Raw genomic sequence first — 144,179 nt, forward strand, 5'->3', positions numbered from 1 at the left:
GGTCGGGGTGTATATACCGGGGTTGTAGGTGGGTGGCAGTGTTTGGCTGAGGTTGAGATGTGGAGGAGGCACTTGGTCCTTGGGGTTTTGAGGTGGAACTATTGTCCGGTTGTCAATGAGATTCTGGATCTCATGACGAAGGCGGTAGCAACCATCGGTGCCATGGCCGCGCTGTTGATGATATACACAGTATTTGCTGGGGTTATGTCTGGCAGGGAGTGGATTTGGCGAAGGTTGAGGATTAAGGGGTTTGAGGTGCCCTCTTTCCATCAGAACTTTGAATGCCCTGGTTAGGCTCATATGGAGGGGGGTGAAAAATCTACCCTGGGCTCGGGCTGAGCTGGCTATTTGTAGGCTGGCCTTGGCAAAAGGGTCGGCTATGGCGACTGTGTTGACTTCAGCAGGTTTGGAAATAGTGCTACCACCAGCATTGGTACTCTCGACTGGGAGCCTTACGGCAACCTCGGTGGACCAATCCTCAATGTCGTGAATGGAGTTGAGGCCCTGTGCCCTCTTGAATTGCTTCTCAAGGTTCACAATTTTCACTGCAGCCGGATTGAATTCATTAACATCAGAAAAAGGAAGCCTCTCAGTAGGCTGCACCGGGGTTGTGGAAACTCGAGCTTAAGTCAACCTTTCTCGGGGATCTGGACCCTGCAAATCTTCAGCTGGTAGAAGTGGGTCAAAGTTCAACTGGGGTCCCGAAGCTGGATACGAAATAGATACCCCAGATGGGCGTTGCGTTTCAGCACTGGTCTTGTCCTGCATTGCAGTTCCCTGATTTAACGCTGCTATCATGGCCACAAATTCTTCCGAAACCTGTGCCATCACGGGTCTGCTGATGATGTGACTGGTGACTGTCGGATCAGATGAACAAAATGAACCCTATCTGGCCCTCTGTCTTACCTCAGCGAAGGAACACTGATTTGCCTTTGAACTGAATTTCCGACCTGACAAAGTCTATCAACACGGATCCAATGTACCCGGGGGATATCGGAGCCTTCTGAAGCTATAGTTTCAGGATTACCCTAGAAAAAGAGAAAACGTGCATCTCAGCCTGATTTCACCTGAACAGATATGAGCATAGTTGAATGAGTGTGCTCTCTATTGAATTCTGCCCAAAATTCTGCCGGTGAATTGATACCCTCAGGCAAAACTGATTCCCAGATACTGATTGATGCCCGCAGGCTTGATGCCCAAACTCATACACTGATACATGCATTCCTGTAGAGACGCACTCTAAAGCACATAACAGATGAGTGAGAGCCAAAACACCCCTATGTTGGGGTAGGGTTTCCCTGTCCTATTTTGTCAGGAGCTAGGGTTTCATTACGTACGCAGCGGTTTCAAACAACCTATAAACGGGTAAGCAACCTGTCCTAGTTTGGAATGGTCACTATGGATCCGAATATGCACTAGGTCGAATGGTCACAAAGGGTACCTCGGTAAAACCGGGGTTTGTGTTCCCATACTGGCAGAGCCCACAACCGGTCAGCCTTATGGTCATGCCTTGACAAGACAAGCCTCCGGCAAACCGTTCAGGAATAGCAGATGGCAAACACGGTGTCCTAGGCGCACCAATGAAAATGCAATGCAAAGAATCACACAAGTGTAATCAAAAACAGATATCACGAGCTCGAGTCAAGTTCTCTAAATCCCCAACAGAGTCGCCAGAAACTGTAACAAGCCCGCGGGGGACCTCGCTACAGCTCGGACTCGACTTTGTAGTCACGGTTCTAAGTCTGAACCAAAGAGTCCAAATCCGGCAAATCGCTTTGAGAAAACAGATTTTTGAAAGAAGTGCCAAACATGGACTGCTTTGCCAGATACAGAGTCGCCACCTAAATATTTTATTTTGGGAAATTTAGGAAACCCTGACTCGGTGCCAAAAGGCCACGTGTCCGTCATCACCAAAGTTGCCTCGGCTCGGGAACTTGGGTACGATTGGGGAAGGTCACTTCGTGAGCACCCCCGCTCGCCCGATCAAAGATCGGCCTCTACTAACCGTGATATCAAGTTTTGAAAACATTGTGTGTCTTTATTCCGGTTATTAGCCTAGGTCACTATGTGATGCACACATCATATAAGTATAGACCAGGTTGCCTGAATTGGAACAAAACATTTCATGTTTGTTTATTTGAAAGTGGTTTGATGGTGCTACCCGCAAGTAGGTTAAGACGTGGATTTGCCACCCTCGGGTGGGCTTAGAAAACATGATTTTGCCACTATCTAGTGGGCTTAAAACACACATTTGATGAATTATTCCAATTCAAATAACCCAACCTTCACCCACAGGCATTCAGGCAGTTATATCATATAAGCACATAGCCTCATGGTAAGCATGCTATTCATGGCAGTCACTCACACGCATGCAAGGATGCTAAAGCATAAAACTTACCGGGTACTCCAAGCCAAAGAGAGACTACATTAGAAATCATGCATGATCCTAAGTATACAGAAATGCCTAATGCAACACATGCAAAAATGCAAATATAGCAGGCTCGGCTATTCTAAACATGGCATATGAAATGCTACAACTAATCATGTATTCAATTTGGAATTGAAAGTACAATGCAGTTAGTATGATGCGCCGAGCCCGGTGCATGCAATACAGATGAATGAATGCAAACATGCTATCATATTGTATGCTAATTGAAATATGCCCTAATCTAACCATCATAGGCAGGTAAATAAAAGGGAGAAAGACGTGGGGTTGGGAGACATACAACACACACACGCACACTTTATTACAGTTGTGCCCTCGCGCAGAGGGTCCGAATAAATATGCAGTCCCAAATGAAAGAATAGTACAGTCCAAATATTACAGTCCGAATATGTACAAATTCCTACTTAATTAACAAATTAACTAAGAAAATAAATAAAACTGGCATGCAAGCCAGGGACTGCCTTGCTTCTGATGAAAGATGTATGTCTGGGCTGCCTTGCGCGGAAATCCACTAGGATGCCCCGATTAGCCTCTGTTTGCACCTGTTCTTGAAATGCGCGCCAAGCCTCGGAAGACCGCTGATTCTTGATTTGCTGCAACAGAGAGCAGGAAAGGGGCATAGCAATGTATTTCACAAATATATGCATGCCTCGATCCTCGTGCCGCCAATCACGCATACCGAGGCATGATGGCCGAGGAGTCGAATTGCACAACTCAATATAGAATGAATGCACGTATAAACACAACAAGAACCTAACTCCATCATGGATGATCCGGAGTGTCGGTGACTAGGGAATTGAGACATGTTCCGTCACTCGGAGTACGAAACGCACCTCGTTTCCCGTGCCCGGGCTAACTCCTATCCCGAACACGATGCAATATGCATGATATGCATGAATGCAACTAAGATACAGCCTAGCATGCACAATGCTATGAAAATAAGATGCCTTGAAATGCGTGCACACAGGCACGCAAATCGAGAAAATGACATACGCAATGCAAATGACATGGAAATAAGATATGGGCTTACACTAACATGAGAGAGCCTCAGCCACACTTACATAAGAGGTCGATGGGGGCCAAATAAGGGATATAACTACAAGTGGCACATGGAGGCATCAAATGGTGAGGGGCCCTTCAACAATGTTGAAGAAGGGCCCAAAATAAGCACATTCACAGATTACATCATGCTCAAAAACTGATTAATCATGGGCCAAAAATAGCATGCAAGATTATGACATATAAGAGGATCAATGAAGCAAGTGCATCATGGAGGACTCAAACAGGGTTGAGTCCTTAATGAAAAGTGAAAATGAGCTCAAAAGAGGGCCACTTTCAGTTAGGGCCGGAGCTTGAAACAAAAAGCATATAGGGCTTATAAATGGATCAAGAAAAAGGGTCAAAAGAGGAGAAATGCCACTCACCCTTGAAGACTAAAGCTTTTGTTGCTTCTTGGACCAATTTGCAGCTCCTTTAGCCTTTGAGAAGCCCTCCTTGTTGCTGGAAATGAAGTGGTGATGGTAGAGCTTGGTGGTGATGAAGAAAACAAGGTGTAGGACTTAAGGTTTTTTAGGGAAATGAGAAGGATGGAGGGAGATATGGATCTTGAGGCTTGAAAAACAAATTTTCTAACCCTTGAATGTGATAAAGCTTGCTTGTTATAAGGGCCAAAAAGGGGGTGTAAAGGTGGGGGAAAAGGAGAGCAACTTTCCCCCACAAAATATCCCCCGGATAAAGATCTTTTCTGGGGGATAAAGCTCCACAGCTGTAAAGTGCACAGTGCAAGGAGCTCGGCCGGCCTGTTACTTTTGCTGCAGGTGGCCGGCCGGCCACACCCCCTAGCCGGCCGGCTAGGGGTCAAAAGGGTCAATCAAATTTAGTGGCCGGCCACCAACTGATGGTGTCCTCCTATGTGTGTACAACACAACCCTGTGGTTAAAAGTCCAAGAAAGTGGGTCCAAGGGGTTCAACATTAGCTCGGAAAGAGGGGTTCAAAAGGGTCAGGTGGAATTACTGGCCGGCCACCAACTTTTAGGGTCCTCCCATGTGTGTACATCACAAATATGTGGTTCAAAGTTCAAGAAAATGGGCCCAAGGGGTTCAACATTAGCCCGGAAGGAGGGGGTCAAAAGGGTCAAGTTGAATTAATGGCCGGCCATGAACTTTTAGGGTCCTCTCATGTGTGTACATCACAAGTATGTGGTTCAAAGTTCAAGAAAATGGGCCCAAGGGGTTCAACATTAGCCCGGAAGTGTGAAAAACGGGCGCCGGAGGGCGTCGGAGGATGTATAACTGGTTGCTGCAACAATTGCTGGCCTCCCACCCTTCAGTGACCTCTCTAGTGATAAAACAGAGGTACCTGCCAAAAATGAACGAAAACCGTTGCAAAACGAATGCTCAGGGACCAAAACGCGTAGTTCGAGGTCCCGAAAATGGGCTGTTAAGCACCGAAAGTGGCGTTCGGCCACGAAGTGGGTTTCTCAGACCCCAGTGTCCCTCAAAAGGGATTAAATAAGATGTATGCCAAAAATTAGAACAAACGGAGGTGGTTAGGCGGTCCCGAACCGAGGCACACGGCCAACGGTCCCGAAAAACCAGAAACCGGACTCCGAAATGGGCAAAATGGCCTACGGCCACAAAATGCAGCCCACGGCCACTGAGAGATGGTCTACCGGACCTCTCCTTCCCCTCAGGAAAAGAAACAGAGAAAACCGAGTCTGGTTCGCAAACCGAGACAAGGCACAGAAGAGGGTTCGGAAGTCCGGAGGCAGGGCTCACGGCCGCAACTCTGAAACTTCTGAACGAGCACATTATGTAACATCACCAAGCGCTCAATCAGTGACATCTAAGTCTTAAGGTCAGTCAAAAATGGGGTGTCTACAGTTGCCCCTCTTTGACAGAACTCGAAAGTCATAAGTGACGGGAGTGAATGTCAAAGCCCAGAGACGACCCATTTTTGACAAAGCCGAAGACTTAGACAAACAGGCAAGATAAACAAAGATGTGCCCGCAGGCAGGGGCAAAATACAAATGATATGCAAGCAGATTTTGAAGATTGGACTTATACGCTACGCGAGGCCGGTTTTGAAAGTTGGACTTATACGCTACGCGAAGCCGGTTTTGAAAGTTAGACTTATACGCTACGCGAAGCCGGTTTTGAAAGTTGGACTTATACGCTACGCGAAGCCGGTTTGAAGAGTGGACTTATACGCTACGCGAAGCCGGTTTTGAAAGTTGGACTTATACGCTACGCGAAGCCGGTTTGAAGAGTGGACTTATACGCTACGCGAAGCCGATTTGAAGAGTGGACTTATACGCTACGCGAAACCGGTTTTGAAAGTTGGACTTATACGCTACGCGAAGCCGGTTTGAAGAGTGGACTTATACGCTACGCGAAGCCGGCTGAAAGTTGGACTTATACGCTACGCAAAGCCGATTTTGAAAGTTGGACTTATACGCTACGCGAAGCCGGTTTGAAGAGTGGACTTATACGCTACGCGAAGCCGATTTTGAAAGTTGGACTTATACGCTACGCGAAGCCGGTTTTGAAAGTTGGACTTATACGCTACGCGAAGCCAAGTTGAAGAGTGGACTTATACGCTACGCGAAGCCGATTTGAAGAGTGGACTTATACGCTACGCGAAGCCGGTTTTGAAAGTTGGACTTATACGCTACGCGAAGCCGATTTTGACGAGTTGGACTTATACGCTACGCGAAGCCGGTTTGAAGAGTGGACTTATACGCTACGCGAAGCCAGGTTGAAAGTTGGACTTATACGCTACGCGAAGCCGATTTTGACGAGTGGACTTATACGCTACGCGAAGCCAAGTTGAAGAGTGGACTTATACGCTACGCGAAGCCGATTTAAAGAGTGGACTTATACGCTACGCGAAGCCGGTTTTGAAAGTTGGACTTATACGCTACGCGAAGCCGATTTTGACGAGTGGACTTATACGCTACGCGAAGCCAAGTTGAAGAGTGGACTTATACGCTACGCGAAGCCGAGCATCACTCATGATTATGCAAAGAGAGCCGTAATGAAGCAATTATGCGAAATAGATGCAACATTTTAAGCGAATGCTAGGCAAGCAAGTAAACTCGAGCCAAACTACACCTCGTGCAGAAAGGATGTAAGAAAATTATGGAATTCTCACCGCGAATACAGTGTGCATGTGTGATAGATACACAGAGCGAACATGTGATTGATACACAAAAAGGTGAGCACAAAGTGTGATAGATGCACTAAGTGAACAAAGTATGATAGATATACTAAATGAATGAAGTGTGATTGATACACTAAATAAATTATCTTAAAACGGAACTTCTTTGAATGAACCGTACATACAATATCGTGCATGAATGGGAAAAAAACTTGATAGGTACAATGCAATACAATGCATGATGCTTAAGGAAAGCAATAAATGGACAAAACAGCACTTTAGAAAGCGCCTCAAGAGGTGAGTGGCGGTGAACCGCTCTGCTCCGATAGGGATTTTCCCTTGTGCTCTTTGAACACTTACCTTCAACCTACAGTACAAAGGCTCTGAAATACTGACAAGGGTTTTTCATGTAGAACACTTTGGATGTTGCCTTTCTTCCTGATCACATTCACAACTTTCCCTATTCTCCAACGGGGTGACAGACTAGGTTGGTTCAGTATCCAGAATTGAGGTGCATACATGCTATCTCAACCTATGGGGCTTCCATACAGATTTCAAGCCGAGGACACGCCTCTGGGTATTTAAACCAGACTTTAGTCTCGGAAATCCCGAACCTTTACGTTCTAGGCATCAGCCATTCGAACTCTAGTTTCCACCGTCGCAGTTGGTCTCCTAGGAACTCATTGCGAACACAGCCAAGATGCCTCTGGCAGGGAATGGTACTCAGGGAGAGCACTTGATCGCCATTCCGGCTTGAAGCAGACTTGATCTTGAGCTTGAGGTAGAGGTACACTCGTGCTTCGAAGCATTGGCAAAACCTGAAGAGGTACACACGGAATGTAGTCTTGGAACTTACTGAAGCTGAAACAAACTCAGATGCTCGACATTTCCTCTTTTGCTTTTGCTTTTGCTTTGTAGTCTGGAACCCATATAGCTTCAGATAGGTCTTGATTTTATTGTTCTGACATGACCTGGGTTGAACCCTGCGGTTTTATGAAAGAACGAATCTTGTTTTGCACAGATGTGGAGAATGGTATGGCACTCGGAGCACAAAACGATTTTGTTTTGGAATTGGTAAATGAGCTTTTGACCGGGTATCGAGCCTACGACTGAACACAGCAAAACGACTCAACAAGGAAATAAAAGGCACACAACCTAGACACATCGAGTAACACTCGAAACGACTCAAAAACAAGAATCGAGACACAAAACAAAAGACACGACACACAGACATACACCGGGAGCCTGTTTCACCGGGTAGTGTTCCCCACCCTTTCTCATTTGTGGTTCTCTCATCACTCGGCCCTCAAGCTCTGTTTTTCTGAAAAAGCCCTCTTCTCACTTTTTCTCTCATCGCACGTCTCTCTATTCTTCAATCTCTCATTTTTTTTTATCCCTCCCCCGGGTGGTTGATGGATGAACAGGAAGTTGCGGGCCCACACCCAACATAATCAGCTCGCGGCTATTTCCTTCGGTGACATCTGTCGATGCGCCGGATGAGGGAATGGTGCATCTCGATCCATTCCAATTCGTGCTTCGCACTCAGCTTGATACCTCGCTGCTTGGAGGATGAGAGAGCTTTCTGCCCTTTGTTGTGCCCTTTTCTGCCGAATATGGTGCCTTTTCCGACAAGTAGAGTGCCCTTTCTGGCAAGTATGTTGACAATGGGAAAGACAGGAAGCCTGACTCAACTGTGCCCCTAGTTCATCATTTTGACCATTTTTTTTGTTTTAGTTTTCTCCTAACAAATTTTGACCAAAATGAGAGTTAGACTAACGTGCTTGTTCAATTTTCTGATTTAAAATCATGCAAGTTAGGCCATGAGCACTGAAAATTTTCCCTCTTTTGGGTCCAAGAAATGGTCCAGTTTAAAAATGGAATACTTTTCGAGAAGATTACTGAACTTCCGTAAAAATTCTCAAAAACTATTTTTGCAAACGACCACTGCTCAACGAGTACGGAACCTACTCTCGAGATGCACAACCTCGGATCCGTAGCAATGGAAAATTACCCCTTGTCTGAAGGGCACTGCATGGCAACGAAAAGTTGCCCCTTGTTTGAACGGCGTCGCGGCGCATTGAATGGCAACGGAAAGTTGCCCCTTGTTTGGACGGCACCGCAGCGCTTTGAATGGCAACGGAAAGTTGCTCCTTGTGTGAATGGCACCGCGGCGCATTGAATGGCAACGGAAAGTTTCCCCTTGTGTGAATGGCACCGCAGCGCATTGAATGGCAACGGAAAGTTGCCCCTTGTTTGGATGGCACCACAGCGCATTGAATGGCAACGGAAAGTTGCCCCTTGTTTGGATGGCACCGCAGCGCATTGAATGGCAACGGAAAGTTGCCCCTTGTGTGGATGGCACCGCAGCGCATTGTAGGCAGTCCTTAGAACGACGAATACAACCAAATTCTCAGATACAGAGAAATCGAAGATGATCAAAACCATTACATGGGCACAGTCAATTTGAAGTATTTTACGACTGGACTTCAAAATGAAGTTGCCTACGTATCCCAAAGATGGGAATCAAGCCTCACGTAGTTCGGGGTTAAGGTACACTCGGGTATTAACCTCTCCTTTTTAGGCTCTAACTTTTGCCAAGGCGCCCGTTGCGGGTTTTCGACCTTGCGAGCTTTGTTCTTCTTTTCTTTTCAATTCTTTTCATTTCTTTTCTTTGCATTTTCTTTTCTGTTCTTTTCTTTGCATATTTCTTTTTTGTTCTTCTTTTTTATCTTTTTGCATTTTTGTATTTTTCTCTTGCTCTAACTTTTGCCTGGGTCGCCCTTCCGGGTTTTCGGCCCAGCGAGCCTCTCAAGGGTAAAAGTGTAACGTTGTCCATGCCAAATGGTTTTGAGATCCTGAAATTATCTGAATCCAGGAGAATGGCTGCTGTTCTAGCTTCGTAAGCTTCTCCTGATGAGATCTGATCTTTTTGATCTGACTTTCATGGCCTCTTGTTCGAGGGCTGCTTCAAATCTGGCCACACAGGCCTCACATCATAATTGACCGTTGAACCTTCTGAATTCAAGTTTCAAGGTTTGGAAGTGAAGGGGTTGAGTCTCGAGGCTGAGAGCGATCTTAGGCTGCACAATCTCAGGAGTGATTCCACACAGGTCTTCACAAGGCCGCGCAAAACATTTTGTTTTTGAAAATTTTTAAGAAAGCGACAAATCGCTCGCGCTGAAGGTAGTGTAGAACCAATCTGGATCAAGCCAGGATTCTTCTCAGTACTCACGCTAACAAGCATGATTCCATTCGTTAAAGGCTTAGCACGCCTCTCTTTCTCTCAAATGATCAAATTTTTGCAAAACCCGAGGAATTACTTCATCTTCGTTTTCACCGCAGCGTTCAAAAAGTTTTATTTTTTAAAAAAAAAAAAAAAAAAAAAACTTAGGTCAATGCAATGATTTTGGGGTGCAGAAGAGTAGGCGAAAAGTACCGCTGTTTCATTCAAACTTTCTGGCATAATTGGCACACGGCCGAGGCAAACACAAGAGCGTGAAAAACCACTGCTGTTTCATTCAGAATCTGTTGGCACAACTGGCTCCCTGACAGAAACAGACTCAAAACAAAACAAAAAGACAAACACAAAACAAAATGGTGATGCCCGAGGCAACACCCCCTGGAATCACCTGACTCCTATACAACAGGACTGACTCGATACAACAAGACAGACCCAAAACAAAAAGAGACTGACTCAAAACAAAACAACAAGACTGACCCAATACTCAAGTCAGAAACTGGCATTCGCAAATGCTCAGAATAGCGCATGTCCCTCCCACATCTGGAGTAAATCGAGTGCCACCCGCAGCTGGTTCATCCCTCGATCATATCACATTATCCCCCCACAAATTCAATGATCAAGTGCCGATAGGCTTTGCAGGACTTGGTGCGGGGATGACCCCGTTGTCAAACAAATCTTGTACATCATGGCGCAGACGAAAGCAACTGTCGGTGTCATGACCAGCTCGCTGATGGAAGGCACAGTAGTCGGCTGAGTTGTGCGAGAGAGGGAGGTTCTTTGGTAATGGCTGCGGCTCAAGGGGCTTCAAATGCCCTTTCTTGATCAAAACCTCTAGAGCCTTTGGCAAAGGCATATAGAGGGCATGGAAGACCCTCCGACCTCGGGGTTAGTACTTCAAGGTTTGTGGATTTTTGCTGGACGCACCAGCAGGGGGATTAGCAGGTGCTGGCCTGGTTTGCTGATCTTTTCCGAGTGCAGGATTATAGCCGAAAGGAACGTTTCTGATACAACGACCCTTCTCCTGGCTTGCCCCTTGATTCAAACTGCCCCCAACTTGAGTGGCAAAAATGTCGTCCACAGTTTTTGCAACGACCGCGAACACTTGCTCTTTGTTCAGTCCCTCGGCTTTCAAAGCCTCAACAGCCAACAGAAGATATTCATGAGGATCCATGTCCACCTCTACCTCGTTCTTTCCACTCGCCTCCACTTTACCAAGGGATTGGCATTCCTCAAATATAGCTCGTTCCGAAATTGGGAAGCCTTTTGGCATGAACTCCCTGGCATGTGATGTGGTTGATGACGGAGCCGATGTCCCGGAGACCAAACCTATCACAGTTCTCTGAAGATCTTCGATCATTCTCTTCAGCTCAGAAGTCGTGGGCTCATGGGTTTGAGATGATTGGGGTCCAAATGCATCCATCGTGCTTAAGTCCGTGCTTTCCGGGATAAACATCTCGGGTTTGAGTATATGGGTCGGGGTGTATATACCGGGGTTGTAGGTGGATGGCAGTGTTTGGCTGAGGTTGAGATGTGGAGGAGGCACTTGGTCCTTGGGGTTTTGAGGTGGAACTATTGTCCGGTTGTCAATGAGATTCTGGATCTCATGACGAAGGCGGTAGCAACCATCGGTGCCATGGCCGCGCTGTTGATGATATACACAGTATTTGCTGGGGTTATGTCTGGCAGGGAGTGGATTTGGCGAAGGTTGAGGATTAAGGGGTTTGAGGTGCCCTCTTTCCATCAGAACTTTGAATGCCCTGGTTAGGCTCATATGGAGGGGGGTGAAAAATCTACCCTGGGCTCGGGCTGAGCTGGCTATTTGTAGGCTGGCCTTGGCAAAAGGGTCGGCTATGGCGACTGTGTTGACTTCAGCAGGTTTGGAAATAGTGCTACCACCAGCATTGGTACTCTCGACTGGGAGCCTTACGGCAACCTCGGTGGACCAATCCTCAATGTCGTGAATGGAGTTGAGGCCCTGTGCCCTCTTGAATTGCTTCTCAAGGTTCACAATTTTCACTGCAGTCGGATTGAATTCATTAACATCAGAAAAAGGAAGCCTCTCAGTAGGCTGCACCGGGGTTGTGGAAACTCGAGCTTAAGTCAACCTTTCTCGGGGATCTGGACCCTGCAAATCTTCAGCTGGTAGAAGTGGGTCAAAGTTCAACTGGGGTCCCGAAGCTGGATACGAAATAGATACCCCAGATGGGCGTTGCGTTTCAGCACTGGTCTTGTCCTGCATTGCAGTTCCCTGATTTAACGCTGCTATCATGGCCACAAATTCTTCCGAAACCTGTGCCATCACGGGTCTGCTGATGATGTGACTGGTGACTGTCGGATCAGATGAGCAAAATGAACCCTATCTGGCCCTCTGTCTTACCTCAGCGAAGGAACACTGATTTGCCTTTGAACTGAATTTCCGACCTGACAAAGTCTATCAACACGGATCCAATGTACCCGGGGGATATCGGAGCCTTCTGAAGCTATAGTTTCAGGATTACCCTAGAAAAAGAGAAAACGTGCAGCATCTCAGCCTGATTTCACCTGAACAGATATGAGCATAGTTGAATGAGTGTGCTCTCTATTGAATTCTGCCCAAAATTCTGCCGGTGAATTGATACCCTCAGGCAAAACTGATTCCCAGATACTGATTGATGCCCGCAGGCTTGATGCCCAAACTCATACACTGATACATGCATTCCTGTAGAGACGCACTCTAAAGCACATAACAGATGAGTGAGAGCCAAAACACCCCTATGTTGGGGTAGGGTTTCCCTGTCCTATTTTGTCAGGAGCTAGGGTTTCATTACGTACGCAGCGGTTTCAAACAACCTATAAACGGGTAAGCAACCTGTCCTAGTTTGGAATGGTCACTCTGGATCCGAATATGCACTAGGTCGAATGGTCACAAAGGGTACCTCGGTAAAACCGGGGTTTGTGTTCCCATACTGGCAGAGCCCACAACCGGTCAGCCTTATGGTCATGCCTTGACAAGACAAGCCTCCGGCAAACCGTTCAGGAATAGCAGATGGCAAACACGGTGTCCTAGGCGCACCAATGAAAATGCAATGCAAAGAATCACACAAGTGTAATCAAAAACAGATATCACGAGCTCGAGTCAAGTTCTCTAAATCCCCAACAGAGTCGCCAGAAACTGTAACAAGCCCGCGGGGGACCTCGCTACAGCTCGGACTCGACTTTGTAGTCACGGTTCTAAGTCTGAACCAAAGAGTCCAAATCCGGCAAATCGTTTTGAGAAAACAGATTTTTGAAAGAAGTGCCAAACATGGACTGCTTTGCCAGATACAGAGTCGCCACCTAAATATTTTATTTTGGGAAATTTAGGAAACCCTGACTCGGTGCCAAAAGGCCACGTGTCCGTCATCACCAAAGTTGCCTCGGCTCGGGAACTTGGGTACGATTGGGGAAGGTCACTTCGTGAGCACCCCCGCTCGCCCGATCAAAGATCGGCCTCTACTAACCGTGATATCAAGTTTTGAAAACATTGTGTGTCTTTATTCCGGTTATTAGCCTAGGTCACTATGTGATGCACACAGCATATAAGTATAGACCAGGTTGCCTGAATTGGAACAAAACATTTCATGTTTGTTTATTTGAAAGTGGTTTGATGGTGCTACCCGCAAGTAGGTTAAGACGTGGATTTGCCACCCTCGGGTGGGCTTAGAAAACATGATTTTGCCACTATCTAGTGGGCTTAAAACACACATTTGATGAATTATTCCAATTCAAATAACCCAACCTTCACCCACAGGCATTCAGGCAGTTATATCATATAAGCACATAGCCTCATGGTAAGCATGCTATTCATGGCAGTCACTCACACGCATGCAAGGATGCTAAAGCATAAAACTTACCGGGTACTCCAAGCCAAAGAGAGACTACATTAGAAATCATGCATGATCCTAAGTATACAGAAATGCCTAATGCAACACATGCAAAAATGCAAATATAGCAGGCTCGGCTATTCTAAACATGGCATATGAAATGCTACAACTAATCATGTATTCAATTTGGAATTGAAAGTACAATGCAGTTAGTATGATGCGCCGAGCCCGGTGCATGCAATACAGATGAATGAATGCAAACATGCTATCATATTGTATGCTAATTGAAATATGCCCTAATCTAACCATCATAGGCAGGTAAATAAAAGGGAGAAAGACGTGGGGTTGGGAGACATACAACACACACACGCACACTTTATTACAGTTGTGCCCTCGCGCAGAGGGTCCGAATAAATATGCAGTCCCAAATGAAAGAATAGTACAGTCCAAATATTACAGTCCGAATATGTACAAATTCCTACTTAATTAACAAATTAACTAAGAAAATAAATAAAACTGGCATGCAAGCCAGGGACTGCCTTGCTTCTGATGAAAGATGTATGTCTGGGCTGCCTTGCGCGGAAATCCACTAGGATGCCCCGATTAGCCTCTGTTTGCACCTGTTCTTGAAATGCGCGCCAAGCCTCGGAAGACCGCTGATTCTTGATTTGCTGCAACAGAGAGCAGGAAAGGGGCATAGCAATGTATTTCACAAATATATGCATGCCTCGATCCTCGTGCCGCCAATCACGCATACCGAGGCATGATGGCCGAGGAGTCGAATTGCACAACTCAATATAGAATGAATGCACGTATAAACACAACAAGAACCTAACTCCATCATGGATGATCCGGAGTGTCGGTGACTAGGGAATTGAGACATGTTCCGTCACTCGGAGTACGAAACGCACCTCGTTTCCCGTGCCCGGGCTAACTCCTATCCCGAACACGATGCAATATGCATGATATGCATGAATGCAACTAAGATACAGCCTAGCATGCACAATGCTATGAAAATAAGATGCCTTGAAATGCGTGCACACAGGCACGCAAATCGAGAAAATGACATACGCAATGCAAATGACATGGAAATAAGATATGGGCTTACACTAACATGAGAGAGCCTCAGCCACACTTACATAAGAGGTCGATGGATGAAAATGAAGTGCCTCGAAATGCGTGCACACGGGCACGCAAACCGAGGCAATGGTATATGCAATGCAATGGCATGGAAAATGGCATATAGAATGCAACATGGACTTATACTAACATGAGAGAGCCTCAGCCACACTCACATAAGAGGCCGATAGATGAAAATGAAGTGCCTCGAAATGCGTGCACACGGGCACGCAAACCGAGGTAATGGCATACGCAATGCAACGGCATGGAAATGACATATAGAATGCAACATGGACTTATAATAACATGAGAGAGCCTCAGCCACACTCACATAAGAGGCCGATAGATGAAAATTAAGTGCCTCGAAATGCGTGCACACGGGCACGCAAACCGAGGCGATGGCATACGCAATGCAATGGCGTGGAAATGACATATAGAATGCAACATGGACTTATACTAACATGAGAGAGCCTCAGTCACACTCACATAAGAGGCCGATGGATGAAAATGAAGTGCCTCGAAATGCGTGCACACGGGCACGCAAACCGAGGCAATGCAAAAATGCGAACTATGGCATGGAAAATGATATGCAAACATGCTAATGGGATTTCATCACTGAAAAGTGGGGGAAAACAGCCCCGAAATGAGGCGAAAACACACTCGATGTATGGAATAGTCCCGAAATATGAATTTTGGCACCCGAAATGGCCTATAGCTATGCAATGCATGCACAATATGGACATGAAGTGTAAAGACAGAAGCTAGGCAGTCCCAAAATTAGCATTTTACCAGTACAAATCATGGCCAAACAGCAAACCAAGATAGGGCAAAAATAGCATGCAAGAAATGGCCCTAAACATGAGATTAAGAAGAAGCTCATAGCTGCTGGCCCCAAACAGGTTAGGGTCCTTCAACAATGTTGAAGAGGGACCCAAAATAAGCACTTTCACAGAACTGTAAAAACCTCAAAAACAAACATAGATAAGGCTAAGCTTTTATGCAAGAAAACGGACCAAAAGGTGGCCAAAGAGGCAAGTGGTATATACACAGCCCAAATTGAAAAATTCCCTTCTACAACATTGAAGAGGGACAAAAAATAAGCATGTTTACAGAACTGTAAAAATCCAAAAACAGTATACAAACATGCTAGAAATGCAATGCAAAGTAAGGCTCAAAAGAGGCTATAACATGAGGTATGCAAAATATTCCACAAATGGCCAAAGACCCTTAATGAAACATGAAGAATGGGCCAAAATAAGACTATTTTCAGAACTGTAAAATGGCCAAAAACGAAAGCATGATAGGCTAACAAAACATGCAAGAATGGGGACCAAAAGAGAGATACAACATGAAGTGGCATATGGAGGTCCCAAACCATGAAAGGACCTAAATGAAACATGAAGAATGGACCAAAATAAGACTATTTTCAGAACTGTAAAATGGCCAAAAACGAAAGTATGGTAGGCTGCCAATTTATGCAAAAATGGGGGCCAAATAAGGGATATAACTACAAGTGGCACATGGAGGCATCAAATGGTGAGGGGCCCTTCAACAATGTTGAAGAAGGGCCCAAAATAAGCACATTCACAGATTACATCATGCTCAAAAACAGATTAATCATGGGCCAAAAATAGCATGCAAGATTATGACATATAAGAGGATCAATGAAGCAAGTGCATCATGGAGGACTCAAACAGGGTTGAGTCCTTAATGAAAAGTGAAAATGAGCTCAAAAGAGGGCCACTTTCAGTTAGGGCCGGAGCTTGAAACAAAAAGCATATAGGGCTTATAAATGGATCAAGAAAAAGGGTCAAAAGAGGAGAAATGCCACTCACCCTTGAAGACTAAAGCTTTTGTTGCTTCTTGGACCAATTTGCAGCTCCTTTAGCCTTTGAGAAGCCCTCCTTGTTGCTGGAAATGAAGTGGTGATGGTAGAGCTTGGTGGTGATGAAGAAAACAAGGTGTAGGACTTAAGGTTTTTTAGGGAAATGAGAAGGATGGAGGGAGATATGGATCTTGAGGCTTGAAGAACAAATTTTCTAACCCTTGAATGTGATAAAGCTTGCTTGTTATAAGGGCCAAAAAGGGGGTGTAAAGGTGGGGGAAAAGGAGAGCAACTTTCCCCCACAAAATATCCCCCGGATAAAGATCTTTTCTGGGGGATAAAGCTCCACAGCTATAAAGTGCACAGTGCAAGGAGCTCGGACGGCCTGTTACTTTTGCTGCAGGTGGCCGGCCGGCCACACCCCCTAGCCGGCCGGCTAGGGGTCAAAAGGGTCAATCAAATTTAGTGGCCGGCCACCAACTGATGGTGTCCTCCTATGTGTGTACAACACAACCCTGTGGTTAAAAGTCCAAGAAAGTGGGTCCAAGGGGTTCAACATTAGCTCGGAAAGAGGGGTTCAAAAGGGTCAGGTGGAATTACTGGCCGGCCACCAACTTTTAGGGTCCTCCCATGTGTGTACATCACAAATATGTGGTTCAAAGTTCAAGAAAATGGGCCCAAGGGGTTCAACATTAGCCCGGAAGGAGGGGGTCAAAAGGGTCAAGTTGAATTAATGGCCGGCCATGAACTTTTAGGGTCCTCTCATGTGTGTACATCACAAGTATGTGGTTCAAAGTTCAAGAAAATGGGCCCAAGGGGTTCAACATTAGCCCGGAAGTGTGAAAAACGGGCGCCGGAGGGCGTCGGAGGATGTATAACTGGTTGCTGCAACAATTGCTGGCCTCCCACCCTTCAGTGACCTCTCTAGTGATAAAACAGAGGTACCTGCCAAAAATGAACGAAAACCGTTGCAAAACGAATGCTCAGGGACCAAAACGCGCAGTTCGAGGTCCCGAAAATGGGCTGTTAAGCACCGAAAGTGGCGTTCGGCCACGAAGTGGGTTTCTCAGACCCCAGTGTCCCTCAAAAGGGATTAAATAAGATGTATGCCAAAAATTAGAACAAACGGAGGTGGTTAGGCGGTCCCGAACCGAGGCACACGGCCAACGGTCCCGAAAAACCGAAAACCGGACTCCGAAATGGGCAAAATGGCCTACGGCCACAAAATGCAACCCACGGCCACTGAGAGATGGTCTACCGGACCTCTCCTTCCCCTTAGGAAAAGAAACAGAGAAAACCGAGTCTGGTTCGCAAACCGAGACAAGGCACAGAAGAGGGTTCGGAAGTCCGGAGGCAGGGCTCACGGCCGCAACTCTAAAACTTCTGAACGAGCACATTATGCAACATCACCAAGCGCTTAATCAGTGACATCTGAGTCTTAAGGTCGGTCAAAAATGGGGTGTCTATACCGACCGGCAGTCAAATTGGCCGGCTGGCCATCACATTTGGTTATGGCAACATAACACAGCCGGTGGCCTCAAGCCATGGGCAGTGGAGTGTGGGGATGTCCCAAAAGCCATTCCCTGTCCTCCAAAGCAAAAACACAAGTGTTTGGTGCAAAACCAGACACAGAACGGTCGAGTCGAGAGATCCTGAGGCAAGGCACGTAGCCGAGGCCTCCGGGAACTCAAGACGAACACAAAACATGGATGATCACCGAGTGTTCAAGCGGTGACGTCCAAGTCTTGAGAACGGTCAAAAATAGGGTGTCTACAGTTGCCCCTCTTTGACAGAACTCAAAAGTCATAACAATGACGGGAGTGAATGTCAAAGCCCAGAGACGACCCGTTTTTGACAAGGCCGAAGACTTAGACAAACATGCAAGACAAACAAGATATGCGCCCGAAGGCAAGGGCAAAATGCAAGACAATGCACAAAGCCAATCATAACTTATGATCATGCAAAGAAAGCTGTAACGAAGCATAACATGCGACAGTTTTAAGGTAGCCTACACCAAACTACACTACAATGCAGAAAGGATGTAAGAGAATTATGTAATTCTCGATACGTCTCACTCGGAGAATACAATACCTGCGCGGTTCGTCTGGTTACGCCAGCTTCCAATGAACCGTACATACAATATCGTGCCTGGAAAGAAAGCAAACTTATTAGGTACAGATATTCTTAGCAATATGCAAAATGAATGCAAAATGATATGCGATATACAAAACTATGTATAGTAATGCAGATGAAAATGCAATGCAATTGAATCATAATCAAATCGTGAGTGGTTCAAAACCACACAAATGTCAAAAGATTGATGGAAGTAACAAGTCCGTCTACCATAGAAAAGGTGCCGCAACCCTCAAACCAACATACCAACGTGGAATAGGCGTGTACACATGCAGAACTATGAGTGATGTAGACGGACACAAGAACAAGTAATTGGGTGGAATGACATAGGCGGGGAAATGAACCGCTGAAGAAAGACCAATGATCCTAGTGCTGGATGCAAAAATTACACTACAATGTAATACATATAATGGATATGGCAAGCAGCCAAACCAAATCTTGCCGAGGAAAGGCATGGACACACACAAACCACGTCTAACATAGAACGGTCATTCAGAACTATGAGTGTATAGGCATAAAAAGTATGGGCACATACCAAGCCAAGCTCAACATGGAAAGACGCAAGCCCTAGATGGAAGTGATGCGGTGAATGCATGCAAGCTACAATGCAACATATACAAATATGCAATGGAATGGAATATTTATAATGGATAAGGCACGCGGGCGAAACTAGATCTTACCTAGGAAAGGTATGTACTCGAACAAACCGCATCTAACATAGAAACGGTGCTGCAACCCTCAAACCAACATACCAACGTGGAATAGGCGCGTACACATGCAGAACTGTGCTTTGATGTGAAAAGTGTGGGCACATACCAGACCAAGCTCAACATGGAAAGGCGCAAGCCATAGGTGGGGGTGATGCAGTGAATGCATGCAAGCTACAATGCACTATTTACAAATATGCAATGGATGGGCGTAAATACAATATTTACAGTAAGATGCATGACATATGCATTATTTACAGTGGCATGCGTAACATATGCATTATTTACAGTGGTATGCATGACATATGCACTATTTACAATGGTATGCATGACATATGCACTATTTACAATGATGCATGACATATGCATTTTTTACAATGATGCATGACATATGCACTTTTTTTGTTTGTTTTGTTTTGTTTTTTGTTTGTTTTTTTTGTTTGTAATGATGCATGATTTTGAAATGCGCGACAACGTGCGGCTTTTGAGATGCATGACAATGCAGATGATGTAAGTGCGTGACAACGCACGTCTTTTGATATGCATGACAATGCATGTGAACCTGAATGCGCAACCTCACGCGTCATTTGAAATGCATGTATAATGCAACTTATCAAAAGTCGTTCGGGCACGACAAACACCGAAGGACTTACACCTTCAGAGGATTTAAGGTCTCCTAGACCGAGGAGTGCACAAGACAGTGCAAATGATGCAAAAATACAATGTGCACAAGACAGTGCGATGCAGAGTGAATGCACAAAATAGTGCTAAGAAGATGCACAAAATAGTGCGATGCTAAAGGTGTACAAAATAGTACGAGCATGGTGATGCACAAAACAGTGTGATACAGATAAGGTGCGCAAGATAGCGCGATGCACTGCACTAACAAGTGCAGGTAAGGTGTGCAAGATAGCGTGAATGTAAACTGCACAAAACAGTGCAATACGCAAAATAGCGCAAATGATAAACTACACAAAATAGTGCGATGCGCAAAAATAGCGCGAATGTAAGCTGCACAAAACAGTGCGATGCGCAAAATAGCGTGAATGATAAACTGCACAGAACAGTGCGATTGAGGTGCGCAAAATAGCGCGAATGTAAACTGCACAAAACAGTGCGATGCGCAAAATAACGCGAATGTAAGCTGCACAAAATAGGGCGATGTGCAAAATAGCGCGAATGTAAGCTGCACAAAATAGTACGATGCGCAAAATAGCGCGAATGATAAACTGCACAAAACAGTGCGATACGCAAAATAGCGCGAATGATAAACTGCACAAAACAGTGCGATTGAGGTGCGCAAAATAGCGCGAATGTAAACTGCACAAAACAGTGTGATACGCAAAATAGCACGAATGATTTGAAATGCACAAGACAGTGTGATACGCTAAACAGCGCGATTGATATGCAATGCACAAAATAGTGCGAGTGAGATACAACCACAAGATGCACAAGACAGTGCTAGTGAGATACAAAGTGTAAGTGCACAAGACAGTGCGAGTGAATGCATGTTCTATGCAAATGAGGTGCATTTTCTATGAAAGTATGGAAGAGTGCATTTTCTATGCAAAAGATACGAGCATTTTCTATGCAAGAAACAGGAGCATATTCTATGCAATATTGAAAGCATATTCTATGCAGAATCGAAAGCAAGCATATTCTATGCATGAATCATAACGATGCGCGGCACGCATGTAACAGAAGTGTATGTGAAAGTGCACATTCTATGCAATGGAAGGGCATCAAACATGTACTCTGGTGCCTCAGATTTACCTTTCGGAGGACTTGGCGATACGCTCAGCTCAAAAGGGGACACCCTGTTTATATTGGCGAGAGATAACATCTGCATATCAAACCCTCGAGTGCTGCTTGGATTGCCATTCTGACTTGAAGCAGGCTTACATTTGGGGTCGAGATACACTCATACTCCAGAGAAATGGCGAGGCCTGAGAAGGTGCACCTGGAGTGCAGTCTCGAAATTTGCCGAAGTTGAAACAGACTAAGATGCTCCAAGTTTTCCCTATTTTCTTTTGCTTTGCAGTCCGGAACCTATATAGCTTCAGATAGGTCCTTGTTTTATTGTTCACACTTATCGGGAGTGGACCTTGCAGTTTATGAAAGAAACAATCCTGTTTTGCACAAATGTGGAGAATGACACGGCACTCGAAGTACAAAATGATTTTATTTTTGGAATTGAGAGATGAGTTCTTAACCGGGTGTTGAGCCTACAACTGAACACAGCATACTATGACTCAACAAAAGGTACACGACCTAAACACATCAAGTAACACTCGAAAAAGACTCAAAACAAAAGTTGAGGTAAACAAAACAAAAAGACACGACACACAGACGTGTTACAAAGACAAGAGACCTCTCAGTTCGCAAGGAGCCAGTTTCTCCGGGTAGTGTTTCCCACCCTTTTCTCATTTGTGATTCTCACATCACTCTGGAACTCAATCTCTGTTTTTCTGAAAAAAACCATTTTCTCACTTTTTCTCTCAGCACACATCTCTCTATTCTTCAATCTCTCATTTTTTATCCCTCCCCTGGGTGGTTGGTGGATAAACAGAAAGTTGTGGGGTCTTGCCCCTAGCATTCCACTAGATTCTTCTTCTTGTTCACAACAGTGAGTTTCTTCCACGGAGGGGCTGCGCTATAATTGGGTGTGTAGCAAATCTGCAGCTGACACCGGTTGATGATGCTCTGCTGGGGAGTTTGGACATGATCAGATCTGCCCAGATGAGGGAATGGGATATCTTGTCCCATTCTGGTTCGTGCTTCGCACTTGGCTTGATACCTCGTTGCTTAGAGGATGTGAGAGCTTTCTGCCCTTTTGCGATTAGCTTCAGTGGTGCCTTTTTCCGGCAGGTATGGTGCCTTTCTTGGCAAGAATGTTAACAATGGGGAAAAGACAGAACACCTGACGCAACTGTGCCCCTAGTTCATCATTTTGACCATTTTTTGTTTTGGTTTTCTACTTAAACAATTTTGACCAGAATGAGAGTCAGATTAACATACTTGTTCAATTTTCTGATTTGAAAATCATGCAAGTCAGGCTATGAGCACTAAAAATTTTCCTTTTTGGGGTCTAAGAAATGGTCCAGTTCTTTGGAAAAATGGAATAATTTTCGAGAGAATAGTCAACCTCAGTAAAAATTCTCAAAAACTATTTTTTTGCAAACGGTCAATGCTCAACGAGCACGGAACCTACTCTTGAGATGCGCAACTTCAGATCCGAAGGAAAATTGCCCCTTGCTTGAAAAGAGCTGCACGGTAACAGAAAGTTGCCCCTTGTTTGAATGGCACCACGGCACACTGTAGGGCAATGGAAAGTTGCCCCTTGTTTGGATAGCATCGCGGCGCAGCGCATTGTAATTAGTCCTCAGAGTGACAATGACAACCGAACTCTCGGATACAGAGAAGGCAAAGATGATCAAAACCATTACATGGACACAGTTGATTTTGAAGTGTTTTACGGCTGGACTTCGGAATGAAGTTGCCTACGTATCCCAAAGATGGGAATCAAGCCTTACGTAGTTCGGGGTTAAGGTACACTCGGGTATTAACCTCTCCTTTTGCGCACTAACTTTTGCCAAGGCCGCCCTTTTGGGTTTTCAACCTTGCGGGCTTTGTTCTTCTTTTCTTTTCAATTCTTTTCTTCTTCTTTTCTTTTCTTTTTTTTCTTCTTTTGTATATTTTATTTTTTTTCTTTTTTGTATTTTTCTCTCTTTTGTATATTTTTCTCTTCTTTTTTTTGTATATATTTTCTTTTGCTCTAACTTTTGCCTGGGTCGCCCTTCTGGGTTTTCGGCCCAGCAAGCCGCTCAAAGGGTAAAAGTGTAACAAGTCCATGCCAAATAGTTTTAGGGTTTTGAAGCCATCCGTATCCAGGAGAGTGGCTGTTGCATTGACTTACTGAAGGACCCATCTTCAGCTCTTCGGGCAAATCAGACATTTTTGCCCCTAGTTTGGAGGGGTGCTTCTGTTCTAGCTTTACAGGCTTCTTCTAATGAGATCTGATCTTCTTGATCTGGCTTTGGTGCCTCTTGTTCGAGGGCTGCTTCCAATCTGGCCACACAGGCCTCTCTTGATGGTCGATCGTTGAACACTCCGAATTGTGGTTTAAGGCTTTAAAACAAGGGCTCGAGTCTTGAGGCTGAGAGCGATCCTAAGCTGCACAATCTCAAGAGCGATTCCACACAAGTCTTTGCAGGACTGCACAAAACATTTTGTTTTTGAAAGTTTTTAAAGAAACGACGAATCGCTCGCGCTGAAGATAGTGTGGAACCAGTCTGGATCAAGCCAGGGTCCTTCTCAGTACTCACCCTGACAAGCATGATTTCAATCATTAAGGGCTTAGCACGCCTCTCTTCCTTTCAATTTGATCAAAGTTTGCAAAACCCGAGGAATTCCTTCCTCTTTGTTTTCACTGCAGTGTTCAAAAAGTTTTGAAAAACTTAGGTCAATGCAATGATTTTCAGGGCACAAGAGAACAGGTGGAATGTACTGTTGTTCTATTCAAGTCCCCTGGCACAACTAATTCAGAATAGTAGTAAGCATGGAAACATGATAGCCGCAGCTGTTTCATTCAGATCCCTTGGTTGCAACTGGCTCCACGATAGAGACAGACTCAAAAGAAAAGCAAAAGGATAATTACAAAACAAAACGGTGTTCGAGGCAACAGTTCCGGAATCACCCGACATTCTATACGAAGGGGACTGACTCGCTACAACAAGACAGACCCATAAGCAAAAGGACTGACTCAAGACAATGAGACAGACTTAAAACAAAACAAAAGACTGACTCGACACGCAAGCCAGGATTTACAAAACTAGCATTTGCAAATGCTCCAAAAATGCGTACCAGACGCCACATCCAAAATACTCCGAGTGCCGCCCGCAGGTGGTCCAACCCCTGATCACAAATTTGCAGTATCCTCGAAGTCCAATAGCTCAGTGGTAACAGACTTTGCTGAGGTAGGCGGGAGGATGACCTCATTGTCGATCAAATCTTACACTTCATGACGAAGGCGGAAACAACCATCGGTATTGTGACCGGACTGTTGGTGGTACGCGCAGTACAAGGTAGCATCATGCGAGAGAGGGAGATTCTTCGGAAAGGGCCGAGGCTTGAGGGGTTTAAGATGCCCCTTTTTAGCCAATATTTGAAATGCCCTAGACAGAGGCATGTAGAGGGCATGAAAGGCTCTGCACCCTCGAGGCAGGTACTTTAAAGTCTGAGGGTTCTTGCTAGACGCACTAGCGAAAGGGTCGGCAGGCACTGCCTTGGCTTTCTGATCTTTTCCTGGTACAAGGTTAGGGATGACAGGACTGTCTTGGCATGACGGGGCCCATCTCGATTTTTCGCTCGGCTCGAACCGCCTTCGGTTGGAGTGGGGAAAGCATGATCCACAGCTTTAGTCATGACTGCGAATACTTGTTGCTTATTCATCCCCCCAGCTTTCAAAGCCTCGGCTGCCCACAGCAGTTGTTCAATGGGATCGGCATCTGCTTTCATTTTGTTCTTGTCTCTGGCCTCAGCCTGATCGGGGGTTTGGGTTACTACATCAGAGCGAAGCCCGGTTATTGCTGACACATCGTTGCTGTAGCTGGAGGCAACCTCTGGTTGGCTGAGCTCGATCACAATCCGCCCCAGTAGCGGGGGCTCCTGTGGTATGAAATTCCCGGCATATGGTGCCGCTAGTGGCGAAGCCGACATTCCATAGGCCAGATCGGCCACGGATCTTTGGAGGTCACCTATCATTCCCATCAATTCAAACGTGGTGGGCTCACGAGCCTGATACAACTAGGGGGTCCAAATCGGGTGCGCGACAGGCGACCTGGGTGGATGCGGTACATCGACATTGGTCTCACTTTGCAGAGTGATTCCTTGGTCTGATGCGGCCGTCATAACCACAATCTCCTCTGAATTCTGCGTCATGATAAGTTCGCTGTACTGAACGGTGACTGACGAATCAGATATCTGTCTTGTCTCAGCAAGGAGGAACACTAGCTATTCTGTATCAACTCTCCTGAACCTTGAAAGAGAAAACATGCAGCATTTCGGACCAACCAGAACAGACGCTAGTATAGCTGAATAACTGTACTCTACTATTGACCACTTTTACCCGAAATCACTACCCCCAAAATACTGAATCGGATACTCACAGATATAACTGATTCTCATAAACTGACACTAATGCCCTCAGGTCTGATACTCAAACTTGTGAACTGATATGTGTGTTCCCCTACATAGATACACTCTAAAAACACATAGCAAGTAAAGAGAGCCAAAACACCCCTATGGAGGGGTAGGGTTTCTCTGTCCTATTTTGTCAGGAGCTAGGGTTTCACTATGCACGCAGCAGTTTTCAAACAACCTAACATCGAGTAAGCAACCTGTCCTAGTTTGGAATGGTCACTATGGATTTCGATATGCACTAGGTCGAATGGTCGAAAAGGGTGCCTCGGTAAAACCGGGGTTTGTGTTCCCATACTATTAGAGCCCACAACCGGTCAGCCTTATGGCATGCTTTGACAAAGTCAAACCTCCGGCAAACCGTTCAGGAATGGCAGATGGCAAATACGGTGTCCTAGGCGCACCAATGCACATGCAATGCAAAGAGACACATAAATGAAATCAAAATAGGATATCACGAGTTCGAGTCAAGCTCTCTAAATCCCCAACAGAGTCGCCAGAAATTGTAGACGCGCCCGTGGGCCTCATGCTACAATTCAGACTCAATTTGTGTCACGGTCCTTAATCTGAACCAAAGAGTCCAAATCCGGCAAATCGTTTTGAGAAACAGATTTTTGAAAAGAAGTGCCAAACATGGACTGCTTTGCCAAATACAGAGTCGCCACCTAAATATTTTTTATATGGGGAATTTAGGAAACCCTGACTCGGTGCCAAAGGCCACGTGTCCGTCATCACCAAAGTTGCCTCGGCTCGGGAGCTTGGGTACGATTGGGGAAGGTCAGCTATGAGCACCCCCTCTCGCCCGATCCGAAGATCGGCCTCTACTAACCGTGATATCTGTTTTTGAAAACGTTATGTGTTCTTATTCCATTTATTAGCCTAGAATTACTATGTTATGCGCGCAGCAAACAAGTATAGACCAAATCGCCTAAATTGGAACAAAACATTGCATGTTCATTTTGAAGATGGTTTGCTACTCGCAAGTAGGCTAAAATGCAGGTTTTGCCTCCCTCAAGTGGGCTTTAGAAAATATGGTTTTGCCACTATCTAGTGGGCTTAAAACTCACAGTTTTAATGCATTATTCCAATTTAGGTAATTCAACCTCCATCCACAGGCATTCAAGCAGTTATATCACATAAGCAGCTAGCCTCATGGTAATCATGCTGTTATGGCAACACTCACACGCATGCGGCATGCTAAAGCATAAATGCTTACCGAGTACTCCAAGCCCAAATAGAAACTAGTTAGTAATCATATGCATGATCCTAGTTTAAGATGGCTAATGCAACACATGTGAAATGCAACTAGAAATGGGCTCGGCTATTCTAAACGTGGCATGTGAAATGCTGCAACTAACACGTATTCAATTTGGAATTTGAAACACAATGCAGTTAGCATGATATGCCGAGCCCAATGCATGCAAGACAAATGTATGAATGCACGCATGCATAGCATAAGGTATGCTAATTTAAATATGCCCTAGTCTACCATCATAAGCGGGTAAATAAAAGGGAAGAAAGACGTGGGGTTGGAAGACATACACACACTCACGCACACTTATTACACAATTGCCCTCGCTCGGAGGATCCGAAAGAATAATACAATTTAATTAACCTACAAGCTAATTAAATATTACAGACCGATTAATTAATTAACAAATTAACTAATCTAATGAAAGCAGTAAACGGCCTCGGGAAGAGGGCCCAATGCAATGCGCACTCGGCTCTTCTCGGAAAGTCACTGCCATGCACAAGTTGCCTCTGCTTTGACTGTTCTGCTTCTCTGAAAATTGCACAACTCCCAAGGTTGCTTCTCTGAGTGTTGTAGAACACCACCGGCTGAGTGGGATCATCACCGGCCATTTTGAAGTGATCATCGACCACAATTGAACTATCGGCCAAACATTCTTTGCCGGTCGGCACTAAACACTGCCGGCCGGCCAAATCTTCCTGCTGAATCTGTTTTGACAGCAGCAGAGGACAAAACATGGCATGGCAATGCATTTCAAGCAATGTATGCACCAATCACACCTCTTATCATATTTATGACTCAAAGGGATATGGTCTTCGATTCTCGGACCACCAATCGCGCACTTCCATGCATGATGGCCCAAAAAATCAAGTGTGCGTCTTGATATGGAATGTAATGCATATAATCAAACAAATTAAACTCAACCTCTATCATACTCACTTCAAGAGGTCAAGCATGCATACTCATGCAATGCAATCCTAAGTATGTGAACTAGCATACAACATGGCAATGCAATGCGAATATGCAAGTATGCAAGCAAACATACAGAGTGAGCACACAATCAAGCAAAGGGGATGGACTTAAACTAATTTAGGATGGCTCGCAAGCATGCCAAAATCAGTGGCCAAAGTGCTCAAACATGAGGACCAACACACACACACACATGTACATGTTAATGGGCCGACACTTAAACATCAAAAGGCAACTCTCAAGCACGCTTGGAAGAGACTAAACATGGACTAAGGGCATGCAATGTAAGCGCTGAAAACCATGCTAATGATGGTGCTAAACCAACTTAACCAAGACAAACGTAGCGTGCAATTGGTCCGAGTACTTGAAGCTAGTCAAAGAGACTTGAACCATGGCCAAGCCAACCAAGCCTCACAAGGCCAAGAGGGCTTAAAATAGGTTCAAGGTAGGCCTAGACCATGCAAAGGGAACACCTAGATGGTATCCAAGTGGCTTAAACATGGAAGCATGCAAAAGAGGCTAAACATGGAGCATACAACACAAGCGTTTAAGGCATTAAAGAGGCATCGAAGGCAAGCATACAAGCATGTTATAAGTACTGAAATAACATGGTAAGTGGTTCCAAACCACTAAAACAATGCAAATAATGCATGCTAGAGAAGCCAAAACTTAAAGCATTCAAGAGGGATTGCATGGTGGCTATACAAAGCAAGACATGAATGACTCAAATGACCTAAAACAGTCCCTTAGCACATCAAAATATGCATGTAAGCTTCACAAAGCTAAGCCTAAATCATGCTAGAACAAGGGTCTACACTTAAAGCATGTTAAGGCAAAATGTGGCATTACAAGACATGTATGCAAGGCATGCAAGGTGTGTCCAAACCAACATACAACAATGCTATATTGTGACATAATAAGCATGAAAATCAGTCAAGGCATGGTCAATACACACTCAAACTATATGCTCCCTCAAGAGGCTAAAAATGGCCCTTTTCAAGGACAACAAGGAGAGGGGGTGGCCCTCTCCTTCCTAGGACCTCAAGGCACCATCCTCATCACTGAAATCCCTCAAGATTTCAGTGGTGAGGAGTCCCAAACACAATGGTCCCGAAGCTCAACCGAAATGGCACAAAATAAGGGCCAAACAAGCCTTAAGAGGGGTCAAACAACCCCAAAGCTTAAAATACCCTTAACAAACTATTTAGAGCACTCAAAAACAAGACTTTTCTATGTTATATGTTAAGCTCAAAAACAGTTGCAAATATGGAAAAACAAGCTATAAACAAGGCTTAAAAGAGGTAAAAGCTCACCCTTGAAGCACAGCAGCAAATCAGCAATTTTTGGACCAAGAAAAGGCTTTAAATCACCCCAAAAATCACCTTCAAAGACCTCAGCTCAATAAAGGGAGTAGAGAACTAGGTGTTTGTATGCAAAAGTGCAAAGAAAATGCACTTTTGAGCACAAACAAGTCTTAAACCTTAGAGAGAGGCAGAAAATGTAGAGAGAGAGAGAGAGAGATTTTTTTGCTCCTAGTTCTATATCTCCTCCTCTTCCTCTTGTATCTCTTTTTTTTCTCTCTTAAGAGAGCTTGATTGATATAGATATATCAATCTGCAGCCCCCTCAGAAGTCCCACGTCCAGGCATGGGCTAGGGTATGGCTTGGAATGACAGCTACCAGCTGTCTGCAGAAATATCTGTTGAAAACCACATTTGGCTGGCCGGCCATCAAAGTGGCCGGCCGGCCATCACATTTGGCCGATGGCAACATAACACAGCCGGTGGCCTCAAGCCATGGCCGGTGGAGTGTAGGGATGTCCCAAAAGCCATTCCATGCCCTTCAAAGTAAAAACACAAGTGTTTGGTGCAAAACCAGACACAGAACGGTCGAGTCGAGAGATCCTGAGGCAAGGCGCGTAGCCGAGGCCTCCGGGAACTCTAGACGAACACAAAACATGGATGATCACCGAGTGTTCAAGCGGTGACGTCCAAGTTTTGAGGACGGTCAAAAATGGGGTGTCTACACTTGTTAAAATCACGTTTTCTGTTGACCCACAAAATTTAACACGATTCCGAGCCTTGCTCGTTTTTGGCTTTTGCATTCCCTGTCAATTTGAACTGAGAATCGTATGGCCAGGCAATCTACATCATCATGGATCCTTCTTAAAGTCATATTTTATATTTCAAAATGTCACGCGATTCTGAGCTCAACCCGTTTTTAGTTTTCCATTGCCTGTCTTTTTTATTCGAGAATTGTATGGCCATGCATGCTACATCATCATGAATCCTTCCTAAAATCGCGTTTTCTATTGACCCACAAAATTTCAAGTGATTTCGAGCCTAACCTGTTTTTGGTTTTTGCATTGCCTGTCCATTTGATCTGAGAATTGAATGGCCACACATGCCGCATCATCATGGATCCGTAAAAAAATCACCGTTTCTATTGACCCCCAAATTTCATGCGATTTCGAGCCCGACCCGTTTTTGACTTTTGCATTGCATATCCATTTGATCAAAAAATTGTATGGCCATGCATGCTACGTAATCATGGATCCTTCTTAAAATCACATTTTCTATTGGCCCACAAAATTTCGCTCGATTTTGAGCCCGACCGATTTTTGGGTTTTTGCATTGCCTATCTATTTCATCCAAGAATTGTATGGCCACGCATGCTACGTCATCATGGATCCTTCTTAAAATAACATTTTTTATTGACCCACCAAATTTCATGCAGTTCCGAGCCCGACCCGTTTTTAGCTTCTGCAATGCCTATTCATTTGATCCAATTGTATGCCCATGCATCCTACATCATCATGGATACTTCTTAAAATCATGTGTTTCTATTGACCCACCAAATTTCACGCAATTTCGCACCCGGCCTGTTTTCGGCTTTTCCATTGCCTATCCATTTAATCCAAGAATTGTATGGCCATGCATGCTACATCATCATGGATCCTTCTTAAAATCACATTTTCCATTGACCCACCAAATTTCACGTGATTCCAAGCCCAACCTGGTGTTGGCTTCTGCATTGCCAATCCATTTGATCCGAAAATTGTATGGCCATGTATGCTACATCATCTTGGATCCTTCTTAAAATCACGTTTTCTATTGACCCACCGAATTTCACGAGATTCTGAGCACAGCTCGTTTTTGGCTTTGTGTTGCCTATCCATTTGATCCAAGAATTATATGTCCATGCATCCTACATTATCCTAGATCTTTCTTAAAATCACGTTTTCTAATGACCCACCAAAATTCACACAATTCCAAGCCCGGCCGTTTTTGGCTTTTGCATTGCCTATCTATTTGATACAAGAATTGTATGGCCATGCATGCTACATTTTCATGGATCCTTCTTAAAATCACATTTTCTATTAACCCACAAAATTTCACGAGATTCCGAGGCCCCGGTCCATTTTTGGCTTTTGCATTGCCTATCCATTTGATCCAAGAATTGTATGGCCATGGGAGCTACATCATCATGGATCCTTCTTAAAATAACGTTTTCTATTAACCCACCAAATCTCACGCGATTTCGAGCCTGGCTCGTTTTTAGCTTTTGTATTGTCTATCCATTTGATCCAAGAATTATATAGACATGTATGCTATATCATCATGGATCCTTCTTAAAATCACATTTTCTATTGACCCACCAAATTTCACACGATTACAAGCCCGAACCGTTTTTCGCTTTTGCATTGCCTATCTATTTGATCTTAGAATTGTATAGCCATACATGCTACACGATCATGGGTCCTTCTTAAAATCAAGTTGTCTATTGACCCACCAAATTTAACACAATTCCGAGCCTGGCCCCATTTTTAGCTTTTGCATTGCCTATCCATTTGATACAAGAATTCTATACCCATGCAAGCTACATCATCATGGATACTTCTTAAAATCACGTTTTCTATTAACACACCAAATTGCACGCGATTTTGTGCCCGGATCATTTTTGCCTTTTGCATTGCCAATCCATGTGATCCAAAAATTGTATGGCCATGCATGCTACATGATAATGGATCCTTCTTAAAATCACATTTTTTATTGACCCACCAAATTTCACGTGATTCCGAGCCCGACCAGATGTTCGCTTTTGCAATGCCTATCCATTTGATCCAGGGATTTTTTGGCCACGCATGCTACATCATCACGGATCCCTCTTAAAATCACGTTTTCTATTGACCCACCACATTTAACGCGATTTCGAACCATGCCCGATTTTGGCTTTTGCATTGCCTATCCATTTGATCTAAGAATTGTGTGGCCTTGCATGCTACATCATCCTGGATCCTTCTTAAAATCACAGTTCCTATTGACCCCCAAAATTTCACGCGATTCTGAGCAGGGCCTGTTTTTGTCTTTTGCATTGCTTATCCATTTGATCCAAGAATTGTACGGCTATGCATGCAACGTCATCTTGGATCCTTATTAAAATTACGTTTTCTATATGCCCACCAAATTTCTCGGGATTCCGAGCTCGACCCATTTTTGGCTTTTGCATTTCCTATCCATTTGATCTAATTGTATGGCCATGCATCCTACATCATCATGGATACTTCTTAAAATCTCGTTTTCTATTGACCCACCAAATTTCATGCAATTTCGTACCCGACCTATTTTGGGCTTTTCCATTGCCTATCCATTTGATCCAAAAATTGTATGGCCATGCATGCTACAACATCATGGATCCTTCTTAGAATCACGTTTTTTATTGACCCACCAAATGTCACGCGATTCCGAGCCCAGCCCCAATGTTGGCTTTTGCATTGCCTATCCATTTGATCCGAAAATTGTATGGCCATGCATGCAACATCATCATGGATCCTTTTTAAAATCACGTTTTCTATTGACCTGTCAAATTTCACAAGATTCCGAGCCCGACCCGTTTTTTGCTTTTGCATAGAAAATCCATTTGATCCAAGAATTGGACGGCCATGCATGCTACATCATCATGGACCCTTCTTAAAATCACGTTATCTATTGACCCACCAAATTTCACGCAATTCTGAGCCCGACTCGTTTTTTATTTTTGTATTGCCTATCCATTTGATCCAAGGAGGGTAAATTACAAATACACCTCCTGAGGTTTACTTAAAATGCAGATTAACTCCTGTAGTTTGAAAAATTACAAATACCTCCTTATTAGAATTTTTTATTTAACAGAATTAACTGAAAAAATAAAATTCATAATTCTTCTCCTATACAATAATAAAATTACCTAAATTATTAAGTAAATCATATTTTTAACATCATTAAAAACTGTTAATTGACTTAATGATTTTTTAATAAAAGGACAATTTGTTATGAAATTAGAAACTTCAGGGGTGGAATGTAATTTTCAAAGCCACAGGGGCGATCCATATTTTAATAAAACCTCAACGGGTTTATTTGTAACTTACCAGTCCATGAATTGTTTGGCCATGCATGCTACATCATCATAGATCCTTCTTAAAATAAAATTTTCTATTGACTCACCAAATTTCACGCATTTCTAAACCCGACTTGTTTTTAGCTTTTGCATTGCCAATCCATTCGATTCGAGAATGGTACAGCTATGCATGCTACATCATCATGGATTCGTCTTAAAATCCCATTTTCAATTGACCCACCAAATTTCACGTGATTTCGAGCCTGGCCCGCTTTTCCATTGCCTATTCATTCGATCCAAAAATCCAAAAATTATATGGCTATGCATGCTACATCATCATGGATCTTTCTTAAAATCACGTTTTCGATTGACCCATGAAATTCCACGCAACTCCAAGCCCAACCCGTTTTGGCGTTTGCATTGCCTATCCTTTTTTATCCAAGAATTGTACAGCCATGCATGCGACATCATCATAGATCCTTCTTAAAATCACGTTTTCTATTGACCCAACAAATTTCAAGCAATTCCGAGCTCAGCTCGTTTTTCGATTTTGCATTGCCTATCCATTTGATCCAAGAATTGTACAACCATGCATTCTACATCATCATGGATCCTTCTTAAAATCTCGTTTTCTATTGACCCTCGAAAGTTCATGCGATTCCGAGCTCGGCCTGTTTTTCCTTTCGCATTGCCTATTTGTTTCATCCAAGAATTGTCGGCCATGCATGCTACATCATCACGGATCGTTCTTAAAATAACGTTTTCAATTGTCCCACCAAATTTCACACGATTCCGAGCCTGGCCCATTTTTGGCTTTTGCATTGCCTATCCATTTGATCCAAGAATTGTACGGCCAAGCATGCTACATCATCATGGATCCTTCTTAAAATAACATTTTCGATTGACCCACCAAATTACACGCGATTTCGACACCGGCCCATTTTTGGCTTGCATTGCCTATCCATTTGATCAAAGAATTATTTGGCCATACATGATATATTATCATCGATCCTTCTCAAAATCAAGTTTTCTATTGACCCACCAAATTTCAGACAATTCTTAGCCTGGCCCATTTTTTTATTTTTGCACAACCTATCCATTTGATCCAAGAATTTTACGGCCATGTATTTTACATAATCATTGATCCTTCTTAATATCACGTTATCTATTGACCCACCAAATTTCACGCCATTCCGAGCCCGGACCGTTTTTGGCTTTTGCATTGCCTCTCCAGTTGATCCAAGAATTGCATGGCCAAGCACGCTACATCAACATGGATCCTTCTTAAAATCAAGTTTCTATTGACCCCCAAAATTTCACACGATTCTGAGGCCAGCCTGTTTTTGGTTTTTGTATTGCCTATCCATTTAATCCCAGAATTGTACGGCCATGCATGCTACATCATCATGGATCCTTCAAAAAATCACGTTTTATATTGGCCCACCAAATTTCATATGACTCCAAGCCCAGCCCATTTTTGGCTTCTGCATTGCCTATCCATTTGGCCCAACAATTGTATGGCTATGCATGCTACATTGTCATGGATCCTTCTTCAAATAACGTTTTCAATTGACTCACCAAATCTAACGCGATTCCAAGCCTCGCCCGTTTTTTGCTTTTGCATTGCCTATCCATTTGATCCAAAAATTGTACGGCCATACATGCTACATCATCATGGATCCTTCTTAAAATAACATTTTCAATTGACACACCAAATTTCAAGCAATTTCGAACCCGGCCCGTTTTTGGATTTTGCATTGCCTATCCATTTGATGCAAGAATAGTACGGCTAAACATGCTACATCATCATGGATCCTTCTTAAAATCATGTTTTCTATTGTCCCACCAAATTTCACACGATTTTAAGCCCGGCCCGTTTTTGGCTTTTGTATTGCCTATCCATTTGATCCAAGAATTGTATGTCCATGCATGCTACAGCTTCATGGATCCTTCTTAGAATTACATTTTCTATTGACCCACCAAATTTCATGCGATTCCGAGCCCAGCTCATTTTTGGCTTTTGCATTGCCTATCCATTTGATTCAAGAATTGTACAGCCATGCATTCTATGTCATCATGGATCCTTCTTCAAATCACGTTTTTTATTGGCCCACCAAATTTCACGCGATTCCAAGCACGGCCCATTTTTGGCTTTTGCATTGCCTATCCATTTGATCCAAGAATTGTATGACCTTGCATGCTACATCATCATGAATCCTTCCTAAAATAATGTTTTCAATAGACCCACCAAAATTCACACGATTCCGAATTTGGCCCCCTTCTGGGTTTTGCATAGCTTATCTATTTGATCCAAGAAATGTTTGGCATTGCATGCTGTATCATCATGGATCCTTCTTTAAATCACATTATCTAATGACGCACTAAATTTCTCGCAATTCCGAGCATAGCCCGTTTTTGGCTTTTGTGTTGCCTATCTATTTGATCCCATAATTGTACGACCATGTATGCTGCGTCATCATGGGTGCTTCTTAAAATCACGTTTTCTATAGACCTACCAAATTTGACGCGTTTCTGAGCCCATCCGTTTTTTCCTGGTGCATTGCCTATCCATTTGATCCAAGAATTGTACGACCATGCATGCCATATAATCATGGATCCTTCTTAAATTCATGTTTTTTATTGACCCACCAAATTTCACGAGATTTCGAGCCTGCCCCGTTTTTGCCATTTGCATTGCCTATCCATTAGATCCAAGAATTGTAACGCCATACGTGCAAAATTATCATGGATCCTTCTTAAAATCACGTATTCTATTGACCCACCAAATTTCAGCAGATTCTGAGACCGGCCCGTTTTGGCCTTTTGCAATGCCTATCCATTTGATCCAAGAATTGTATGGCCCATACATGCTACATCATCATGGATCCTTCTTAAAATAATGTTTTCTATTGACCCACCAAATTTCACGCGATTCCGAGCCAGACCCGTTTTTGGTTTTTACATTGGCTATCCAATTCATCCAAGAATTTTACGGCCATGTATGCCAAATCATCGTGGATACTTCTCAAAATCACGTTTTCTATTGACCCACCAAATTAAATGCGATTCCGAGCGCGGCCCATTTTTGGCTTTAGCATTGCCTATCCATTTGATCCAAGAATTATATAGATATGCTTGCTACATCATCATGGATCCTTCTTAAAATCACGTTTTCTATTGACCCACCAAATTTCATGCGATTCTTAGCCCGGCCCGTTTTTGGCTTTTGCACAACCTATCCATTTGATCCAAGAATTGTACGGCCATACATGCTAAATCATCATCGATCTATCTCAAAATGACATTTTTTGTTGACCCACCAAATTTCATGCGATTTCGAGCCCGACCTGTTTTCTATGTTGCATAGTCAATCCATGTGATCCAAGAATTGCACAGCCATGAATGCTACATCATCATGGATCCTTCTTAAAATCACGTTTTCTATTGACCCACCAAATTTCACACGATTCTGAGCCCGACCCGTTTTTGGCTTTTACATTGCCCGTTGATTTGATCGAAGAATTTTATGGCCATGCATGCTATATCATCATGGATCCTTCATAACCCAGCAAATTTTACGCAGTTCTGAGTGTGGCCCATTTTTTGCTTTTGCATTGCGTATCCATTTGATCCAAGAATTTTACAGCCATGTATCCTACATCATCATGGATCCTTCTTAAAATCACATTTTCTGTTGACCTACGAAAGTCCACACGATTCCGAGCCTGGCCCGTTTTGCCTTTTGCATTGCCTATCCATTTCATCCAAGAATTGTACGGCCATGCATGCTACATCATCATGAATCCTTCTTAAAATCACGTTTTCTATTAACCCAGCAAATTTCAAGCGATTCCGATCGCGGCCCATTTTTGGCTTTTGCATTGCCTATCCATTTGATCTAAGACTTATACGGCCATGCATGTTACATCATCAAGGATCCTTCTTAAAATTACGTTTTCTATTGACCCGCGAAAGTTCACGCGATTCAGAGCCCAGCCCATTTGGGCTTTTGCATTGCCTATCCATTTGATTCAAGCATTATACGGCCATGCATGCAACATCATTATGGATCGTTCTTAAAATAAAATTTTCAATTGTCCCACTAAATTTCACACGATTCCGAGACCGGCCTGTTTTTGGCTTTTGCATCGCCTATCCATTTGATTCAGGAATTGTACGGACATGCATGCTAAATCATCATGGATCCTTCTTTAAATAACGTTTTCATTTCACCCACCAAACTACATGCGATTCCGACCCTGGGCTATTTTTCACTTTTGCATTGCCTATCCATTTGATCCAAGAATTGTTTGGCCATGCATGCTATATCATCATGGATCCTTCTTAAAATCACATTATCTATTGACCAACCAAATTTCACGTAATTTTAAGCCCGGCCCATTTTTGGCTCTTGCACTGCCTATCCATTTGATCCAAGAATTCTACGGCCATGCATGCTACATCATCATAGATCCTTCTTAAAATCATGTTTTCTATTGACCCAACAAATTTCACACGATTTTGAGCCTGGCCTGTTTTTGGACTTTGCACTGCCCGTCCATTTGATCCAAGAATTGTACAGCCATGCATGCTACATCAACATGGATCCTTCTTAAAATAACGTTTTCTATTGACCCAACAAATTTCACACAACTCCGAGCCCAGCCCGTTTTTGGCTTTTGCATTGTCTATCCATTTGATCTAGGAATTATATAGCCATGCATGCTGCATCATCTTGGATCCTTCTTAAAATCACAATTTCTGTTGACCCACCAAATTTCATGCGATTCTAAGCCCGACCGGTTTTGGCTTTTGCGTAGCCTATCCATTTGATCCAAGAATTGTATGGGCATACATGCTACATTATCATGGTTCCTTCTTAAATTCACATTTTTTATTGACCGGCCAAATTTCACGCGATTCCGAGCCCGGTCCGTTTTTGCTTTTACGTTGCCTATGCATTTGATCGAAGATTCTATGGCCATGCATGCTACGCTATCGTGGATCCTTCTAAAAATAATGTTTTCTATTAACCCACCAAATTTCATGCGATTCCGAGACCAACCCGATTTTGGCTTATGCATTTCCTATCTATTTGATCCCAAAATTGTATGGCCATGCATGATACATCATCATGGATCCTTCGTAAAATCACGTTTTCTATTGACCAACCAAATTTCACGCGATTTCGAGCCCAACCCGTTTTTGCTTTTGCGTTGCCTATCCATTTGATCCAAAAATTGTATGGCCATGCATGCTACATTATCTTGGATTCTTCTTGAAACCACATTTTTTATTGACCCACCAAATTTCACGTGATTTCGAGCCCGAACCGTTTTTGACTTCTGCATTGCCATTCCAAGTGATCCCAAAATTGTATGGCCATGCATGCTACATGATCATGAATCCTTCTTAAAATCACGTTTTCTATAGACCCAACAAATTTCACGCGATTCCGAGCCCAGCCCGATGTTCGCTTTTTCATTGCCTATCCATTTGCTCCAAGAATTGTATGGCCACTCATGTTACACCATCATGGATCCTTCTTAAAATCACGTTTTCTATTGGCCCACCAAATTTCACACGATTTTGAGCGCGCCCTGATTTTGACTTTTGCATTGCCTATCCATTTGCTCTAACAATTGTATGGCCATGCATGCTACATCATCATGGATCCTTTTTAAAATCATGTTTTCTATTGTCCCACCAAATTTCACGCGATTCTGAACCGGGACATCTTTTTTCTTTAGCATTGCCTATATATTTGATCAAATGGCCATGCATACTACATGATCATGGATCCTTCTTAAAATCACATTTTCTATTGACCCATCAAATTTCACCCGATTCCGAGCCCGGCCCATTTTTGGCTTTTACATTGCTTATCCATTTGATCCAAGAATTTTATGGCCATGCATGCTACATCACATGGATCCTTCTTAAAATCACATTTTTTTATTGACCCACCAAATTTCATACGATTCTGAGACTGACACGTTTTTGGCTTTTGCATTGCTTATCCATTTGATGCAAAAATTGTATACATGCTACATCATCATGGATCCTTCTTAAAATCAAGTTTCCTATTGACCCACCAAATTTCACGCGATTCCGAGCCCAGCCTGTTTTTGGCTTTTGCATTGCCTATACATTTGATCCAAAAATTGTACAGCCATGCTTGCTACATCATCATGAATCCTTTTTAAAATCACGTTTTCTATATACCTACCAAATTTCAAGCCATTGCGTGCCCAGCCTATTTTTGGCTTTTCCATTGCCTATCCATTTGATCCAAAAATTGTATGGCCATGCATGCTGTTACATTATCATTGATCCTTCTTAAAATCACGTTTTCTATTGACCCATCAAATTTCACGCGATTCCGAGCCCAGCCCGTTGTTGGCTTTTACATTGCCTATACATTTGATTCGAAAATTGTATGGCCATGCATGCTACATCATCATGGATCCTTTTTAAAGTTACATTTTTTGTTGACCCACCAAATTTCACGACATTTCGAGCCCGACCCGTTTTTGGGTTTTGCGTTGCCTATCCATTTGATCCAAGAATTGTATGGCTAGGCATGCTACATTATCATGGATCATTCTTACAATCACGTTTTCTATTGACTTACCAAATTTCACGCGATTCTGACTCCGGAATGTTTTTGGCTTTGGCTTTGGCATTGCCTATCCATGTAATCCAAATATTGTACGGCCATGCAAGCTACATGATCATGGATCCTTCTTAAAATCATGTTTTCTATTGACCCACCAAATTTCACGCGATTTCGATCCTCGCCCGATGTTTGCTTTTGCAATGCCTATCCATTTGATCCAGGAACTGTATGGCCATGCATGCTACATCATCATAGATCCTTCTTAAGATCACGTTTTCAATATGCGATTCCGAGCCCGGCCCAATTTTGGTTTTCGCATTACCTATCCATTTGATCTAAGAATTGTATGGCCATGCATGCTGCATCATCATGGATCCTTCTTAAAATCGCGTTTTCTCTTGTCCCACCAAATTTCTCACAATTCAAAGCCCGAACTGTTTTCGGCTTTTGCATTGCCTATCCATTTGATCCAAGAATTTTATGGCCATGCATGTCACATGATCATGGATTCTTCTTAAAATCACGTTTCTATTGACCTACCAAATTTCACGCGATTCTGAGCCCGGCCTATTTTTGGCTTTGGCATTGCCTATTCATTTCATCCAAGAATTCTATGGCGATGCATGCTACATCATCATGGATCCTTCTTAAAATCATGTTTTCTATTGACCCACCAAATTTCACGCGATTCCGAGCCTGGCCCGTTTTTGGCTTTTGCATTGCCTATCCATTACATCCAAGAATTCTATGGCGATGAATGCTACATCATCATGGATCCTTTTTAAAATCACGTTTTTATGCGATTGCGAGACTGACCCGTTTTTGGATTTTACATTGCTTGTCCATTTGATCCAGGAATTGTATGGCCATGCATGCCACATCATCATGGATCCTTCTTAAAATCACGTATTCTATTGACCCATCAAATTTCACGCGATTCCGAACCCGGCCTATTTTTTGCTTCCGCATTGCCTATCCATTTGATCGAAGAATTGTATGGCCATGCATGCTACATCATCATGGATCCTTCTTAAAATCACGTTTTATGTTGACCCACCAATTTTCACGTGATTCCGAGCCAGGGCGGTTTTTGGCCTTTTTGGTAAGAATGAAGGATTGGTTATGATAGTATTTGCCTAACAAAACTTTGGACAATAACAAATTTGAATTTGACACCACCCTCCAAGCTTGCTTTGCCAATATGGCTTGATTAAAGCATATAAGATCGCTAAACCCAAAACCACCCCACTCCTTTGGAAGACATACATATTTCCACTTCTTCCAACATAGATCACTTCCTCTGCTTGAAGTCCAAAGAAATTTCCGGATAATGGTTGTAAGTTTTTTCAAAAAAGAAGGCGGCATTTGGAACATAGACAATAAATAAACCGGAGTAGAATGTAACACATACTTGACTAGCAAAATTCAAAAGCTCTGATTAATGCCTGGCTTAACCACCACTTGGACACCCAAAATAAACCCAAGCCATTCCTTAGCATTAACTGCAAATTCAGACTAGTGTATAGCTCTGATTTTTGAAAATTAATGTGCAAACCAGATTGAGAGTAGAAAGCACTCAAAAAACACTAAAGACGCCAAATCTCCTCCATTTCAAAATTTTGAAAAATGAAACAGTCATCTGCAGAAAGCAAATGGAAAATAGGAGGAGAGTTTCTACTAATTGCAATGCCCTGACAAATTCCTTGATTTAAAAGATGATCAAACCCGTCAGACAAAGCTTGCATTACCAACAAAAAAAGATAGGTTGATAAAAGGATCTCATTGCCTTAGCCCTGCTCGCAGTTCAAAAGATTCTGATTGATCCCTATTGAGCAAAACCAAAAACGTTACCGCCGACACACATTGTGTAATCAACTGAACCCACCTCTCAGGAAAACCCATTTTATGCGTAATTGCCACCAAAAAATCCCAACTAACCCAGTCCTAAGCTTTATTCAAATCCAATTTTAGCCCAAAAACAGATTTATGCCCTAGTCTCTTTTTTTTTTTTGTTTAACATGTTCAACGAGTTCATGCGCTAAGAGAATATTATCTGAAATTAATCTCTCCTTTAAGAACGCACTTGATAATAAGAAATCAAATTTGTTATAATCACTCTAAGCTAACACTTTGGCTCCTATTTTGTAAAGAGCATTGCAAAGACTAATGGGTTGATAATCATTCACCGTTATGGGGCCTTTCTTCTTGGGAATTAAGCAAATAAAAGTTTTATTAATATTCTTAAGTAGGTACCCCAAATTAAGGAAACCAAGCACAGAATCAATAACTGACTGTCCCACCTCTACCCAATATTTTTGATAAAACCCTGCTATGAACCTATCTGGACCTGGTGCCTTAAATTTGCCCATTTGGAACACAGTCTTATGAATTTTCTCCGAAGAAAAAGACTATTCTAGCATGTCAACATGTAATGAATTGATATTGCAATTAACAACACTTAAAATATTAAAATGGTTAGGAAAAAAACCGGCATCCGAAGAACCCCTAGCTGACACCTCTACATTTGAAAAAATTTGCTTAAAGTGGTCCACAAAAACTCGCTGAATGGCCTTTAGTTCAGTAATTAAATTACCAGCCGCATCTTGTATGAAAGAAATATGATTTCTGAGCCGCCTCCAAGAAGCCATTCGATGAAAAAACTTACTGTTGCGATCTCCTAACTTCATCCATTGTTGCTTTGATCGTTGCGCCCAGTACATTCCTATTTGTGAAGCAATCCATCCAATTATTGTCTTAGTTCCCACTCTTTGGACATCTTCCCATTCCATTGCAACGAAGACTGAACTTGCTAAAGCTGACTTCGAATATCATTAATTTGATCTTGTATGCTTCGAAAGGTCAAGGCATTCTAATTCTTCAAATGTTTCAGTAGAACTGATTGTCATTGTATCATTAAAAATTGTGATGACCCCTGTATTGGCACCTACCAAACTTTCTTGATGATGTCCTGCGTTGTGTCATCTACCAACCAGACCGCCTCAAACCGGTTCCATTTCGGCCCAATGGGATTGAACCAATTTGTGTCAAGCAAGAGAGGACTATGATCAGAGCGTTGAATAGGAAGTGTGATTAGTGAAAACTTACTAAAAACTTCTACCCAACTTGATGAGGCTAGCACCCGATCCAGCCTTCCATAAATTACTTCTGAATCCCGCCAATTATTGCACCAAGCATACCAAACTCCCTTACTTGCTAAGTCAACTAAATGATTCCTAAAGATCAAGTAACTCAGAAGCTCCAGGAATAGATCTTCTCGACTTACTCAACTTTTCCGACCAATTCCACATAGAATTGCTCTATGTCCGCCCAATTCGGTTTCCTCAACTGGTGTTGCTTTCTACTTTCAGGTGAGCTAACCTCTGTATGATAACCTGACTCTGAGCCTTGAGTCTCCACTGTAATCTACGTCCCATCTGCTGTAGATCGTCGCTTCTGCACTCGAGAACTACCCTCCCCTTGGCCATATCTATTACGGAATCCAGCTTCTTGAGTAACCCGCTCATTGACAACCCGACGTCTAACCATCTGTTTCTGTAAATTTTGCCTGCGCTGGAAGGACAACTCTTCCATTTCTCTTCTCGCTTGCACGACAGTGTCAAAAAGAATTTTGGGTGTATGTTTATACTATTAAACATGAGTTTGGGTGAATGTTTACATTGTTAAAATTGTATATTCATAGTGACCACATGTAATCAAGTTAAAAATTATATTGGATGAATGTTTACAATGTTTACACTACGAATATACATATTTAAAATGGTATGAATGTTCTGAATATATCTAACATTTTTGAAGAAAAAAAATTATGGATGAACTACGATATGTAATTGACAATTTGAGAAACAAAAGGTCCGATGTGAATGTTATCGTTGGTGAATTTAGAAACATTACACTCATTTGTGGATTTTGAGAAATTTGTTAATGTTTTCAATATCAAATTTGTGAATTCTATTATTGATTATTGTGAATGTTCTGATCATTACAATGTTATTGTTATAATATTTAACAATGTGAATTATGTGAATTGTATTCAAAATATGAACATTCACCTTGAGTTTTTCAAAGATCCAAGTAAACACACCGACTAAACATTCAATCATTGGAAATCTATATAACGTTGACAACAGCTTCTTAAGCCAAACATCAAAAGAAAATGTCTGAAAAAAAAAAAACTTGCGCAAAACACACAAATTTATAATGATCATTACAAGAATAGGAGATTCATGAATGTCTTATTCTTGTAAATCATATTCAAATATGAACATTTACAATGCAATCTGTACAATGAGCTCTATGAAATTTACATTGAATGCTCATCTGTCATCATCCTTGAGCATTGTCGTCATTCACAGCGATTTCATGTTGTTGGCATCTTTGCGATATTTTGCAATGAATGATTGTGTGACATAATGTTTGCAAACTATATTAACTTTACCCTATTAGACTAATATGATCATTCACAGTGCAACAAATACAAATACAGAACACTGTGAATGTATTTCATATTGGTACGAACATTCATATAATCGCATATTCACATCAAAACACTGTGAGTGCAAAATCCAAAACGAGAATGAAAAACAACAATTACAAATATCCAATGTGAATGTGAATGTGTAAATTGATTCGACATACAAAACACAACAAAATCTGTAAGTTCTCTCTTTGTATAGCTTACAGATTTAAGAAAACAAAATCTATATAAGACGTGATACGATAGAATGAATAAAAAATGAGTAGATGAGGCATCGATCTTCGGCAATGGCAGAGGAGGAGAGATGAAGTGAAGCCATTTAGAATTGGCTCTGGAAAAACTCTTTAAGATGAGAAGATGAAGCAAAGCTCCTTGTGTTTTCACCGATGACAACACTTTTCTTGGCTAATGCATAAGATATCAGATTACTCTATCTCTCTTCTGCCTCTGTAACTGTATCTTCAAAAATATCTATAAAGGTTTTCATTTTTATCTTCAACGTAAAAATAGAGAGCAAAAGTATGAGGACAAGACAGTTGGCCCAATGGTCTATGTAGATGTCCTTGGGACAGTAAGAAAGTAAGATGTTCAAGGTTCAAGTCGATGGAACGACTACGATCCTTTTGTTGTAATCTAACTTACTATCCCCTAACATCATATCGTGTGGCAAGAGAGAGAGAGTTTCCATCTTTATCTTCAACGGAGAAATGTCCACCAACTATAGAGTTTCTAATATTGAGGTGTGCCCTAGTGGTTAGGGGTTTGAGTTGATGGAACAGGGGTGAACTCTTCAGTTGTAATCCAATTATACTAACATACTAACGCTATCTTTGACCCCCTCCCCCACCCAAAAAAAAAACTAGGGTTTCCATTTTTGGAGGACTAATTGGGATATTTATTAAATTAAATATTTTTTTATTTTTCAAACACAATGTAACATAACTTTCTTTAATAATATACAATCAATATGAAAAGGAAAAAAAAACAAAAACAAAAAACTTTAAATATATATTTATGTAAATGTATATCCCAAAATTATAAATTTACATTCTCTGCATTTCACTTCACTTAAACATAAACACAAGCTGGTTGTTGTAGATGGACTTGTGGCTACATATCTATATTGGGTGACAGATTTACTTTATATATTTATTTTTCTTTTTTTTCTTGCCAAACCTCTTTCCTTGTTTTACCCAAGGACATGTTAGTCTCTCAGGTTGTGGAAATTTTTGTAGGACAATCTTCATTGTATTTAAAAGATTTAATTCTATTGTGTACACAACAACAATTAGAATTTAAAGAAATAAAGAAAAGGAGAGAAATTGTTTGATTACAAAAATCAAACTCGAAATAAAAATAAATAAATAAAAACAGATTTTATTTTGTTACAAAAACAAAATTAAAATCTGATTTAAATAAATAAAACAACACTGAAAATAAATTAAATAACTTACTTGATTTAATTTCTTCGAATTATTTTCTGATCAAGTCCAGTGTTTAACACTGTGTCCTTAAGACAGATTCGTCCTCTCCACGGTGCTTTCAGAATTCGGACGTCTATCTCCCAGGATGAAATGATCTACCACAAACAATAGCGGCACTACTAATTGTTTGCCTTACGAACACACTAAGTGTTTACACTCTTTCTTTCGGAAATAAAATGCAGCAAGATGAAGAATAGAATTAACATAGGTGAAATACGAAATTTCTGAATGGAAAACATCAAATGAGGGTGGTCCTATTTATAGATGTGAAGGTGGCTCTTGGATTTGAATTGAACAGGTATATGGCTCTTGGTTTTGAATTGAACAGGTATGATACCTGTTGGGTTTTGAATTTCAAACAGATTCAACAATTCAAACAGATAGCAATTACGGGAAGGGCCCTGTTTGGGTGTGCACTAATTCCAAAACAGTTTATTTCTGTTTGAAAACGGAAAGGGCCCTGTTTGGATGAACAAAAAATCCAAACCAATTTAATTTGAATTCTGGATTTTATTTTAATAAAAAATAAAATTAAATTCAAATGTTTTTGGCCCAAAAAGATTAGAAGCCCAACCCAACCACACACCACGCACCCGCGCCCAAGCCCAGGCCCAGCCTAGCCCGCCCGGACGGACGGCGGCGCGCGCGCGTGTGTGGTGATTTTTGGGTCCAATGGGTCTAGCCCATTTTGCCCATAACCTCTCCCTCTAAAACACTTGGGTACCCCTTGGGGCACACCCAAGTATCTCACCCTAAGCCTTATAAACCCTTTCAAAACTTCCCACCAAATCAATGTGGGACAAGCCAATTTACAACCTTAAGAAATTTCCACCAAAACTCCATTTCCATGGAGCACACTTTGGCTTCAATTTCCCATTCACTCGGTAATGGTTTTGATCAACCAAATATACCACGTGAATCACAACGCGACATAGAACGCGTTACCACTTTGACCCGAGTAAATCGACACTCGGGGCCCACTTAAAAAATAGACCGAACTTAGGAAAAAATTCTAGTTTTATCCAGAATTTTATAACCATTTCCAACAATCCCCCACATGAATGGAATTTGATGACAACGGAAATGCAACAATATGCAGACTTTAACGAAAGAGTATAAGTCGAAAATATCTTGCATCAGGATAGGTAGTTTTCGGCTTTGAACCTTCCCTAGTGATAACCTATCGGACTTACTGGCTAACCAATGGACGCGATGCCTTGAATTGTTCAGCCGTTTGTGTAAGCCAAGACAATAGATTTCACACAAAATATCTTCTAACACATCGTGGTTCTCACTGTTGTGTTCATTTTGGCCTTGAACGCGCCTGGTTTTCATAAGTGTTTCTAGAGAATTTAGCCTTTTCATTCTCATAGAACCGGCCCCAGTTCAACACTCATATAGGTGATTCTTATTGTGAGTATCTCCTTATACTCATCTTGATTTTATTCCTTAATCAAGATATAAGTAATCATTAAAAGCAAAGCTAATCCTTATACCCCTGCAGACAACATATGTTGCAGATATCACTCTCACCATAGGAATGGGTAGGAATTTTAATCCCTTGGTGATTTCTGGTGAGCCATACATAACTTAGTTGTCCCTTTGAACTTAGTTCTTGGGATCTCCAGTCATATAAGTAGGGTTACCATTATGACGACTCTTATGTAATAGGCTTTAATCCCATCCCCTTCGATGAACTATACACTAGCTCTTTTGTGAAACCTTTTGTTAACGGATCCGCAATATTCTCTTTAGATTTTATATAATCTATTGAGATTATTCCGTTTGACAACAATTGCCTTACGGTATTATGTCGACGACGTATATGTCGTGACTTACCGTTATACATGTGATTCTGTGCCCTGCCTATTGCAGATTGACTATCACAATGAATGCAAATAGCTGGCACAGGTTTTGGCCACATTGGAATGTCTTCTAAGAAGTGACGAAGCCATTCTGCTTCTTCACCTGCTTTGTCTAAAGCAATGAACTCGGATTCCATTGTGGACCGTGCGATGCAAGTTTGTTTCGTGGACTTCCAAGAAACAGCAGCCCGCCTAGAGTAAAGACATATCCACTAGTGGATTTTGAATCTTTAGTATCCGATATCCAATTGGCATCACAATAACCTTCGAGTACTGCTGGATATCGAGTAAAGTTCAAACCATGATCACGAGTAAATCTTAGATATCTAAGAACTCGAATGATCGCTTTCCAATGGTCTTCTCCAGGGTTACTAGTGTACCTACTCAATTTACTGATAGCATAAGCTATATCAGGACGAGTACAATTCATTAGGTACATTAGGCTTCCAATGATTTGGGAGTATTTTAACTGAGACACTGCATCACCTTTATTTTTTGATAAATAAAGACTGATGTCTACAGGTGTTCTAGCTAAATTAAAATCATCCTTGATAAATTTATCAAGAATTTTCTCAATATAATGAGATTGAGATAATGCATATCCGTTAGATGTTTTAGTAATTTTCATTCCTAATATAACATCTGCGACCCCCATATCTTTCATATCAAATCTTTTGTTAAGCATCTGCTTAGTTGATTTGATCATGTTTTGACTGCTTCCGATGATAAGCATGTCATCCACATAAAGACAAACTATGACATATCCTTGGTCAGTGTTTTTAACATAGACGCATTTGTCACATTCGTTTATCTTAAACCCATTAGTAAGCATTGCATGATCAAATTTTTCATGCCATTGCTTAGGTGCTTGTTTTAATCCATAAAGGGATTTTATAAGTCGACAAACTTTCTTTTCTTGCCCTGATACTACAAACCCTTCGGGTTGTTCCATATAGATCTCTTCATTTAGATCACCGTTTAAGAAAGCTGTCTTAACATCCATTTGATGTATTTCTAAATTAAACAACGCTGCTATAGAAATAAGCATGCGAATGGATGTTATTCTTGTCACAGGGGAATATGTGTCAAAATAGTCCAGACCTTCCTTTTGTCTGTAACCTTTAACAACAAGTCTTGCTTTATACTTGTCAATTGAACCATCTGCTTTCATTTTTCTCTTGAATATCCATTTATATCCAAGAGGTTTAGAACCTGGTGGAAGATCCACCAATTCCCAAGTATGATTTTGCATAATGGATTCAATTTCATTATTAACAGCCTCTTTCCACAAAGGTGCTTCAGGACCTGTCATTGCTGCCTTAAAGCTTTGAGGTTCATTTTCTAACAAGTATGTCAGAAAATCTGGACCAAAGGATTTTGATGTTTTTGCTCTCTTACTTCGTCTTGGTTCATCATTAGTTAAATCCTGTTGGTCGAGACTATTACTAGTCTCTTGTGTTTGATTGTCATTAGTCTCTTGACTTTGTGTACAATCATAAGTTCTTTTCTGTGAACTTAATTCCTGTCCTTTCTTGTAAGGAAAGACATGTTCAAAAAACACAGCATTCCTTGACTCTATAATAGTGTTCACATTTATATCAGGTATTTCAGATTTATAAGTCAGAAACCGATATGCACTACTATTCTGAGCTTAACCAATAAACACACAATCTACTGTTTTTGGTCCAATCTTAGTCTTTTTAGGAACAGGTACTTCTACTTTTGCCAAACACCCCCACACTTTTAAGTATTTGTAGGAAGGTGGTCGACCTTTCCACAATTCATAAGGAATGCTTTTGGTTTTCTTGTGAGGTATTCTATTAAGAACATAATTAGCAGACAATATTGCTTCCCCCCACAAGTTCTGTGGTAAACCTGAACTTAGTAACATGGCATTCATCATTTCTTTTAGGGTTCTATTCTTCCTTTCAGCAATTCCATTTTGCTGTGGAGAATAAGGGGCTGTAGTTTGGTGAATAATGCCATGTTGTGCACAAAATTCATTTAATGGTGCATCATATTCACCACCCCTATCACTTCTAACCATTTTAATGGTTTTACCAAGTTGATTTTCAACTTCTGTTTTGTAGAGTTTAAACATTTCTAAGGCTTCATCTTTACTTCTAAGTAAATAAACATAACAATATCTTGTGCAATCATCGATAAAATTTATGAAATACTTTTTGCCACCTCTAGTTTGAATAAATTTTAAATCACATACATCAGTATGAATTAATTCTAGAGGTTCGGTTTTTCTTTCAACCGATTTAAATGGAGCCTTAGTTAGTTTCGCTTCTACACAAATTTCACAATTATGATTAGGATTAATTTCAAACTTTGGTATATAATTTAAACCAATTAATCTACGCAAAGCATCAAAATTCACATGTCCTAATCTACCATGCCATAAATTTGACTCAAGAATATAAACAAAAGATGTGTTATTCTTATTCATAGCAACTTTCGGTACAACTGTCATTACATTCAACTTAAAGAGACCATCACTCATGTATCCCTTACCAACATACATACCACTCTTTGTTAATACAAATTTATCAGACTCAAATACAAGCCTAAAACCATTTTTACTTAACAAAGACCCAGAAACTAAATTCTTCCGGATGTCAGGTACATGCAGTACGTTGTTGAGGGTCAGTTCTTTCCCTGATGTCATCTTCAAGATCACTTTCCCTTGTCCAGCCACAGTAGAAGTAGAAGAATTTCCCATGAAAAGTTGTTCACCATTTGCTGCCTCATTGTAGGTAGTGAACATCTTCTTGTCCGCACATATGTGACGAGTTGCTCCAGTGTCAACCCACCACTCTTTGGGATTTCCAACCAAGTTAGCCTCAGACACCACAGCAGAGAGGTTGATGTCATTCACTCCGTCAGAGATGTAATCCAATTCTGTTACATTGGCCTGATTGGTGGTCTTCTTACTTGTACTTCCATGATTCTTCTTAGGGCGGCGGCAGTCAGAAGCTCGATGTCCAGTTTTGCCACAGTTATAGCATTTTCCTTTGAACTTCTTGCTACTATCGCCTTGTTTAGGACCATCTCCAGTAAACTTTCTCTTTTTGTTATGTGGTTTATGAACTTGTTCAACCACATTTGCCTTGGACTCAATGGGATTTTTCCCATTCCTCTTTTCAGCCTTTCGGTTATCTTCTTCAATTCTTAATCTTACAATCAATTCATCCATAGTCATCTCTTTGCGTTTATGTTTTAAATAATTTTTGAAATCTTTCCAAGCCGGTGGTAACTTTTCCACTAAAGCAGCGACTTGGAATGACTCGCTAAGAGACATACCTTCTGAATGAATATCATGCAAAATTATTTGAAAACTTTGAACTTGAGATATTACCGTTTGGGAGTCTACCATAACAAAGTCCAGAAATTTACCGACGACAAATTTCTTCGTGCCGGCATCTTCTGTCTTGTATTTCTTCTCCAAAGAATCCCACAATTCTTTTGCTGTTTTCAGAGGACTGTATACATTATACAGCATATTGTCAAGGCCATTTAGGATGTAGTTTCTGCACAGGAAATCTGAATGTTTCCAAGCATCTACAGTGGCAACAACTTGCCGATCACTTTCACCCTCTTTAAGTGCTGGAGCCTCTTCATGGAGAAACCGGGCCAAATTAAGAGTTGTAAGATAGAACAGCATCTTCTGCTGCCATCTCTTAAACTCGGTACCGTTAAATTTTTCCGGTTTTTCTCCATGATTGATTGGTACATGAACATGGTTCTGGATAGGGACCGATGTAGGTGTAACAATAGGAGTACCACTGCCAGATGCAGTTTCAGTTGTAGTAGCCATAATCTCTGATTACAAAAATCAGAAAATATTAAAACACAAATTAATTTTCTAGTTACTAAAACCAGAAAATAAATTATAACAACAAAATAATTTTATTTTCCTTGTTACTAAAACTAGAAAAATAAAATATCACAAGAATTTTCTGTAATACCAAATAATATTCTGAATTGTTAATGACACCAGTATCGTACTACTAGTTGTTGTCAAAGAAAAGAGACAGTATATTACTACTATCTGTCAAATAGCATAAATCACTATTTGTTTTTCCAACCAGAATATTAATTTGAAAACACAGAAAATTAAATACAATGAAGATACCCAAAAAGGATTCTGTCTTAAGATTGTAGGACAATCTTCACTGTATTTAAAAGATTTAATTCTATTGTGTACACAACAACAATTAGAATTTAAAGAAATAAAGAAAAGGAGAGAAATTGTTTGATTACAAAAATCAAACTCGAAATAAAAATAAATAAATAAAAACAGATTTTATTTTGTTACAAAAACAAAATTAAAATCTGATTTAAATAAATAAAACAACACTGAAAATAAATTAAATAACTTACTTGATTTAATTTCTTCGAATTATTTTCTGATCAAGTCCAGTGTTTAACACTGTGTCCTTAAGACATATTCGTCCTCTCCACGGTGCTTTCAGAATTCGGACGTCTATCTCCCAAGATGAAATGATCTACCACAAACAATAGCAGCACTACTAATAAAATGCAGCAAGATGAAGAATAGAATTAACAGAGGTGAAATACGAAATTTCTGAATGGAAAACATCAAATGAGGGTGGTCCTATTTATAGATGTGAAGGTGGCTCTTGGATTTGAATTGAACAGGTATATGGCTCTTGGTTTTGAATTGAACAGGTATGATACCTGTTGGGTTTTGAATTTCAAACAGATTCAACAATTACGGGAAGGGCCCTGTTTGGGTTTGTACTAATTCCAAAACAGTTTATTTCTGTTTGAAAACGGGAAGGGCCCTGTTTGGATGAACAAAAAATCCAAACCAATTTAATTTGAATTCTGGATTTTATTTTAATAAAAAATAAAATTAAATTCAAATGTTTTTGGCCCAAAAAGATTAGAAGCCCAACCACACACCACACACCCGCCCGGACGGCGGGGCGCGCGTGTGGTGATTTTTGGGTCCAATGGGTCTAGCCCATTTTGCCCATAACTTCTCCCTCTAAAACACTTGGGTACCCCTTGGGGCACACCCAAGTATCTCACCCTAAGCCTTATAAACCCTTTCAAAACTTCCCACCAAATCAATGTGGGACAAGCCAATTTACAACCTTAAGAAATTTCCACCAAAACTCCATTTCCATGGAGCACACTTTGGCTTCAATTTCCCATTCACTCGGTAATGGTTTTGATCAACCAAATATACCACGTGAATCACAACGCGGCATAGAACGCGTTACCACTTTGACCCGAGTAAATCGACACTCGGGGCCCACCTAAAAAATAGACCGAACTTAGGAAAAAATTCTAGTTTTATCCAAAATTTTATAACCATTTCCAACAATTTTATCTTATTAGGCTAGGCATTCTATTTTGTCCTAGCCTTTGACTTTGGTGTCGTTACCCTGAGAGTCATGAATTGAGCATCATTATAAGAGCAACTTCAACCATACTCTTTATTTTAACTATTCATTTAAATTAATTTAACCAATTTTTAAAACAATAAATGTTATATATTACTACATTTTTCATGGAATGCCACATTCGCACTGAGTGTTAACATAGTTGTCAATGCGCATTTGGGATAATATTTTTTTAACAAGTATGAAAAAAACATTTAATATTTTTTAAAATATTTAAAAATATATACTATTAAATATTGTGTATAAAAATTAATATGTACACGAGTTTGTGTGCTTTGAATATGTTTTTAAAAGATTGAGCCTGGAAATTATAAAATGAACTCTCAAATAAAAAAAATAAAAAAAAAAAACTAGTTTAATTTGAGAAACTAGTCTAATAATTCTAATATATGACCACACATCTTCAATAAATAAATAAATTTTGGATAAAATCTTTGTTTAATTATGGAATTTTAACTACAAATTAACTTTGTTCTGCACCAAACTTTCTAAATTTCCATATTGCTTATGATTGAAGCCAAAGCAAAATAAAACAAAATCAATCATAATAATATCAACAAAGCAACAGAGCAGAGTAGCACTACAACCAATACTACACTCCTTTGCCAAAAGACACCTAGTAAAATGCATCAAGGCAATCCATATAGCATCAACAATTCATTTCCCAATTTTAGCAATCTACAAAACAAAAACAGCAACAGCAAGCAACAGACCAACAAACCACATCCCACAAGTCTTCAAATGAGACACCACTTCATTTCCTGACAATCATTCATGCAACAAGCTATGCTCTAGCATCCCCGCAAAGATTGCATCCTGAAGATAATATCATCAACTGAGACATCAACACTACCAGGATTATACTTGAGCCACAAAGCAACTCCAAGTTTAACGAGTTTGCACAAATTGACCCAATCAAATTGAGTCCCATTAAATTTACAATCATTTCTTGCTTTCCACACAAACCATAAATATTTAACTAGCGAATCTGTCCATCATACATGAAGCATTCAAGAAGAATTTACATTCATGGAGCATCTTTGCAAGCATTGAACAAGAATTCAACCTAGTAATTAAGGAGTTGTTTGGAACGATCTAAATAAGTGTACTTTTTGACTTTTTATGAAATATGGGTTGGGTTTGGGTTAGGTTTGAAGTGATGTGTTAGAGAGGTGATGTGACTTAAATAAGATGATGTGACTTAAATAGAGTAGTGACTTTTTATCTTTTTTCAAGTATGCCAAACTTGGCCTAAATTACTACTAGTTCAAGCATTCAAAAATTAGTTCCAACACAGTTTTAACATAAAGAAACTAGTTCTAACATAAAATAAATCCAACAACCCAACAATAAAATAAGTCAAAAACATAGTTCGAACAACAACTAAATCTTCTTTTGGAGAATTTCCATTTGGCGGTGATGAATATATTTTGCTTGCAATGGATTCATCACACTCTTATCCAATGACATTATTCGCTCTTCCTCCTTCAATTGTTCCATTCCCGTCTTCTCTTTCTCATTATCAATTTTTTCTTGTTCTTGAAGATAGGACCTTTCATACATTTCTATTTTCTTGTCATTCATTTTCCTTTTTTCTTCCTTTACCTCTTCTAATAATATCACAATAGGCAACCCTCCTCCGTCATTTCCATGATCCTTACTCTTTCTTTTATTCAAATGATCCTTTTCAACCTTCCTACCCGGTGGTCTTTCCAAGTCTTCATAGTCATTACACAATGCATCTTTGTTCCCTAAATTGATTGAATCTGGCGTACAGGGAGAACAAATGCCGGGTGTCGCCACTGTTTTTTTTTTTTGTTTCTTCATGCTATATTCCTCTCGCCATTTTGTTGATTTCTTAACTCATGCCAACAATGTTCAAATGGAAATGACAATTTGTACAATTCTTTGTGCAATTTCTTCGCATCACAAATCTGAAAAATAGATAAAAGAACACTAATTATTCTATAATCAAACAAGTACAATGATAATGTATAAAAATCTTGAAAGGCGTTAACACCTTATCTTTCTCAGTCAAACCACGTTGATTCAACCTCTAGATTTGAGCAAAGCACCCACAAAACTTATTTGTGGCAAGTTGAATTGCTGACCAATGATTCATCAAAGAAGTTTGACTACGACTGGATGAAAATGTTTCGAACTGGTGGAATTATTCCCACTCTTAACCAATATGACAACAATAGCAACATTGGAGAAATCAAAATCAATAAGGAAACCAAACTTGAGTTGCAGTAATGAAGCAGTTGTAAGGAAACCAAAATTATCATTTTTTTGGTCTCATTCAATTGTCACCGTGCATGTGAACTCCATTTCCACTACGGAGACTCATCTTGCGAAATATTGGAATTGATTCATTTTTGAGTTATTTCACCAATTATTCATCTAAATTCCAAAGTTTTTACCCATGTTTGATGAACAAAGTTCACAGGGTCCTTACTCACAAGGGTTGATCATTTCTTTGTCTAGTACACCAATATTTGATTCAGTCTAATTAGTTGGGAGATTCCTCTTCAATTCCCTTTCACCTGATTCAGAAGACTATTGAGTTTGAGGAACATAGATAAATTAGGATATAATATTAGGCATCCAAGAGACAACCCAAGACTATTGAGTTTGAGGAACATAGATAAATTAGGATATAATATTAGGCATCCAAGAGACAACCCAATTAACAAACCATAATAGAAAGGTATAGTTCAGAACTATTTTGGCACATTTTTAAATAACAACTTCTTTCTCCCTTTTTTTTTTTTTTTTGTTGATCAGCAAAGAAAATGATTTTATTAATGAAAGAGAAGGGTAGAAGAGAACTTTGGGAAAAAATGCATCATCATCTAACTAATGGATCCCAACTAGGTTGGCACCCAAGAGGAAGGTTAATCATGTGTAGCCCAAAGCAACAACCAGCAAAATAGCAGCAAAGAAATAAAACCAAAGAAAACCAGCAACAAAACAAACAAATCCCAAGGGCTGAAGAGATTTCAGCACCAAAAAAGAACACACCTGGGAACCTTTTTGTTTTATTGTTTCAAGTTTTAGTTCATTTTTTGGGGAACACTCCAGTTTGATTCCTATACTACCACACACAATAGTCCAAAACTAAAAACTTTTTGTATTGGAACCAAAGAAAGAAAATAAATTGTGTAATAAATAATTCTTTATAGAAAACTCTTTCCTTGTGCAGCACAGAACAACTATTACACAAGGCACCTTGCAAAGATATTGATTCACCTTGCATGGTGTTTGCAAGAGTGTACTTCTACATCTGGTGTGCTGCCATCTGTTTTTATGAAGACTTTTAATGCAACATATCTCATATGTATTCCTTAAGCATTTAATTGAAAATGCCAAAAGCAACACTTTTTGGGAAAATCTTATGGGGTGGGATATGGTGACTCCTTTTCTCAATCATTAGTTGATAATTTAATACAGTACAAAGCACATAATTGAGTAAAAATTTATAGAGAACGGAACAATTAAAATTTTATGGAGAACAAAGCAAAAAGTGCTCATAAATGATGAAATAATAATAGATGGAGTAATGAATGTGCGACTCCAAATGATTTGGAGGTTCGAAGCCAAAATAATGAATGTGTGAAGCATATATAACCAGTGAAAGAAAAGCAACTAACTTATCTAGAATATTTTCTAGAATTGATATAGATATTTCACTGAGAAATTAAACAAAGACACAACCCAAGAAACAGATCTTATTCTATTTATTTTTTACCCAAATTACAATTCTATTCATTCCCCATTAATTCCAGCAACCCAATGAATCAAATCAACCATGAAATTCAAACTGAAACTTAAACAAACAAGACAAAAATCATACATCTACTAAGTTGAATAGATTTTGGGTCTTTAAAAACATAGTGAATCATTGTCATACAATTTTTACCAAAAGTTGTTACTGTAAAAATTAATCACATACAACCAATGTTTCATAATAGAACCCTACACACACACATATTCTTGATTTCATTAATTAATCTAGCTGAAAGGGGATCATATGAAGGGAAAGAGGGGTTTTGCAGAGAGGTTTGGCACATATAAGAGATATCAAAAGATAAGGTTTGGTAGTACGGAGTAAGGGAGTTGAGGGTTTCACATATAAGAGATATCAGAAGATAGGGTTTGGTGGTACAGAGTAAGGGAGTTGCAGAGACGGGAAAAGGAAGGTTCAACATAGGATTTCGTAGGTAGGTGGGCTGAAGAGGGAGTGATGGAAAAGAGGGGTTTTGCTGATCATGAAGGGGGAGAAGAGATAGATTGAGAAGGATACATACCTTGGTGAAGAAGAGAGCCGAAAAGATGTGAACGACAGAATTGCAGAGATGTGAACGGCAGAGTTGCCAAATGACTTCGCGGGAAACAATTTCGCGGGAAAAATGGTTTCGATATGATTTGGAAAGTGATTCAATGCTCTTCAAAGGTAGCCAGCGGGTAACATTAATGGTAAAGTAGCTAACGTTTTATAGCTAGCCCATTGGAGGGCCTAAAATGAGTTGTGGTTGGCTAAAATGCCTAACAGGCTCTTTTAGCCAGCCCTTTGGAGTTGCTCTAATATCTCATTTTTCTAAATATAAAACTAATCACTTGCCTATCAAAAAACAGAAGAAAGAGAAATATAAAATAATATATTTATCGTATTTCACTTTATTTTCTTCTTTTCTCTTTTATAACTAGACTGATCTCCAATTCCAAATCCAAGGTACCCAAATGAAGCATTATTTTCTTCTTGACAAAGTAGTGTTGTATTCACTAAATTTCCTCACAATAGCCACCTCTTTTACACCATAATATTTGTAGTAGTCAACTCCAAGAGCTGCTCCCTTCAATACTAACATTTTTTACATTCGCTTATAGTAAACCCTACATGTGAGACTCACCCTTTGCCTTACATCTGTGTGTTATCATGTGAAAATCTATTTTGTTCACAACAAATGGGATAGGAAAAACACCCATCTCGAGAGACTAGGCATAAGAGGAACAACACTGTAGAAGCATTGTCTATACACCCATTGCTCTTGTCAAAGAAATTTAGGGGTTTCATTGAAGACTCTTTGATCAAATGTTTCCAAAATCATCACATCATTAGCAAATAACATTTGGATTATTAGTTCTCATGTAAATATATACACACAAATTATTTTACCAGGTCGAACCATGATTACAAATACAAGAACAGAAACAAAGTCTATCCAGTAACCGTCTAGCCGTGATACAGATCCAAGGGTGCAAAAAAACATGTACAGACACAAATCTGTCCACTCCAACAAAAGGAAATAACATTGATATGATACTACATTATATGAGTTATATAAGTTCCTCAAATTTCATATCCTATTTCCATGATTGGCCTCTGAGAAAGCGCCATGGCCCAGTTCCAGTCCCCATCCTGAGCATGCGAAAAACAGAATGAATGGTCAACAAAATGTGGTTTTTTTTTTTCCATATAATCAAATATTAAAGCATAATTGTGCTTATACCAACCAAATTTCTACGACTACTTTTCATAATCATTCTTTTGTAATACTACCAAATTTTATTATGTTTTTGTTCATTTGCAATGCGTAAAACTACTTTTATTCCACACCCCTATGAGCTAAGAAGAAAGGGAAACACAACTTGTTGACAAAAAGAATAACATAAAGAATGACTTCTCCATTTTATGAAAATTTCATTTCAATATCAAGTTTAAACTATGTATATTACCCTTATGCTTTTCCCTTTCACACGCTAGTATTATATGTAAAAATGTTGTACGCAAGTTCCTTGCTTATTTAATTGTTAAATCCTGATTAGTATCGTTATACATATATATATATTATCCTTACTTTCTATTAAGTATGGATACAGATGTAGGACACATTTAAGATATATCACTTAGATAAATTTTGAAAAAGTAAGGTACTATTTTAATCGCACTATATATATTTTTCTTTCAAGAAGTTACTGAAAACATTTCTTGTGTTTATTCTAACAATCATTTAATGCTATGCAAGAATTATTATAATCTTAATTTCATAATAGTTTGGATACATGAACTAGAGAGAGTATATGATAAACCAAACCAAGCCCTAAGTCCCATCAAATGGAGTCAGCTACATGAATCCTTTTTCTCCACGCGGCTTTATCAAAGGCCATTTCATTAGTCAAATTAAGTAGGTCTATATCTCTATTTACAACGCTAGCCAACATTAATCTAGGCCTACCCAGTCCCCTAATACTTCCATCTACCCTCACTGCATCGTGTCTCTTCACTACTGCCTCTGTTGGTCTCCGTTAAATATGACCAAACCATCTCAATCGATTCTCTCTCAACTTATTTTCTATTGGTGTTACTCCTACCCATTCCCAAATACACTCGTTCCTAATTTTGTCTTATCTAGTCTTGCCACACATCCACCTTAGCATCCTCATCTCAACCACATTCATCTTATCTACATGTTGTTTCTTAGTTGCCTAACACTCCGTCCCATACAACGTCGCTGGTCTAATAGCCATTCTATAGAACTTACCTTTTAGTCTAGTGGGTATTCATTTATCGCACAATTTCCCAAACTCACTTCTCCACTTACTCCATCCCGCCTTAATCCTATGGGCCACATCCGCATCAATCTCTCCCGCCGTTGTGATGATTGACCCTAAATAACGAAAATGTTCACTTTTAAGCAGTTCTTAATTCTCAATCTTACTTCTCTTCTGCTTTCATTATTACTGTTACTAAATTTACACTCCATGTACTCTGTCTTAGTTTTGTTTATCCGGAATCCTTTAGATTCAAGTGCTTTTCTTCGAATCTCCAACTTTGTGTTAACTCCTTCTCTAGTTTCATCCACTAGCACGATATCGTCTGCAAAAAACATATACCATAGCACGTCATCTTAAATATTTCTCGTCAACTCATTCATAACTAAAACAAAAAGATAAGGACTTAAGGTAGATCCTTGGTGTAACCTTACAGTGAAAGGAAATTCATTTGCTATGAAGCACGGGTACTCCAAAAATGGTGCCGTACTCGTACCGGGTACTTACCGGGTGCTGGTACGCATACCGGTACGGCTGCATGCGTACCGGATACGGCAAACAGTGTCTCGGTACGTTTGGGAGAACTGGTACGGCTTGGGTACGCCGTGGGTACGCCGGGGTACGGTAGAACTCAGCTGTTCCGAACACGGAAGAGAAGAAACAGAGAAGAGAGGAGAGAAGAGAGGAGTACCTGGTTTGAAGCTCCGACGGCTCCGACGACCTTCGATCAACCTCGACGACCTTCGATCGACCTTTGACGACCTTCGCCTTCTCTTTCTCTCTCTCTTTCTCACTTCGCCTATTTCTCTCCTCTCTCTTCGACTCTGTTTCTCTCTTAGCTATAACCTAGATATAGATATTATATATAGATATATATATATAGTATAAATTATAATTTATATTATATTATTATAACTTTTTATTTTTTTATTATATATTTTTATTTATGTTTTTATAAATTATACTTATATATGTGTATGATATGTTTTTATTTATATATTATATATATAGCCTTTATAAATTATTTAAAAAAATAGATCAAAAAAATTAATAAATTAGAACACAAAAATTAATAATCAATCATACTTATATAATGTTAATAATCAAAAAAATTAATTAGAACAAAATTATAAAAATTAATTAGAACAAAATTAATAATCAATCATACTTTTTAGTTTTGATATTTAATTTCAATTTGTAGGTTGGATCTTTTAACCATAATTATAAAAAATAAAAAAAATATCGACGTACCGCAGCCGTACCCGTATCCTACTTTTTTGAGGTTTTGCCGTATCGGCGTACCCGCACTCGTACCCCTACCGTACTCGTACCCGCACCCGTGCTTCTTAGTTCATTTGTCTCTCCAGCAGGTGATCTAATAGTGGTCCCCACCCCTTCATACATGTCCCTAATCACATCAATGTAACCTTTTGTCACCCCTTTCTTCTCTAATATCCACCATATTATATCCCGAGACACTCTATCATATACTTTCTTAAGGTCGATAAACACTATATGAATGTTTCTTTTTTTTCTCTCTACACTTTTCTATTACTCTCCTCAAAAGATAGACCACTTCCATTGTTAACCTTCTAGGCATAAATCCAAATTGATTCTCTAACACCTCTGTTATATCTCACAATCGGCGTTCCATCACCCTCTCCCACACTTTCATTATATGACATATTAGCTTAATTTCTCTATAGTTGTTGCAATTCTGGACATCTCCTTTATTTTTATAAATTGACACTAAAATACTCTTCCGCCACTCATCTAGCATGTTCCTAGCCAACAAAATTTTGCTAAACAACCTAGTCAACAAAATTTTGCTAAATAGCCTAGTCAACAAAATTTTGCTAAGCAACTCCCTTTTTACCCAAACAACTTCCAAGCTTCAATAGGGATATCATCGGGTCCTAAAATCTTATTTGATTTTATCTTCTTAAGTACAATCTCCACTTCAAAGTTCCTAATCCTGCAATAGAACCTATAGTCTTGATTTATCGTATTACTGGCTATTTCTTCCCTTATTGACGTACCTCCATGTTCCTCATTTAATAGTTTCTCAAAATAATTCTTCCATCTCTCCTTAATCTCTTCATCCTTCACCAATACCTTCGAATCCTCACTCTTAATGCACTTAACTTTGATTAAAATCTCTTGTTTTCCTCTCCCGTATCTCAGCAAGTTTGTATACTCTCTTCTATCTCTCTTTACTATCTAGTCTAGTGTATAGGTCATCCTAAGCTTTCAACTTAGCCTCTCTCACTACTTTCTTGACCTCCTTATTAGCCAATCTATAGCTCTCAAGATTTTCCTCAGTTCTATCCTTCTTCCACTTTTTAAAACACTCTTTTTTTGTCTTAACTACCGTTTGAACGTCTTCCCTCCACCACCAAGTTTCCCTAGAGCTGGGTCCCGTTCCTTTTGACTGTCCGAACACTTCCCTAGAGATTCTCCTCATACAATTGGCCATCGAGTTCCACATAGTGTTAGCATCATCTTCCAAGTCCCAAATACCTTCTTTATCCATTCTATTCTTAAATATTTCTAGTTTATCCCTTTTTAGATCCCACCATCTTGTCCTACGACGCCCACCATCCTTCCTAAATTGGTATTGCCCTTTAAAACATAAATCTAGTACCAAAAACCTATATTGAGAGGTCAAGCTCTTTTCAGGAATCACCTTACAATCATTGTATTGTAGGCGGTCCACTTTTCTTACTAAAAAGTAATCTATTTGGCTCTTAACTGACCCACTCTTAAAGGTTATCCAATGCTCCTCCCTCTTCTTATACATAGTATTGGCCACCACTAGGTCAAAAGCGAACGCAAAATTTAAGATACGCTCTCCAGCCTCATTTCTATCACCAAAACCGTATCCACCATGCACCCTTTCATAGCCTAGTTTATCTATGCCTACATGGCCATTAAAATCTCCACCTATAACTAGGTTCTCTCCTACGGGTATCTCCTGTAAGATCTCATCCATTCGCTCCCGAAAATCCTTTTTAGTCTAATCATCTAATCTTACTTAAGGGGCTAGAGAGAGTATACTATAAGTCTCAAAAAATAAATAAATAAATAAATAAAAAATCAAATTATGGATACTTTTAGAATGTATCGGATTCTGCAAGTATACGAGGAATATAGGTATCTGAGACATATGATATGATCTGACTTTTTTTGAATAAGTATATGTGATTCATATTTCTGGCATGTTGCTTCAACTAGCAGACAATAGAGGTTCTACAAGGGCAGGTTTGAGTATAAATGTGTCAAATAAGAAAAGTGGTCCAATTTATAGTTTCCTTCTAAAATTTCATCAGTTTTGAACTGGAAATGTGCTTGAAATGGACTAATTATTCACGGAATTAACAAAGGAAATTACCTCCAAATCCCAGCAAATGCACGCAGGCCCATATAAATGGTTAAAGCAAACCATATGCCAACAAAGCCGTGGCTTTTCCAAAGAAGGAATAAAGATGCAATGCTCACTACAGATACCAGAACCTGATGATACAATAATAATTTTTAGTTAAAAAGGAGTATATATAGACAAAATTTAAAAAAATATGTTTTTGTTCCTTGCCTGGAGGAAACACTTGTATACTTACCATGGAGTATGCAGAATAAATAAAATCTGATGCTCCAAAGTTCACGCCATCAAAAACAAAGGCCAATGAATTGATTGGTTGTGTAGCTGCTACAAACTGATGGGAGTAGATCATAAATTTCAGTTTAGACTCACGAAATAAGTAACAATACTGACATATGAAAACAAATATTTCTTTGCTTGTAAATTTGTTTTAGCAATAGAGGAAAAAAAAAAAAAGAAGTAGCCATTTTGCCAGTAGATGGAATTACCGGAATGCCTATACTAATGAGGTGAACAACATTTTTGTCCTTCGTAAATATTCCAGATCCAAATTGCAACCCAAGTCCAACAACTACAGTGAGCCCCAGACCCAGTACAAATCCCATCTGCAAAATAGAACCTCTCAAACATATTTAGGCTTTGTATAATCAAAATTGAAGAGGGTAACAAAGCAATTGGGTTTGTTGAGAGAACGATTTGTACACTAATAATTGGAAAATGGTTTACCTGCAACACTCTAGCTGCAACAGCTTTTGCTTTCACATAATCCTTCTCAGCAAACGCACAAGCAAGGATAGCCTGGAAGAATGAGAGAGAGAAAAACATTAATTGATTGATCAATTTATGTCACAATTGGAAAAAAACAAAAATACAGAGTTTCGTTGTTATTTGGTTAGGCTCTCTTTGGTTGTCAGAAATTGGAGGGAGACACACAAAAAAGAGTTTCTCACATTGTCTTCCCTGAATAAATAGAAGAATTTCTCCCAAATATTAGAAAGTGGAAAAATTAAAAAGACCAGCAGGTGGCCATACCTGTCCAGCAACAGCCAAACCATCAGAAAGAAGCGATGAGGTCATCCAGACCTGTAAACAAATCTGAAATGCAGCCATAGGTGTTGTACCAAGTCTCGCAGCCAATGATGCTGCTAAGGTTACACAGAATGTCACAGCTATTACCCTTGCCAACAATAGAAAACCTGTGTCCAAGCAGAAAAAAAGTTGTTAAAAGACAACTAAACTTGAAGTTAATAGGAATTATTATTCATAAAGTAAACAATAAGAAGGAGAGTCAATAGGGAGGTTTGATCCTTAAAAAGTGACTTGTTCATTTCAGAAAAACAAATTTGGATAAGATCAAGTACGAGAAAAGCAAGCCATTCGTAAGTTTTATGACCTTTTCTCACTTAAAGTATTCAATAGCTAAGATGATATTATTGTTCATAAGAACTATACTACTGCTTAATCCTTTTAATTAGTGATCACATGCAAAAGGCGACATTTTTGGGGACAATTTAAAAAGTAAGAAAATTGAATTTGTAAACTGAAGGCCATAGACAAAATAGAAGGCTATGGACTTCTGAATATTTCATCAATGAAACTTTTGAGACTTGGTCCTTAATATGACAGTGTATTTATTCCATCTAGGCTGCAATAAACAAAAAAGAACTTCTGACAGTGGGTGCATTAAACTCCTTACCATTTTTAAGAAACCGACTGAACTGCAAATCTTTGACACTTGGAGGTAAGAGAACAACTTTTTGCATCAATTTACACAAGAGGATCACTGAAATTAAATATCTGAAAAAACGTTACAAGTATAAATAGTCAGAGAAGAGTCTTTGGAAGATCAAGACATTAAACTTGGAAAACTACATTTAAATATGCACTATATGGTGGAAAGTCTTTGACTATAACTTACTGAGAAAGAACGTGTGCAATGGCTGCACCATTGACTCCCAAATGGCACACAAATATAAGAATTGGGTCCAGTATTATATTCAGTGAGTCTCCTGCAACTACATGAGACAGAAACCAGATTAAAGGGAGTTTGCTGAAATGTCTTCTAGGAGTTTGGGTGTATTTTGATGTCTAAAATACTTACTTTCTGCACTAAAAAGAGACTTCATAACAATTTTGATGTAGTCCATGACATTCACGATTTATAAAATTACTCCCTATCCCAAAATATTAGTCCCTTTTGGGGAATCCAACTTTTTTCGGTGGTACAATTATTACACTTCAAAAATATTGACTTTTCATAACTACCCTTTGACTTTTTTTGGGAACATCGATTGTCATAAATATACATTTTGTATATTAATGTTAATGAATTTAAATGAAGGACAAAATAAGAAATTCATGTTATTTTAGTCCTTGATTTTTGAAAAGGGATTAATATTTTGGGATAATGAAAAATGGAACAAGGGACTAATATTTTAGGACGGAGGGAATATTTACTATGTTTTGTTCCAGAGAAAAGATATGGTTTACTAGTTGCTGAGATTGTTCTTGCAAAGGAAAAGAGTGAACTGAGAAAAAAGAAAATAATATATAAATCTAGAAATTTATGTTTACCTGTGGCATATAAGGGAGTTCTGGTGTCCTTAAATCCCCGAAAGACCCCTTGCATGGCCAAAGAGAGGAGAACAGCAGGAGCACCAAGTGCCCTTAAAGTCAAATATCTTTGTGCTGGATTTAGCATAGGGGAGCCCTGCACAATGCAAGAAAGGCTTCATTATTCATAGCTGTTTACAATGTCATAAGATTAATAATGCATGTAACATTTTGGTATGTGGAACAAAAATGAGAATGTGGTACACATAGTATGACAAGAGCATAGCCATATAAACCGCTGGGTTTGAATTCATTATTCCTAGATGCAAATCTTTAAATATGTTATAATGGGATCAATTATGTAGAAGCATACGTAGACATCCCATTTTGACCCGCCTTAAGACTTGGGCGCCCTTTCCTAAGCACCCAAGGATGAAAATCCGGAACGCGTGTTACCTTCGATTTCTCCAGCATAGAGCTCAAGTTTGAAAGCGGATCCTAACATTTTTCTTCCGTTTTGGCCAAATGTTTTAGACCTTTAAAAACCTTTTTTAAAATGATCTTTTGTCATGCACAAATCCGATCATTGCCATGATGTTCAAGCTCATCTTTTCAATCAAAATGTTGTGATTTTTGTTAAACCAAGCAAAGACAAAGTGGGAAAGAATGGAAAGAAGAAGAATTCTCTCGAAAAACCTTGGTTTTCCTTTTAATTTGTCTCGGCCGTACAAAATTTAGTCTAGCCGTACAACTTTTATGCCTTGCTGGCCATATTTTGGCTGGCCGGCCATAAAAGAGAAGGTTAGGCATCTTTTGGATGGCCATACAAAATTATCAAGAACCAGAGCAGTTTCGGGGAGATGGCCCCCCATGCATGTGAGGTTGTCACCTTCGCAATTTTTGAGCGAATTACAGATCAAGCAACCTTCAGCCTATAAATTCACCTCTCTTTCACTAATTGGGAAGGGGAGAGGGTTTACCAAGGCATAGAGACACTCATCTTTGATCTCAAAGCCTTTTGAGACTTTCAAATTTTCTCTCTATACTTACACTTATAGATTCACCATTGGAGCTTGAAGCTACTTTCTGCTAGGAATTCAAGTCTAATCCTAGAAGCTTGAGGGTGCTTGAAAGAGGGTTTTCTAATCAAGAAGCATTTCTTCATCACTAAAAGTAAGTTCTTCAACTTTCTTTGCACTTTCACTTCCATTTTCTCTCTTGCCAAACACTCTGAAATTTTGAATTTAATTGTTTAATATGTGATTGGGCCTTGTGGATAATGGAGGGGATTAGCCACCCCTCCGTAAGATTGATTGGATTACTTGAATTCTAGTTTTTGTAACACTTTCTCTCTCATTTTCTCACCTCCCAAACGCTCGATATTCTGATTTTCTTGGATAATTTAGATTAGTTTTGGACTTGTATAGAGGGTTCTAGTCCTACCCTATAGCTTGTTTTGATAATTGTTGTGTTTGCTTTCATTTTCTCTCAATTTTCATCACTTTCTCACCAATTTTCTCATCATCCAAACTATTTTAATTTTCATAATTCAATCCTTGCTTATATTCTAATGAGCTTTTAGGATTGTCTTGTGGGATTAATTGGGTGATCCATGCGCTTAAATTGTTGACTAAAGTGTTTTTCAATCTCATTTTCTTTCATCTTCTCTCTACTTTCTTGTTCCACCTAGAAGTGACTTGTAATCTACTCTCTCCATCCACTTTTAACATGGTTTTGGGTATCTATTTACTGTTTTCCATGAGAGATGATGTAAATTCATATTCACTTCTTTGATTTGCTTCTTGTTTGGCTTCCATTTTATGTATGTCTCCTATAATCATCATTGATATTCCATATCTTTGATGATCAGAGAAGTCTATCATCTATGGCAGTTCTCATCCTTGTTTTGCTTCCATGATCATCATGTGATTTTCTATATCCATTAGTGATTGAGGAAGACCAGCATCCCATCTCCTCTATGATGAGAATGATGGATTTGATCTATGATGCACGGACACGAACACACGACACGGACACGCGGACATGCAATTTTTCAAAAAATGGGAGACATGACATGTTGGGGACATGTTTAATATATATAATTTTATTTATTTATTACATGTCTAAAATAAAAAGAAAATCATTAATTCTTATACAATTACAAAAATAATAAAATTAATAAACACATTTCTTAAATTTGTTTTAATAAAAAATGAGTTTTTTTAAATAAAAATAATGTATTCTATGAATTTTAGGTTTAACAAAAATAAGGATTAAAAAAAAAAGAAAAAAGGAAAAAAAAAGGAGGGGAGAAATCAAGAAAATAAAGGAGAAAGAAACATGAGAGAGAGAGAGAGAGAGAGAGAGAGAGAGAAACGGGTGAATCAAGAAAAAGATAGAACCCAAAAAAAAATTAAAAAATAAAAAGAGAAACAAAAGAGGAGAGAGTGAAATCAGAAAAGGCAGAGAGAATGAGAGAAGATGAAGACGAAAAGGGAGTGTGAGAGAGAGAGAGAAACGGGTGAATCAAGAAAAAGATAGAACCCAAAAAAAAATTAAAAAATAAAAAGAGAAACAAAAGAGGAGAGAGTGAAATCAGAAAAGGCAGAGAGAATGAGAGAAGATGAAGACGAAAAGGGAGAGTGAAACAAAAAAGGGAGGAGAAGAAGAAGAACAAAGAAGATGAAGGAGACAGAGAAGACAAAGAGAAGAAGAAGAGAGAAGACGAAGAAGAATACCTCAGGCTTCTTCGATTGATCTAAACAAGTTTGGGTTTCTTCCTCTCCCTCGATCTCTTTCTCTATTTCTCTGTCTCCTCTCCTCCCTCGATCTCTTTCTCTGTCTCTTCTCCAACAATTAGGGCATCTTCGATCCACCTCGCGCGCGTCCGGAAAGTGTCACGGCGTGTCCATGGCATGTCCGACTGGAAAAATTTTTAAAAAAATTTAAAAAAAATAGGGGGCACATTAGAGAGTGTTGGACATGGACACGCGTCGTCGGGCACATGTCCACAGCATGTTCGACGCGTGTTCGTGTCCGACACTCGTACGCAAGCCCTGGGGAAGTGTCGATGCTTCATAGGATTTGATTCATTTTCATTCTTCATTTGTTTGTTTCTATGATCATCATGTAGTATTTTGTGATGCTTGGTGGCTTTTCATGTGTTTTATCTTATAGCTTGGTCAATATAGTTCGCTTCCATTATCCTTGTCATTTTGCTCTCTATTAGTATAGATGTATGTATATCCATCTCATCTCTTTCTATCCCTCTCATTTAGAGCTTTCCATATTCTTGGCATCATATCTTTCTTTATTCATAATTTATTCATATTTTGCATCCATTTTTCATACATAAGGCTTGGTTTATCTCTCTTCTATTTACCTTTTATGTAATTATTTGCGTTATCCCATGTCTTGAGATGGTTCATATATCACATGTTAGTAGCCAAGTCTTTAGTTATATTTGTGTATCGCGTTAGTTTCTTTGCATCTAAGATCATGCATGTTTTTCTAATCCTTTTTGCTTGGCTTGGTGCTGAGGAGTACTAGGTGAGCTTCTTTCATCTTGACATCCCAATTGTGTGTGTTTTCTTTACTATGTCTAGCATTCTTACCATGCGGCTACTTGCTTACTTGATATATCTCTTTGGATGCCAGCGGATGGAGGTTATTTCACTAAAGTTCGGAAGATATTGATTTCCATGCATGTAGACTCATCTTTTCTTTGAGTTACACTTTTAAAACTCTTTTCTAAACTCATGAAATCAAAACATTCAAAAGTAAGTGATTTAGTTTATACTTGTTTGTTTCACATAGTAATTTTAGCATTAATAATCGGAACGTAGGCATATATTGGTAATGAATCTCATCTAGAATTAAGAGGCCGATCTTTGATTAGATGAGTGGGGATGCTTAATTCATGATCTTCCCCCTTCATACCTAAGTTCCCAAACCGAGACACTTTGATTACGACAGACACTGGCCTTTGGCAAGAGTTATAGATTTCCTAATTTTCCCAAAAGATTAAGTGGTGACTCTGAGTCCGGTGGTGTAGTCTATTTTTGGCATTTCATGTGATTAGTGAATTTTCGATAGATTTGTCAAATTTAGACTCTCATTCTATTTCACATTGCACTCGTGGAACTAGACCTAGAGGGTTCTAACTATCGGACGTCCACAGACCCTCCGCCCAAGAGATCCTACAATATAGCATTAGGCTTATACTAAGTATAGTTTTTAATGCCCTATGACTCTTTCGCCAATCTACTCCCAACACTCTCATTCGTTGTTAGCTTGCCATTAATCTTAAATCCATTATTTTATTTTTTTAGTTTTTTGTCGTTAGGAGGAACAAATTTAATAGAAGCAATTGCAAAACAATTTTTGAATTGCGGAATGGAACAAGAGTATAAAATGTTTACATTCAGAAATATAAATTGCTAGTGGATCAATTTTCCTAGAAACTCTGTTCTACTTCTACTCTTTCACCAAAAATTTGGCAAATTGAAGTTATCATTTATTTAGTACATTAACCATCACAAAAAAATAAATAAATAAATAAAAATTTAAAACAAAATGTTAATCTAAGTTTGGTAACAAGCATACACAAAAGAAACAGCAACGTAAACAATTATAATGTAGAGGGACAACATCCACAATAAATACACAAGTTAGCTTAATTAAAAAAGGAGATACTCACAGATTTCACACCCATGAAGCTCAAGATCGGTTTTGCTAGGAATATAAGGAATATGGTCTGAAGGATGCCAAGGATACATCCCAGAAGAATTGCAGTAGATGCTGAAGGAATGTGACGCTTCTCTTTTTTTAATTTGGCCTTATTCTTTGGACTGCTAGTAGTGACAGTTGGAGATTTGTATGCAGTTGTTTTGAAATCTGAGTAAGAAAGCACAGAAGCAATAACTTGATGTTAAAATGATAGGTTTAGTCAGCATTTGCTAATTTCCTAGAACCTATAAAGCTATTGAACCTCATAAGGTTCTAAACATAAACATAAATTTTTTTTGACAAGGGTTAAAAAAGCCAATTTACATGACCTAGTATGCACCAACATAATGGCAATATGTAGATCAAATTATCTGGTCGATACCTTCTTCTGGCATCAACTCTTTCATTTCACAGATTGTGCCTAAACCCTCTTCCAGGTTCTCAAGCACAACACCTTCCAGTGTCAACTGTTTCATTTCATTCTTTTTGGCTGAAATCTTTTCTGTATTCTCATCTTCGAGAGCCTCTCTGTTTATTCTACCAACAGTATCTTCCTCAGCAACAAAAGAAGTGGTAATGCTGACAAGTGGAAAAATGGTAACCTTTGACGCTTGATTGAAAATAGCAATTGAGACTCCTACTGCAGCAAGTGGCACTGGACCTATAAGATAACAAAAATTATCTGAAGGACCAAAATTTACTCAACAAACTGCATCCGAATAAATTATTATAGGAATGAAACTCTGCAAAGGGATCTCGATGAGCTAGATTGCACAACTGCATCCCTCGTGAGTCATGGCTAATTACATGTCTAGACCACACACCGAACAGTGACATTTGATCCATCTAAAAATGCCAGTAGTAACTGATTTTGTAGTACACGAACAAAAATGTGGTTGAAGACCCGGGCTGTAGCCCAAGTGGTTTTGAGAGGGCACTTAAGTGCTAGTGTGAGGTCTTAGGTTCGAGTCTATGGAGAGGCATTGACCTACATGGTAATTTAACTACTAACTTGCTAACATGTAGATTGTTGAGCTTGTTGTAATGAACAAAATTTATTTGATAATCTTCATAGTGGTACCACCACAAAAATACAAAGATTTGTTGTATTGTTGATACATGAAGGCAATAATACAGAACATCTCCAGTAGATTGTGCTGTTTCACTCGTGCCAATGCCATAATTTAGCACACTACAATATCAAAATGCAATATTTTGAGAAACCCACTCCAGCAATGCAAATGCTATTTTTTAGCATGATTTAATTTCTACCACATGTACCAAATTATATGTATTCGAGTATTGTTAAACTAAACTTATAATTCAGTAATTAATATATCTAAAACTTCAATTCATTTAGCTTTATTCATACTTGAATTAAATAAAATTCAATGATTAGTATTTGCCGAAGGAATTCTTTCAAATTCTATTTTGAATAACAAATATTTAATATAAAGGTTATCTTAAAATAAAAAAATTATTTGTAAATTAAGTTATTGAATTTATATTAAAAATACAATGATGTGGATAGCATCATGCTAAATTTGGCACAATGATAGCACACTGCTAGAGTCCCCCACTCTTCCCCCCCCCCCCCCCCCCCCCCCCTTTTGATAAATTTTAGCAATAGCACAATAATATAGCAACTGGTAGAGTTGCCCTCAAAGTGAGATATGATCTCACAATTTGAACTAAAAGCATACCTGATTCACAAGGAGCAATTATCTCAAGAAATTATCCAAGTAAAAAGTAATCAAGGTCATTCAAGAGAAAACAAAAAAGAACATAAAGACAGACCTAAGCGGCCAATGAATGCTGTGTCAATTAAAGAAGCAATGGGGTCAGCAGCTAATGCCAGCGCTGCAGGGAATGCAATCTGCAGTATCTCCACCCCAAGTGCATCCAACTTGAAAACATGCCTAAAAAACAATTTACCGAACAAAAATCAGCCAGTAGAATCATATATATCTGTTACATTCCTTTTCAGAGAAAGTATCTGACAGACTGAATGATAAAGTTCCCTGGAATTATAAATAAATGATGCACCGCTTAGAAAACAAAACAATCCGAGCTAAACTGCAAGTATCAAATCTCAGTCTGCTCTATCTGAAGAGATGAACTCATCTTGCTAAGCATGTCACAATCAAGAAATAGATACTTTTTAAAGGTTGAAGCTTTCCTCGTAATCATCAGTATCATGTTTCTTATTAACAACACAAATTCTTTGCCACCTACGTAGCACTAGCAGAACTTGAGATAATTTGCAAATACAACATAGTTGAACTGTACCTGGCATCTTTGAAGAAAATAAAAAGTGGCAACTTCCACTTTCTCTCCTGCACAGGCATATCACCATTCTTAGCCATGACTAGTAAACTCCAGAAACCTTATGGTGTATTATTTAAGCACTTTCAATGCAACTGACTCAACCAACTTTTCCTATCCAAAACCTGCAGGGAACAGGATAATTAAGTTGCATGCGCTGCATAGGAATAAGAAAACATATTCATGATTGTTTTTTGACAACCAAATAGGGCTATAGCAAAGGAAGTGTACACATGTTATCAAAGTCCACATAAAACTAAAAGCAAGAAAAACACATAAATAAATCCCAGTAAACAAAGCACGCTTAAGAGCAATGTTGACATCGATTTAAAGCCAACCTCTTAACTCGGAGTGATGAATAGGAATATCAGAGCAGTAGATACAGTAAAAGAAAAGGCACGAGTATGCTCAAATAGAAAAGTTGAAGTGAATTTATAGACTACTTATCAACTCAGTGAAAGTATAAACCTACCTCAGTTCTTGGAGACAACATACCGTCAACGGATGTCTCAGTAATTTAATAACATGCAATAAAAGGTTGCGGACTTTACAAGAAAACAGAGTAACTGATTTTGCAGCGGGTACCCAAATGAATTTATTAAAATAACTAAAAATATCAGGTCTTTCACTTGGAAGATGCTTGTGGATTTTTCTTTCCCACAATTGAACATAAAGGCCTGTTTGGTAACGTTTATATTTATAGTTTATATTTTTTTATTTAGAAAATTTTTGAAAACTGTAAACAAAAACTTGTTTAGTTTCTGTTTTCAATTTCAAAAAGTTGTAAACAGTTTCCAAAATTTATTAAATTTTGAGACCACAAAAGAGTTGGTTTTATTCTTTTGTTTATTATTTATTTGTTTTTCATTTCTTCTTATTTCTCCCACCTTTGTCAATCACCACCCATTACTCATCATTATCGGCAACCATCGCCAACGACCTACTCCACCAACCACCTCCCTTAACCACCAACCACCGACAGTAACCTCATTCGGCCACCACTTTTTGTTGAAAACCACCTTCAACTACCACCTTAGACAGTCAGTCGACCACCATCTCTGACCACCAGCAATCACTTTTGGCCACCACTTCCTGTGGCCATCAATCAACTCCGGCCACTGCCAACCACCTCTCACCAATGGCAAATATCTTTGACCACTACTTCCTGCGGCTGACCACCACTTCTAGTTACCATCTCCAATTGTCGACAACCACCCTTTTCACTTGTTTTCAAAACAAAATTTTAAAATATTTGTGTATCAAACACATGTTTTGTTTTCATTTTTACCCAAAATAAACATAAACATGTTTAATGTTTTTTTGAAAATTAAAAATAGTAAATTGTAAACGTTGCCATACGGCACCAAAGCAATTACTGTTTTTTTAATTTTTTTTAAAGCATAAACATTACCTTGTAAACAAAATTATGCCAGAAGCAAGCAAAAATGTTTCCATGAACAAATTAAAGATTTACAAATTGGAAAGTGATTTGCAAACAAAATTTCTGTACAAAAAAGCCTACCTCAATGTTGTGTCAATGACAATTTTGAAATAACAAGTCACTTTCATGGGTCTTTTACCTTAGTTTAAAATGGATGAATAACAATTTGACACATCATTCCGTACGAATTTCATGTATAACTTATCTGTTTATATATCATTACTTTTGCAAAATTTACAGTTGATCAAGATTCAAACAAAGATTCAGGTTGGCTCTGACTAATTCACATAATGGCAATCTCAATGCAAAATAATTAAACATATTGAATACTAAATTTAAGAGCAATAAGTAACCGCAAATTTGTCTGGACTATTAAGGAAATGTGAAAAAGGAATTGCATATAACACCTCCCTTGGATCTACACTCCCCTGATAATAACATATCAAGAACCTTTAATTCAAGTGAAAACAAAACAGCAATATCACTATCATTGAAAAATGTCACACAGAGAGACAAAATAGTGACAGACCGGCTGTCTGTGCATCACCATTGCGAAGATCCGTGCCATTTCTTCCCCAAATGCCACCCAAATAGAATATTGCAAGCATTAAGTTATTGTATCCATCCAATCCTATCAAAACCTAAAAAGTTCAATAAACAAATGCATCAAATTGCAAATCACAAAAACATTACACACGAATAAACAAATGAAACCCAACAAGCAATTTCATAATCTAATGGTTACAAAAATTGGTAAATTGTCGATTCACTAGTCTAAAAGGCATATTATTGAAACTGACCCAACTGCGTAAACAATCATAAAAGTTGAAAAAAAAAAAAACACATTGCTACCTTCATTTTGTGGAGTCCTATGAAATTTTGTTCCCACATTAGTCCTACACAGACTAAACTAAAGTTTCAAAGATGAACCGGGTCTCGAGGACATTGAACCTCGAGAGAGAGACGAAATCGAAGAAGAATGAAGCTCTCGCCGCATGTACTCCTTGCAGTGATCAACCACATGAACGAGTGTTGGATTTCGATTCATTAGGGAAATGAGTGAACCAAAATTCATAGAGATCGGGAAAACATTTTATAGGATCTTGATCTAGAGTTGCATTTCCTTCAATTGGCAAGTCTCAAGCGCGAATCCAGGGTTTGCATTTCGTTCGATTGGGTTAATGGAAATTGGAACACTGTGTGTTGGTACATCTGATCACGTTCATGAATGATCACTCAATTGAAGTATGTTCAATTCAATAGCTCATCACAAGTATGTTCAATTCAATAGCTTATCACAACACAAGATAGAAGGGCATCACACATTCAAATTTTGGTTAAAAATTACTCAGGCATGTTCAACCGTGACTCAAGTCTCTATATTGGGAAATCAATGGGATATAAATTTGCAACACTGTAGGTAAGGTAACACTTACGTTTTCAGTTTTCTATTTATATTTATAAAAATTTTAAAAATTCAAATAAAAACTTGTTTGGTAAATTTTCGGTTTATAAATTAGTGGTCTCAGTTTATAAATTTGGCCAAAAAATGTAAACTCAAAAAATATGTTTCCATTTTGAGTTTTCAGTTTTTTTTTTTTACCACCCAACACTAGCCACCACCCGCCACCCATATTCCACCACCATTTTCCGCTACCACCACCCACCCGCCACCACCACCTGCCACCACCACCCGCCAGCCGTCACCACCACCCACCTACCAGCCATCAGCCACCACCGGCCACCCACTTGCCACCACCACCCACCCCTCGCCATCGCCACCGCCACCGCCACCGCCGCCACCATCACCCATCTGCCATCCACCCGCCACTGCCATTCACCACCCGCCACCATCCACCTGCCACCACTATCCACCACCCACCACCACCAGCCACCTGCCACTCACCCGCCACCGCCACCGCCACCACCCACCACCCACCACCCACCACCCGCCACCGTCACCCACCCACCCATCACTACCACCACCACCCGCCATCCACCACCCACCTACCACCACCACCCACCACCCGCCACCACTACCACCACCACCACCCACTCACTACCACCCATCACCGTCACCCACCCACCCACCACCACCACCCGCCACCTACCCGCCACCACCACCCACCCACCATCACCACCTGCCATCCGCCACCCACCTGCCACCACCACCCACCACTCGCCACCATCACCCATCCACCCACCCATCACCATCACCCACCCACCCACCACCACCACCCACCACCACCACCCGCCATCCACCACCTACCTGCCACCACCACCCGCCATTCACCACCACCACCACCACCACCCACTCGCTACTACCCACCACCCGTCACCGCCACCCATCCACTCACCACTACCACCCACCCGCTACCACCCACCATCCACCGTCACCACTTTCCACCACCGTCTTCCGCCGCCACTTGCCATTTCTCACTCTTTTTTATATTTTTTAAAATTTTTAAACATTTTGTCAATTACCAAACGCGTTTGTAGTTTATGTTTTTGTAAATATAAACTGAAAACATAAACGTTACCAAACAGACCCTAAGTTTTTAGTGTATTTCTAGCTACATGTAAATGTTTAGGGAAACTACAATTTAGTGTAATTTGTTAAAAACAATTTTAAATAAGTGGTAAAGTTTATGAATATTAATAATTATAATTATAATTTTTTTTTATTAATTTGTAATTATTTTGTTAAGAGATCACTGATTTGTAATTTTTCTAAATATTTTCCACTGTCAAATATTTATTCAAAAATTTCAACATTAATATTTTATAACAATCGTGATTGGTAGCTCGAAACCCAACCTCCCGAATCGCCCGAATTTGAAAAACGATGTCGTTTTTGCAATTTTTTTTTTTTTTTTTGGTTTAATCAAAAACGAAGAAGAAGAAGAAGGAAAAAGAAGAATTTGAGGGGCCATCAACCAGGGGAGAAGGAAGAAGAAGAAGAAGAAGAAGAAGAAGAAGAGAAGGGAAGGGCCATCAACCAGGGGCGGAGGCGCGGTGGAGGCCGAGCTGCTGCGACGATCGGCCTGCGACGAAGAGCTGCGATCGGCCGACGATCGGCCGAGCTGCGACGGAGAGCTGCGATCGGCCGATCTTCTCTCTTTTCTCCCTCTCTCTCTCTCTGTTTCCCTCTCTCCTCTCCTCTCTCTCTCTCTCCCTCGCTCTTTCTTGCCTTCCCCCTCTTCATTTTTCGGGGGATTCCGGGGGGGGATTTTTGGGGAAAAAATCATTTTCGATTTTATAATTGTCAAATTTATTTTTGTCATTAATGAAATTTTTACTCAAATTTATGCTTATATATATATGAGATCATATTGCTCAAATATGGTCATTGGATGATTCATATAAAATGAAAGCATGCACTTAATTATTTTAGTGTGTATTGAGAGAAAATGGGTACTAAAAATTTAAAGCGTGAAAATAGGATCACTCAAGAAGAACTAGCAAACTTTTAGAATTTTTTTTTTTTTTAAAAGAAGGCATTTTATCATACTAGTTGTGTTCATGTCATGTCGTATCGAGTTTGTATTAGAATTTTCTGAATATTAGTTGAAACAATTTATTTTATTTTTTGTGTTATTGCGTCTTTGTGAACATGTTATGTCAAAAAAAATTTCAACATTAATAAAATATTCTAAAGTACTATTTGATAACTTTCACATTTTTTTTAATAAAAAAATCAAACATGTTTATATTATTTTTTGGTAAAAACAAAAACAAAAATCATATTTTGGTACTTAAGTATTTTTAACAACTTGTTTTGAAAATAAGTTGGTGAAGTAGTTGACAAGAGGTAATGGCCAAGGATGAAGGGTAGCTATTGTACCATTTGCACAACAGTTATTCAGTCGATGGGGCCTATTTCAAGTTTCATCTTAATTATTCGAACCGTATAATATTTAGGATTTTTTGAGTAACATTTATGTAAAAAATCAAATTGATTGAAAATCGATAGCACTATGATTAAATAAATTTTGTATCAATAAAAATAAATGATGAGTGTGATTTTGAGTAAAAAACTAAATACAAAATTTATTTTGTCATAGTGCTACTAAAATTCGATCAATTAGATTTTTTATAAGAACGTTCTACTTGAAAAATCTTAAATATTGAATGATTTGAATCATCAAGGTAAGACTCAAAGTGGGCCCTATTGCCCGAATAGCAGTGATGGCACAACAATCACCCTTCATCCAATGGCCGAATGAAGTTTTGTCAATGGTCAAATATGGTGGTTCATTGCTGGAGGTGCTTCTTGATGGTCAAAAAAGATTGTGCTAAAGGTGGTTGCCAGTTGCTCAAAATGTTAGTTAGAGGTGATTTTCATCAAGAAGTGGTGAATAAAGGTGATTTTTAGCAAGAGGTGGTAATTGAAGATGATTTCTGATAAGAAGTGATTGGTTGGTATCTGCCAAAGGTGGTTAGCAGCCTCCAAATGATGTATTTTTTAAGGTGGATTCTGGTAAGACTAAAGCTAAAGGATGTATTTATTTTAGTATGCTCAAACAATTTTGTTTAGTTTTAGATACCGTGGACAAGTTTTAGGATGCATTTATAAACAATTGGAATGAGAATATATCCCTTTAACATTTATTATTAGGAGTAATATATGTCTAAAGGCACTCCCCACTATAATCAAGCCCAATCTAAGCCAACCATCAAAATTTCAAAATACTAAATTTGAAAAATGAATTTTAAATTTCGAAACAGAAAAGCACTAAATCTTAGTACTATATGATCTCACAGACAATGGTTGAATCTTCTCCTTAGAATTGATTTGGGCCATCCAAATGTCCACATAGGACAAATGTCTCTAACACATTTTCAAAATCAGTCTTGTTTCGTTATATAGATATAGGCTCATTTTGTTACACTAGCGACTAAGGTGTTATTTGCTTAAAGTAGAAAATTATGTAGTAAAATGTGAATATTGAGAAGTTGTTTGGCTAGCACCAAAAAAGTGCACTTTTTTAGCTTTTTACATTTTTTTGGTCATATCAAATCTCTATTTTTTTACACATCTTTTTGTAAAAAAAAAAAAAACAACCCTTGAATTTTTAAATTTGAAAATTGTTAAATATGTATTAAATTTATGTGTTGAATTTAATCAATTTAATGGTGGCGATGATGGTGATTTGTATGGTGGCAATAGTGGTGATGGTAGTAGAGTGAGAATGGTAGTGGCGTTAGTGAAATAATGACGATACACTTTAATGGTGAGGTAATTATAAAAGATAGAAAATTTAGCAGACATACAATATTAAATAAGAAGTCCGTAACTTAAAATTTTGTAATATTTTTTTAGAGGTATTTAATTTTTTTTTTAAAGTTATATAAATTATGGTTATTAAACATAATTTATTTTTACTTAATATTGAATTTTACTAAATTGAGTTATGAAATACAATTATAACTTTTCCCTCTAAAATCTGATCTTTCCCTCCTCTTTTCCCAAGGCTAAACAATAGAAGAAAATCTATCCACTTTATCTCTTGAATTACATGTATGGGTGCAACAATGTTAGGAATAACTCCTAAATTACACATTGAGTCCTTGTTTGGGAATAGATTTTTTTAGTAATTTTTTAATTTTTTAATTAAAATATAATGTAAAAAAAATTGGTATATTTGGGATGACTTTTTAACTTTTTATGAAAAGATGTGTAAAAAGTAGAAAGAAAATGGAATATTTGACTTTTTGGCATGAGTGGTTGATTTTTTAGTTTTTTTTGGTAACTTTTTGGCATCTTTTCGTAAAAAATTAAAAAATCATCCCAAACATACTAATTTTTTTTATGTCATATTTTAACTAAAAATTGAAAAAATTAGTAAAAAAATCTGTTCCAAACAAGGCCTAAGGCCTGGTTTGGCATACACTATAAAAGCCAAAAAGTCAAAAAGTTACTCAAAAAGTCAAAAAGTTAACACTATCCACTAAAAAAAATATTAAAAAAATAATATCCACATAATAATACAAATAAAAAAAAAATACAATTAACAAGGTATGACGTGATGGGCCCGTCAGTGACTGGAAAAAAAAATAGGGAGTAAAATATTCATTAAATTAGATGGTAGAGCTGGGCCCGTGGGGGCCACCATGGGTCCCGTTTTGATAATCTGAACCATGCAATATATAGAACTCGTCTAGTACTACATACTTATTAAAAATCATGTGTATCAGATATCGCTAAATATATGATCAAATCAGTTTTGTATAAAAATGGATGGTGTTATAGTTAACAATTAACAAAAAAAACTATCATGATCAGATAGCTATCGATATCCAATCAACGTGATTTTTTGCAAATATATAGTACTCGACGAGTTCTACATATTGAACGGTTCCGATTAGTAAAACAGGACCCATGGTAGGCCCCCATGGGCCAAATAGAACCGACAAATTTTTGCCCGAAAAGTAGAGAATCAATCTCCTACGCACCCTCTACCGCGCTGCTTCCAACCATACGTCCTACACTATTACTTTATTCCCCTATACATTTATTTATATAATTTTTTAATACACATTTTTTTATAAAAAGTCAAAAAATTAACCCAAACATTCATATTTTTTTCCTCAACTTTTTAGTCCAAAAAGATAAAAATGCACTTATTTAGGATACCCCAAACAAAGTGTCAATTTATATATATTATGAGTGGTATTATAGGAAGTTTTTATCCCTAATTTCTTTAGACTAAAGTCTGGTTTGGTAGAACTTTTTAGGGCAAATTACATATACTCCCTTGAGGTTTAGCACAATTACAGATACCCCTTGAGGTTTGAAAAATTACATATACCCCCTCTGAAAGTATTATTTGCATAACAAATTATGGGGCAAATTATTATGAAAATATAAACCTCAGGGGTCAATTTGTTATGAAAATATAAACCACAGGAGTATCTGTAATTTTTAAAACCTCAGGAGTATCTGTAATTTAGCCAAATCTTGAGGGAGGTGTATGTAATTTGTCCAACTTTTTAATAGGACAAAAGGTAATACTTTATTAATAAAAATAAAACATTAAAAAAATGGAAACAAATTTTAAAAAATGAATAGGTATCCCCCTCCTATGGTAGATATTTTTGGTAGATTTTGTTGTTAACAGCTGGTTTGGCAAATAGTCGATTTTTTGTTTTTTTTTTCTACGACTTAAATATCCTTTTTTTTTTTCTTTTTTTTTTTTCTTTTTTTTTTTAAGCAAAAAGCAAGCAGTGACTTCCGTCAAATTTTCAGGAGTTGGTTTTATTACTAGTGTAGGCTTTATTTTCTCTTATTAGGTTCTAATTATCTGGAAAAATTCTTTTAATAGTGTTAAAGAACATTTTATGTCATCACATTTTCTAGAGAACTATGTTGGGTGCTTAATCATGACTACTTGCTATGTAATTTTTTTAAGTTATTAATAATATTAAAGATAATTACATTTGTTTATCATATTTAATCTACCAGGGCAAATTTCACTTTATTTCATTATGGTTTGACTTATGTACAGATTACTCTCATTTCATTTAGAAATAATCACATAATCTCTTTGTGCTTGTAAACTGAAATGCATTGTTAGGCCAATCAATATTTTAACAAAAAAGATTAAAATATCCTCATATATAAGTAACCCAAGTGTGTAAAATATGAATATTTTCATCATTTGTTTAGGAGAAAAAAATGCACTTTAACCCTTGTACTTTATTTTATGTGCGATTTATCTGCTTAAAATTTGAAAATGAACATATAATTCTCTTATATTTGGCATATGTTTCACATTTGTTATTAAGTTGAATGAAATATTTACCGGTGCACCTTAATTCATAAATTACAAGAGAATTATGTAGTTATTTCCAAATAAGGGGATGGTAATTTGCACATGGACAAAAGCAATAGACTTCATTAATGCAAAAATAGCACATAAGATAATAAATTAAATATGACTAATGAAATATTAATTACAAAATTATATTTAAGTAGGCAAGTGAATGGGGCACAATTACTCAAGCACATCCATACAAAGGCAAAGAAAAGGCTCAATACAACATGGACCGAGATGGAGGTTCGTCCCTAGCATCCTTCTATACCTTGAGTGGGCAAGATTATGGGCGAAGCCCATTCCCACTCTGAAGTGGGCCAAGTAGCGGGTTTAGTCCTAGCCCTTTCCCTACTCTGAAGTGGACAAGGCCATGGGCCTAGCCCAAGCACCCATCTATACTTCGAAATAGGGTTGAAAAGATGGGCCTAGCCCTAACATGTGAGTTAAGCTGAGTTAGGCTTGAATAGATCACCCAATACCATGTGTTGAAAGAATGCGTGGTGCTTGCAAATAGCAGAATTGCCTACCAAAGTCTTCACTCTCCTCCAATAAGGAAAGACTAGCATAACGACTATACCATGTGGTGGAGAGAGGAACTTGGTAAGCAAGTCAGGTCCTCTCTATAAAAGGTAACCTCGCTCCCCTTTGCAAGGGATCGATTTCATTTCTCTTTATACACATTGGTCTTCTCTACTTTCCCTTTACCAGACGTTGGTATTGACTCGACCGTCGGAGGGGTTTTCGACCAAACCCCTATCGGGCAGCTTAACTATCTATTTCTTGTGCATGCCTTCACCTATCAGTGCACCAAGGTTCGTCCACGAAGTTCCTTTTCTCTTTATTGCGGAAATCAGTCCACACAACAAGTGATTGCCAAAAAAAAAGGACATAAAATGGCTACTTTGGAATTTGTTCAGGGACTTTTATGAGTTTTTCTTTTAAAATTTTGTTTTGTTGAAACATATTTTAGAGATCAAAGTTAGTTTTAATACAACAAAGAAGATGATAGTCAAAAGAGTTATGGAATTGGGATTGTAGTTCTTGACTTGGTCGGAAAATATACAAACACTAGAGTTGGGATGGAATTTGGTGAGTCGGTTAGGTTAAGAAGTTATTCAAACTTAATTCCATTGCACTGAGATTTGTTCAAATCCATTCAAACTTAACTTGAATTGTACTGATATTTGTTCAAATCCATTCAAGCTAGACTTGCAATCCAAATTTGTTTGTCCAAGTTTAACCCGAATATAATAAATTCAACTTGGGCTAGGCCTGAATTACCCATAAATCTGATTTTCTTTTTTCTTTTTTCCAATTAGGCTTATTAATTTGTGAAAGTTAGGCCATATTCATTTTTTTTTTTTTGGGGGGGGGGAAGGGGGGAATCATGAATAATATCAAAAATAGTAATTTATTAATGAATGAGAAAGAGATAATGAGAGAGAGAGAGAGAGAGAGAGAGAGAGAGAGAGAGATGAGAATCAAGGAAACGATGTGTTGCATATATTGTCTTTGCCATTTCTCGATGAAAAAAAGAAAGGTAAATTATACTGACACTCCCTGAGGATTCTAGTCAATAGAGATTCCTCTCTTACGTTTGAAAAATTATGTCTCCTCCCCTGTGATTTGCAATCTCATTACAAATTAATAGCTGATGTCATGTTCTAAAATTTTCTAAATGATCATTTTGTCCCTTTTCCTACGATTTCTTATTTCTATCATCATGATTATATTCTACACCTTTCCATCATTAAATTCTACATGAACAGAGTGATGATATACAAACATAAATTTTATATAAATTTTCAAACACAATGATATAACTTAATGGTGACATTTTATTTTAAAGCAAAATACCCATAAACATGATTTATATTTATAACAATATTACTATCACAATATTTTTATGATATTTTTTGTATAAATTTCTATATATGAATAGAATTTTTCTTTTTTTTTTTTCTCGTCCATTCACCCACATTTATAACAGTATTACCAAACATCTTCATTCACATTTATTACAGTATTACTGAATTTTTATATTTTTGTATTTTTTTTATATTTGGTGAATTAAAAAAAATCACAAAATATTATATTTCTTAAGTATATCTAGATTAGGTGAATCTAAAAAATAAAATAAAAAAAACTACTTAAAAAATTTTAAAAAAAGTAAAAATAATAATAAAAAAACACGAAAAATAAAGAAATTTAAGTTCTTGTGTGTATTAAACTAAGGCCTCGTTTGGGAACTCTCCATTTCAGTCAAAAAGTCAAAAAGTTACTAAATTAGCCAAAAAACCAACAACTCATACAAAAAAGTCAAAGATTCTCTTTTCTCTCTACTTTTTGCACATCTTTTCGTAAAAAGCCAAATAGTCATCCCAAACATACTAGTTTTTTTTAGCTCATATTTTAGCCAAATAGTCAAAAAGTTACTAAATTTGCCTGTTCCCAAACGAGGCCTAAATAAGATCATTATTCTTTCTCTTGAAATGACATGAACAAAATATCAATATTATTTTATATGTATAAAGGCTAAAGGGCAAATATGTCATTTTAATCTGACAGTGAGTAAGTGTAATTTTTCAAACGTGAGGGAGCGATCTGTATTAAATAGAAATCTCAAGGAATGTCAGTGTAATTTACCCAAAAAAGAAATGAAAGGGTTTTATGTTGTATACTTGTTCTAAATGATAAATATGATCTCATAATTGATATAATTTTATCATCATCCATAGCTAATAATTTATATATATGATTCGGTTCAAGTTGCTCGAGTTTCCTATTGTCCATACTTGAGCCTGACCCAAATTTAATTTTAAGTTTTGAATTCTATCCAATCCACACCAAACAAGTTCTTTAGACTCTTCGTACATACAGCCCATCTTCCTCCCCTAGTGGCTATCGTCTTCCTCTTACACCGCGCCCTACTTCGTCTCACAATAAGTCATAGCTTTCATCGTTATCCCAACTCAACGTAATACTTTCTTACCCCGCAACCCCTCTTCAAACATTTTCTATTCCTCATTATCTGAAAGTGAATTTGTATGATTATTAATAGATCCCATAGTTTAAAAATATTTATTTAATTCTTAATTAGTTTTTGTAATTATTTGAAAGTTATTTGAAAGTGGTTTGGTATAATCTTTAGTACATCCGTGTGATTTGAAAACAAAGCCATTGAAACTTTGTTTAGATTTTCAGTCCCAAATAAACTTAAAATATTCAGACTTGTTACGCTAAACATACTTAAAATGTTTGGTGAATAAAACTAATTTATTCTACTTTTGGGTGTTTAAGTTTGAACATTTTAAGTTTGTTTTGAGACATAAGTCTATACAAATTAAGTTTGTTCAGATGCAACTCAAATCCAGAAATTTTTGGATGGAAGATCGATGAGGCGCCGACGAATGATAAAAGAGAGGAGGAATGGTGATAGAGTAGGGAAAGGAGGGACTGGGGATGGTTATGTTGGTGACTGAAGGTGTAAGAGATGACGGTGATGACGGTCAAAGATTTTGTGATGGAGGTGATAGCAGTAGGCGTTAGAACAAATAATATCTTTTAAAAAATATTATGCATCCCAAATAATTTATCAAATTTTTTAATTTTAGTTTGTAGTAAAATTGCAGTTAGAAAATTATTGAAAATGGGGGTGACAGAAATATAAAAATGAGGTGTAATCCTTTTAAATTTGATGTCAACCCTCAATCACTTTGGGAAGTTGACTATTTTGCCTATTGATTTCAATTTAATTTTTAAAGAGTAGTTATAATTAGACTAAATTGACACAACATGAAAAATTCAAATACAAAATTGATAAAATAAAATTATAAAGATAAAATTGACACAAAAAGTAAATTATAGTGATTACAAATACAATTCACACTTAGTACTGTTTGAATTATGGGTAGAGTGACACTAGCCTGAAGCAGAAGATCAAAACTGGGCTTTCTCTCAACAGAAAAATATATTTTGACTCAATAAAGCTTAAATTGTGACCTCTTCATGGCATTTGGACTGAGGACATGAAAATATTGACCAATCATTTGATCTAATCTAGTTTTAGAATGGCAATGTATGAAAAGAAAGTGAAAGGAGAAGAATCATATGAAGGAATAAATAACCTAAAGTTAGAAATATAGATTATAGAATGCAAAGCAAAGCTGACCTTATATTCAGAGTCCTCACTAAAGAGAACGGCAAAGTTCTTCAAGTTCTCTATAACAAACCCAAATCCAACATACACTTCACCCCTTGAGGTACCCCCTCTTCACTTTCTTACATCATTTTTATAATGTTTGTTTATTTATTTTTATTTATTTATTTAATGCATCCCAAGGAGGACACCGTGTGTGTCTTAATGGTACATCATGCCCCCCATCAACTTATTAAAGACCCATAAAAAAAATATTTATTTATATTGTTAATATTTTATTTAATGTAATTCAATTTCATTAAAAAAATTAAACGACCCATCAAATAGAGATTCACACTCACTAGAAGAAATTTTTTTACGTGCAATGCTAATACCATTCTACGTAGTGTCATCAATCAATAAAAAATTACAAATGAAATTAAGTAAGTAACCCGTCTCTCACTAACCCAACAATATTTGGTCTTTATTGCAACAAAAATATTAGAGATTCTAAAAGTTCTACCAAAATTTTTACCAAATATCTCACGTAAGAGTGGAACCCACATAGGAGCCACAATGATATGGGTCTCACACCCATGTAAGACATTTGGTAAAACGTTCACTAATGACATTCATTATATCATCATATGATATCACAGATACATGCAATATTTACTAATTACGATAGGGAACATATCTTAGACATTTATAAATAATTTTCTATTTGTTTATTTCTCTGGCCACTAGAGATCTTCGAGAAGTTTAAATCGTTCTATTTGGTTAACAATTTTAAAAAATAATTTTTGAGTTTTTTTTTTGTGTATTTTTTATTTTTAGTGATTTTTTTTTAAAAAAAATTAATTCACTTAATCTGGATACACTTAAAAGAAAATATTTATAAAAAATTTAAAAAATCACTAAATACAAAATAAACTTTTGTTTAGTTTAAAGTTATATATATATATATATATAAATAAAGATAATTTTAAAAAAATGAAAAATAAAGAAAGAAAGAGATATAAACCAAAATAATATTGCGATGACTAATTTTTTCTACTAAATTTGCTTACAATCATTAATGTGTCATTATTACTATATTGATGCAATGGAATATACACCGAAACATGATTTTGATGATAAATTTTTTTTACGAAATTTGCTTATAGTTTGGTCATTAATGTGTCATATGCAATAAAACTCACTTTCTATGTATTGATACAATGCATAAATAATATCTGACATAAACAAATTTAATACAAAAATTTGGTTATTCTATAAAAGGATAAATTATACATTGTTCTCTTTATGTTTGACCATTTTTTTTACTGTAGTCAGTAAATTTTTTTTCCCCCTCCTGCTTTAACCCTTCATATTTCAAGTGTTTTCCAATTTAGTTACTCTTAAGACTATTTTTTATTCAAAATTAGACATAAAATGTTATGTTAACTTTCACATATCATAAAAATATATTATTATATTAAAATTTTGGTTTGTATTAAAGAGGTAACTTATATACAATAAAATATTTTTATATAACGTGACCGTCAATGTATTATTTTTTAATCAAATTTTAAATATAAATTAACTTTTAAAATAAATTAAAAAAATTTAAAATATATAATACAAAAGTAAAAAAAAAATGATAATAATAAGAACCAAGTAAGAAAATAGGCAGGCAAATGTTTGGAAAAGCTTTTGAAATATAATTCCACCCTTTTCCCTGAACCCTCTAGTTTGGATAGAGTGTTCAAAAATTAATTTCACGCCACTTTTAAAAACTCGTTTCAGGCGCAATTTGAATTTTGAAATTTTGTCTACCTAGTCGTTCTCCTAAACGTTCGGTCGGTTGATCGGAACAATATGATTTTTTTTTGGGTAATTGATACCTATAATTTTTTATATATTAAATAAAAAATATTTTTTGATTTTTTTTTAAAAAAAAATTATGAATTTTGAATAGAATTTTGGATTGTATGTTTGATTATGAATTATAAGTTTTTGAATCACATCTCATATACATCAATTATTTCAAACACAATTCAAAAGTCTTTTCAAAATTCATAACTAAACAAATTTTTCACACTCAAATTATAATTTCAAAACTCACAAACTAAAAATATAACTCTATTCTCAAATTAAAATTTTAAAACTTCACTAAATGCAACCGTAAATTTTAAATTTTTATTTTTGGTTAAGAGGAGGCCTTGAGTGCGAAACACAAGAAGAAAAGCTAAGACATTGCCCACTAGAAGGGGCCCAATCTGCCAAGTCCCAAACCAGCAAAGGTCACTATACAAAGCGTAATTCACTCACCAAAGCATCATCCTTCTCAAGAAAAGAGAGGTATAACGATAAAAAGTTACGCCTAGGTGATTAAATAAAAGTAATAGGAATTTTAAAAATTTTATTAAATGTTATATATGGTGTGGGATTTACATCATGTAAATTTTATGTGAGACTCACACACATGTGAAATATTTGATAGAATTTTTAATAAAATTTTAAGATTTATAGCATTTTTGAAAGGGTAATGGCAGGGACACTAAATTTTTTACCAAATAAATGACCAAATGTCTCACATGGGTATAGGTACGCAATTTTGTGGGCCCCACACCCATATGACACATTTAGTCATTTATTTAGTAGAAAATTTGAGACATCTACCATTTTTCTTTTTGAAAACAAAATGAGGCACTACTACCATAGTGACACGTGGTGCGGTGTTTTATTGATTGCATTAAATTCAAGGACTAAGATGCCACTAAAATGGAAAGCTCTAAGTTCTTCCACCACCCAGCTAAAACATTAATTTATATGGTACATGACTTTGTTTCTTTTCTTTTTCTTTTTTTTAATTGGAAAAATTACATGTCATGTCAATAGTTGCTTAAAAAAATATTTATAAATTAATAATAAATTTTATAAAAATTAAATTAAAAAATAATAAATTTTTCCATCAATTAATAATTGTTTGAAATGTTCTAAATAAATGTATTTTTTGACTTTTTATGAAATATGAGTTGTATTTGAGGTGATGTGATAGAGAAATAGTGTGATTTAAATAAGATGATATGATTTAAATAGAATAATAATTTTTTAACTTTTTAAATTTTTTAGAGGATGTGAAACTTTACATAATTTTTGATTGGGACTTTGTTCTAAGTTATACTACTAATTAAAGTGCCACAAATGCTTTGTACTTTTGAATGATTTTGGTCCACGTATCATTTCCACCTACCGCAATGATTTAGAATTATTAATAATATTAATGTATTAGAAATGGTTAAAAAAAAGAAAAGAAAAGAATAACGCATAGAAAGTAGACGAGACCCACTGTTACATCATTAGTACTTCTTCTAGTGTTCCATTTCTAATGCTCTCAAGCATTTTTCTTTCCACCGACGCGACATGCCTGGTGGTCTATAGGTCGCCTGCTGTTAACAATTATGGTTTATATTCAAAAAATTATTTAAAATTTTATTTAGATTTAAAATATGTAATTATAATTTATTTTATATATAACTCACGACACATTAAATCTTTAAATTTAAACTTTATAATTTATTTCAATGACAAAATTTTGATTAAATTTTTGTCATATCTAGAAAATGTGCATGTGATTAATGTTTTAAAACCGGATCATTAAGTGAATCGAAAAAAAATCGGATGGATGGGTCATCGGTTCAATCGTTGGGTTAAATTGGAATCGAACTGTGACGTAATAAATATATTAAAATTATATTTAAATAAAAATATAAGTAATAAAATTATAAATTAAAAATGTTAAATTATCTTAAATATTTCTCCTAGTATTTTTTTACTAAAAAATATAATAATATATTTTAAAATATTATTAATTTTAATTTTGGAATTAGAAATCAAATATTCAATAATCCCTCCATATGATTTTAATTCAATTAATTTGATTGAAAGAAAATCAAAACTTTTGGAGGGATATCAAAATTTCAAGTCTCCCTCTAATAAATTTGATTGAATTTTACATGGATTTCTTGAGTTTTTTTTGGTGATGACCTTGATGATAGGAGGAAATAGAGAAGATCGTGTAGGTCGGTGACGAATTTTTGTAGATCGACAATGGATCTTGATGGATCAGTCATGGATCTTGATCGACCAGTCACGGAACTTAATGGATCGGTGATGAAACTTGATGAATTGGTAAAGATAGTGATGCAAATTTTGGGTAGAGAAGTGATGGAGCTCGGTAAATTAGTGAGGGATTTGGGTAGATGATAGATGATGTTGTGGATGATGGGCTGGTTGTAGATGATGGTGATGATGAAGATGGAGTCGGCTAAAGATGAGAGGAATAAAGAGAGAGCGACAGAGCAAGAGAAAGAGAAAACAGAGAGTGAGGGAAAGAGAGAGTGTGAAAGAAACGAAGTGGGTAAGAGAGAGAGAGAGAGAGAGAATATATATGTATACAATTTATTTTTATTTTTATTTTTATAATTATTATTAGAAATATTTTATTTTAAAAAAAATTATTTTTAATATAAATATTATATTAGAGTATTCATCATACCAAGTTCTGTTCTAATAAAACAAAATTGTTCTTAATTTAAAGGCTTAGTAAATATGTCAGCTAATTGACGATTTATAGGCACAAATTCGAGTTCAATGTCACCTTTGAGTACATGATCTCTTAGAAAATGATGTCTTATTTCAATGTGTTTAGTGTATGAGTGCTGAATATGATTTTTTGAAAGGTTAATAGCACTTGTGTTATTACATTTTATAGGAATATGATTATAGTGAAATCCAAAATCTTGAAGTTGTTGTTTCATCTAAAGCAATTGTGCACAACACCCAGCGGTGACAATGTATTCTGCTGCAACAGTTGACAAAGCCACTGAGTTTTATTTTTTACAAAACCAAGAAGTGAGAGAGTGTCCAAGAAAATGACAAGTGCCACTAGTGCTTTTTCGGTCAAGTTTACATCCCGCAAAGTCGGCATCTGAGTAACCAAAAAGTTCAAAGGTGGTTCTCTTATGATACCATAATCCCAAATTTGGACTGCCAACAAGATATCTGAAAATACGTTTGATTGCTATAATGTGTGACTCTTTCGGTGAGGATTGAAAACATGCACACATACAAACACTAAACATTATGTCGGGCCTACTTTTAGGAAGATAGAGTAAAGAACCAATCATACCTCGATATTTCTTTTCATCTACAAGTTTATCTTGCTTATCTTTGTCGATTTTTATTGTTGTGCTCATTGGAGTTGCTGCAAGCTTTGGTGATTCCATTTCAAACCTTTTGAGTAAATCTTTGATATATTTTGTTTGATTTAACTGGATTCCATCATTAGTTTGTTTAATTTGTAGACCAAGAAAGTAATTTAATTCCCCCATCATACTCATTTCTAACTCACCCTGCATGTCTTTAGCAAACTCTTTGCACAAATTTTCATTAGTAGCACCAAAAATGATATCATCAACATAAATTTGAACAATTAGCATATCTTCCTTTTTGATTTTTATAAAAAGTGTTGTATCAATTTTTCCTCTAGAAAAACCTTGTCAAGTAACAAATTACTCAATCTTTCATACCATGCCCTAGGAACTTGTTTCAAGCCATATAAAGCTTTTGAGAGTTTGAAAACATGATCCGGGTATTTATGACTTTCAAAACCGAGGGGGTTGTTCAACATAAACTTCCTCTAAAATGTACCCATTTAAGAAAGCACTTTTAACATCCATTTGATACAATTTGAAATCTTTAAAACATGCAAAAGCAAGTAACATTCTAATAGCTTCAAGTCTAGCAACCGGTGCAAAAGTTTCATCAAAATCAATGCCTTCTTCTTTATTATAACCTTGGGCTGCCAACCTAGCTTTATTTCTAGTAACAACTTCGGATTCATCCATTTTGCTTCGAAAAACCCATTTTGTACCAATAACAAGATGATCCTTAGGTCGAGAGATCAAAAATCAAACTTCATTCCTTTCAAATTGATTTAATTTTTCTTACATTGCTAAAATCCAGTTTTCATCATTTTCAGCTTCTAAAAACGATTTTGGTTCAATTTCCAAAACAAACACTAAGTTATCACAAACATTTATATAGCGATCTCGGTTTTCCTTTCCTTTGTGTATTGTGTTTCGGACTCGGTTCCGTGAATGTGTTGTTGTCGTATCATCATTTCCATCCTTTACTCTTTGTAATTGAGCAATGGGTTGTCTTGGACGTGTCTCGAACAGGTTGGTTAAGCTTTTGTCCCAACTCTTGTTGCCCAGATTTCTAGTGATCCGCTTGAGCAGTTCTTTTTGCGCTCGAGCGGAGTTTGCATATCTTCAATAGTTTGTCCGTCTGCAAAAATACTGCAGATGTGTTTTTCACGCTTAAACGGATTTCACACGCTCAAGCGGGTCGCGCTAGAGCGGGTATCCTTGCGCTCGAGCGGGTCTTCGATGTCTGTAAAAAATACTGGAAGAGTGTAATCTACGCTCGAGCGGGTGTTCCTTTGCGCTCGAGCGGGTGGAGTTTTGCAGTTGTGTCTTGGCGCTCGAGCGGGTATCCTTGCGCTCGAGCGGGTCCAGTTTTTGTGTTTGACGCTTGAGCGTCCTATTCTCCGCTCGAGCAGGTCATACGTATATCAATTGGCCGCTGGGTCATTTTAGATCACTTTTTCAACTCTTACTCTCTCTCTTACTTTTCAAAACCTATTTTGAGAACTTCTCTCACTACATTTCACCTTCTCTCTAAGGTTTGATCTAGTTTGAATGATCTTCTACCTTAGTTCCTTTGCAAAAAGTGCAGAGCTTGGCTTGGGCTACCTATCAATCCAAAAATCTTGGGATTTGGAGCATCTTCAAAATTCTTTACCTTCTCCATTTGGTCTCATCTTTTGAGGTAGGGATATCATCTTTTGAGGTAGGGATATCCTACTCCATCTTATGGGTTTTGACATAAATGTTATTCATTTTGATTAGTTGGTGTTCTTGGGAAATTTTGGGACAGTTAGGGTTTGTTTAGAGGTTATAAAAAGGGGGTCTTCAAATGTTAAGCTCTATGTGTATGAGAGACTTTGGAAAATGGAACTATTGTTGTCAAATTGATGAAATTGAACCTTAGGGTTGATATTGAGAAAGGGGGAGGGGAGCATGTCCTAATTATGTTGAATAATTAATTTGAATAGTTGATTTGGGGAAATGTGAAATTGAGCTGAGAATAATGAAATTGGAAATTGTGGGAATAAATGATGTAGTTGGATAATTTAATCACTCACCTCTGAAAATGTCGATACTTTATCTGTTGATAAATTTATTATCTATTTAAAGATAATTGCTTTGGGCTATCGGTGGAGGATAGTCTTGATTGTTATAGACCCTGTATGTTGATTAGGGAAAACTGAAACTAATCGAATGTGTTGTGTCGTTGAATATGACGGTTGAAATAATACAGCAAATATGTGTATTGATTGATCATTGTATGTGATGAAGTGCTTAACTCATTATTTATGTATCTTTGTTTAGGAGGAGATATGGGATGTACTTCAGTGTGTACGAGGAGATAGGGGATGTACTCTACACACATATGTGTTCATATACTTTAACACATTATTTATGTATCTTTGTTTGGGAAGAGATAGGGGATGTACTCCATATGTGTTCATATACTTTAACACATTATTTACGTATCTTTGTTTGGGAGAAGTTAGGGAATGTACTCCATAGACAATTAAGTTGGTCGGAATGTCCGGGGTAAAAGTCCCGCAATCTTATAATTGAAAAGTAGGAATGAAGTTGTTAGTTGAAGTAGTAATTACGTGAGACGTAGTCTCATTTTGGATTGAGGGAAACGAAGGTGTTACTAAGTCGAGTTGTAGTCTCACTTAAATTGTTTGGGTTAGATAATGAACCATATCTAGGAATTGAATTGGATAAATAAGAGAGGTGAAAGGAAACATGGTTGTAATTGTTGTTGGGCTATGAGTAGGGGGTGAATTGGTTTACACGTGTTAATCATTTGTCGAAGGTTAATGCTTTAGTTGGCTCACCCTACTCGGGACATCATTTTCAGGTACCGAAGGCGTACCAAGTTCAAGATTTTTGCTTAGGAGGTTTTCGGAATTGAGGACTCATTTTTTGTTATTTTTTTTATTGATTATGTAAAATGCAAGCCGAGGGCTTTACTTGTAAAAGGGTTAGAACTCTTCTTTTGTGTAACCAAGCAACAACTTGGAAAGATGTAAGCTCGTAGGGCATTCTATTGTTTTTGTTAACATTGTAACTTATATGAAATACTCGTTTGTAATATTAACTCTAATGTATGTATGAAAATGTGATCTATCTATCATGTACATAGAACTGTTGGGTGTTGGAACTATGTATTATTTTAAGGACGTGACAATTTCTAACAGAGGAACGAGTTTTTATACCTTCCGCCGCATCACCTATGATGAGGTCTTTGGGGTGGCCATAAGCATACTTCCATTCTTTTGATAGATTTGAGTCGCTTTCTAGAAGAGCATATATTTCTTGAAGTTTCTCCATTGTCATTTCTTCTTCATGTTCATGTAACGGATTTTCTTCATTTTCTTTTATGTAAATCCTCTCCATGCTTGGTTGATTTTTTACAATATCATTACTTACTAGATTCTTGGAATTGATGTTGTTAGATTCATCAAAAACAATATGCACAGATTCTTCAACAAGTAGAATTCTTTTATTGAATACTTTATAAGCTTTACTGGAGATTAAATAACCAAGAAATATAGCTTCATTCGATTTAGCAACAAATTTTCCTAAATTATCTTTATTATTATTCAATGCAAAGCATTTATAGCCAAATGCACGCAAATAACTAATGTTAGGTTTCCTACCTTTCCAAATTTCATAAGGGGTTTTCTTAAGAATAGGTCTAATCATGGCACAATTTACAACATAGCATGCAGTGTTAACAGCTTCCACCCAAAAATATTTAGACAAATTATTTTCACAAAGCATAGTACGGGCCATTTCTTCAAGAGTTCTATTTTTTCTTTCAACTACTCTATTTTGTTAAGGAGTTCTAGGGGCAGAAAAATTATGATCAATTCCAAACTCATCACAAAACATAATAAAATCATCATTTTCAAATTCTCTACCATGATCACTTCTAATACTACAAATATTAAGATTTTTTTCATTTTGAATTCTTTTACAAAGTCTTGAGAAATTTTAAAAAGCTTCATTTTTATGTGCTAAAAATAATACCCATGTATATCTAGTATAATCATCAACACAAACAAGAGCATACAATTTTCCTCCTAAACTTAATGTTCTAGATGGTCCAAATAAATCAATATGCAACTGTTGAAGTGGTTTAGTAGTTGAAACGATATTTTTGGATTTAAAAGAAATTCTACTTTGTTTTCCAAATTGACATGCATCACAAAATTTGTCTTTTTCAAAAATATTTTTTGGTAAACCAATGACTAACTCATTTTTTAGAAGCATGGAAATTAAATCAAAATGAGCATGTCCTAATCTTCTATGCCAAAGCCAACCATTATCATTTATAGCAGATAAACATTTAATATTAAAATGAGAAGACAAATCATGCAAATCAAATACATATACATTCTCATGTCTATAACCTACAAATAAAGTTTTGTTTTCTAGGGTGTTTTCAATAGTGCAATGAGTTTTCTCAAAAATAAATCTATAACCTTTATCACATAATTGACTAATACTAAGCAAGTTATGTTTTAAACCTTCAACAAATAAAGCATTTTCAATAATAGGAGAGAGATTTTTACAAATACTTCCTACACCAATAATTTTACCCTTGCTATTGTTGCCACAAGTCACATATTCGTCATCCTTTGGTTGGAGTGTGGCGAACATAGCTTTATTTTCAGTCATGTGCCTCGACATGCACTGTCCAGATACCATTTATCGTTACTGGATTTCGTCTTGAAACATACCTACAAAAATTTAATTTTTCTATTGGTACCCATTTTTTCTTAGGTCCATAAAAGTTAGAATTTGACGCTCTTGAAATGTCCTTAGGGACCTACATCTTTTTTACTTTAGCAAAAGGATTTATTTTAGTAAAAAGATTTCTTTTAACGGGACATGAAGGTGAAATATGACCTTTTGTACCACAAAAATGACATGTGAGATGAGAGTGATTGGAAGATGTATACACAAAGTCATTTTTGACAGTTTTTACTTTTGAAAAATGTTTATATCCAATTCCGGCTCTACCAAAAGAACGATTTTGATTTTTAAGAATTTTATCTAAAGTCTTTCTACCTTAAGTGAATTTTGAAAGAGTATTTTTTAAGTTTTCAATATTTTCTTTCAAAATAATTTGCTCTTTTTTTAAAGACTCATTTTCTTTTTACAATACAATTAACTGTTTTTCAGAAATTGAAGACTCTTTTCGAGTTAAAATCTCATTTTCCTTTTTCATTTTTATAGCTTCATTTTCTAAAACATTTATCTTGGAAGTTAATGATTCATTTTCTTTTGATAAACTTGAAATCATTTTCTTTTGACAATTACTTTTCAAACTAAGTTTCTTAAATTCAACATATAATTCATCAAAAGCTAAGTGCAATTCATCAAATGTAAAGGATTCGTCATTTGCCTCATTTTTGTTTCCAAGTGCCATTAAGCATAGGTTAGCAGCCTCATTTTTGTAAACTTCGGTTTCTGTGTCGCTTTCATCGCTATCTTCTCTCCATGCTACAATCATAGCTTTCTTCTTGTCCTTCTTGAATTTTTTCTTAAGTTCCAGAAATTCTAATTTGTAGTGTCTAGGTTTGTTGCATTCGTAGCAGGTAACTTCAGATTTTTTATGATTTTCTCGTCTTTGAAAATCCTTGTTGTTGAAGTTTTTTCTGAAAAATTTTCATACGCCTTGTTTCTTTCTCACAAACCTTTGGAACTTTTCTAGTGATGAATGTCATTTCCTCATCCTCATCTGAATCATCTTCCTCATCCTCATCTGAATTATCTTCCTCATCCTCTTAATGTTTCGAGGTGGATTTGAAGGTTATTCCTTTCTTCTTGTTGTTGTCTTCTTCCTCCTTTCCTTCTTGCATTATGAGATCATGAGTTAAGAGAGATCCCATTAACTCATCTAGATTTAGCTTTGATAAATCCTTGGCTTTGGTAATGGCAATGACTTTTGTCTCTCAACTTTTTGGTAATGACCTAAGCACTTTTCTTATAATTTTCAGTATTAGTATATATTTTTCTAAGATAAGTAAAACCATTAATAATATCAGTAAAGTGAGTAAATATTTGAGAAATAGTCTCATCAGGCTTCATTTTAAAGAGTTCATAATTATGGACTAACAAACTGACTCTAGATTCTTTAACTTGTTTGGTTTCCTCATGAGTCACTATAAGCTTGTCCCAAATTTCATTTGCGGTTTTACATGTGGAAATTCTGTTAAACTCGTTGGCATCTAAGGCGTAGTACAACATGCTTGTGGCTTTGACATTAATTTGGGCCATTCTAGTATCTGATTCATTCCACTCATCTTCAGGTTTTGGTATCCTAAGTCCATCTACGATTTTAGTACGAATTTTTGGACCATTGCAAATAATTTTCCACCATTCATAATCATTAGATTGAACATATATGGTCATCCTAGTTTTCTAATAGTTAAAATTTGTGCCGCTAAATAGTGGTGACCTATTGGATGCTTGTCCCTCGGGTAAGGAATAACTAGGGGTTGCCATTAGGGCTGTAATCGAGCCAAGCCGAGCCGAGTTTCACTATGTTCGAGCTCGGCACGATTTATTACGGAGGTGTTCGAGCTTGGCTCGAGCTCGAAACGAGCCTAAATACGTGAGCTCGAGCTCGGCTCGCCTAAAATTTATGTAACTCGGGATCGGCTCGTTATGGCTCGTTAGCCAAGTGAAACCACAAAGGCTAGCAGCTACTACACTTAAATAGAGATTTGTTTGTCTTTGAAATACATGTGTAAACGATGTGGGACTCCCAATTGTTTGAAACATTACTTATCAAACAGCGTCGTTTTGTCAAGTGCACCAAAAGTCCCACATCGCTCAAAGGAAGAAGCATGCTAAGGTTCACTGCTCATAAATGGAGCTGTTGGCAACGGTAGTGGCAGCCAAATTCTGAGGACAATATAATATATAAATATATCGAACATAAAATATATTAAACATACAATATAATATATATATATATATATATATATATAAACATATAAAACATAAAATATTATAAAAATAAAAAGTTCAAAGTTTTTGATATGTATAATATATATAATACATATATATTTAAAATATAAAATATAAAATATAAATTAATATTTATATTTTTGAGCTCGCGAGCCTATTCGAGTCGAGCAACAGTAAGCTCGAGCTCGGCTCGTTTATTAATCGAGTCGAGTTCGAACGAGCCTTAACGAGCCGAACTCGAGCTTGTTCATGAACAGCTCGGTTCGTTTGCAGCCCTAGTTGCCATGATCTACTCTAAGACGGTTAAGTCATACAAACTAAAGTTTAGGCTCTGATACTAATTGTTATCCCAGGTAGGCAACCCAAGAGGGGGGTGAATTGGGTTATTAAAAATTTTACAATATTAAAATTAACACAATATTCATAATTTTAAAAAATAAAAAAAAAACATAATAATAATTATCAATATAAAAGTAAGAGAGATAGAGAGAGAAAATCAAACACTACGATTTATAGTGGTTCGGCACACCAGGCCTACATCCACTCCCCAAGGAACCTCCTTGAGAATTTCTTTACTATCAATTGAATAAATATACCACCAAGCTTGTGGATTTGGCACAGGACTTACTCTTATCTATTGAGCTTCACTTAACAATAAATGTCTTGTCCTTACAAAATCTGTCACAAAAATAATAAATAAAAATAAGTGATACTTAAACCCTCTTTTACAATAATTTTCTCATAAAGAGTAAATATAAAAGTGTAAGAACAAAGGCTACACTTAGATTTGAAAGTGAAAGAGCAGAATACAATATACTCAAAATTTTGGAGCAAACAGAAATTTTTCTCTTCAAGTTCTTGATTTTTCTCCACACACAACACTTCTATTTATACACAAAAGTATACCCGTTGGAGGTAAGACGCTCCTTGCTGACGTCATGGATGGCACGGGTACCTTTTCTTTTGTCAAACTATAAATTTTCTTTGTTCACTTTTTCTTTTTCTTTTTGTAAGCAAATTCAAAGCATTTTGCAACTTTTTCTTTTTTCATTCTGCAAGCAAAACATGTTCAAAGATTTACAATGAAAAATTACATAAGTCTTCTCCGGTAATCATTACATTATATTATATTACTTTCAAGACTTTGACTATATATATAACATTTACAATTTTGAATTTAAACAAGCAAGATATGAAATTATTTGCTCCATCTTTTTCTTCTTTTTTATTATAATAATATATATATATATATATATATGACATGATATAATCAATTGTGTAAAAAATCTAATTGTTCACGTGATGTATTCTATTTATATTATATGTGAGAGGGTAATTTTTGGGAAAAATTGGGCCGAGCTGCGAGTTGGGCTTTGAGGCCCAAAACGTGAAGGACTGAGTAAAAAAGGCCGTAAAGGATACTCCGGCCCAGTAGAGCAAGGTTACTCCGGCAAAGTTACTCCGGCCAAGGAGGTGTGATTACTCCGGCTCAAGCAGAGGTAGTTACGTCGGCCCAAGGAAGAGTAAAACTACTCCGGTCCGGAGGCAACTCGGAGTTAGGCCGGTCTCAGAGTTAGTCCGGTCGCTGTATGTTCTGTGAAGGCCGGTTTTGGAATTAGTCCGGTCGTGACTTACAATGGTTAGGTCGGTCAGAACTTATTACTTGGAAGTTTGATCTAAGCACATCAAGGTTGAACAGGGCAGCCGAAGTAAGGAGTTAGAGGAGAAGACCGAGCTAAGGATAGTTCGGCCCTCTGTGGCTCGGTATAGCCAATTTTACTTCGGTCAAATGGAAGTCCGGCCATAAAGAAAACCATCCCACTTGGTTTAAGCAGTGGGGGAGGGTGTAAAAGGATAAGCATTATCCTTAGAAGAATGAATCCTAGGAGGACTCTGCATGGAGAAATACAAGTCCTACTAGGATTGTGCCACGGGAAACTTATAAAAGCTCACAAGCATCACCTTGGAGGAGGTAATTGAACATAATTCTTTCTGAGAACATAAAACTTTGTCTATTTGTCAAGCTTACTGACTTAGGCATCGGAGAGGTTTCCGGCACACACCCGCCGGCTAGCTCACGTTTGTGTTTTCAGGTGATAAAGCGACGTAGTACGGAGGAGCGTGGACTTGGTCAACAGGATTATACGAGGAGAATTATTTCCCCCCCCCCCGTACAATTGGCGCCGTCTGTGGGAAGAACAGACAAGAACAAAAACCTCTTGACTAAGCTTCTCCTTTTCTCATTCAATGGCACACATTGAAGACTTGCCGCAGTCCGCCGTCGACGGACTTACTCCAGAAGGGGGCGCAAGGCGTGAAGGATTACCTGTTGTCCCTCCCATGGCGGACTTGGAGCCCCAACAACATAATTCCAGGAGGAGTGGCAGGGGAAGGCGGAATGGCAGCCCTCGTCACTCTCAAAGTCCCGACAGGCAAAGGAGGAGGATTGATCCTCAAGCCCTGGAAGATCACGTAAAGGAACAGGATGAACTAATTCGAAGGATGGCGGCGGACATGGAGGCTTTGAAACGCCAGATGAAGACTAAAGATGTGGCGACAGGAGAGGGGCGCAAGCACAAGACGCCCCCTCGCCACTCAGAGAATCGTAGTAGGAATACTACACCCTCCCAAGGAGAGAGCAGAAGCCTCAGGACAGGCGACACTCACTCCTTATCTTCAAGGACTCGTCACTCCAGGTCTGAGAGGACGAGATCCGAAAGATCATACACTGAAGGAAGCACGTATTGGCCTTCACATTCACACCAAACCAGATCCAGACAAACAGAGCTGCCCAGGTCATCCGACTTACGAACCGTGCTAGAAGAAAAAGCACGATGCAAGGAGGATGCCAGGGCAAGAGATCCACACCGAGTTTCGGCCTTACAACGGTTGGCTCCTCGGACGCATGGAAGCGTCGAGGTTGGAATGCCAATACCGCGACCGGCCTACGAACCAACGGACAAGGCATTGGCAAGACTACAGACTTCACCGTTTGTCCCAGCGATCGAAAACGCACCCCTACCATCAGGCTTCCTTCAGCCGAAATTCAATACATATGAAGGGAAGACGGACCCGTATTCACACTTGAGCCACTTTCGCCAAGTCATGGCTGTGTACAGGCGAAACGAGGCCTTAATGTGCATACTCTTCCCGTCAAGTCTTGGCGACCTAGGCTTGACTTGGTTCGAGAAACTCCCAGAAGGCAGCATAGCCTCCTGGGCTCAACTGGCGGAAGCGTTCGTAACGAGGTTTCGGACAAATACTAAAACACCGATGGAGATAGACCAGTTACTCTCCATCGACATGGGTGAAAAAGAGACCCTCAGATCTTACAACAGTCGCTACTGGGAGACATTCAACCAGATTGGAGACTGCCCCACCAATCTAGCCATTGCGCAATATAAAAGAGGCCTACCAGTAGGGAACCGACTAAGGGATTCAATTACCATGACGCCACCCCTCACCATGGAGGCCCTGATGGAGAGAGTGCATCAGCACATCAGGGTAGAAGAGGATGGCGCACGTGCAAAAGCGAAAACTAGTGCAACCACGGTACCAGAAAAGAAGGCCTCAGCAAAGGTTAATACAGTAGATAGGCAAAACAAAAACGGGCGTGGCAGACGAGATAACGGAGAAGACCCAGACAAAAGATGGTTGAGAATCCGCACTGCCATAACAACGGTATTCAAAAAACCAATATATCGGATTCTGAGCGAAATAAAAGACGAGCCATTTGTCAAGTGGCCAGCCAAGCTAGGGGAAGCTCAGAAGAATTACGACGACAGATCACGGTGCACCTTCCACAAAGAAAAGGGGCACCGAACTGAGAATTGCACGCCACTGAGACAGCACTTGGAAGAATTAGTGGCAGCAGGCCACTTGGACAAATACATTGAAGGAGGAGCGCAACCGGCCCCCCAAGATCATAATGACCATCCCAATAGAATGCCAATCGATGCACCACCTCAAGGCATTATCAATGTAATTCATGGAGTTTTTGAACCTGAGCGCGTATGCGAGCTCAGAGGTTCAATCAAGAAGGCTGAACACTTTAGGGAAGTATTAAGTGCCCAACCTGCCATCAAGAAGGGGAGGACAGAGGCAACAAACGTCATGTCCTTTTCAGATAAGGACTTAGAACGAATTTACTGCCCCCATAATGATGCCCTGGTTGTCACTCTCCGAGTCAAGGATTTTGACGTCAAGCGGATTCTGATTGACCAGGGTAGTTCATGTGAGATCATGTATTACGACACATTCAAACAACTAAAGCTGCAAGACAAAGACTTGGCACCTGCAGTTTCTCCCCTGATTGGATTCAACTCCATGCCAGAGTGGCCTGTCGGCAAAATAATCCTTCCAGTCAGAGCAGGAAGTGTAACAAAACAAGTGGAGTTCTGGGTATTGAAGGTCCCCTCCACCTACAACATCATCCTGGGCAGAACATGGCTGCATGCCATGCGTTCGGTAGCGTCATCATACCATCAGGTAATGCGGTTCCCCAATGACGCCGGTATAATAGAAGAAGTCTATGGCGATCAGATCATGTCAAAACAGTGCTTCGCCACAGCGAATGGAAGCCGAGCTGCCAAAGGATACGTTCATTCGGTGGAAGAGCCAGAAAGTAATGAACTATTCGCGGACGTCGGCAAAGAGGCTGATCAGAAAGCGGTGGAAGACTTGGTGGAGGTAAAAATAGATGAGAAGAACCCGGATAAGTTCTTCTTGCTTGGCTCATCGTTGTCCAGCGCTGAGAGATTAGAGGTCTTGGAATTCTTGACCTCTAATATCGAAGTGTTTGCCTGGACACCTTACGACATGCCAGGCATTGATCCAAACTTCATCAGTCACCAACTCAATGTCCACCCATCCGCCAGACCAGTCATTCAACGCACACGCAGATCGGCACTCCACCACGCCGAAATAGTGGCAGAAGAGGTAGGCAACCTGCTGGAGGCAGGAGCAATAAGGGAAGTGCACTACCCAAGGTGGATCTCCAACACAGTCGTAGTGCCAAAAAAGAATGGTAAATGGCGTGTCTGCGTCGACTACAAAACAGTCAACAAGGCGTGCCCAAAAGATAGCTTTCCTCTACCAAGGATAGATCAACTGGTGGACCTAACGGCAGGGCATAACCGTCTTAGCTTCCTGGATGCATACAGAGGCTACCACCAGATCGCCATGCATGAACCAGACCAAGAGGTCACCTCCTTCACAACACCAAGGGGGTTATATTGCTACAAGGTCATGCCCTTTGGCCTAAAGAACGCTGGGGCGACATTCCAAAGGATGGTCACCAAGATGTTCGAACCATTGTTAGGCAAAACAATGGAGGCTTACATCGACGACATGGTGGTCAAAAGCAAGGATGAGAATGACCATCTTAAAGACCTAGGCGAGATGTTCCAGATCCTGAAGAAACACAAGCTACGCCTCAATGCGTCCAAATGCGCATTCGGAGTTGGATCTGGCAAATTCTTGGGCTTCCTGGTGACCAACCGAGGTATAGAAGCCGACCCCTCTCAGATCAAAGCAATCCAAGAGTTGGAGAGACCAAACTCAGTCAAAGAAGTGCAGCATCTCACTGGTATGGCGGCTGCACTCAACCGGTTCATAAGCAGATCGTCGGACAGACACAACCGTTCTTCCAAGCTTTAAAGGCCAAATTTGAGTGGGACGAAGAATGCGACCAAGCTCTGGAAAGCTTGAAGGAATACATGTCTTCCCCACCACTACTTGTTACTCCAGTACCTGGTGAAGAACTCTTTTTGTACCTGGCAGTCTCTCAGCACGCAGTCAGCGCAGTGTTGGTTCGTGCAGAAGGAATACAACACTTGCCCATCTTTTATGTCAGCAAGACATTATTGGGAACCGAAACAAGGTACTTGCCATTGGAGAAACTAGCATTAGCATTAATGATGGCATCCAGAAAATTAGCGCACTACTTTCACGCCCACGCCATAGTCGTCCTCACAGCCTTTCCATTAAAAGCTCTGTTTGAAAGGGCGAACTTTAGTGGGCGAATTTTGAAGTGGGCAGTAGAGTTGGGACAATTCGACATCAAATTCCAACCTAAAACCGCAATAAAAGCCCAATCCTTGGCAGACTTCGTCGCAGAATTTACTCCTGGAAGTCATCATATCTGCCCAGTCGACCTGACTGACACAACCGAACTAGGGACAGAAGTTGACGCCGGAATAGCGCAACCCCTAGTGGAAGGTAGTCCATCAAGCACAAAGGCAGACCATACTAAGGACAACAAGGAAGAGCCAAACAAAGGCTCACCGGCAGTTCAAACAGAGGACGAAGGGCAGACAGCCAACATGGACTTTGAAGAAAACACCATTCTTGACCTCACAACATCGTCTGATCCTTCCACTTGCTGGAAACTATTCGTTGGAGAGATGTGGAAGCTCTTTGTGGATGGAGCATCCAACCGACATGGTGCAGGGCTTGGCATAATCCTCATCTCTCCAGACGGCCTGGTTATAGAGCAAGCAATCAACCTTGGCTTCCCAGCATCCAACAATGAAGTAGAGTATGAGGCACTTCTCGCAGGACTCAAGTCAGCACACTTCATGAAAGCAACCGAAATAATGGTATACAGTGACTCTCTGCTGGTGGTAAACCAAATTTCTGGCGAATACGAAGCAAAGGACGACAGAATGGCCAAGTACCAAGAGTTAGTCAGAACGGAGATCAAGAAGTTTGATGTGGTAGGGATAGAACAAATTGGCAGGGAGGAAAACAGCCGAGCGGATGAGCTAGCAGGCCTGGCCTCAATGGCAGATACATCAATCCCTCATCCATTACTCATCGACTTCTTACCAAGACCAAGCATAGAAGACCCCGAAGCAGAAGAAGTATGTTGCACAGAATTAGGCCCTTCTTGGATGGATCCCATCATCCTGTTCCTAAAAGACGGCATCCTACCAGAAGAGAAAAAAGAAGCCAACAGAATAAGGGCAAAGTCGCAGCGATTTTGGCTATCTCCATCTTTGGCATTATACAAGAAGTCGTTCTCTGGGCCTTACCTCAAGTGCGTTCATCCCAGCAAAGTAGAAGCATTCCTGTTTGAAATACACGAAGGGGTGTGTGGAAGTCATCAAGGGGGAAGGTCGCTCGCTTACAGGGCTATTTCACAAGGATATTGGTGGCCATATATGCAAGCAGACTCAGAGAACTATGTGAAGAAGTGTGAAAAATGCCAGAAATTTGCACACCAAATACATCAACCAGCAAGAGAACTCCTACCCTTAACTAGCCCATGGCCTTTCGCAATGTGGGGCTTGGACATAGTAGGACCACTTCCAACAGCGCCCGGCGGCAGAAAATTCTTTCTCGCAGCAACAGACTACTTCACAAAGTGGGTGGAAGCAGAAGCATTGGCGTCAATCAAAGAAAAAGATGTGAAAAAGTTTGTTTGGCAGAATATCATCACTCGGTTTGGCATACCAAAAGCACTCATCTCAGACAATGGTACTCAGTTCGACGGCAGAATCTTCAGAAGCTTTTGTGAAGAATACAAGATAGAGTTCTACAATTCCACACCGGCATATCCTCAAGCGAATGGACAAGCTGAAGCATCGAATAAAGTCGTCTTGGATGGACTAAAGAAAAGGCTAGAGAAAGCAAAAGGCAAGTGGGCGGATGAACTTCCTCACGTCTTATGGGCTTACCGCACCACTCCTCGGCGATCAACTGGAGAAACACCATTCTTCTTAGCCTATGGAATGGAGGCAGTGATCCCACTAGAAGTTGGCCTCCCCACAATACGAAGCGAAAATTTTGATCCAGACTTAAATGGAGAAGCCATAGCCCTAGAACTCAACCTTGCAGAAGAAAGAAGAGAAAGAGCGTTAGTCCACATCGCCTCATACCAACGAGAGTTAATCAGAAAATACAGCAAAAAGGTGCATCCAAGGCAATTCAAGATTGGGGATTGGGTACTACGCAAAGTAATGGGAAACACCTTGGTCCCAGGAGACGGCAAGTTAGGCCCAAATTGGGAAGGTCCTTATAAGGTGGTTGGGTTAGCAGGCAAAGGGGCATACCACCTAGAAGACCAGGATGGCAAGGCAATCCCTAGGCCATGGAATACGGCCAATCTCAAGTTATTTTACTTTTAGCTTTTCTTTTTTCAAACATATGTAATTTTCTCTTCCTTCAATAAAATGAGAAATTCTTTTTAGCACAAATTACTCTTTGTAAAAGTTAGCTTTCAAGACTTAAGTATATTGCAAGCATTCTATTCTAAGTTAGCTGGAAAAACTAACTTAGAGGTTGGCTGGATTAAACCAACACCCTTCCTAAGCCCAGGATAAGGATCCAGGCTGCAGGACATTTGGTCGGAATAACCAAATACTATAAGTTAGCTGGAAAAACTAACTTCAATAGTTGGCTGGAATAAACCAACACTTGTTACTCTTCAGCCGAAGTAAGTGTATGACTGAAGAGTGGTTGGCTGGAATAAACCAACTCTTGATACTCTTCAGCCGAAGTAAGTGTGGCTGAAGAGTGGTTGGCTGGAATAAACCAACTCTTGATACTCTTCAGCCGAAGTAAGTGCAAGGCTGAAGAGTGGTTGGCTGGAATAAACCAACACTTGTTACTCTTCAGCCGAAGTAAGTGCAAGGCTGAAGAGTGGTTGGCTGGAATAAACCAACACCTGTTACTCTTCAGCCGAAGTAAGTGCAAGGCTGAAGAGTGGTTGGCTGGAATAAACCAACACTTGTTACTCTTCAGCCGAAGTAAGTGCAAGGCTGAAGAGTGGTTGGCTGGAATAAACCAACACCTGTTACTCTTCAGCCGAAGTAAGTGCAAGGCTGAAGAGTGGTTGGCTGGAATAAACCAACACTTGTTATTCTTCAGCCGAAGTAAGTGCAAGACTGAAGAGTGGTTGGCTGGAATAAACCAACACTTGTTACTCTTCAGCCGAAGTAAGTGCAAGGCTGAAGAGTGGTTGGCTGGAATAAACCAACACTTGTTACTCTTCAGTCGAAGTAAGTGTATGGCTGAAGAGTGGTTGGCTGGAATAAACCAAACACTTTGTACTCCTCAGCCGAAGTAAGCATATCGGCTAAGGAGTGGTTGGCTGGTAAGCATAGTTTGAAAAGCCAAAACCGAAATAGAAATTGGAGTAATAGAAGACATTACAAATGCAAGCATACACACAACAGCCGGAATAAGAGTTGCGTAAAATTTTCATTCAAAGAGAAGTCATTACATGGGCATACTTCGGTTACAAAGAGAAGAAAAAATTAAGAGAAAAGTTCATCAATTTCAGCATCAAAAGCCGCATCATCACTAACTCGAAGACCGGTCTCAAGAGGAAGCTCACTCTCGGCTGCCATGATTCCTTCGGTTGGAACCACGTCTTCATTCGGCTGTTCGTTAGGATGGTCCTCTACCATGGGTTCCAACCGAAGTGATGGGTCGGCACCAACAACCGGAATGTCTTCAGGAGCAGAGGAGTCATCAGTGTCAGAGTCCTCCAGGAACTCTTGTTGCAAGGCATCTGCATACGCCGCAAGTGACTTCGGTATAAAGTACGCTGGAGGGTCGAAGACCTCGGTCTGTTCATCATGACCGAGCTTCTCCACAGCCGCCCTCCAGCCGCACTTGAAGAAAAGCTCCTTGGCGGCGTCGCATTGTTTGACATAGGCCTCCTCTGCCTCCTTGAAACCTCGCTTGTACCCCTCCTTTTCGGCCGCCTCCATGTTCTTTTTCAGTTCGTTTATTTCGGCGTCTTTTCTCTTCTCAAGCTTCAGCAGCTCACGCAGATATTTGTCTTTCATTACAATGGCCGCTTTTTGCTTCTCCGCTTCAGCCGAGTTAACCAGATCGGCAAGTCGGCCGTTCTCCGCTTGAAGCTCGGTCATTCTCCTTTCGGCCTCCACTAGTTCGGCCGCCTTTGCTTCGGCTTCCACCATCGCTTGCCTTGTGGTTTTGCGGAGTTCTTGGACTTTCCTATAAGTGATATTGTTCTTTTGCAAGGCCTGGCAAAACAAAGATTTCTTCTCAGCCGAAGTAAAAGTTGGAAAAATTTAGACAGAAAAAACAGACAGAGCTACTTACCAAGATCATGGACTTGGAAGCAGACCGAATTGATTTCATTTCGGTGTTCAGTTGCTTCAAGTGGTGCTCCATGTCCTTGGGGAGGCACACACTTTTGGCCAGGTTAAAGGCCAGTTGGTGGTCTTTTTCAGCTACGACCGAGTCAGTGGCTTTGATGTTTCGGTCGTTGAAGGTCAGCGGCGGAGCCCACTTCGGAGATTCAGCTCGGTCAGTTTGCTTCGGTTGAGGGGAAGGTTGAGGGCTCTGGGGGATGGATTCAACCTCATCGACAAGTTGCTGTTCGGTCGATGTAGGTCGGGCGCGTTTGGAAGGGCGAGATGTAGAAGGCTGCTGAGAAGGGAGGGCCACAACGGCAGGCTGCGCCTCGACGGATGGCTGTACTTCGGCTCTGGTCGTTGAAGTTAAAAGGGCCCTGACTCTGCTCTTCTTTGCCATTTCTTCCTCAGCAGTTAATGGAACAAGTCTTATCTCGGGCAAAGTTGGGTCCGGTTCTGGTGCTTCCTCAAGAAGGAAATCGGTTACCCTTGCTTTTCGGCGATCGCTGTACCGGTAGGTCGGCTCGAAGTTCAGAAGCTTAGCCCAACTTCTTTCTTTAATCCGTAGTGCGGCTCGCAAAACCGCAAGGTTGGGATAGCTATAGAGGGAATGGAGGTGGGCGAAATCTGCAAAAAAGAAGAAGTGTTAGTTCGGTCAGTAGATTAAAAAACCGAGATAACATACAGGGAACAAGACCGAAGTTAAATTACTAGGCTCTCCCATTTTCCAATTTATAGGACGGCCAGGAATTTGGGCTTGAAAATCCTCAAAATTCCCAGAGACCCAGAAGAAGTCATCGTCATTAAGGTCCTTGTCCGGGGTGTGCTTAACAATCTTCTCTCGGCGGCGACGGATCCTAAGGTAATAGACCCATCCAGCATCTTTCGAGCCGATGGAATATTTATGGAATATTTCGGCAAGGCCAAGGTTTAAACCGGTTTGGTGGTTTAGTGCGGCTATACCCATAATAATACGGTATGTATTGGTGGACAGTTGGGTGGGGCATAACCTAGTTTGTCTAAGGAACTCACAGATCAACGGTTGTACAGGAAACCGTAGTCCGGTCTCAATTATGGATTGAAGAGTAAAAGGAACGAAACCTTCGTTGTCCCATGGAATGACGTCATTTTTTGCTAAAGTCAAATGAACGTCATCCGGTATATCATAGTCCTTTCTGAATTCGGCCATCCCACCAGGGGTCTCAACTAAATACCTATACTTACCCATTTGTTGTATAATTTAACGAATAAGTTATTTCGGTGCGGTAATCGTGCCCAGAAGCTCGGTTGAGCGCACACAGGAGTGCCTGGGTAACCTAAGTCTGCAAAGTAAAAAACAGGGGGTTAAAGCACTGATCAGTGGACCGTGCTACAATTTAAAAGCAAGGTATAAGAGCCCTACTTCGGCCTCAAATTAGCTGGTTCTATCTCGGTTCATCTAAAGGTTTGGCAGCTTGGTTTGAGCAGTTTGCTCGGTAGACCGGTTTAACGCCTAGGGGCAGCTTTCCGAGTTCGGTCTAAAAGACTAAGAGAGCTGGTTTAGCCCCAAGGCCTAAATCGGCTGCATTGTGAATAGAGTTACTTCGGTTAAGCCTTGGGGGGGGGCTTTCTGAGTTCGGTTTAGGAACCAAGAGAGCCGACTTGGCCCCAAAAGCTTAGTTCGGTTGACCACCGAGGTTCCTAGTTTGCTATGTTCAAAACTTGGTGATCTTATTTCGGCTAAAGCGAGTTCGGTTATTGACTACAAAATCTATCTATTTGGGGGCAAACAGGATCCTAGTTCGGTTGCTATGTGATTTTGGATCTAAAAGTGGTTTTCTACATAACAGTTCATACACACATGGAGTTCTACTGGTTTTTTCATAAAAGTACGAAAGTAAAGCAACAAATGGAGAAAAATGTTTGCAAAAAACATACAAAACATGGAAAGTAAAGTACGAAAACATAGAAAGCAAGATGGTCAGATTTTCTTACCAGAGAAGAGAGAAAGAAGACTGGAGTCGGAAACAGTGGCAGCAAGTAAAGAACTCAAGCTTGGGTATGGAAGGAGTAGAGGCACAGAAAGAAGATGAAAACAGTAGAGTAAGTGATTCAAGAAGTAGAAAGGTTGTTTTGTGAAAGAAGGGAGAGAAAAAGGCGGCAAAAAGAGGCGGGAACAGTACAAAATTTCTGAAGGGCGGCATGACAGTTGGCCGCAGCTTATCAGAGCTTGCCACGTGTCACTGGAATGGGAAGCGTTACAGTCGCTGTGATTGAAGGGACGTTTTGACCGGACATAGTGATACCCGAGGTAAAATTAGCTCGGTTGGAGAGCCTGAGGGTAATTCGCTCGGCTGGAGAGGCTAAAAGGTTTTTTAGCTCGGCTGGAAAGGCTTAATAAACTCTAGCTCGGCCAGTAGACTGATAATCCCAATCATGCTGCGCAGATGGAATTAAGGGGCAATTGAGAGGGTAATTTTTGGGAAAAATTGGGCCGAGCTGCGAGTTGGGCTTTGAGGCCCAAAACGCGAAGGACTGAGTAAAAAAGGCCGTAAAGGATACTCCGGCCCAGTAGAGCAAGGTTACTCCGGCAAAGTTACTCCGGCCAAGGAGGTGTGATTACTCCGGCTCAAGCAGAGGTAGTTACGTCGGCCCAAGGAAGAGTAAAACTACTCCGGTCCGGAGGCAACTCGGAGTTAGGCCGGTCTCAGAGTTAGTCCGGTCGTTGTATGTTCTGTGAAGGCCGGTTTCGGAATTAGTCCGGTCGTGACTTACAATGGTTAGGTCGGTCAGAACTTATTACTTGGAAGTTTGATCTAAGCACATCAAGGTTGAACAGGGCAGCCGAAGTAAGGAGTTAGAGGAGAAGACCGAGCTAAGGATAGTTCGGCCCTCTGTGGCTCGGTATAGCCAATTTTACTTCGGTCAAATGGAATTTTGGCCATAAAGAAAACCATCCCACTTGGTTTAAGCAGTGGGGGAGGGTGTAAAAGGATAAGCATTATCCTTAGAAGAATGAATCCTAGGAGGACTCTGCATGGAGAAATACAAGTCCTACTAGGATTGTGCCACGGGAAACTTATAAAAGCTCACAAGCATCACCTTGGAGGAGGTAATTGAACATAATTCTTTCTGAGAACATAAAACTTTGTCTATTTGTCAAGCTTACTGACTTAGGCATCGGAGAGGTTTCCGGCACACACCCGCCGACTAGCTCACGTTTGTGTTTTCAGGTGATAAAGTGACGTAGTACGGAGGAGCGTGGACTTGGTCAACAGGATTATACGAGGAGAATTATTTCCCCCCCGTACAATATGTATTATATATAATATGCTAAACAAATATTTGCATACATAGTAAAAAATTTCTTTAAGTAATCTTTATGATAGATCTGAACATATATACCCTTTTTAAATTTCTGTATATGTTGTAGAGATTTTAAATTAAATATAACCTATCACTCCATGTGGATATATCAGTTTTGTCAAAAGAAGACAACTTATCAATATCAAATTTATCAAAACAATACAACTAATCAATATCAAATTTGTCAAAAAATGAATAGTGATCCGTCTAATTTTTGAAAAAGTGAATAGTAAAGTTTTCAAAATTTTTTTATTTATTTAAATAATATTTAACAAATGTATCATACAATATATATTTTAAATAGATAATACTTTATGTCAAATAATATAGAATATGTATATTATTTACAAATTTTCAATTAATATTTTAAACATCATCAAAATTAAATAACATGATTGACATGATCAATCACTTGTTCATTTATGGAACTTTCGCCTAAATTTTTTGTATTATCTTCTCTTTTTTGTATGGTTTCAATATGTTCTAATTCTTTTGAATCAATTACTTGTTCATTAACAGAATTTTTGTTGAAATCTTTTGTTATATTTTTATTAGTTGTAATGAATTTATTAAGAGCTCCTCTTTGAGATTGACTAAGATTTTCTTCTTCTTTTTGTTCTTAAGTTTTTCATATCCAGAATCATATTTTCTATCAAACATATTTGTTTTCTCTAAAAATAATCAAAAAAATAATAATAAGCACAACACTAGAAATAATAAAAATACCAAAAACAATATTGAAAGGGTAGAACAATAGAACCTGATAATAAATCAAGTTTTGTTGATGATGAATAACAGAATTGTTGATGATGAATCAAGCCTTGAAGAATAGTGCAGATAGTGAATCAAAAATAATAGAATTATTGATGATGAATCAAGCCTTGAAGAATATTGCAAAGAGAAAGAGAGGAAGAGTTTTTTTTTTTTTTTTTCTAATGGAGAGAGAGCCTAATATCGGGGTGGAGAGAGAGAGAGAGAGAGAGAGTCAATCAGAATATAGAGAGAAATATATCTACAAGCAAGGAAAATTATTTCACTTCTATTAGAACTCAATTGTTCCATCCTAGCTAAAATAAATAAAAAATTTGTAACATTGCTTCTTTTTCTTTTTCTTTTTTTGTGTGTGTGAGAGAGAGGGAGAGAGATAAAGTTTTGGCCCTTTTGTTTTATTTTGGACATTTTGTATTGTTTTGTTTTGAGCGTTTTTATTCAAAAAATAAAGGGTAAACTACCCACAAGTTGTAACGCCCCGAAATAATTCAACATGAAATACCCACATTAATTAACATTCACTAAACCAAGAAAATAAACTTCCCATCTTTACATAATTAATAAGATTGTTTATACAAAAGTTTCACATGCGGATATACATTCAATGATAACAATACACATGAATCTATAGCATGTGAGAAAATTTCATATCATGCTCTTTTAAGGATTTCCAATTTTCAATAAAAGCTAGCAATCTCAACACATTTCAAAACTTCCAATTTAGTCAATAGAGGCGGTAAATACGATACTAGTAATCTCTAGACTGATGTCTGCAGGTAGACTCTACATGTACTACCAAACTGTCATTTTTACCGGTATTAATCGGAAGGCTCGATACTTATCCGCGCGATTTTCTGGTCTTTCACCATGGACACTCAAGCCAACTTATCAAGTTCAACTACACCCCCTATCCGGATTTACTACGTATTTACCCCATACCACATTTTCATAGTTCACATAACAACACCTCTTTCTTTCATGAAGTAAATATTTTCAATCTAAACTCACAATGTATGATAATAATTAATTTGAGATGTGTATGTAATGCAATGATCTTTCCCATACCTCATAGTGGTACTCCAATCCCAACTATCTCTACAACAATGTCAATTTACCATGTTTCTCATTTCTTCCTCTCAATTTTATTACACAAAATAGCCATGCCATCAACATATAGCAATAACAACTCTCATCATGCCCAAATCATATTAAGCTAGCCTCTTCAGGGCTACATATGATGCTTTTCATACATTGACTGCAATGTTCACTATTTTCACTATCCAAGATGCACAACCATGTGCCAATTCACAACAATACATTTTCAAGGGTTTAACAATAATGTAAAATAACATTTCATTTCTCATATATCAAGTATATTGCCATTTTTGCTAAACATTTGATGAAATTTACTCTTATTCATTCTCATGATGCAAGAAATGAAAGAAGTTCATGTGTGTTTTCATGTTTTCCCAAAACCTCCAAATTCTAGGGTTCTTCACCCAAGACAAAACCTTTTCTCATTTTCTTAATAAATCCTACCAAAATCATCTATCTCGAGTTTAATAGAAGGAACATCCTCATGGATAAGAAAAGTTGAAATTTAAACCCATCATTCAAAACTCCCTCTCTCTCTTTCTCTCTCTCTCTCTTCATTTAGTGCAACATTAAAATCAACACAACAACCTCATGGAAACTTTAAAATCAACATTCATATAGCAAAACATGTATATATGACTCAAGAAATCCCTACCTCAATGCTGTAGATGAAAAAATGGAAACCCTAACTTTGATAGGAGATCCTTCAATCTTCCACTACACCAAGAGGAACTCTAGCTTAGATCTCCAAAGCTTTGAGAGGGATGATGATGGATTTGGACTCAATAGATTACAAGAATTAAAGAGTTTTAGGGTTTTGATGAAGGTTTCTAGAGAGAAGGAGGGGGAAACATGAGGTTTAAAGTGAGAATAAAAGCCCCAAATGTGAGATACAACTCGGCCAAAGTGATACAAAAATGCAGAAATTCGGACCCAGGGCGACCCCACGTGCGGCGCCCTTCCCCTCACGTGCGAAGCGTCCCTCCCGCACGTGCGGCCTCTACCCCCGCACGTGCGGTGCTCTTCTTCCGCACCTCACTTCGCTCGTGCATATAAAGCAGTAGGCCACCCCAACTTCCCCTAAATTCCGCACGTGCGACCTCCTTCCCACACGTGCGGCCCAAGGCTCCGCACGTGTGGCCCTTAGTTTCCAGCCTAGAATTTTCCTGCTCCGCTTTCAGGCACTCCGGATTCGGTCACACACCCTCCGAAACAAGAGAGACTTAATCCTCGAACAAAATGTGTGTTTGGTTTGAGTTTTTTGAAAACTCAGTTTTTTGATTTTTGTTTTTTTTTTTGTTTTTAGTGAATATTTTTAAAATTTTAAACATTTTTTTTACTTTTTTAGATGTACCTTACTTAGATGTATCTAAAAAGTAAAAAAATTGTGAAAAAATATTTTAAAAATTTAATAAATACATAAAAATACAAAAAATGTACTGAATTCTCGTATTTTTTTTTTATATTTTTGGTATTTAGTGAATTTTTCAAAGGTTATTTTCAATTTTTTTTTATACTTTTTAGGTATATTTATGTTAGGTATGTCTCAAAAGTAAAAACAATTGCTTAAAATATTAAAAAAATTCAGTAAAAACAAAAAAATACGAAAAACAAAAAAGTAGAATTTTCTGAAAAGCGTTTTTCAAAAAACGCAACCAAGCAAGCTGAATTTTTGAGAACCAATTCCGAACGTGTAGAATCCAACGAAGGTAAAAGGAGAACGAAGCGAAGGGAGAAAGAAAAGAGAAGGAAAGACAGGGAAAAGAAAGACCCGGTTGTCACACAAGTCTTTTTTGAAAAGTGTGTACTCTATATAATCCCAAAACTTTTTAAATAGACCCAAAAGTCATGTACCCATTTATCTTCTTCTTTTTCCCTACACCTTACTTCTTTTATTTATCTTTCTTTCTCTGTTATCGATGACGACGACGACGACCACGCCTTCCTTCTTTTCTTTTTCTTTTTAATCTACATTCATCGGCGACTACCATTGATTGGGGTTCATGGGCAATCATTGAGCACCGACTCCTTGTTTTGTGCTCATCGACGATGAAATAGATGAGTTTTTGGCGAAGAAGATGAGTAGATCTACTTAAATCTGATGTAGATCTACTCAGATCTACATCAGATCTGAGTAAATTTACGTTAGATCTGGTTAGATCTAAACCAAAAAATAGTTATCGGAGTACAAACATCTCTCTATATCTGTTACTTTTCTTCGATCTCTCAGTTTTAATACTTTTTCTGTACTACATACTTCTATTTTCCTGTTATAATGAAGAAAATTTTTAAATTTTGAACAAGTTGTTTTCGAGTTTTAATTAAAGGTGGTGAAAATTGTAAAATTTTACAATTTCAATTTTCTTTGGTGCTTAAATGAATCATTTTTTAAAACTGTAAAATTTTACAATTTGATAACTTTATTTAGAACTGTAAAATTTTATACTTTCATAAGAGCATCTCCAACGGTTCACCTAATTTTTCACCAAATATGAGTAAAAAAATGACCATTTTCTCAATCTGATACAGAATGCTCCAATGGTTGATTTTCATCAAATCTGTTACAGGGACAACCGGTTGGTCGACCGGTAAGGCAAATTTTTTTTTTTTTTGAATTGTTTGAACCTACCTATTTGAACAGTTTGAACCTTTTAGTGGTTGACCGGTAATGCAAAAATATATATATATATATATATATATTTTTGAATTGTTTGAACCAACCCATTTGAACTGTTTGAACCTTTTAGTGGTCGACCGGTTGGTCAACCGGCCGGGCAACCGGCGGGTTGACCGATTCAGCTCTTCCAACGGTCAGGAACAATAATTTGGTAAAATCAGTACCTTGTTCTCAGTTTGATAATTTTTTTGTTGAATTCTCATTTTGATATCAATTTGGTGAAACGGTTGGAGCACCAAAAAGTGCTTTTTTCACCAAAATTTGAATCTGATGCCAAGTTTGGTTCACTGTTGGAGATGGTCTAACATGTTTTTTAGTTTGATTTAATAGGGATAAATACTTAATAGAATCATACTTTCAAACTGTAACATTTTACAGTTTCAAAGCTTGCTTTTCAGTTTGATTAATATTAGAAATTATTTGCTTAAACCCTACAAAAATTGAAAATAGCATATGTTTTTTTTTCCATTGTTGTTGTTTGTTGTTCTTAGGTTTTTTTTTTTCTTCTTTTAATTTGTCAATATTTAGCACATTTTGCTATTTTTTTTCACTTTAATTTCTTAATTTATTCTTCTTCTTTTTTTCTGCAATATTTTAGATATTCCGGTCAGTCTCTGGCGATATTCTTGACGTCTAGTGAACATTCTAAATATTCTGACGACTTTCGGTGAAGTTCAAAACATTCCATCAATATTCTGATGAATTTCCGGTGATATTCTGGCGACTTCCCAGTGATGTTGAACATTCCGGTAAGTCTCCGATGATCACCTGAAGAAAGTCTAGCAGTGGTGGGATATAACAGCGTCTTTAAAAAAAAAATTAAAAAAATAAGATTTTTTGGTAATAATTAAAAATATATAGGACTAATTAGTGTAAGTGTTTTGTTTTAGATTAGATAAATTTTAAACTTTGTGTATGAAACTTATCAATAAGTTCTCTAAAAATAAATAATGAATCGCATAAATCTATTACATTATATCAAAAAATTAGGCTTTTCCAAATTTAAGAGCCTAAAGCTTGGGCTTGCCCAGCCTTATGGTAAGGCCGGTCCTGCTTGTGCGAATTGATCCTCGGTAGAACTTTATCAATTTTAATTTTGAAGAATTTTTTGTTTTTTGGTTGAAGTATCAATTACATTGTATTGTTAATTAATAATATTTTGCAAGTAATGAACACTTGAAAAATGATTATATATATTTTTTATATAATTTAGTACATCATTGCGAATGTTTTCTCTATTTGTAAAATTTCCTGTAAAATTTAAATTCTAAAAATAAAAATATAAACCATTAATGTAAGAAAAATTAGGGTGAAACACTAACAAATCACAAATAGTGATGTTATTAATTATTTGGTCTTTCCTTCTTCTTTTTTTATGGACCCGAAGGTCTCATTTTATTGTGAATTATATAAAAGGCCAAGCATAAATATGTGTGTTATGTGCTGAAGGATAAATGTAATTTTCTCATAATGTTAAAATTACTAAACATAATATTTTAAAAAAACTCCTCAGTATACTTTCTAATATTCCAATATAATACTCCAAAAACGTAACATTCTAATGTAAAACACTAAAAACTCTTTATTGTACTTTTCTTAAATGTAACAACGTAACATTCTAAAAAAACTCTCCAGACGTAACACTCTAATTAATATAACACACAAAAATTTCTTAGTGCACTTTTTTTAAACGTAACATTCTAATACAACACTCCAATAATACCAGAAAATCATACTAACACAAAATGTAGATTTCCATACTCGACAACTGATACTTCAGCCACCAATCCCGATAAAAAAATCTTCCATACCTTACATTTCCATTTTCATCCCAAAAAATGAATTAAAAAATTGAAAAAATAAATCAGAAAAAGACATTCACTTAAACTCAAATGATAATCAAATAAATACAAAATTTCAAAACAAAAATGACTAATTCCTAAAATTAAAAAAAAAAATTTAATTTTCCGTTTGGGAAGAGCTAAAGTGGGCTTTTTTGACTATTTTAGCCACAAAAGACACAATATGTTATTTTAGCAACAAAAAATAAAATATCACATCCAACCCATAATCATTACACTCTTCTCTCACAAAAAAAAGTCAAAAAAGTCAAAAAATTCTTTCCAAACCATGCTTTTTAGCCCAGGCTAAAATAACTAAAAAAATCAAAAAACTAAAAATCCAACCCATTTCCCAAACCAACCCTAAATGGATCACAATTTCCTATATGAAATTTATGAGTAAAATTTCAAAAAGGTATCTTGTCGTAGGCTATTTAAAATATTAAGAATAATTTTTTAATATTATCATAGTACAATGATTTAAAGTCGATAGATATTTAAAATATTAAGAATAATTTTTTAATATTTTCATAGTATAATGATTTAAAGTCGATAGATATTATGGTTTTCAAGATCTGTAGGTTTTATTATAATTTAGAAAATCAGTTTTTGGGCCGTGTTTCTTAACCAGCAAGGCCTTTTTAAATTGAAAAAAATGATGAATTATATGGTTCTTAACAGTGTTATTAAAAAAATTAATACAAATAAAATTTCTATACATAAAAATTACAAAAAAATGATGTGGCAGTATTATTTTTGCAATAATGAAACACAATGATGAATGTTTTTACCTCAGATGAAAATATTACAAAATGTTAAATCATTCTTTAAGAGATTTTGTATAAATATTTTATTTATATGACATTACTCTTAAAAAATAAAAAATAAATAAAAGTTAAGGGTATGTTTGGTAACGTTTATGTTTTCAGTTTATATTTATAAAAATTTTATAAACTGGTTTTTGTTTATTTTTTGAAAAATATAAACTACAAACGCGTTTGGTAATTGACAAAATATTTAAAAAAATAAAAAAGAGTGAGAAATGGCAAGTGGCGGCGAAAGACGGAGGTGGAAAGTGGTGGTAGTGGTGGTGGGTGGGTGATGTTGGCGGGTGGTAGCGAGTGGGTGGTGGTAGTAGTGGTGGCGGTGGCGGGTGGTGGTGGCAGGTGGGTGGCGGATGACTGGTGATGGTGGGTGGTGGTAGTGGGTGGGTGGGTGATGGTGGCGGGTGGTGGGTGGTAGCGAGTGGATGGTGGTGGCGATAGCTGTGGCGGGTGGTGGGTGGTGGTAGGTGGGTGACGGATGGGTGATGGTAGGTGAATGGCGGATAAGTAATGTTATGTATTTGAGAACATATATATTTATGATTAGTGAAAGGTAATGTCTCGTGTTACCCTATAAACATATAAAAATTTCTCAAGGTTTGGTGTTCAATTTTTTGGAGAAGTATTAAGCATTCGGCCGTACTAAAAGTCTTTGTAAAAGAGTATCAATCAAGCCATGAAATTTGTTGTTCTCAAGATGTAATTCATAAATATCTTACCATTTATATCTTTGTCATGCCAATCAATGTTACAAGTGGTTACTTACAACAACTAATTGACAGGCTGTATTAAAAATCAAGACCATGCATCACAGTTTTGAAAATCCGATCAAACTGACCGTTTGAACTGTTTGACCGATCAAAATTTGAGTTCGGATATATTCTCTAAACTATTCAAACTAAAAAATCGGCCTATTTAGAGAAAATCGATGGTTGAACCACCGAACCGGTCAACCTGGGAACGGTTCGCTGGGTCGATAAAATTGAAAATTTTGAATTTTTCTTTTGATATTTTCTATTTTTTTGTTTATTCTTTCTTTCTTTTCTTTCTTATTATATATATATATATATATATATATTTTATATATAAGAAAATTTTAATTGGAAATTTTCTTTCAAGGGCTTTCACTTGTGAAGAATCTCATTAAAGCCTTGAAATTATTGTGAAAATCTCTACCTATTTATAAGAAAAAAATTCTTTCAAAAAAATTCAAAAAATCCATATGGAATTCAATCAAATTTATTAGATGGAGACTTGAAATTTTGATATCGCTCCAAAAGTTTTGCTTTTCTTTCAATCAAATTAATTGAATTAAAATCATATGAAGGGAATAATGAATATTTGATTTCTAATTCCAAAATTAAAATTAATAATATTTTAAAATATATTATTATATTTTTTAGTAAAAAAATATTAGGAGAAATATTTAAGATAATTTAACATTTTTAATTTATAATTTTATTACTTATATTTTTATTTAAATATAATTTTAATATATTTATTACGTTACGGTTCGATTTCGATTCAACCTCACAATTGAACCGATGACCCATTCACCCGATTTTTTTTTCAATTCACTTATTGATCCGATTTTTAAAACATTAATCACATGCACATTTTCTAGATATGACAAAAATTTAATCAAAATTTTGTCATCGAAATAAATTATAAAGTTTAAATTTAAAGATTTAGTGTGTCGTGAGTTATATATAAAATAAATTATAATCAAATATTTTAAATCTAAATAAAATTTTAAATAATTTTTTGAATATATACCATAATTGTTAACAGCAGGCGACCTATGGACCACCAGGCATGTGGCGCCGGTGGAGATGATACGTGGACCAAAATCATTCAAAAGTACAAAGCATTCGTGGACTTTAATTAGTAGTATAAAGTAGAACAAAGTCCCAATCAAAAATTAGGTTAACTTTGGCATCTTTTAAAATAATTTAAAATGTCAAAAAATTATTATTTTATTTAAGTTACATCATCTTATTTAAGTCACATTATCTCTCTACCACATCACTTCAATCTCAATTCATATTTTATAAAAAGTCAAAAAGTACACTTATTTAGAACATTTCAAACAATTATTAATCGATGGAAAAATTTATTATTTTTTAATTTAATTTTTATAAAACTTATTATTAATTTATAAATATTTTTTTAAGCAACTACTGACATGACATGTAATTTTTCCAATTAAAAAAAAAAAAGAAAACAAAAAAAGGGACAAAGTCATGTACCATATAAATAATGTTTGAAAAATGCTTGGGAGCACTAATTAGTGCTCCCACTAATTAGGTGGCAGTGGGTCCCGCCATTAATGATGTGATGTTTTGGTCTTGGAGTTGTATTTTTTTTTTTTTTTTTTACTTTTTTAATGCATTAGTGCTATTAGTGGTGATGTTTTTAGTGGGATGAATCATTGTTGATAATGTTTTAGCTGGTTGGTGGAAGAACTTTCAGCTTTCCATTATAGTGGCATCTTAGTCCTTGAATTTAATGCAATCAATAAAACATCGCACCACGTGTCACTGTGGTAGTAGTGCCTCATTTTGTTTTCAAAAATGCTATAAGCCTTAAAAATTTTATCAAGAATTCTATTAAATATTTCACATGCGTGTGAGATTCACATAAAATTTACATTGTGTAAATCTCACACCATATATAACATTTAATAAAATTTTTAATAGAATTTTTAAAATCTCTAATATTATTTTTATTTAATCACTTAGGTGTAACTTTTTATCGTTATGCCTCTCTTTAGGGATGCAATTTAGACAGGCTTAACCCGAGCAACTCGAGCCCAATCCGAGTTTTTTTAGAATTTGAATAAGATATTTTCAAATTTGGTACGGGATTGGACAAAATTTCAGAAGCCCAAATTAAATTTGGACGGGCTTGGATAAAGAAATTAAACAACCTGAAACCCGAATTATAAATATATAGTTATATAAAAATATTATATATATATATATATATATATATACAAATTATTAGCCATTATATGATATTAAAGTAATTTAGATTATTAAATCATATTGAATATATATTATATATATAAATAACATCAAATCTTACATTTTTAGTTTTATTTTTATTTTCACTCATAAATTGTAAAGACTACTATAGCGGCATCTCTCTTACATTATATAAATTATTTATTTTGATGACATTAATGATTTTCTATATATATATAAAAATGTAAATAGAGTCAAATTTTAATAATTTAATAATGTAGCTGTAAAAAAAAAAAAATCGAGCAATTCAGGCAACTCGAGCAATTCGGGTTAACTCGGGTCGGGCTTGGGCAGGCAACCTCGGGTTACAATTCGGGCTTGAGCGGGCCTGGGCAGATCTCAGCACAACTTGGGCTAGGCTGGGCTTGGACAACCTCCCAACCCGATCGAACCCGCCCGAGTTGCACCCCTACGACTAAGTGCATCAGCGACCACATTTTATTTTCCCGGGTGGTAAAGGATCTCAAAATCATAACTACTAACGAATTCAACCCACCTCTGTTGCCTCATGTTCAACTCTTTTTGGAAAAAGAGATATTTAAGGCTCTTGTGATCTGTGTACAACTCAAAGTGCTCCCCAAACAAGTAGTGTCACCACACTTTCAACGCAAAAACAACTGTTGCCAACTCTAAGTCATGAGTAGGGTATTGTCTCTCATGAGGTTTTAATTGTCGAGAAGCATAACATATAACCTTCTGATGCTGCATCAACACACATCCCAACCTAATTCCATTCGCATCAGTAAACACTACTAACTTTTCCCCTTGTACCGGTATAGTTAACACTGGTGTTGTAGTCAACCGTCGCTTTAACTCCTGGAAAGCTTTCTCACAATCATCTGTCCATACAAATTTCACATTCTTGCGGGTCAACTTGGTCATGGGTACTGCAATAGTGGAAAACTTCTCTATAAATCTCCTGTAATAACCGGCTAGTCCTAAAAAACTTCTCACCTTTGTAGGGTTTGTAAGCTGCTTCCATTCTTTGATCGCAACAACTTTCTCAGGATCTACCGCTATCCCCTGATTGGACATAACATGCCCCAAAAATCGAACTTCTTTCTCCCAAAAGTGACACTTACTGAACTTAGCGTATAACTGTTGCTCCCTCAAAGTCTGCAATACAACTTTCAAGTGTTCTCTGTGTTCCTCCTCATTCTTAGAATACACCAGGATATCATCTATGAAGATAATCACAAACTTATCTAGATATGGTTGAAAAATTCTGTTCATCAAGTCCATGAAGTAGGCAGGAGCAATGGTCAAACCAAAAGGCATTACAGGAAATTCGTACAACCCATATCGGGTCCGAAAAGCAATAAGCGGTATACTTTTCTCTGACACAGCTATCTGATGGTAACCCGTTCTGAGATCAAACTGAGAGAACATGGCTACCCCCTTCAATTGATCAAACAAGTCATCAATTCTAGGTAACGGGTACTTGTTCTTGAGAGTCACCTTGTTTAGCTCTCTGTAATCTATGCACATGCGGAGAGTGCCATCTTTCTTGGAGACAAATATCGCAGGTGCTCCCTATGGGGAGTTACTTGAACGAATGAATCCTTTCTGAAGCATCTCTTCCAGCTGCTTTTTCATCTCCACAAGCTCCTTAGGCGCCATTCTATATGCCGCCTTAGAAATCGGTGCAGTTCCCGGCACTAGGTCAATGCGAAATTCTACTACCCGTCGAGGTGGAGGTCCAGGTATCTCCTGAAATACATCCTCAAACTCACGCACCACATCTACCTCACTAATATCCTACTTAGGGATTTCTACCGAGCACAGAAAACTCGTCATCACCGACTCTTCTCTATCGCTAGAAGTGTGGGTAAGCCGTGATATGCTGGGAATATCTATATTTACAGTCTTTCTAGCACAATCTAGAATCACAAACTGTTGTCGCAGCCAATCCATACCCAAAATAATTGTAAACCCTTCAAACCCTAACACAATTAGGTCTGCCTGCAAGACTCTACCCGCAAAATCAATTTCAAAATCTTTACACATCTCATAAAGAGTAATTGCCCCTTCTAAAGGGGTCTCAACACAAATAGTTCTAGGCAAGGAGGTAGTTACAATATGTTCTCTTTCTACAAACTGTCTAGATATAAAAGAATGAGAGGCACCAGTATCAAAGAGTACTCTAATGGGTTCTTGAAAGAGATTAAAAGTACCTTACACTTTGTCAGTTCCTGGCATCACTGCAAATGCCCTGGTTGGAGCTGCCTTACCCTGTCGCGTCTGCTGTCTCTGAGGGCAATCCTTGATTACATGCCCCAACTGCTGACACCCAAAACACTTCCTATTAATTGGTTGAGGTGCTACTGGTCTGATAGGTGGGGGCCCCTCTAACTGAGGTACGAGAGGACGATAACCTAACTGTGGAACTTACTGCCGCTATCCTTAATAACCCTATGGGTGTGGACCACCCTTTCTCTGATAATAGTGCCCCTGGGGCTGGAAATTGCCCTGAGGTCGGAAATTACCCTGAGGTCTGAAATTTCCTTGACTACTCTGTTGCTGTGGCCTTTGAAACTGCTGACCCCTATGCCTTTGATCATAGGGTCGGTATCTGTTACCATCCCGCTGCTGGAAGTGACTCCCTCTAGAAGTCTCTCCGACCATGGCCTTCCCTTCTTTAAACTACTTCTCTTTTTCCTCATACTTCAGTGCCAAGTCAAGAACTCTGTCAAACGGTTTAGCATCAAAGGGAATAAGGGACTTAGACAGGTAATGATTCAATCCCTTAATAAACTTCACATTCTTCTTCTTTTGCGTGTCAACCAAGTAAGGGGCATATCGAGACAACTCATTAAACTTAGTGACATACTCGATCACTGTTCTACCTTCTTGAGTCAGTTTCGAAAATTCATCACTCAGTTGAGACCGAATAGCAGCAGGAACAAACTTTCGGTCAAAACGAGTCGTGAAATCTGCCCAAGTCAAAGTTGTTAAATCTAGACCCTCCTTCCACGAGTTCCACCAAAATAGGGCTGCTCCCTCAAGCTGATGTGTCGCCAGCTCCTGTTTTTAGACCTCGGTGAGCTGCATACGACCAAACACCATCTCACATTTTTGAACCCAAGCGTCAGTTGCAATGGGTCCTCCATCTCCAGAGAATTCTTGACCTCCCAAAGAACCAAAGTCTTTGTTTCTCTTCGCAAAAGGATCTTCCTGCTGGCCTTGATTATTGTTCTGAACAACCTGAAGTAACTGAGCCATCATTTCTCCCACATTAACTTGCACCGTATTGGTTGCCTCAGTAGTAGCCGCCGCCGCCACCGTATTAGCAGTTGTTTATTCCCCTGTGCCATTGGGCTCAACGCTTCTCAAATTATACTTTCCAGCCATCACCTTCAAGTTAAACACACAAGAAGAATTCGTCCATGAATACTTAGAATAAATTCAACTACCAACCTAAACCAATTAACCCATGTTTCCATAATCCGAGGATCACCTAAACTCTCATAAGTCTAGGATAACCTAGAGCTCTAATACCAAACTGTCACGCCCCAAAATTTGGACAATTAAATATCAAATTAGGGCTAAACCCCAATCAATATTCTATTATCCAAATCCTAGGGGTGAAACAAAAAAAACTAAACGCCAACCAAACCATCCACCATAAATTTCATAACTAACCAACACCTCAACATTAAGGTAACAACAACTAGTCAAAACAACTTAAATAAAGTACGGTTACAAACCATGCCAAATTATTCCAATAATAAAGTCATAAAAAAAATAAATAATAAATACATAAATTAATATCAACCCTAAGCTCAAGAAAATAAAAGAAGTCTAAACGACATGTCCTACGATCATAGTTATTTCTTATCATCACCACCATAGCCTCAACTAATCCTGCAAAGGAAGCTTAGCTGCGCTCAAACAGAACGCACCCGAGTTGCTAAGAGACAAAACGGGTCAGTATACAAATATACTGGTATGAGTACAAGATTCAACACCCACGTGTCCACCAGACACAAACAAAAATACATTAAATTCTTATTACGGGACAAGACAAGTAGTTCCAACCGCACTGAGACGAATGGATAGTTTCCCGAGATACAGTGGCATTTAGTTTCTTGTCCGTACACAACGAAATATAAATTGATTATAAAATAAACAAAATAGAAATAAAAATATGGTGGGTCAGCCCCTCATAAAAAAGTTAGTAAGACTCACCATCCTGCAAAAAAAATAAAGTTAGTATAATTTAATCATAAGTAACTTACCGAAGAAGTATAAAAATGCACCGTTTTATGCTTAAATAATTTGAATTGGCCAAAACTCGAAGAACGAAAGTTGTACAGAATCAAATTTCCTAAAAAACTTCGCTAACAAATTTAATAGAAACTGAACAGGTTGAGAGAAAAACTTGATAGAAAAACCTAGACGGAATTCAATCGAAAAATCTGAAACTAAAAACGAACAAAAACTGCCCTAAGATGATTTTTTTCGGAAAAGTTCAAAACACAAAAAGTGTGCAGAATAATGTTTTACTTCATTTTACGCAAAACCAATAAAAATGAGCTTGTTTCGTGGGTTAAAACAACCTCTAAAATTTGCATTTCTTAAATAAATCAAAACTACAATAACCAAGATCATCTGATTATAAGTTCTAATCGATCTTTTTAATAAAAAGTTAAAACACAAAAATTGTCTAGAATCATGTATACATGCCTCTGCTCAAATTTCATAATTTATCGTGGTCGTTTACTATTTTTTAACGTGAACAAATCAATACAATTCACAATATAATTAAATTCTTTGTACCTTAACTCCACCACTTCGGCCTTCACTTCCGGCCTACAAATATATCCCATGTGCCTCCCATATACCTAACACCGCTCCGAAGCCAAACTTGCACGAGGATATCGTCCCAAGTTTGACTCACACTCCCCGGATGGTTAGCATATACGTACGAGCGCAAATCAAAACACTCGTCTACTCCTGAGAACGAGGCAACAATATACATATATAAAACATCTCACTCATGAGAACAAACATAACAATGCCAAGCCTAAGGCATTCCAATAAATCTCATAATCCTCACTTTTTTTTAATATCCTATTTCTCACCAACACTCAAATAAAACAATAATCCATAGAGTCATGGTAGAGTATAAGAAATTTATTTATGGATTCCTAATTAATTTTCATTTCATAAAACCGTGAGTGTGATTACAACTATAAAATAAATCCATATAAACACCCTAAAACTGGCAAACACAACTAATCAAAATAATTAAAATCAATCAATCATCTAAAAATCCTAAGCCTTACATATACAATTAACCAAAATAATTAAAATCAATCTATCATCTTTATATAAATACAAAATCAAACTAACATCAAATAAATAAATAAAAACAATAAATTAAATATAAATCAAGGGAAGTGAGTTTTGTACTCACATTAATTTTTTAAAAATCAAAAAATTATTTAAACAACCAATTGAATTACCAAAACAAAACCCTAATCTTTTTCTGCCTTTTTCTTTTCTCCCTTTTCTGCCGTCTCGCCGTTCTTTCTCAATTCTTTGATTAATCTCTCTCTCTCTCTCTCTCTCTCGGCCTGTCGCCGCACACAGCACAACCCTTCTCTTTTTTTTTTTTTTCTTTTTTTTCTTCTAATTCACTTATAACCTAATTGACTTCTTAAATATATTATATTATAAGCCTAAATCTTAATATATAATAACTTAATAAATTATTATAATATATTATATTATATAATACAACATAATTATAATATATATAAATATAAATATAAGATTAAATATATATGTATATATATAACATCTCTTTTTTTTATATAACAATTATAAATATATAAATATTTAAATTAATTATATATAATTAAATTAATTAATCACCACATTAAATTCATTAAATATCACATTAAATTCTCATGTGACCACACAATTAATAAAGCCCAAAATAAAATAATATAATAATAATCATAATAATAATAAATAATGACTTAAGAAAATTAAGGTCACTACAATTCCATTCAATTACATTTTACTTTCATTTTAGTGAATCAATCGCTACCTTATAGTGAAACAAATTTTTATTTATATTTTGTTTAAGTCAAATGAAGGAAACAAAACCCACGAACTAGGGACGGAATTAGGAGAAGACTATGGGGGGCTATGACCCCCTTATTTCTTTGAAAATTATTGTTTGCCATTGAAATTTGAAAATATGTATATTATTTTATACATAAAATGGCCTCTCAGTATAAATATATATATATATATGTGTGTGTGTGTGTGTGTCATTCTTTTTCCATCTTGAATTCTCTTTCTATTTTACACAAAAAAAATTTCTTCATCTTATTAGAAATTACTTCTATGGTATTTAATTTTTTTATGTGCATATAATTTATATATATTATATTATACATACATGTATGTTTTGTGTATATGGTGAAAAAAATTATTTCCTTTTGGCCCTTCTGATAATGAAATTTTAGTTTCGTCCCTACTATGATCAGAACAAAATGATGGAAATTCCAATAACCTAGTAATACCATATAATAATTAAGTATATATTTTTAGGCCAAATTGTCCTCGTACTTTTGGTATTTGGTTCAATTTGGATTTTGTATTTTTAGTTGCATGAATTTTACAATTGAATTTTGAATTTTGCATCTGATTATTTTAATCGTGAATGCCTGTTTGGAGTTTTGATGGAAATTGCAGTAGTGAGCCACACATAACATGTTGTCATGCGCAAAATTACAATTCTCCAATATTCCTTTCAATCGTTTTAATTTAAGGTCTAAATTGACACAAAAATAATTGGATGAGTTGTGGCTACTTTGCTATTGTGCGCTATTTTGCACAATAGTCATTGTTATGAGCACAATGGGGCTCACTTCAGGTCCCATCTCGATGATCTGAACCTTTACTTTTTAGGCACGTCAAGTAGAATATACCTATAAAAAAAATCATATTCATTGAATATCGGTAGCCCTATGGTCAAATCAAATTTATATTTGGAAAAATAAATACTAAGTGTAATTTTGATTATAAAAACTAAATAGAAATTTGATTTGATCATAGGATTGTCGTTGTCCAATCAACGTGATTTTTTACAGGGATATTCTACTTGACATGTCCTAAAAAGTGACGATTTGAATTATCAAAGTAAGATCCGGAGTAGGCCCTATTGGGCCATTGTACTCACTGTTGTATAAATTGTGTAATTTAAATAAAATAAACAAACAGATTCATACTCAGTTAAATTGATTTACAAAACAAAAAATCGTGAGATTACATCATACAACTTAATGAACAAAAATACATATAACAAAAATAAGGAAAAGAAAGCAAATCGAAACTTGTGTGATACCATAGTCCGCTTAAAATAGATTTGCCACTTCACCATGGGTGTTGGAGGTATGTCAATGTCTGTCTCTCAAGATATGAAAGTTTAAACCCGCTAACATAGAAACACCTTCTGTTTAGCTCCAACAAACTGACAATGGCAACATTCTCTCACATAGGAAGAACACTACAAGAATTTTCACTTTTAGTGACTAAATTTTTAGTCTCCAAAAGTTTATTTTTAGTTGCCGAATGGTTTTAGCGACTAAATTATTTGGTCACAAAAGTAGTCGCCAACAAATTGTCGGTAAAGGTAATTAGCAACTAAAATTATTTTAGTTGCCAAATGTATACAATTGCCGACTAAAATTTTAGTGGTCAAAAGGTTGGACATTAAATTAAATTAGACCCTTTTCGGCCACCAAACTTTTAGTCGCCTAAAGTCCCACTTTTTTAGCTACTAAAATTTTAATTGGCAAAGAGTTTTTTTTTGGCTACTAAAAATTTAATCGCCGAAAGTCCCACATCTTTGGCTACTAAATTTTTAGTCGGCAAAGAGTTCTTTTTTGGCTACTAAAAATTTAGTCGCTGAAAGTCCCACATCTTTGGCTACTAAACTTTTAGTCGGCAAAGAGTTCATCTTTTGGCTACTAAATATTTGATCGCCTAAAGTTCTACATTTTTTGCTACTAAAATTTTAGTTGGCAGAAGTGTTTTTATCCTTTAGTTTTTTGTTTTTAGCTACGAAATATTTCAGTCGCTAAATGTTTGATTTTCTTTTGGCTACTAAATTTTTAGTCGCCAAATGTCTATTTTTTTTTTACTACAAAACTTTTAGTCGCCAAATGTCTTTTCCCAATTTTTTTTAGCTATTAATTGTTTAGTTGCCAAAAACATGATATTATGTTTTATTGCGAAATTATAATTTCTCCACAACCTGTCTATATACAATGCAACCTGTAATACGTATGTAAACAAAATGATACATACTATCAATCATTCCACAATCTGCATCCATATACCAAAAATAAATAACATTAAATATCAAAGTTCATACAAATCAACTATTGTCCAAACTAAAATAATAATTCCATACAAAATATATCATACAAAAATCAAAACCCTCCGTATACAAAAAATACATTTGCTACCAAGCGAAATTACGATTTGGCATGATACAAATTACCATCGTAATCTGTACCACAACAAAATGTGATATATGTACCACGACAAAAGTTTTCTATGGACCATGACAAAACATCCTATATGTACGTCGACAAATGGTATATATGAACCACGACAGAAGGTGATCTATGTACCACGATAGTCATTATCTGTTGATCGCCAAAAGTTTTCTGTATCAGTAATAATGAACTACATAAAAGCTAAGGATGACAAAAATATTATATTAGTTCTACACAAAAGTGAAAATTCTTCTCCATACACCAATATGAATTATCCACAAGTCCACGCAACAAAGGCATCTACAAAGAAAACAAAAAACGAAATATTAGAATTGGTTACAAAATATCAATTCGATCAGCCATATGGAACATGTTCTAACATACATTTAAGGTAGAACAATCGAGAAATGTCTTCTTGGAAATAAAAGAAAGTATATATATATATATGTATCATGCAATATTTATTCCAACAAACAGCACAAACAATGTAATATGTAATTTCTTCGTCCTATAAATATATAAAGGCAATTATTATAATATGTAAATGTTATTTTAATAAAGTTGTTGCTTTATAAACTAAGTATTGTGAGTTTTTCGACTAAGTGTAAGGCATATTCGGGGGTTGTTATGAATTTTTGACCCCGGGAAGCCCTTTTTCGAGTAAGTTTAGGACGTATTCAGCTCTAACTCCCAACTTACGGGTCTGAATTACGTTCCGTCAGTTCTCACAAGTCCTATTTGTCATGGTGAAGCTATCAATGTGAGCCACACGGTCGTTCAAGAGCTGTTTTGAATTTTCGCCCCGAAACACTTTTTTTGGACTAAGTTTAGGGCGTATTCGGCTCTAACTCCCAACCTACGGGTTCGGATTACATTCCGTTAGTTGTCACAAGTCCTATTTATCATGAGGGAACTATCCGTGTGATTCACATGGTTGTTCGGGGGCTGTTTTGAATTTTTTCCCTCGAAATGTCCTTTTTTGACTAAGTTTAGGGCGTATTCGGCTCTAACTGCCAACCTACGGGTCCAAATTACGTTCCGTCAGTTTGCATAAGTCCTATTTGTCATTGAGAAGCTATCCGTGTGAGCCACACGGTCGTTCGGGGACTGTTTTGAATTTTTTCCCCCAAAAAGCTCTTTTTCGAGTAGGTTTAAGGCGTATTCGGCTCTAACTCTCTACCTACTAGTTCAGATTACATTCCGTCAGTTGTTACAAGTCCTATTTTTCATGGGGGAACTGTCCGTGTGAGTCACACGGTGGTTCGGGTGCTGTTTTGAATTTTTGCCCCCGAAACGTCCTTTTTCGACTAAGCTTAGGGTGTATTCGGCTCTAATTCCCAACCTACGGGTCCGAATTACTTTCCGTTAGTTCTCACAAGTCCTATTTGTCATGGCGAAGCTATCCGTAAGAGTCACACGGTCGTTCAGAGACTGTTTTGAATTTTCGCCCCTAAAAAGCTCTTTTTCGAGTAAGTTTAAGGCGTATTTGGCTCTAACTCTCTACCTATGGGTCCGGATTACATTCTGCCAGTTGTCACAAGTCCTATTTGTCATGAGGGAATTGTCCGTGTGAGTCACACGGTGGTTCAAGAACTGTTTTAAATTTTCACCCTCAAAACGCCCTTTTCGACTAAGGCCTCGTTTGGGAAGTGATCATTTTAGCCAAAAAGACAAAAAGTTATTAAAAAAATCAAAAAGTTAACAACCCATACAAAAAAGTCAAAGATTCATTTTTCTCTCTACTTTTTGCACATCTTTTCGTAAAAAGTCAAAAAGTCATCCCAAACATACCAGTTTTTTTTACATCACATTTTAGTCAAAAAGTCAAAAAGTTAAAAAGTTACTAAAAAAGCCTGTTCTCAAACGAGGCCTAAGTTTAGGGCATATTTGGTTCTAACTCCCAACCTACGGGTCTGAATTATGTTCCGTCAGTTCGTACAAGTCCTATTTGTCGTGGCAAAGCTATCCGTGTGAGCTACACGGTGGTTCGGGGGCTGTTCGCATTTTTGCCCCCTTAACGCCCTTTTTCGGTTAAGTTTAATGCGTTTTCGGCTCTAACTGCCAAACTACATGTGCTAATGACATTCCATCTATTGTGACAGGTCTTATTTGCCACAAGGAAGGTGGCCGTGACATCCGTACGTTGGTTCGGGGGCTGTTTCGCATTTTCACCCCCTTATTGCCCATTTTCGGTTAAGTTTAATGCGTTTTCGGCTCTAACTCCCAAATTACGTGTGCTAATGACATTCTGTCTATTTTGATAAGTCCTATTTGTCACAGGGAAGGTGGCCGCGACATTTGTACGGTGGTTCGGGGGCTGTTTCCCATTTTCGCCCCCTTATCGCCCTTTTTTGGGTAAGTTTAATGTATGTTAATTAAGATGTTTTGCCACAGGCCCTTTGTGTTTTTTTTTTTTTTTAGTTTAATGCACGCTAACTGCCCATCTCTTCACCAACCTCATCATTGACCTAAGACTATCTCACTTCCATAAATTTACTTAATTCTATATCTAGAATCTAACTTGAGACTGGTTTGATCACTGCATCTATAACTATTGAAATGATCAATTAAGTAAACGTACATGATGTGAAGATCACATGCATATTTTTCTTGTATGTGCAATGCTGCACCATTGATAAAAGCGTTGAACCAAAGTCCAAATAAAGTTTTATAAAATAGAAAGTGTCATTTCATCAACTCAAAGCACTAGAAATGCAAATAGACTCAAACCTTGACGGCCAAAGTAATTTGTCCATAATTTTTTTTAGTAATTTCCAAATAATGTTTGACAACCAAGAGTAGAGGCACAAATTCATATAATTAATTTGATATAAACATTCAAGTATTGAGAAAAATGAAGAAAATGAGGACATGTTTACCATGAGTACAAACTAAAGGCACTACAACTTGCCAAGGAAAATATTAAGACAAATAGGAAAGCATGTCAAGGCTGTAAGAAAGCATAGGATACTTACCTGCTGAACAATATGAACATATAAGGATGAATGAATGAATCCAAACTTCAATAAAGAATCCCAAAAATTCAATAGAAATCTAAATAACTAAAAACTAAATCTCTTTATAGGGAATAATGACAAGAAGCATACTAATATACAATTCTAAGCACAAACCTCCCAAGTGAGAGCAAATTGCCGAAGGTAAAGGTTATTCCAAACTTGATTGGATTCAAGAAAACAAGCATAGACTACAAAATATCGAGGAAAAAATTAGATTAGTTTCCATCGTAGGCATACAATAACAAAACCATGTGAGACTTCTTCTATCATGAAATAGGCATGTTAAATGCTACAAGCCCAGAAAATTGAAATCAAGAACTACATTTTTCAGTAAATCACATACCAAAAATAAATACATATTCAAGTAAATCATAAAAGGAAAGAAGTTGCAAATGTAACGGACCCAACTTTTAAGTAAAATAAGGCACAAGAAATAAAAAAAGAGATTAATACCAACATTTATAATGGATTGACACAACCCTTGTACCTATATCCACCCATGATTCCTCACTGGCACGACTCCAATATTATAAAATGGGCTATCACTAAGGTCACCCAAAATCTTTACAACCACTTACTTTGGGGGGCTGTTTTGAATTTTCGCTCCCGGAACGCCATTTTCCGACTAAGTTTAAAGCTTATTCGGCTCTAACTCCTAAATTACGGGTCTAAATTACATTCTGTTTGTTGTTACAAGTCCTGTTTGTTACGGGGAAGCTGTCTGTGAGAGCCACTTACCTTGGGGGGCTGTTTTGAATTTTTGCCACCTGGAACGCCCTTTTTTGACTAAGTTTAAAGTGTATTCGGCTCTAACTCCCAAACTATGGGTCCGAATTACATTCCGTCTATTGTCACAAGTCCTATTTGTCACGGAACAACTGTCCGTGAGAGCCACACTATGGTTCAGGGGCTGTTTTGAATTTTCACCCATCGGAACGCCTTTTTTCGACTAAATTTAAGGTGTTTTCAGCTCTAATTCCCAACCTACGGGCCCCAATTACATTACGTCTATTGTTACAGGTCCTAATTGTCATGGGAAAGCTGTCCGTGACAGCCATATGGTGGTTCAGAGGTTGTTTTGAATTTTTGTCCTCGGAACGCCTTTTTTCGACTAAGTTTAAGGCGTTTTTAGCTCTAACTCCCAACCTACGGGTCCGAATTACATTCCGTCTGTTGTCACAGGTCATAATTGTCATGGGGAAGCTGTCGTGACAGCCATACAATGTTGAGGGGGCTGTTTTGAATTTTCGCCCTCGGAACGCCATTTTTCGACTAAGTTTAAAGCGTATTCGACTCTATCTCCCAACCTACGGGTCTGAATTACATTACGTCTGTTATCACAAGTCCTACTTCTAAAGATGTGTTAATTAAGGTGTTTTGTCAAGGTCCTATGTGGTTTTTTTTTAAGTATATCATTTAATGAAATTCCATTGTTGCTATAACATAGGAAATTTGCATCATTAAATATTCTCGTCGTTCCTCTTGGAATTGTTTTTACATAATTAATTAATTAGTTAACGAATTATTGTGTTATTTCTTTTCTCCTCTTATTTGTATAATGTCAAAACAATTCCAAGTGGTCCAAAACAATAATGTCAATATGTGAAGTTTTTTTGCTAGAACTTTTAGTATCATATGAATAAAATTCTTCTTACCAAATACAACAATGACTGTCTGAACCCTGCAACAGAGTTGTGAGTCGTAAAACTACGTTGTTTAGATGATTAAGTTGTTCTTGTAGCGCCTCCCTTGCTTTTTTTCCCTTCTTTTGCTTGATTTATCATCTCCTCCCTTGCTATTTTTCCTTCTACTTCTTTCAAATGTTTTTTCTAACACAGTGGGACAGTGATGACAAAACTTTTTCTAACACACATTTTCTTTCTATACAGATGCATACACTAATGAGATAAAATTAAAAATATTGGTCAAGGCATTCTTTCATCTTTTGAAAAGTAACAGGTTTTGAAACAAACAAGTCCATACCATTTGCGAAACACTCGTCTACACTCTCTGCCAATGCGTTTGCTGTCATCGGCAATTACACCACCAATATTCATCAATGGATATACATTCAAACACAAGGATATTCGTTATGAAGAAAAGTCACAAATTTTTGAACTACTATTATTACTTGCAAATGTCAGATGTGCATATATCTTGTCTTCCAAAATGACATTCATTGGGTTTGTCTCAAATTTAACCATCCTTGTCTTTTCTTTTCTTTTCTTTTCTTTTGTTTGTAATGACTTCCTGACATTTACTCTAAGTCAATTTAAACACATTAAATGCTATATTCAACAAGATTCTCATAAAGAATACTGGCTACACATGGAAAATAAGGATTCAAGTGCTTACAGCAATGATGGGCATCATCTTTTTAGATGAGTTAAATTTTTGATCATTTGGAGTCACAAATTGCTCAATTCTTGCTTTCACTGCAGGATCCCAATTACCAGTTTCCTCAAAATAATGAATTAGTCTTGTGGCTTGAAGGCCATTCATCACTGGCATGCATACATCCTGCACATGGTTACAGCTTCAATGTATTAGGATAACACTACAAATCTATGTGACAATGTTCAGAAACATTTAAATAAGTTGCAAGGTTTGTTTATACAATTAATCTAAACACATCGATTTGGGAATTTCTGGATTGTTGCTAGAACTGCACTGGGTGATTCTATTAGTTCTCTCCTACATCTCACTGGCTTCTTGGGAGTCTATTGGCTTTATCGTTTCCCCAATGTTGCTTTCCCTTGAAGGGTGAGTGGAATTCATATCAGGGTACTGGAATTTACCATTTTCTTTATTGTGACACTGTTATCTCACTATCACTAGCAACTGCAATTTTCTTAGTAGAGTCTGGGCTGTCCCTCATTGAAGATTCATGTTCCGATGATGTATTAGCACTATCAACCGAACAGGAATCCTCTAATGAAGTTACCTTTTTTTTGCAATGTTGCTAGAGGGAAATGAGTAGGAATCTTCTAACAAACCTTTAAGTTTGTATGAGGCATTGAAAGTAATATTGTTTGGCAATTTTTTAGCCATACCAAGATCACTAGGAGCAAAAAGAGAACCCAAAGTGCGTGGTTGAAATTGAAAAAATCCGGAACTTGTATCATCATCGTTGGCATCATCCAAACTATCATGATCAGCCATATCCGAGAGTTCATCAGGATCATTTGAATTATCAGCAGCAGATGAAACCTTGTATGGTAGTATAAATGTAAATGTAGATCCATGGTGCTCTCGGCTGGAAACACTGAGATGACCTCCCATGAGCTCAACCTATTTCATACGCATATGAATGTAAAAAGTAGTACATCAGCTAAGATAGTTTATCAAAGCGACAAAACGAAAATTCATGTCTCCATATGAAATGAAAGACAATTTCAACTTCAAGCTGCAAATAGACTGGAAATTCACATAGAAAATTTATATCAAATGAAGTGGTATAGATGGGAAATATGCTTGGAACAGGTCCGATGGGAGAAGAATAATCTAGAATGAGATGCTCAATTTCAGTAATTTTAAATTTCTACTGGATTTCTTGCATGTAAACTACCTACTCTCGTATAAAAAGTGATACAAATTGCAGTTTCTCACCACAGGGACAGATATTTCAAGAAGAAGATTAATGTGATTTAGTGGAAATGTCTGCCTATGAATATAATGCTTGTGGTTAATATAATTGAAACAGATATGCCTTCTAATGCCCATTTCACAGTACAGCATGAACCTTGGTCTAGAAAAGTAAATAAAAATGAAAAAAAAAATGTTTAAAACGATCACCAGTTGTTTGCAGATTGCTAGGCCTAGCCCAGTCCCACTATGCTTCTGTGCTGTGCCTGCACCTACTTGCATGTATTTCTTAAATAGAGTAGGCAAAGCATTCTTTGTTCCATTGAAACAAAAAGTGAGATTCTAAGAAATAGTAGAAAAATAATTAATAATAGTCCGTACTCAATGTTTCAAAGCATATTTCAAGATGTGAAATTACTCGGTATTCCAATTCTCGTATCGTAAACATCGCAGCATATCCATACTATTGTTTCATCTGGCAGAAGTTGATTTTCTTCACCTCTATCTATTGAGGCCCCATTTCTATCTGGGGTTTTGGGTTCGTCATGAAGTTTGTGGTTTTTGTAAGGACCTCATGAAAATCTTTTTGATCACAGTAACTTTGATACAATGATACGCATTTATCTAGTTCGTGTACATTTACTGAAACTGTTGACCTATCTGCAGTGATCTTCTGATTGGATCCCTCTTCCATAGCCAAAGATGGGGCTGGTACCACATAAAGCTTTATTCCAACCTTCCCTTCATGGGTAAACTTGATTGCATTGCTGAAAAAATAAAAACTTATAAATTTGAAGCAGAACTAAATAATGCATGAAAGGTACAACAAAACCAGAAAGCATGTTGCATATTCATTTTAGTTGTGACAAATGTTCATATTCACAGTGTTGTAAAGAGACACACTACTCATTGCTGATCATCCTAATCTAAAGTACTGGGAGAAGTAGATTGGTGTTACATTGTCATTGCATTTAAGAAAGCTACTTTTGTTAAATATCATGGATAAAGTAAACCATTCTTGCCTCAAGAAAGGAATTATCATTTTCTTTTTAACTAAGAAAAAAATAATATACACCTTAAGTTCACAAATCTTTCTATAATATCTGTCGCATAATTGTTCAAAGGAACAATTCCTTAGTCCTCTTGACAAATATTTCACAAATCTGGGGAAAACAAACACCATGACCTCTGTTGTCTTTTATTGTGATACAATCACTTTCTAATCATATCAAATAGGAATTTCTAGAGGAACAACTATGGGAGCAAAATGTTACATATGGAGCATAATGTTGGACAAGCAAGTAGCAGAAAGTGCACAAGGCTCTAAACATAGCTAAAACCATCCATATAATTTACAAAGGAGAATTTGAAACAAGACATTGGACATCACTTCTCTATCCTTCCATGACTTGCTTCAAACAAGACATGAGCTCTTCTCTCCTCACAACCCCTTTCCTATCCTCCTTAGCTCTCACACCAACCTCCCATATCTTGTCTATAAACTTAGCATCGGTCAACAACTGGTCCAAACATTTGGGTACTCCAACCATTGGACATCAAATTTTCTTTGTCCATCAAACCCATAAAACTAAAATCAAACCAATTTTGGACATGAAGAATAACATAATTTTATAGAAATCAAACAATTCAACCAAACCCATTTACGAAGTCAACACAAAATTAAACTAAAAAAAATCATATAAACCCTAGATGAAGTGTGAGAGATGGGGAAATAGGGGAAGGGAGAGAGGGAGAGAGAGAGAGAGAGTGACCCAGATCGATAGAGAGGGAGAGGACCGAGAGCAACAGAGAGAGAGGGACAAGAACCTGTGATTTGCAGCAGTGGATGTGGTGATTTGCGGCGGTGGCGACGTGCGACGGTGAGGTGGTGACTGACGGTAACCAGCGACGGCGAGGTGGTGACCATTAGTGAGCGTGCATCTGGTTTGGTGCACTGGTGGTTTGTGTGTTTGTGAGATAGCATAGACAAAAGATCTGTGTGAAAGAAAGAGGGAAGAGCGCCAATATTTCCCTCTAAAAAATTCCCAACCTTTAGCAACTAAATAAAAATTGGTCAGAAAATGTAATCAATAGTGACTAAAAATTTGTAGCTGTTTGTTTAATATTGGCTACTAAAAATGTTTTTGTCGGCAATAACTACCCATCTACGACTACAGTGTTTTAGTCGCTGATGGTTGCAATAAATAAGTCTATTTTTGGTGACTAAAAGAAATTTTGGTCGGCAAAAGGATGTGTACATCGACTAAAACCAAAATTAGTAGCCTAAAATGTAAACAAATGCCGACTAAAACTTTTTTAGTCACCTATTGACATATTTTTAGTGACTAAATATTTTTTTAGTCGGCAATAATTAATATATGGCTACTAAAAAAATTTAGTAGCTAAAAATTAAATCATTGCCGACCAACGGGATAATTTGTTGGTAAAGGGCTAACGTTTGGCGACTAAAAATGTTTTAGTAGCCAAAAGTGGTTGCCAATGGTGCAGATTGTTGTAGTGGAAGAATATAGGAGCAGACTGACTGTATAATATGGAAGCCAAAGATTATGTGTTGACAACCAAAGAAGTTGGTTTCTATTTATACAAAAAGAGAGAGAGAGGAGAAGCCTCCCAGCCATGAAGGCTGGCAACAAATGTAGCTAAAACTGCACAATTACTCATGCAAAACTGATGGAGTAATGCACCAAAATTGATAGGACATAAACCCCATCTTAAGTGTAGAGGTTATATACAATATACACATGGGTGTATATCTGCAGCCACCAAATAAACTAAGCCCAAAAAAATTAGGTTGATGGGCCACCAATCGGCCCCAACCCAAACCTAACCCATTCTAGCGCCTTAAGCTGAAGCCGAAGCCGAAGCCGAAGCCGAAGCCCCAAGTCCCAAGTCCCAAGCCCCAAGTCCTAAGATCCAAGATCCATGGACCACGGAGCCCGGACCCGGACTCAGACTCGGCCTCGTTTTATCATGACCCAAACTTACCCCTATGGGTTTAGCATCATGACTGGTCAGTAATCTGAGATTACCAAAGGCCTGTTTAACAACAATATAATAATAGGGGCTATGGAAGCCAATAATTCTAATGAGCTGTGTAAACTTAAATTGAATAAAACAAATATAGGTACACAAAACATAAACATGACTTTGGGATTAAATCCCATTAATAAAATAGAACCAGTCATAACAAAAGTCTTAAGACTAAACTTTACACTTGATCACAATTTCAAAAGGGTGAACTTTGAACCACCCAAAAAGCCTTGACTCTTGACAATTTCGAACCTAGTGGTGAGGCACCGTATTTGGCTTGAAAAAATAAAGTTTAGGTTGATGCCACTAAGTCCACTCTTGCACTTGATCACCTACATACATATATATAAAATAATGAGCTAGAGCCCAATGAATAACGTCAGCGTAAAGAGGTTAAATGAATAAGGTCCATAACTTATAAAATCAAAACAATGTTCTTATCATGATCAAAGTATTTTTCAAATACTTGTAATCAGAAATAAAGTTCCTTAAACCTTTATCCCTTTCATAGTTTAACACATAGTGCGGTACATTTCCAAAAGCTTTATTAAACCTTTGACCAAATTCCATATAGAACGTTCGCGCCGAAATGAAGCATTTATCATCTATACACATTTAGAATTCATAAAGCTCATCAAACTGTTCAAAGTTACTGGCATTATGAGGTATAATAATACTACATAGCATATTAGCAAAACCACCACAAAGGACTGGGGACATAGGCACAACGACCCCTACTAATCGACATATACATAACGATCGCAACGGATCGACAAAGACATAATGACCACAATTGATTGACTTAGACATAACAACCACAACGGGTCGATGTATACATAATGACCACAATGGATCAACTTAGACATAACAACCACAACGAGTGTCGTATATATAACGACCACAATGGATTGACTTAAACATAATGGAGATTTCTGTAAATCAAAGCATGTGTTCATGGATTTTACATTCGATGATCAAAAAGGGATCTCATTCATTCTCATCAAACAAAAGTTTTCAGAAAACTTGTCATATCATAATCATGTCAAAATTCCATAGCATAACTTAACGTTGCAAAAAATACTTATCACATTGAACATTTCATAAACAAAACATAGATTTCATAAAACATCGTATAGCGTAGCCATTTCAAAATGATTTATACAAAAATATCTTTACAAAGACATCACTTATCGTGCATGGTCAGACAATACCCCGCGTGCAAGTGTCCTGCACAACACATTCAAGTAAAACGTCTCTAAACACATTTTAGTCATTCAATCGGTTCTTTTGTTACCTGATTGTTCAATTATTCCTATCCGTTCTTTAATTTCATTTGTGTTGATGATATACATATGAACTTCAAATACACATGAAAACCATACAAATGGAGGCCCAGAAGTTAAAAAAAAAAAAAAAAATCAGAGAGAAACTAAAATCGAGACTGCCTTATGCACGTGTGGTGGCTTGGTCGCTCGTGTGATGGATATGGCAGGTCGTGCAGAGCCAAAGCTGAATGCAAAGTGAGGCAGGGGAAATCTGACCGCACGTGTAGTCTGGGTTGAGTTTCAATCCAAAAGTCTGCTTCAAATTTGAAGCTCAACTTTTGCAAACTCATTTTCATTTTCATGCAATTCAAAGCCCAAAACTCATAAAAACATATTGAATGAACAATTTCTAACTGCAAACTAAAACCACGACTTCAAAACAAAACACAATTTTCCAGTTAAAAGATGAAACTCAAAAATTGAAGTATAAAATCATCATTCATGCATACTTGAGTTCCTTTCCTCAAAATCTATTAAGTTTCTTCCTTTATCCTCAAGAATCATGCAATAGATCATGTGTATGAACAAGAATTCATACTAATTTCTTTACAACAACAAATCCCTAATTAACCATGAGTTCATTCAATTTAAGCTTCAATCTTAGAGGATTATGAGTGAAAATGCCTTAAATTCAAGAAACGAGGGAGAAGTTCATACCTAGAGTTGATGATTTAAGAAGATCCCTTCAAATCTCTCTTGTTCTTCTTCTTCTTCCTTTATTTCCTTTCTTGAGTTCTCTCTCTCTCTCTCTCTCTCTCTCTCTCTCAAATATCTATCTCTAACAAAACCCACTTAGTCTATATTCTTCTTCTTATGTTGTTGACTAGATTCAAAGAATGTAATTAATTCACTAATGCTTTCTAAATCCTAGTTTCACATAAGTTTAGCCTAGTTAATTGATTTAAATCGATTTCACTCACTTAACTCAATTCTCATCACAATCCACTTCAAATTACACTAAATTTAATCATACTACTGTGAATCAGGCTCTAATTTTCCATTCCAAATAGTTACTTTTAACCTTATGGTTTACTGATTCAAACAGGTTTACTTCTTATTCTCTACACATCTATTCCTATTATCACAAGGCAAGTAACACATGGCACATAATGAGCATAGACACACATAATCAAGGCAAATCACATAATTAGCAATTAATTGAGGAGTTGGTTGTTACATTCTCTCCCCCTTAGGATGTTTGGTCTCCAAACTTAGGTACGTAATTCACAGGACTCATATTATTCTGTTCACCCATAATTCATCAAACCTTTCAACACTTAACACATTTTATAGTACTGAAAAACCTTATTTAACTCATCGAAATACCATACAAAATATTCATATAGAATGACTTATTCAAAACACCTATATTGGCAACTCATACAAAACATCACACTTGCTGACTTATGGGGAATATCATATTGATGGCTTATCTAGAACATCATATTAATGGCTTATACAGAACATCATATTGATGGCTTACCTGAAATAGTGGTCTGAGTCTCCTACATATTCCCTGAGGCGAGTGCAAATACTCTTCTTTGCTTAACATTTTCCTTTGTTGTAGTAGGTCTCATTATTGGTACGGAACCAACTAAGCTTACGGTAGGTTTATAAACATTTTGTACAACTTGGGGACAATCTTTTACCATATGTCCTATTTTCCCACATCCAAAACAAGCCCCAGAAGTTCAGTAACAGATTCCTCGGTGCCTTTTCCTACACTCTAGTGCTAAATCATTTCTTTGGGTGTAGACATCCCATTTTGACCGCCCTAAAGACTTGGGCGCCTCACGTTGAACACATGATGATGAATTATTATGCTGTACAATCGTTCAATTTCTTCAGCAAAAGGCTTCGATTTTCAAGCTTCAGAACCTAAACCTTGCATCCCCTTTGAACCAAAACCAAATTTTTTCTAGCCTGACCACCTAGAGACGTGTTGGCCAATAGGTGGCTAGTAGGCCATTTTCCAGTGGCCGGCCGGCCATGTCTAGCGACAGACAGATATTTTCTGTTGCCAACTGTCCTCATGTGCATGTCTTGCACCAGCTGGCTCAATACATATATTTTCGACGTGAGGATGTGTTATTCTATAAATACATGATCACCCCTAAAGGTTTGGGGATAGAGAATTTTGCTAAGAGCCTATAGCTTGCCAAGCACTCTTCCTCTCTCTCTCTTTCTCTCTCTCTTAAAATATACATAGACTATCCATACATTTCCGAAGCCAAAACTAGAGGCTTCTTGTTGAGATTATTGAACACAAATTTTAGCTCTTGAGAGTGATCACCTTGTGGTTTGTGAACTAAAGAGTATCCTCTCTTTAAGAGGTATAACCTTTGCCATCTTTTGCCTTGTTTACACTACTCTTCTCTTCTCTTTTTGTTGTTGTTTACACACTATTTTGGACTGGTTTTAAGTGCTGAAACTTGTGATTTAAAAGCTACCAAAGGTGGAGGGGTTAACCATCATTTCTTGAACCTTATCCCATAGCTTATATCATTGTTCTTCCTACTTGTTTATTTGCTTTTATCTACTGTTTTTCAGAGTTTTCAGAGGCTAAAATATGTGATTTAAAAGTCCAAAAAGTGGAGGGGTTAACCACCCTTCCTTAGGCTTACTTCCTAGCTTTGTTCTCTTCCATTTTTGTTTATATTTTCCCCCATTTTCAAAATGATTTCAGCGCTGTTTTGTGCTATTTAG

At 37.8% G+C, this 144,179-nt stretch overlaps 2 protein-coding genes, 1 long non-coding RNA gene and 1 pseudogene across 7 annotated transcripts; all 4 read right to left on the minus strand.

The window, feature by feature from the left end:
• Nucleotides 1–54,416: 54,416 nt before the first annotated feature.
• On the minus strand, nucleotides 54,417–55,716 carry LOC145820420 (uncharacterized). The gene is made up of 2 exons (XR_014361928.1): nucleotides 55,191–55,716; nucleotides 54,417–55,104 (listed from the first exon to the last, which is right to left on the minus strand). It is a non-coding gene; the product is annotated as an uncharacterized LOC145820420 (long non-coding RNA).
• A 2,572-nt stretch (nucleotides 55,717–58,288) lies between these two features.
• Nucleotides 58,289–86,264, minus strand: LOC114291664 (protein DETOXIFICATION 43). 5 transcript variants are annotated; one of them, XM_082915975.1, is made up of 15 exons: nucleotides 86,140–86,264; nucleotides 74,681–74,792; nucleotides 72,675–72,835; nucleotides 72,183–72,304; nucleotides 70,768–71,046; nucleotides 70,357–70,553; nucleotides 65,679–65,814; nucleotides 65,023–65,119; nucleotides 64,801–64,901; nucleotides 64,137–64,300; nucleotides 63,831–63,902; nucleotides 63,593–63,709; nucleotides 63,343–63,438; nucleotides 63,117–63,238; nucleotides 58,289–58,592 (listed from the first exon to the last, which is right to left on the minus strand). In XM_082915975.1, the coding sequence occupies exons 3-15, from the start codon at nucleotides 72,749–72,751 to the stop codon at nucleotides 58,538–58,540; spliced, it is 1,635 nt and encodes a 544-aa protein (XP_082772101.1). In that variant the 5' UTR covers nucleotides 72,752–72,835; nucleotides 74,681–74,792; nucleotides 86,140–86,264; the 3' UTR covers nucleotides 58,289–58,537. The 5 variants fall into 5 exon arrangements, with proteins under 5 accessions (XP_082772101.1, XP_082772102.1, XP_082772105.1 ...); XM_082915976.1 differs by lacking the exon at nucleotides 86,140–86,264 and adding an exon at nucleotides 75,004–75,539; XM_082915979.1 differs by lacking the exon at nucleotides 74,681–74,792 and having other exon boundaries at nucleotides 86,140–86,209.
• Nucleotides 86,265–123,506: 37,242 nt separating this feature from the next.
• On the minus strand, nucleotides 123,507–124,555 carry LOC145819194 (uncharacterized). The gene is made up of 3 exons (XM_082913149.1): nucleotides 124,460–124,555; nucleotides 123,837–124,070; nucleotides 123,507–123,731 (listed from the first exon to the last, which is right to left on the minus strand). The coding sequence occupies exons 1-3, from the start codon at nucleotides 124,553–124,555 to the stop codon at nucleotides 123,507–123,509; spliced, it is 555 nt and encodes a 184-aa protein (XP_082769275.1).
• Nucleotides 124,556–135,855: 11,300 nt separating this feature from the next.
• Nucleotides 135,856–139,262, minus strand: LOC114291683 (histidine kinase 5-like; annotated as a pseudogene).
• Nucleotides 139,263–144,179: the final 4,917 nt, after the last annotated feature.

The sequence above is a fragment of the Camellia sinensis genome, chromosome 2, assembly GCF_055761805.1.
Source record: "Camellia sinensis isolate YWXY chromosome 2, ASM5576180v1, whole genome shotgun sequence".
NCBI classification, from domain to species: Eukaryota; Viridiplantae; Streptophyta; class Magnoliopsida; order Ericales; family Theaceae; genus Camellia; species Camellia sinensis.

Excerpts from the sequence above, each read along its gene's own strand:
- LOC114291664 (XM_082915975.1), bottom strand. The coding sequence starts at position 72,751 with ATGGCTAAGAATGGTGATATGCCTGTGCAGGAGAGAAAGTGGAAGTTG. Across the intron at positions 64,301-64,800 it reads CAGTCGGTTTCTTAAAAATG|GTTTTCTATTGTTGGCAAGG; the intron begins GTAAGGAGTTTA and ends GCTTGGACACAG. Across the intron at positions 58,593-63,116 it reads GCATTTGCTGGGATTTGGAG|GATGGGGACTGGAACTGGGC; the intron begins GTAATTTCCTTT and ends TCGCATGCTCAG.
- LOC145819194 (XM_082913149.1), bottom strand. The coding sequence starts at position 124,555 with ATGGTAACAGATACCGACCCTATGATCAAAGGCATAGGGGTCAGCAGT. Across the intron at positions 124,071-124,459 it reads AGGAAATTTCAGACCTCAGG|TTTGTAGAAAGAGAACATAT; the intron begins GTAATTTCCGAC and ends ATATCTAGACAG. Across the intron at positions 123,732-123,836 it reads TAGATTGTGCTAGAAAGACT|GATATTAGTGAGGTAGATGT; the intron begins GTAAATATAGAT and ends ATCCCTAAGTAG.